This window comes from Carex rostrata, chromosome 25 (genome assembly GCF_964058835.1).
Source record: "Carex rostrata chromosome 25, lpCarRost1.2, whole genome shotgun sequence".
In the NCBI taxonomy this organism is placed as follows: domain Eukaryota; kingdom Viridiplantae; phylum Streptophyta; class Magnoliopsida; order Poales; family Cyperaceae; genus Carex; species Carex rostrata.
In genome coordinates, this window is record NC_135942.1 from 7,114,780 (window position 1) to 7,235,539 (window position 120,760).

Here is a 120,760-nt window from a genome sequence, read left to right on the forward strand (position 1 = left end):
AAAAGCAATTTTGATATTTTTTTAGATTTTGTTTACTATTTATGATAAAAGAAAAATTGTTGCTATTGGATGGTTTCGAATACATAATCAATGAATTTTCACCCCATTTGAAAAATTAAATAGTAAAAGAATCTAAAATATAAAATTAGAGTTAATTTCTCACATACCCTCAAAGATTTTTTAATTTCTTATTTACCCCTCAACACTTAACTATATTTAATTTGTCCCTTAACTCTTGAAGTTATTTCTTTTTTATCCATAGAGTTAATTATCCATTGTAAGAATATATATATATATATATATATATATATATTCCCATTGTACCCTTGTGTGGACCCCTAGTCAAGCAATCGTCTCTTCTCTAAAAAGCTCCATCTGTAAAATTTTATAAGCCAGTGACTCAGCATAAACCTGTTCTGCTCTAAAAATGTGAGCATTTCGCCTCTTTCAAATATTCCAAATGGTTCAAATGAACTTGGCAGCCCATTCCTTTTTCTTGATTTGTCCATCTGCTTTGACCATCTCCTAGGAACCAAACCATATCTCACACACCGATGTTGCAATAAATCATGCATAGATCAATTCAAGAAAATTTAAATAAAAATGGATCTCCTTTTCAGCTCTGATGATCTTATCAACCAATTGAATTAAGCAAGTAAATGAATTTGAATATTTTTTTTTAGATGATGGTAATTTTTGGAGTTTCAAGTGAACTAACGCTCTACAACTCTTCGTTCAATACTATTTCGTCAATTTCGAATTAAGATTTTACGGTTCTTAAAATTGTTCCAAATCTATCTCTACCGTAGACAATTTAGGGAGATACTTGTGATATATTTCAATTTGAAATTGAAAACAATTGAAGAGTTTAAATTTGCTACAGATGCGCCTCTAGTTGGAGATGAAACAGAAAATTCCTTTAATAATCTCATATTTAACAATATTAAAGGGATGACCTCAGGAGCAAGAGAGCTAGAGCAGAGATCACCTAAGCGTAGGAATGAAGAGATTGATGAGCACTTAAAAGAAAAAATAGAATAAAATATGAAAGGATATTTTTGTCTTTTATTATTTTAACTAGAGATGTAACTATGATTAACTCTATAGTTACTGTGTAATGGGTAAAAAAGAAAAAGTTTGTTGAGTAAAGAGATAAATTAGATAAATTAAAGTCTCTAAATAAGAAATTAGAAGAGTTTGTAAGTTTTTAATAAGATTTAAATATGTAAATTGCCACGAGCTACTTAAATATATAACTTTTGGATTTCAAATGTCGAGATTAAGGACTAACGAGTAACGTACGGCATCCAATTCAACTCTTTTTTCTTTTTTTTTGATAAAAATTCTTTGCAGTATCCGATCGTATAGAATACTCACAGCTGTCAAAATCAATTTCAAACCTATTTGAAATATGAGTAGGGTTAAAATGTATCATTAATTTTGTGCTCCAATTATATTTTATATTTTTTTTTTTTCAAAGTTCAAACAGTTGATTCCAATCGTTCAACATCATATATATCTTAAAATGTGCTTAGAGACCAAATTTTATATTTTTTTGAAACTTTTTACTATTTTTTTTTATATAGGTACAAAATTATTATTTTTGGGTGATCTATAAACAATGGTTTTGTACCTATCCAAAAAAATATGAAATTTGTTCTCTAAGCACATTTTAATATGGAGATCATGCTGAGTGGTTCAGATCGACTATTTGAACTTTGAGAATGGAGATAGAGATATATAGGTGATACATATGGTTGGGGCAAAACACCAAGGGTGCATTTTAACTCTACTCTTGAAATATTTTAATATGGATATCATGTTGACTAGTTTGAATCGACTATTTAAACTTTAAAAAATAAAAATAGAGATGTGAGATATGGTTAGAATACAACATAGAAAAAGGAATCCATCAGTTTGGTAAAGTTTTCAATAAGTTTGTGCGGATAACGATAGAGATACTAATATAGTGGTAATTTTTATTTCAGGTTTAATTTTACACATCCATCGATCTTATGGTGATTGATTAGGGCTGGCAATGATCCTACTCGGTTCGAGCTAGATTAAGTTTATGACTCACTTGTTTTGACAATGAGCGAGCCAACATTAGAGTCCGAGTTGAAAAGGTGACTCGTGACTCGCTCGTTTTGGAAAACATTAGAGTTCGAGCTGAAAAAAGGTGACTCGCGACCGAGCTAGAACCCAGTTCAAACTCGTTAATTTTGAACTGAGCTAGTTACAAGCTGGCTCATTAACAGCTCAATTCACTAACGTACAAGTTATTAGCAAGCGAGTTAGATACAAGTCACGATCGATCCACGAGCTACGAGTTTTTTTTTTTGCCACCCCTATGATTGATTGATTTTGAAATTGAAATCCTACGACCTACCCGAATTCCCAATAACACTTGTTTAAGATCAACTAGAAGATTAATTATAAATAATTATAATTGTGTGACTTCATCTTATTTTTATTTAATCAATTGCCATTTTCGTTTGCTTTATACAAGTTGACAATGAAATCATATTGCTATGCATTGAAAAATAAAACAGATTAAATTATGAAAACAATAGGTCTAAAGAGATTAAATGATAAAAAAGTTATAAGTTGACAAAATGATAGTAAACCATGATTAAAGTATTATAGCAAAGGTCAACTATTGAGTTGTCATTGTCCTTCGTTAAACAAATTAAGAGGAGAAATACATCGTATGGAGATAATTTCTATTAAAGCAATTAATTATTATTATTATTTAAATTTAATAGTATGGATAGAGGTCAAATCCCGAGAAGAGAGACACTTTTGGTGTACATCAAACCTAGAGGTTTAATAAAACCCGGGTCGGGTATACCTGACCATACCCACCCGTGCCCGAGCCCAGGTATGGGTCGAGTACTCGGGTACGCGGGTACGGGCAAAAAACGGACCGGACGGGGTTTTTTGGACCCATACCCGACCATACCCGTACCCGACCTTACCCGTACCCGACTTTACCCTACCCGGATTCCCGTCTACCCTTACCCGTACCCGTACCCTTATACCCGACCCACTTTAATTCAAATTCAAACCCAAAATTTGATTTTCCCCCCCACCCGGTTCAAAAAAATAAGAAAAAATACAAAAAAAACAAAAAAAAAAAAATAACAGAAAAAAAAAAACAGAAAAAAAAAATAACAGAAAAAAAAAACAGAAAAAAATAAAAAAAAAATAAAAAAATAAAATATCCGTACCCGCCCTACCCGTACCCGTACCCGCCTTACCCGTCAAGGGTACACGGGTACGGGTATAGGACGGGTAGGGTATGGTTTTTGAAAAATATACCCGCCATACCCATACCCGTATACCCTTGTACCCGTCCTACCCGTACCCGTCCCGGGTATACCCGGGGTACCCGTACCCGCCCTTGTATTAATACACTAATCAAACCACGTCTGACTTGCTAGACTCAGTCTCACTTTCTCTATCTATCTTTTCTTATTTTACGAAGAGAAATTAAGCCCCAAGTCAATTCGTGTAAAATAGCAAATATATATAAGTCGTATAGATCCAATATTGTGCCTTGTTAATTTGTTATAAATATTAGCACCGCACCCTGTTTTTTTTTTTATCTATGATGATGTAAAGCAGGGAGTAAGCAATGAGGTCAAATGTATAATAATTGAGGTGCACGTGGCGGGAGGAGAAAGAGCCAGCTGGTAATGCCTGCGCTCTCGCTTCTCCATCTCGAATTGAAAATACAAGACTAACTTAACTTAACTTAGATGGAAAAAGAAAAGACAGTCGTACCTTGTCTTATTTTTTTTTTTGATAAAAGTGGCTTAATCACCACCGATTTCATTACTCGAACGAAACCTACAAAGTTAGACAAAAGTGGTACCAAGCTGATACCAATCAAACCCAACAACATACCAAACAAACCATATCAATCACCTAGGAATATCTATCAAAAAAACTACATAGCAGCCAACAACTATAAAAAAACAACAACCAACTAATCATCACTAACAACTAGGCTATTAGCGGCTGCTGAACTTCTTGGCTGTACCCCACTTATTTCTACTATGTTCTCCTCCTGAAAACTATCGTCAACAAGCTGACGCTCTAAACCACTTGTTCCAGCTACTCTCTCCTCCTGCAAAAGAAAATTATCAAAGGCAACAGGCAAGTGCAACACATCAGTAGGTAGAACTAAAGATAATGTAAGAAGAGTACCCCTTCCTTTGGATTTCACCCAAAATTGTGCTAAAGAAATAATTTGAGATCCTATAGATCTAAGAGAAGTATGAATCCCCTCAAAACAAAGTTTATTCCTTGTTAACCACATAACCCAAAGTATTGCCCCTCTCACAAGTTCGATCAAATACTTATCTTTAAAAGGAATTAAAGCATCAATAAACCACAATTCTTCTATAGTCATAATATCAAACGTAAAGTTGTTATAATCAGCTATCCAATTCCAAATTGTTCTAAAAAATGTACATTGCAAAAATAAATGATCTATTGTTTCAGGAGCCCCACAAAATAAACAAGCTACATCTCCTAACCAACCCCGTTCGCTCAAATTTACTCTAGTCAGAATCTTTCTTTGCTTAACAAGCCACAAGAAAATTTTAATCTTAAAAGGAATCTTTGCTCTCCAAATAGAATCAAAAGTAACATTTTGAATCCCTCCATACTCAAACCAGGTATAGAAAGAGTGAACCGTAAATTTACCATTATTGTTCCATCTCCAACTCAAAGTATCAGCCTGATCACTATCCAATTGCACTACCCTAAGTTGAGAAACTAAACTACACCATTCTTCTCTAAGTGCCCCTGTTAGTTGCCTCCTAAAAGTCAAGTTAATAGTACCAGAATCTAAAACTGATGCTACAGATATACCAGTGTTAGTTGCTACTGAATACAACTGCGGATATAATTCACTTAAAGGACATTCTCCCATCCACCTATCTGTCCAAAACATAACCTCCTTTCCATTACCTACTGTTTTCTTAAATCCTAAGTCAACTATTCTTTTTAGTTTAAAAACATTCCTCCAGAAGGTTGACATCTGATAACTACACCCATGCAACCCATATTTAGCTAAAAGAATATCCTTCCACATCCCTACAACTATAGGATCATTATATCTATACCACCATTTAGCTAATAGAGCTACATTCATAGTACGCAAGTTTAAAAGACCCAAACCACCTTGTGATTTCATATCGCAGACTACTGACCACAAAACTAAAGAAATCTTTTTTCTAACTGAACTACCCCCGTACCATAAAAATCTCCTCCTAAGTTTGTCGATATGCTTTCTAATTTGAACAGGCATTTTATACAAAGCAAGCCAATATAAAGGAATAGCAGAAATTACTACATTTAGTAGTGTTACTCGACCCCCTATAGATAGTAATTTACTTTTCCAGCCTTGTAACTTTTTCTCAATTTTATCAATTAATACATGCCAACAATCAATAGGAACAGCTTTCCAATGAACAGGTACACCTAAGTAAGTTATAGGCAATTGACCTATTGTACAACCAAACCTATCAGCTAATCTCGTACTTTCCAACTCAGTCAAATTTAGTGGTATCATAACACTCTTATGGTAATTAATTTTCAAACCAGTCATGTTCTCAAAACCTATCAATAATAATTTGAGTGTTTCTACCATCTTATCACTAGCCTCTAGAAAAAGTAGGGTATCATCCGCAAAATGAAGATTCAAAATATCCCCAACACCTACAAAATTACCCAAACCTTTTAAAAAACCTACCATCTTAGCTTTCTGTAAAATTTTATGCAAAGCCTCGGCCACTATATCAAAAAGAAAGGGTGATAAAGGATCTCCCTGTCTTAATCCTCTCTTGCAACTAAAGTATTCTCCCAGACAACCATTTACACTAATGCACGTTCTACTTCCTTTTAAAATATCAGAAATCCATTGTCTAAATTTACAACCAAAACCCCTAGCAAGTAAAGCTTCCTGTAGAAATTCCCAATTTATTAAATCGTACGCTTTTTCAAAATCCAATTTAAAAAGGATACCTTTAATTTTAGAGACTCGAACTTGATGTAATACCTCATTAGCACAAACCACATTATCTAAAATATACCTACCTTTAATAAAAGCAGTTTGAGTATCGCTAATCAAAAAATTCATCACTTTTGCTAACCTATCAGCCAATAGCTTTGTAATGAGTTTAAAACTGCAATTAATAAGACTAATAGGTCTATAGTTGGAAATACAAGGAGCTACCTCTTTCTTAGGTATGAGACAAACATAAGCCATGTTTAGTTTAGAAATTTCTAAATTGTGAAAATAAAAGGAAGTAAAAACTTTATATAAATCAGATTTAATGAAATTCCAGCTAGCTTGGTAAAATGCAAAAGAGAACCCATCTGGGCCTGGAGCCTTAGAGGCATTGCAAGCAAAAACAGTTTCTCTAATTTCATCTAAAGAAAACATTTTTTCTAAGTCGAAACATTGTGACTCACTCAACATTTCAGATGCAACCCATAAACCCTCTTGCATAGATATACCCCTAGTAGTACAAGTTCCTAACAAGTTTTTATAAAAATTAGTCACATGACTTTTCAAAGCTGCTGGATCACTAATAATGGTCCCCTCATGTTCTAGAGTTAATATAGTATTTTTCCGTCTTCTATTAGAGGCACAAATATGGAAAAATTTTGTATTCAAATCACCCTCTAGAAACCATTTCAATCTAGCGCGTTGTTGCCAATAAGATTCCTCTTCACTCATAATTTGCTTAAATTGCACTTGACACTCAGTCCATCGTTCAAATTCAGAACTACTCAAATGCCTAGTTTCATTATTAAGTTCAAAATCACCTATTTCCTCCAGCAAGCAATTTTTAAATCGTTTCTTTTCCCCTACTAAATTATAACTCCATCCTCTAATTTTTTGCCTCAATTTTTGTAATTTAATTCGCCACTGATCTCCTATATTATTTAAAATTACTACCTCATTCCACCATTGTTCTAAAAGTTCTACAAATCCTGGTTCACTCAACCAAGATCTATCAAATTTAAAGTTATAGGTTCTAGTTCTGCTTTCACTACCTACCACCAACAATAACGGGGAATGGTCTGAATAAACTCTAGGAAAAGAAGAAATATTTGAAGAGCTAAAATGTCTATCCCACTCAACCGAACATAGAAATCTATCAAGCAATGCTAAAGAAGTTGAGGTATTTGATCGCGCCCAAGTATATTTCCTATCACTGAGTGGTAATTCTAAAAGGTGTAAATCAGAAATTAGTTTATTAAATTTGGAACTGATCACATGGTTATAACTATTCCCCATCCGCTCACTTCGACGTCTTACCATATTAAAATCGCCACCTATTAACCATGCAGGAACTCCTAAATTAGGTAAATCATTAAGTTCTCGTAAAAAAGCTGACCTTTTAGAAGCTATTGTTGGGCCATATACTATAGTAAAAAGCCATTGAAAATCATCTATTTTATTTCTAAGGTGTATTGTAATAGAAAATTCACCTAAGAAGACATTAGAAATGCTAAATTTATCTTCATTAATCCCTATCAAAATCCCTCCAGCTGATCCAACAGAAGGAAGGGTGACCCAACGTGTTATATTTCTACTCAAAGCTCCTAGCAATCGATCTTTGAAAATCGGTTTTTTAGTTTCTTGAATCCCTACTATATCAACATTATGAGTATGCAAAAAATCCTTTAAAAATCTACGTTTGACCGGTACACCTAACCCTCGAGCATTCCAACATAAGATATTTAACATTAAGTAACCTTTGTACCCCCCTGTGGATTGTAAGATATCAAATCTTTCTTCAAAAACACAGAACCTTTTTTAGTTTTTGGTAAAGAACCCATAAGAACAGTATCATCAATAATTGCCTTAAAATTTTCTTGAGAAAAACCCCTAAGTTTTCTAATGACCTGAAGTTTATCCTCCTCATTCCCATGAATTTTAAAACCCGTTTTTTCAAACATATCTAAGACATCCAGATCAGAAAAATGCGAAAAAGGATAAGAGTCAACTAAAGACATAGTACCTGAGGTAGAAGCACTCAGCTTACTCTTGTCATTGTCTACAGTATCTACCCCCTTAGCCTTTTGTCCTTGTCCACCAGTTGTTGTAGGAGCTGTAGGGGCAGCAACTTTCATCCCTTTAGAGCTAATGGCCTTCTCATTGCCTGTAATCAGCCCCTTGGTCTCCTTCCCACCAGTGAGTTTCTCCTTCAGCCGTACACTATGTCTTGGCTCTGGCAGAATTGATGGCGCTACTGATGGCAACACCACTGCAAGTTGCATAGCAGCCGCATTACTACCTACACCTTTCGAAGACTCCCCAATTGTCTCCACTATTCTCTCCCCATGTGTTTCTTCATCAGCTAAATCCGAGAACGGGTTGCTATCTAAGAGGTCTTCATCTTCATCCTCTACAGACTCCTTACTGTCAACCCTCAAAATACCTTTACCTTTCCCCTGCACCTCCACAGCCTTCTTACTCTTCACTTCCTCAAACTTCTGTTCCCCTATTACTATCCCTCGACCTGGTCCCTGCCTGTCGTTAACCTTCCTAATTTTTGTGCCCGGGTTCTGAACAATCTGATCAACCCGACCACGCTTCTCTTTCCAATAGGCTCCTTGCCGAAAGATATTAGTGCCACGCCCCTGCTTCCAACCATCGACCTCAAAAGTCAGAAAGTAGTACCGATGTTGTTGTGCATCCCCCACATAATGGAGAACTCGAGCGTCAGGAATACTTCTCACATCTGGTACTCCCACCTTAAGCCGTAGAACTGAGAAGTCATAATGACCACTGGAACGAGGATCAACATCAATCAAGAATCCTCCAAAACTTTCTACTAACCTTTGAAACTCCAATGGCCTCCACAACTTCGGGGGAAAACCCTTGATATTCACCCAGACCTGGACTGGATCACTACCCCCATCATGAGAAAGAAAATCAAAAGGAGCAACTGGAAAAACAACATCACCTAATACCAGATGACCTTGCGCGACAACCTTCGCTCTCCACTGCACATTAGGTGTATCAATCAAGAAAAGGTTCTCCTTTAAAAGTCGAGGTGTCCACAGAAAATCCTTCATTGGATGATCCTTCACCAGATGAGACTGTATGAAGTCTTTGCCAAAAGCCAGATCATCCTTGAGCACAATCCCTCTCTGAATCACTTCATCAAAATCTCGGATGGCTTTATTTGGCAAAAATCGCAGACAAGGCTTCTTAAGTGTCTCCTCCAACACCTCATTTCTGATCAGACGATCGGAATCCCTCAACATAGTCACACGGCAGTGGTAAGAACGATGACCCAATCGACCACAACGGAAACACTTGACGACGTTCCGACAGGTATTGGCGAGATGGCCTGTATCACCACACTTGTAGCAAATCGGTTTAGAGGAGAGAGATGAGTGCCGGATCTGATCTAGTTTGGCTTGTAAAGACCGGCGATGGGGTGAAGGTGCTGAAGGCTGGATTAAAATGCGAGCTGAACCAGATGGAGTGATGCTCTTGAGCGGATCAGAATCAGGAATGGATAAACGAGATGGAGATGGCGCACAGCTCAAAACCGCGTCCCTATACGGAGCTCCAGTCGCTGCTTGTGGAACCCCACCCGCCTCAGGAGATAGAGTCGGATCAGACAATAAACCTTCTGGAGTTCCGAGTGTCGCAGAATTAGGGATAGTCGGACCTGCTAGCTCAGATATGGCCCCAGCAGAAGCAACTTGCGTGTGGTGAGTCGTGGCCTCCAATTTGGTGGTAAGAGCAAGAAGGCGCTGCAGAGAAAGGGATATATCGGAAATCACCGTAGATAACTCCATCTCACCTAGAGAGGGCCAAACAGAAAAGGAACGAAGAAGCCCACGAAGGCCTGCCTTGAGTGAATCTTGAAATTCCGATCAGCAGAAGGCCCAGAGCGGGAATTTCTTGGAGCGTTTTCTTGGAGCGGTTTCTTGGAGCGTTTTTAGCCTTTCTTATTGTCTCTCTACCAATTTGTTTTTTAGTCGTACCTTGTCTTAATTAGCCGATTTTTTTAAAAATACCCAAAACAAAAAATAAATAATTTAAAATACCCAGGTTTCGGACAAAATTTTAAAAATGTCCAAACCGCCTCAAAATTCGGCGGTCCGGAATTATAATTCCGAACCACCAATAAATTCGGCGGTCCGGATTTTTTTTTTTTTTTTTTTTTTTTTTTTTGCAAATCAAATTGTTTTATATATTCAGATTTTTTGCAATAAAATGTACCTCTGATTTTCTTAGCAAAACAGCTTGAAAAATCATGAAAATGTACCGACATGTAGTCTCGACATCCTAGAACAGCACTGCCAAGTTTCATGTAGAATCTCTGAACAGAACATGAGATATAAGCTCGTAAAAATAGCCCCAACTGATTAATGTTTCATCCGGGGTCCAACTTTGCACTTCTGGTTTCCTTGGTAAAAAATCTCCAAAAATCATGAAAATTTACCGACATATAATCTTGACATCCTAGAACAGCACTGCCAAGTTTCATGCAGAATTTCTGAACAAAACGTGAGATATAAACTCGCAAAAATAGCACCAACCGATGAATGTTTCTTCCAGGGTCCAACTTTGCACCTCTTGTTTTCTTAGTAAAACATCTCCACAAATCATGAAAATTTACCGACATACAGTCTCGACATCCTAGAACAGCACTGCCAAGTTTCATTCAGAATTTCTGAACAAAACGTGAGATATAAGCTCGCAAAAATAGCCCCAACCGATGAATGTTTCTTCCGGGGTCCAACTTTTCACCTCTGGTTTCCTTAGAAAAATATCTCCAAAAATCATGAAAATTTACCGACATACAGTATCAACATCCTAGAACAGCACTGCCAAGTTTTATTCAGAATCTCTGAACAAAACGTGAGATATAAGCTCGCAAAAATAGCCCCAACCGATAAATTTTTCTTCCGGGGTTTAACTTTGTGGTTATTTTTATTAGTGTTTTTTTGTTCTTATTTTTGTTGTTGTACTATTTTATTTTAGTGTTATTTTTGAAGTATTTTTGTGTTCTTATTTTTTTAGTGTTTTTTTTTCAAAATTGTTTAATATTTTTTTATTGTACGAATACTATCATAAAACATAGTTTAACCCAAAACTAAAACTAAAACATAATAAAACATAAAACATAATAAGCTAACCATAATAAGCTAACTAAAATATAAAACATAATAAGCTAACTAAAATATAAAACATAATAAGCTAACTAAAAACACAAACATAAAACATAATAAAATATAAAACACTACATAATAAAACTATAAAAAAAAACCCACGAGCTCTAAAACATAATAAAACTAACTAAAAATAAAACAAAAAAAACTAAGTGCTCAACGATACTGCGAAGGTGTATATCGGTTAGCTGGTTGGCCCCTGTTCTCTCTGGTGAAAACCCGAGCCTGATGCCAATCATTCCACTGTACTTCTCCTTCCTGCGCCACGCGAGCTGGTGTGATCTCCTCCATGGGCTCAGCCTCTCTGCTCATCATGAGTGCTGTACCCCATGGATCATCGGCGGTGTGGGTAGCTGGCGGTGGCGGGGGGGTATGGAACAAGGATGCCGCAAGCTGGGAACCATAGTCAGGCTGAGTCCCGCTACCAGAGGCCTCCCAATCATGAGACCTCTCCGGATACGGCTGACGCGGTGTCGGGGAGGCGGCGGTGTCGGGGAGGCAGTCTGGATAGTGGTGCTCCACTATCCAGAAGCAAACCAACGGACCCCTGTAGAGCCACATCTCCTCATCATCCGATACAATCTGCGGCAGCCTCCCCTCATCGTATAACTCACTGTACGGAGTCCAGCTCACCTGTGTGTCACCCAAACTCTGCAACTGACCTCGGACTAGCCTGATACCTACTGTCTTTCCGTGAGGCTGGTTAACATAGCGGTGATCTCCGTACCATTTCTTGGCAAGTGCCGGGCGATATGCATCATCAGGCTCATTCGGCACGGGAACAGCCACTGGTATACGTGACCATGACCAATGCTGCAGTAGAAGTGTCGGTCCATAAATCTGCTTACTTTTAGGCTGTATTTTGAAAAATATTAGCCGTCAGGAAAAAGTTAAATAATTCAAATAAGAAAATAATTACATGACAAGTTAAATAATCAAAATAACACAGCAATAACATACTGACTTTGCAAGCACGGCACAAGTTGGAGTAAAGATGTGCTAGGACAGCCCCACCCCAGTTGTACCTTCTTGACGTCCCAAGGTCTCGCAACAGCTCCAGATACATAATCGGGATGGAATCACCGCTCGAATCAGCGAACATGACAGAACCAAATAGATCCATCACGAAAGCCCGTGTGTATCTATAATGTCGAAATTACGGAGCACCTCATTTTTTAGTATGAAATATAGTACAAAATAAATATATATAATGGTTTATATGAGTACCTCTCAATGTCCTGCTTTGTGGATCCCCAATGCAGACCTCGATTGGCGAATAGAGCTCGCAGTGCCGTCTTCTTCACATGAAACCTCGACTTCCCGCCATTATCGCGTATAGCTGGCTCCGCTCCCAACAACTCTGCGAGGGTGGCATTAATCGTTTTATCATCAGTGGAGTCTGATATGCCACCGACGGGCACGCCCTGGATGGGCAAACCCCAAAGGACACTCACATCCTGAAGAGTCACTGTCATCTCTCCAAACTAGAAGTGGAACGTGTGCGTCTCGGGGCGCCATCGCTCCACTAGTGCCTGGATGAGGGATGCATTGGTAGCCTTACTCTCCATCTCCAAAATATCGACCAAATGGTACAACCCCAAATTTCGTAGATACGGGTCCATCAGAGAGTAGTACTGCATGCCGTATGCCCGATTCTTACATTCTAGGAGGTCCTGACTCTGTGTTGAAAAAAAAAAAACAACATAAAAACTTAAAAAAATGAGCAATTAGCAAAAATTTAAACTTTCAAAAAAGAAAGGAAAAAGTAATCAAGTACCTCTCGGGATGCCAGTGAGACTCGATGCTCACTATGAGGTATCCATAATAATGGACTAAAATGCTCCGTACTGTCCACGGAAATGGGATCATCAGTATGGTCGGGTGGTGGTGGTCTCCTCCCCTAACCATCCTACGTTTGAAAAAAAATTAGACATGTTACAATTGGTTAAATTACGTTAGTATGAAAAAAAAATTATTCTTTGGGCAAAATATACTAAAAAAACATGTTATTCGGGCAAAATATACTAAAATATGCTAAAATACGCTTATCACGGTAAAATATGCTAAAATACATTAATTACGACAAAAATATACTCAAATATGATAAAATATACTCAAATATACTCAACTATCACTAATTATAACTAATTTTGTACTTACATTAACACTAATTACCACTAAATTGGTACCGTAATTAATTAATCCTAATTATAACTAATTAACAATAATTACTATCAAATTTTGGACTAAATAATCCAAAATAAAATTACAACTAACTTTGGCCTCCTCAATTATCACTAATTAAAACTAATTTTGTACCTACATTAACACTAATTATCACTAAATTCGGTACTTTAATTAATTAACACTAATTACCACTAATTAACACTAATTACGATCATAGCTTGGACTAAATAATCCAAAATAAAATTAAAACTAACTTTGGTACCATAATTATCACTAATTACAAATATTTTAGTACCTACATTGACACTAATAACCACTAAATTGGTACCGTAATTAATTAACCCTAATTATAACTAATTAGCACTAATTACGATCAAATTTTGGACTAAATAATTCAAGTTAAAATTAAAACTAACTTTGGTACCATAATTATCACTAATTATAAATATTTTGATACCTACATTGATACTAATTACTACTAAATTGGTACCGTAATTATTTAATCCTAATTATAACTAATTAGCACTAACTCAACTAACTAAAAAAAAAATACTAATTTTGGTACCTTACTAACATAATTGGACTAATCTACAACTTTTTTACACTACAAATAAAATTTCAAAAAAATCTAGGGACTTACTTGCAAATTGGAAGAAGAGAGAAGAAGAGAGGAGAAAAGATAGGAGAAATTCGGGTGGGGAGGAGAGAGAGTGAGATTTTGAGAAAATGAATTGTGAGGAGAGAGAAACAGGCTTTGGGGGGTATTTATAGGCCCGAACCGCTGAATTTATTGGTGGTTCGGAATTATAATTCCGGACTGCCGAATTTTGAGACGGTTTGGGCATTTTTAAAATTTTGTCCGAAACCTGGGTATTTTAAATTATTTATTTTTTGTTTTGGGTATTTTTAAAAAAATCGGCTTAATTAGTTTTACAAGAATATAATTCGAATGCTAGCTAGCGGGCGGCGGCTACCTGCTTACTAAATAAATATGCTTTCATTGGGCCTTACCTTACTCGTCTCGTTGCTATTTTCAACTGTTTTTCATGCGACTCTTTAATTAGGTGCGTGATACAAGTGTCAGCCCAGACACCACACCATATATATACACAAAAGCTGATATTAGAGTCTGCTACCAGCTGTTAGTAATTTTTTTGGTAAAGATTCTTAAATATTCATAAGAAATTTTACATTTAGATTTCAAACTTACGACTTCCTATTCCTACTCTTCTGATGATTGTTATCATTTGTCACAATTAAAGGCTGGTTCTCCGACTGTTAATGTAGTTATATTTTTTTTTAAGAGTAAGGCTACCATGTTTTGCAAATTAAAATAGGCGCTTTAATTTGCACTCATATTTTTAATTTCAAAGTTCAAATAGTCAATCCAAACTTCTCAACGTGTTATTCATATTGAAATATGCTTGGAGATCAAATTTGACATTTTTTGGAAAAATTTTACTATTTTTTTAAAAAAATTTGAAATGTGCTTGGAGAACAATAGGTCTAAAGAGATTAATTAATAAAGATAACATATTCTCGTACTTTCTCAGTACATAAAATTTGTTGTGTTCGATGTGTAATTGTGTATGAACAAGAAGTAAATAAATATGGCAAAAATATATTGACAATTCGACAACTAACAAAACAGTTATTAAATGGAAAATATCAATATATTTTATTCAGATAAATTATTTCCCAAAATTTGCAAGTTATGTAATCTAGCATTTTAGCTTAAGACTATCAGCGAGCTTAAGGGAAGAAACATAAGTAAAGATTCAAACATACATCAAATCAGTACATTAAAAGTATCACTGAACCTTTCAAAACATAAATCCTTACTAAGTACACATCGCGCTAACACTGCAAACTAATTCATCTTTATTCCATATGTCACAGCAAGTTTTACCGGCAAAACAAGGTACGCGAAGACCTATGTATGAACCGAGTGAAACCAGAACACTCCAGCCATGGTATATATAAGCATGACCTTAGTTTAAATGCAAGGTGAGATTTTTGTTTTATGGGTGGCTATTACCAGGGCTAGGACCAGGAAATGTATCTCGACCATTGAACTTGTGTTGGTCTCCAAGACTTGCCTGAGCAGCAGATGTTTGGTCAATATAACTGTTATGACCGATACCGGGGCTATGCCCCGGCGTTGTATTTTCCAAAGTCCTTCGTGCAAGAATTCTCATGCCAACAGCACGGTTGCCATTGATAATGAGAAGCATGATAACAAGCACTGTAAGAGCTGTTGCATCCCTGGTTCTGGTTGCCATTGTTGATGACAGATGGATAGCTAGCTAAATAAGCAGATAAAACTTGAAATTTTGGTAATAATTATATTTTGTAGAAGGAACTATATTAGAAGGTATTGAATATTGATGACCAGATAGGAACACTCTGCCTCTTTAAATACTAGAGCTCCTCATTACAAGCTTTATAGCTTATACAGTACTAATTATGAGTGATTGTGCGTATGGCTAGTAAGATGTACTTGTTTACGTTATCTTTTTCATCTATCATGCATGAACCAAATCCTTTTCTGTGTGCGTGCAGCCTGTTTTACGGACATATATTAAATATACAAATTCATTGATAATTTCTATATCGATCTTCAGTAAAACATTCATTATGCCTAAGTTTCTGGCAAGGCGCCCCCAGCCTCATAACTAATTAAACATGTGCAGTTAGCCCTGGTACAAAAGTATATCAATCTGCAGCTACTGTGACACACACACAAAAAAAAAAAATGCTCTGGGCTAGTACAGAGAACCCAATACCAGGTTATCAATTCAACATGATTGACTAAAACTAATCCTATGTTACTATGTATACATGCTTTTGGAATAAGCTAAGGTTGGTTTCCAAAACGAGTATTAACAAATGCAATAGCCTGCTAAATATGGACTAATTGTCCTGGATGGAATAATGCTTTAATTTAATTATTTTTTTAGAATAAAAAAATTCCCATAGTGAGGGTTATTGCTTTTTGGTGGGGGTGCTTCTCGTACTTACATTATTTCATTAGGCTGAGAGCAGGATCATATTCCATGAACCAAATCTTTTTTGGCAAGGCGCCCCCAGCCTCATAACTAATTAAACATGTGCAGTTAGCCCTGGTACAAAAGTATATCAATCTGCAGCTACCGTGACACACACACACAAAAAAAATGCTCTGGGCCAGTACAGAGAACCCAATACCAAGTTATCAATTCAACATGACTGACTAAAACTAGTCCTATGTTACTATGTATACATCCTTTTGGAATAAGCTAAGGTAGGTTTCCAAAATGAGTATTAACAAATGCAATAGCCTGCTAAATATGAACTAATTGTCCTGGATGGAATAATTCTTTAATTTAATATTTCTTTTTAGAATAAAAAAATTCCCATAGTGAGGGTTATTGCTTTTTGGTGGGGGTGCTTCTCGTACTTACATTATTTCATTAGGCTGAGAGCAGGATCATATTCCATGAACCAAATCTTTTTTGGCAAGGCACCCCCAGCCTCATAACTAATTAAACATGTGCAGTTAGCCCTGGTACAAAAGTATATCAATCTGCAGCTACTGTGACACACACACACACACACAAAAATGCTCTGGGCTAGTACAGAGAACCCAATACCAGGTTATCAATTCAACATGACCGACTAAAACTAGTCCTATGTTACTGTATACATGCTTTTGGAATAAGCTAAGGTTGGTTTCCAAAACGAGTATTAACAAATGCAATAGCCTGCTAAATATGGACTAATTGTCCTGGATGGAATAATGCTTTAATTTAATTATTTTTTTAGAATAAAAAAATTCCCATAGTGAGGGTTATTGCTTTTTGGTGGGGGTGCTTTGTTAGTTTGTAATAATCTAGAAGTCAATAATACGATAAATTAATCATAAAGCTTTGTTCATGAATTGAATGTTTATTTATATATCATTTTGTTGCCTTGAGTATTATTGCATTTGTGGATCATTTCGAGTTCATGACTGAAATTGTGAAACTCCATAATATAGATAATATATACTCTTAAAAGGTCACTGATCAAGGTAATTAGCAGGAACACTAATTACCGCTATAAGGTTAGTATGTGGATTAAAAGATGGTTAAGTTTTACAAACCACCTGACACGAGATGTCATTTTAATCACATAGATACATGTTCTAGGAACATGGTATTTGACAGACCCCGAATGAAACATTAAATAGAATTGTGTTCGTGTCATTTATGTTTTCATTCAGTGTCAAAGTTCTACAGTATGAGGTATTTATCGTTCCCACTAAGAAATATATATGAGTGAGTGTTATCTAACGCTGTCCGTAAAAAGCAGCCATAACGATAGCATTCCCATATGTATAACTTAGCTGAGGAAGTGATAGTCTACCAAGAATACTACTTGTCCCTCGTATCTCTATACGAGCTATAGCATCACTGGGCCCCTTGATAGAGTTAGATTATCTGCATGCGGTATAATTACAAGAGTAATTATATTTGATAATCTACTCAAGATCAAGAAAAGATACAGTTAACAAGGATGACACATATCTACCTTAAAACTGATCTGATAGCTATGAGACAGAAGAACTGACACAAGTAAATTGTTTACTGGATCGTGATATTGTACAGTACAGCATCATCTGTGTAATTGGATGGTCATGATGTGTTGCCAGATGCCACCCATGACTAACAGAAGTTAAAACAGTTTTAACTCTGTTTACCAACATAACACAGATCCTATTGGGTCACACCATATAGGAGCTACTCGGAGAATCTTACTGATTAATTATAAATTGATTATAATTAATATTAAGATGGTTATAATTAATTATACGTGATATAATTAAATTATAAATGTCATTTAGAATGACAAGCAGAAACAACGGTTAATTTATAAACGTACACGTTACGTTGTATAAAAGTTACCGAACAATAACCGAAAAGAAATATAATTGTACATGACAATTATATATATATGATTTGGAATTTTAATTGTTAATTATGGATTTGAATTATGGGTTTAAAAGCCCAAAATAATAAAAGCCTTAATTAAAATTAAAGGCCCAAAGTCAAAGCCCAAAATCAAAGCCTTTTACTATTCATGCCTTAATGGGCCAAGGGCAAAATGGTCATTTCACACCTATGCCACCTTGCATGACACCTTAGGGGTGTAGAAACATGGAGAAGAGTGTGGAAGGGTGTGGAAGGGGTATTTTGGTCTTTTCACATATTAAAGGATGAGGTGTCAAGGGCTTTTGGTAAATAGATTTGTTTTGAGGGGTATTTTGGTCTTTTGCGAACCTCCTCAAAACACTATAAATAGAGGGGTGAGGGTAGAGAGAAAATTTGCTAATTCACATGTTAATCTGATTACTTTGTTAATCGGTTTTTCTCTCTTCCCTGATTTCGGTTATTACGAGATTCGGAAAAATATATTTTTGCAAACTCTGCGGTATTTCGTGTTTTGCTTTTTAAGTGAAACTGAATAACTTGGAGTCTTAAATATATTTAATCTGTCCCTATTTCGGTGAATAGTGTTTCTGCAGAATTCCGCGGTTTACGGTATTTCTGGCAGAAGAAGTAAATCGCTCTCCGGTTAGTCCTGGTGGATAACCAATAGAGGTATCACACGTGTGATACTGCGAGTCGATTCCATCCCTGGTGAGGCTCTACTCGCTCGGTCTGCATTCCAACTGAGATTTGGAATCAAGGTATAAATTGTTATATTAATCTATTTAATTTGTAAATAGATTTAATGCTTTAGGAAATCAATTATGGAGTAGATCTTTAAATAGGATTAAACGAATCTTCTTGATTCATTTAATCCGTAGCTTAAGTTAGATGTAAAAATTTTTGTTTTACTCTTTCCGCAGCTTAAGCTAATTAAATGGGTTTGAACCGTTCACGAAAACCCAACAGTGGTATCAGAGCTCAAGGCTCTCCCGCTGATTGATTTTCTAAAGTTATAACTTATGCAAATAAGGTGCATATACCGCGTATTGGTTTAAATTCTTACATTTGCAGCACAAGTCCAAAACCGATTAGAAATGAGATTTTCTTGGTTCGGTTTTACCGACTAAGAAAGTTAAATTAGATTTAAGCTTTCTTTATGCTTTCTTATGAAATGTAAATGTTTACATTTCTTGGATCGGTTTTCCGACCGAGAAAGATAAAATAGGATTTTATGCTTTCTTTATGTTTTCGTTTTTCAAAACTTTTGATTGCGTTAAAGTTCATCGAAGAATGTGATGAAGCAATAAAGTACCTTAGTAAGAGCTGTCATTTCCACACCGTAAAAGAGATGGTTCTGTCTAGGAAAGATTGAGTCTAAGCGGTCCTCGTGACCCCGATCTTTCCTGGGAGCCCCTTTTACACGTCCTAATGGCTGGCCGAAAAGGAACTTTGTCACGTTACCAAATTGCTTTAACGCTTTTGAAATGGCAAAATTTAGTGTAAATCTTTCGCCTTTTCGAAAACCTTCGGAAAAATAAAGTTCATCGAAGAATGTGATGAAGCAATAAAGTACCTTAGTAAGAACTGTCATTTCCACACCGTAAAAGAGATGGTTCTGTCTAGGAAAGATTGAGTCTAAGCGGTCCTCGTGACCCCAATCTTTTCTGGGGGCCCCTTTTACATGTCCTAATGACTGGCCCAAAAGGAACTTTGTCACGTTACCAAATTGCTTTATGGACCGAAAAGAATATATGTTTTAAAACATGTAAACTGTTTATATGCTTTAAACGGTATAGAATAAAGAACTGAGCATAGCTGCAAAATAAAGAATTAGGAACTGATAAATAATATACCTGACTTGCTCCCGTATATTGATAAATAATATACCTGACTTGCTCCCGTATATAAGTAAATTAGATTTACTACTTTAATATGAATTGAATAAATTAGATTTATTGCTTTCAAAGGAACCGTGAAAGAACGTGATGTCAAAGAAAGATTTGTGAAGGAACTCACCGTTGTCTTTCTGGCAGACGACTTTCACGTGTCCGTAAGTCAGTTACAAGAACTGACTGCTTAACAAAGCTAAGCATATCAAAGAGATATTAATAAAGAACAAAAACTAATGGAGATCACATTTCGTATTCAAGACTTCCTTTCCACGACTGCTTAATGAAGCATATGAAAGAGGTCGTTATAAAGATACGAATAAAATCACATTTAGTCATTCTTACATATGCAAAGAAAGGAAAGTAATGGGGATCATATTCGATATTTAGACTTCCTTTCCACGACTGCTTAATGAAGCATATGAAAGAGGTCGCTATAAAAATACGAATAGAATCACATTAGTTGTTCTTTCTGACATAAGCTAAGAAAAGAAATGGAGATCACATTCCGTATTCAAGACTTCCTTTCTATAATTGCTTAATGAAGCATATGAAAGAAGTCGCTATAAAGATACGAATAGAATCACATTAGTTGTTCTTTCTGACATACCCCTTTGAAGATTGCTGGCACTGTTAAGCATAAACACCAACCCATTAATATTAAGTAGTATGCCCTTCCTACTCTATCCTCCTCACATCGTTGTTCATTGGTTGATGATTGAAACCTACTCAGTAGGCATCGCCTTTTACCTTTGGTGGTCGAGGGTTATGTGAGACATAACAAAACAAAGTAGAGTGAGGTTACTTATCGATGATTTCTAAAAGAGTTTTAGGCTCGGGGCAAAGTCTTCGTTAAATACACGTGATGTCTTAACGAAACCAAGAATCACAAAGAGATGTGATTAGCAAAGTTTGCTTACCTAAGATAACTGATAGCCATGATATGCATACACTGCCTTGGTTATTGGTGAAAACATGGATCTTGGTCCTACTGCAAAACGGGAATAAAACAAATTTGCAGTGGGAGTTTTATCATTAGAATAAAACATTACATGAACAAAGCTAAAATCTTTACTTTTAACGTTGTAGTAATATGGCTAAAGAAACGTCCTTCTCTCTACGCTCCCTGCTCGAAAAACAAACACGTGAGAAAAGGGAATATATCCGAAATACACCGGTCCCTGCTGAAATAGTAGAGAGCAGCTCTGTCAGTACTCACACGCTTCGTATGACAAGCGATGATGAGAAACTGAAGAAGCTTAACTATCCGTGGAGCCACGAGTTGGCCACGGAAGTTATCCTGAACTCTTTTCCTCCCAGCTATTCGGAGTTCATTGTGAACTCCCATAAGCAAGAGTTGGATAAGAGCTTGCAGGAGCCCCAAGGGATGCTGAGGATCACTGATAAAGACATTGAGAATAGCTCTCATGTCCTCATGATCCAAGAAGGTGGGAGGAAGATAAAGAAAGCCCCAAAGAAGGTGGCTCCGAAGTACAAAGGCAAAGGGAAGTTGGTTCTAGGAACGAACTCTCCCAAGATAAAAGTTTCTGCTAACTTTGACTGCTATTTCAGCAATAACAAAAGTCATTGGAAGAGAGACTGCCTAAAGGATCTGGAAGTTCTGAAATCTGGGCGAGTCTCAGAAATTTCAGTTTCTGGTATCAATGTTATTGAAGTTAACGTTGCAACCTCTATTAATGATTGGGTACTGGATACCGGATCATGTGCTCATATTTGTTCAAATGTGCAAGCACTGAAAAATAGGAGGAAACTATATAACAAGGAGATACAACTCCAAGTTGGAAACGGAGCACGAGTTGCAGCCGTAACAGCTAGTAATATAGAGTTGTGTCTACCCAGCGGGCTTGTAATGGAACTAGAAAATGTATATTTTGTTCCTAGCATTTCCAGAAACATCATTTCAATCTCATGTTTAGAGATGAATGGTTTCTCTTTTGTGATAAAGGACAATAGATGTTCTATATACAAAGATGAATTATATTATGGATCTTCTTATATGATAAATGGTCTTTATATACTGGAAATGAATAAACCCGTGTTTAACATAAATAACAAACGACTCAAAGCATCACATGAAAGCATGACTTACATGTGGCATTGTCGCCTTGGTCATATAAATGAGAAACGCATCAAGAAGTTACATAAAAATGGACTTCTTGGTAAATTTGATCTTGAATCAATTGACACATGCGAATCTTGTTTACGAGGTAAAATGACCAAAGCGCCTTTCTCCAAAAAAGGCGAAAGGGCAAGTGACTTGTTAAGTCTTATACACACGGATGTATGTGGACCTATGAGTACTTGTACAAGAAATGGTTTTTCTTACTTTATCACGTTTACTGATGATTACAGTAGATACGGTTATGTCTACTTGATGAGACATAAGTCTGAATCCTTTGACAAGTTCAAAGAATTCAAGACTGAAGTAGAAAATCAATTAAACAAAAGTATTAAGGCTCTACGATCTGATCGTGGAGGCGAATACTTGAGTTTTGAGTTTAAAGAGTACTTAAAGGAATGTGGGATAGTCTCACAGCTCACACCTCCAGGGACACCACAATGGAATGGTGTTTCTGAGAGACGGAATCAAACTCTATTGGATATGGTTCGATCCATGATGAGTAAAGCCACACTGCCGAAATCCTTCTGGGGACACGCACTAGAAACTGCTGCACGAACAATAAACATGGTTCCATCCAAGTCAGTAGAAAAGACTCCATACGAGTTATGGTTTGGGAAACTCCCAAATATGTCTTATCTTAAAATATGGGGTTGCGAAGTATTTGTCAAACGCCCGACGTCTGGCAAACTTGATCCCAAGGCTGACAAGTGCTTCTTCGTAGGGTATCCTAAGGAAACGAAAGGATATTACTTCTATCACCAATCCGAGAACAAAATAGTTGTTGCTCGAGATGGTAGATTTTTGGAGAACGAGTTTCTCGCAAAAGGAAGTAGTGGGAGTAATGTAATTCTTGAAGAAATTCAAGATACATCACACAATACAATATCTGAACCAGATCAGATTAACCCACCTCTTGATTTTTCGGCTGATGAGCATCTGGAACTACCAAACCCACAAGTAGTTGTGGATGAGGTTCTAGTCCCAAGCTCAAGTACTTCAACGCAAGTTGAAGAAGAACTAGATCCGCAGACCGTTGTAGATCAAGTTCAACAGTCTGAAGAACAAGTGCTACGTAGGTCAACAAGAGTAGTCCATGCACCTGAGAGGTACTTGGGACTGCACGAGATCTCAGCCTATGAGACTGAAGATCCTTTGACCTATGCGGAAGCAATGGATAGGCCCGACTCTGATAAATGGCTGGAGGCCATGAGATCCGAAATACAATCCATGTATGACAACACGGTCTGGAACCTAGTTGTACCACCTGATGGGGTAAAACCCATAGCTAACAAGTGGGTTTTTAAAATAAAAACAGATATGGATGGTAAGATGACTATATACAAAGCACGGCTAGTAGCGAAAAGTTTCAAACAGATTCTCGGTGTAGATTATGATGAAACTTTTTCGCCCGTGGCTATGTTTAAGTCAATTCGGATACTCCTAGCAATTGCCGCATTTCATGATTATGAAATATGGCAAATGGATGTCAAAACCGCCTTCTTAAATGGAAATTTAGAAGAGGATGTGTACATGACACAGCCTGAGGGTTTTGAGGATTCAAAGAATGCTGGGAAGGTGTGCAAGCTTCTTAAATCCATTTATGGACTGAAGCAAGCATCACGGAGTTGGAATCTTCGATTTGACGAAGAAATCAAAAAGTTTGACTTCGTCAGATGCGAAGAAGAACCATGTGTGTACAGAAAGACTAGTGGGAGTGCCATCGCTTTTCTTGTCCTATATGTAGATGACATACTACTAATAGGAAATGATATTCCTTTTTTGCAACAAGCCAAGTCTTCGTTAAAGAAAGTCTTTTCAATGAAGGACTTGGGCGAGGCTGTCTATATACTAGGCATAAAGATCTACCGAGATAGATCAAATAGACTTATAGGTTTAAGTCAAAGCACGTACATTGACAAAGTGCTGAATCGGTTCAGCATGCAGGATTCTAAGAGAGGATTCCTGCCAATGTCGCATAGTGTTCAGCTAAGCAAGACTCAGTGTCCTTCGACAACTGATGAGCGAAGCATTATGAGTAGAGTACCATACGCTTCGGCTATTGGCTCTATCATGTACGCCATGTTGTGCACTCGCCCTGATGTCTCGTACGCTTTGAGTGTGACGAGTAGATATCAGGCTAATCCAGGCAAAGAGCACTGGATTGCTGCAAAGAATATCCTTAAGTACTTGAGAAGAACTAAGGATATGTTTCTCGTCTACGGTGGTGATTCCGAGCTTGTAATAAATGGTTACACTGATGCCAGTTTCCAAACTGACCATGATGACTCGAGATCACAGTCTGGGTATGTGTTTATACTCAATGGTGGTGCTGTGAGCTGGAAGAGTTCAAAGCAAGAGACTACAGCAGACTCAACCACCGAAGCAGAGTACATAGCTGCATCCGAGGCAGCTAAAGAAGGTTTCTGGATCAAGAAGTTCCTTAGCGAACTTGGAGTGGTTCCCAGTGTTCAAGGCCCTGTGGACCTCTATTGTGACAACAATGGAGCCATAGCTCAGGCCAAAGAACCGAGATCGCACTCGAAATCCAAGCATGTTCTACGATGTTTTCACCTGATACGAGAGATCGTAAATAGAGGTGATGTAAAGATATGTAAAGTTGACACAGTCAGCAACACAGCTGATCCACTTACAAAACCTCTTCCTCAAGCCAAGCACCAGATGCATATTGCCTCTATGGGTCTGAGACACATAGGAGACTGGCTATGAGTTTTTTCTTTAGATCTACGAGATTTTTAGAATACTAGAGATTTGTGTAACTAGGGCCTACGATGATTGGCTCCTAGCTTAAGTGGGAGATTGTTAGTTTGTAATAATCTAGAAGTCAATAATACGATAAATTAATCATAAAGCTTTGTTCATGAATTGAATGTTTATTTATATATCATTTTGTTGCCTTGAGTATTATTGCATTTGTGGATCATTTCGAGTTCATGACTGAAATTGTGAAACTCCATAATATAGATAATATATACTCTTAAAAGGTCACTGATCAAGGTAATTAGCAGGAACACTAATTACCGCTATAAGGTTAGTATGTGGATTAAAAGATGGTTAAGTTTTACAAACCACCTGACACGAGATGTCATTTTAATCACATAGATACATGTTCTAGGAACATGGTATTTGACAGACCCCGAATGAAACATTAAATAGAATTGTGTTCGTGTCATTTATGTTTTCATTCAGTGTCAAAGTTCTACAGTATGAGGTATTTATCGTTCCCACTAAGAAATATATATGAGTGAGTGTTATCTAACGCTGTCCGTAAAAAGCAGCCATAACGATAGCATTCCCATATGTATAACTTAGCTGAGGAAGTGATAGTCTACCAAGAATACTACTTGTCCCTCGTATCTCTATACGAGCTATAGCATCACTGGGCCCCTTGATAGAGTTAGATTATCTGCATGCGGTATAATTACAAGAGTAATTATATTTGATAATCTACTCAAGATCAAGAAAAGATACAGTTAACAAGGATGACACATATCTACCTTAAAACTGATCTGATAGCTATGAGACAGAAGAACTGACACAAGTAAATTGTTTACTGGATCGTGATATTGTACAGTACAGCATCATCTGTGTAATTGGATGGTCATGATGTGTTGCCAGATGCCACCCATGACTAACAGAAGTTAAAACAGTTTTAACTCTGTTTACCAACATAACACAGATCCTATTGGGTCACACCATATAGGAGCTACTCGGAGAATCTTACTGATTAATTATAAATTGATTATAATTAATATTAAGATGGTTATAATTAATTATACGTGATATAATTAAATTATAAATGTCATTTAGAATGACAAGCAGAAACAACGGTTAATTTATAAACGTACACGTTACGTTGTATAAAAGTTACCGAACAATAACCGAAAAGAAATATAATTGTACATGACAATTATATATATATGATTTGGAATTTTAATTGTTAATTATGGATTTGAATTATGGGTTTAAAAGCCCAAAATAATAAAAGCCTTAATTAAAATTAAAGGCCCAAAGTCAAAGCCCAAAATCAAAGCCTTTTACTATTCATGCCTTAATGGGCCAAGGGCAAAATGGTCATTTCACACCTATGCCACCTTGCATGACACCTTAGGGGTGTAGAAACATGGAGAAGAGTGTGGAAGGGTGTGGAAGGGGTATTTTGGTCTTTTCACATATTAAAGGATGAGGTGTCAAGGGCTTTTGGTAAATAGATTTGTTTTGAGGGGTATTTTGGTCTTTTGCGAACCTCCTCAAAACACTATAAATAGAGGGGTGAGGGTAGAGAGAAAATTTGCTAATTCACATGTTAATCTGATTACTTTGTTAATCGGTTTTTCTCTCTTCCCTGATTTCGGTTATTACGAGATTCGGAAAAATATATTTTTGCAAACTCTGCGGTATTTCGTGTTTTGCTTTTTAAGTGAAACTGAATAACTTGGAGTCTTAAATATATTTAATCTGTCCCTATTTCGATGAATAGTGTTTCTGCAGAATTCCGCGGTTTACGGTATTTCTGGCAGAAGAAGTAAATCGCTCTCCGGTTAGTCCTGGTGGATAACCAATAGAGGTATCACACGTGTGATACTGCGAGTCGATTCCATCCCTGGTGAGGCTCTACTCGCTCGGTCTGCATTCCAACTGAGATTTGGAATCAAGGTATAAATTGTTATATTAATCTATTTAATTTGTAAATAGATTTAATGCTTTAGGAAATCAATTATGGAGTAGATCTGTAAATAGGATTAAACGAATCTTCTTGATTCATTTAATCCGTAGCTTAAGTTAGATGTAAAAATTTTTGTTTTACTCTTTCCGCAGCTTAAGCTAATTAAATGGGTTTGAACCGTTCACGAAAACCCAACATGCTTCTCGTACTTACATTATTTCATTAGGCTGAGAGCAGGATCATATTCCATGAACCAAATCTTTTTTGGCAAGGCGCCCCCAGCCTCATAACTAATTAAACATGTGCAGTTAGCCCTGGTACAAAAGTATATCAATCTGCAGCTACCGTGACACACACACACAAAAAAAATGCTCTGGGCCAGTACAGAGAACCCAATACCAAGTTATCAATTCAACATGACTGACTAAAACTAGTCCTATGTTACTATGTATACATCCTTTTGGAATAAGCTAAGGTAGGTTTCCAAAATGAGTATTAACAAATGCAATAGCCTGCTAAATATGAACTAATTGTCCTGGATGGAATAATTCTTTAATTTAATATTTCTTTTTAGAATAAAAAAATTCCCATAGTGAGGGTTATTGCTTTTTGGTGGGGGTGCTTCTCGTACTTACATTATTTCATTAGGCTGAGAGCAGGATCATATTCCATGAACCAAATCTTTTTTGGCAAGGCGCCCCCAGCCTCATAACTAATTAAACATGTGCAGTTAGCCCTGGTACAAAAGTATATCAATCTGCAGCTACTGTGACACACACACACACACAAAAATGCTCTGGGGTAGTACAGAGAACCCAATACCAGGTTATCAATTCAACATGACCGACTAAAACTAGTCCTATGTTACTATGTATACATCCTTTTGGAATAAGCTAAGGTAGGTTTCCAAAATGAGTATTAACAAATGCAATAGCCTGCTAAATATGAACTAATTGTCCTGGATGGAATAATTCTTTAATTTAATATTTTTTTTAGAATAAAAAAATTCCCATAGTGAGGGTTATTGCTTTTTGGTGGGGGTACTTCTCGTACTTATATTATTTCATTAGGCTGAGCACAGGATCATATTCCATTCAAGTGGTCATGTTTTGCTCATAGATATCTTAAGAATGTGATAAGTTTACTTGTCTGAATATGAATTTAGTGGAGGTTAATCCTTTAGAAGATCTCTTAAAATTGGATGCTCAACCTTTTGATTTGTTTTTACTAAACTTCAGCTTTTGTGCAATATACTGTTCTATTCTTTAGAACTCTCGCATGAGTTACAGCATGATTGCCATTTGCCAAATTATTTTGCCTCAAACAAGCAGTAAATAAAATTAAAATTGATTTATATTCTACAAAAAAAAAAAAATCATATGGAGAAATTTTGGTAAAAGTTGTACACAATCATAAGACCAATATAACTAAACGAGACGCACTCTTCTCTCTCTGTTGTTAACAAGGAAAAAAATAAGAGGATTTATGGAACTCTATTTGAATCATAGTCTAATTCATTATTTTTAAGCCCATTTCCATTCTATACATAAATTTGAATCATTTTTCTTAAATTGGGTGAAAATGTTTAAATATTAGTTAAAATTTATTTGTATTTTGTACCGTTTTTGAATTTAGAATGAAAATAGTAACCAACTCAGAGTGAATTTTTTTTTCCCATGCGCACAGTGTTTCGGCCATTCAAATTGGACCCGTTTCCATTCCCGCATGGCAGCCGAACAGGGCCTTAACGTACGTAAACATGTCTGACAAATGAAAATTGGGCAAAACCTAGTTGGTTTTTACTTTCAAGCATGGGGTATATACCATATTTGAGTAACATTTTGGTCAAATTCTCCCAAAATTGAAGTGGAAGAAAGAACTAAGGTTTATCAGATCAGCAAGAAGTGTGCTCTTTTAATCCTTCAAACTAACTACAAAAATTGGGTGAGCATTCTTTCTCTTTGGGCTTTATTAGAGATGTACAATCAAGCTTAGGCTTTGTGTAACCTTAATCGGCCTATTGGGCTTAAAGCAAATTGAAATCAGAAATCAAAACCATCACCTCCGCTTCCGAACTGAACTGAACTGAACTGAAGGCCATTTAGCGACGCAACCGACGCAGTAAGTAGCCGCAGGAGAGATCAGCGATGAGTAGCAATGGCGTCGCCTCTAGTCTCCTCCTTCCCTCCCCACCTGTCATTTTATGTATCAGCAATTCCTTCTTACTTTTTGATCGGTAAGCCACGAATCGAGCGCGAGCATGAGCATGGCGGTGGAAAGAGAATTCACATCCTCCCCGGTACCGTAGAAGGGAATCTTTTAGAATTAGTGGACCCGGACCTTTCTTTTAACTTTGCACGAATCTCAAAGTGGCTGATAATAAATTTCAAACTGTAAAGTGAAAGAAATCTTTTACGCATACTGGAGATAGGGGTGTCAATGATATCTGTTTACCCGTATCGTATTCGATGATAAGAAGGGTATGGATAACAATTTTTTTTCGTTAACTTATCTGGTATGTGTATGGATAAGAATCTTTTTCGTTAGATAAGCGGGTATGGATACGGATAAATGTTATTTCGTACCCGTTAGATAACAGATAATTATATAAAATAAATTATATCGTAAGAAGAATATTATGCTTAACATTTTACTTTTTTTTATTTGAATGTTTTATTATTTAGTTAAGGAATTGAATTTGTTAGAAGAAATAATTGTGGTTTTGATTTTTTTTGCTTAATAAAAAACTTTTACTTAGAATTAATTACATATTTATATTTTAATTTTATATAAGTAATTGTAATTGCATATAAATATAAAGGGGGAATTTCACGTATACCCCTTAAAAACTTCAAAATTACGTATTTCCTCCTCTAGAGTTTGAAATTACGTATTTCTCCCTCTAAACTTCAAAAACTCACAAATTTACCCATTTTATTGTATTTTATATTAAAACTCATTAATTCTAAAATCTTAAAATACTCATTTTACCATTTATTAAAAGCATATAAAGCCCATCAAACTCAAATTTAAATCTAAAGGGTTCCTCTACCGTTTGATCCATGTGCATCGCATTAAGATCTGTGCATAGTGCTTCAATTTCGTGTTGATCTAGCATGCACGGATCTTAAAGCAATATTGAATGGTGCGCATCGCATTAAGATATGTGCACGTCACATCAATATACGTGCGTGTTCGCATCAAGATTCGTGTTGATCTTGCGCACGCATATTTAAAAGCAGTTTGGACGGTAAAAAAATTGTTCATATTCAATTTTGAGTTTGATGGGCTTTATATGCTTTTAATAAAAAGGGTAAAATGGGTATTTTATAAATTTAGAATGAGTTTTAATATAAAAGACAATAAAATGGGTATTTTTTTTAGTATTTGAAGTTTAGAGGGGGGAATATGTAATTTTGAAGTTTTTGAGGGGTATACGTGAAATTCCCCCAAATATAAATGACATGATAAGTTTTGATGGTTTATTTGTAAAAATAATAGAACTATTATATTTGTATTATTCGTTATTCGCCCACTACCGTTTCGTTACTCACTAATCTTAACGGGTATGGGTAGGGTAGGGTAAGACAAATTCTTAACGGGTATGGATAGGGGTATGGGTAAGGTCAATTCTTAGTGGATACGAGTATGAAAATAGTTTCACCCTACCTGTATCGTACCCATTGACACCCCTAATTGGAGAAGATACTCTTTCCGGTGGAGAAGGAATTCAGGGATTTTGTTCTCCGATGTTTCTGCATGTTTTTAAAAGTGTCGGTTTGTGTGGTTTGCAAACTGATACGGGTAAACATGCAAAATATAATTTTTTGGATTAATTTTTTGTGTGCTCTTTAACTCTACCTTATTTTCTTACTTATCCTTCAAGACTTCAATATATTCTATTTACTTCTCAACTCTTATCATTTTTTCTTATTTATCCTTTACACTTAGTCAACACACTTTAATTTTAATATTTTTGATTATATCCCTCATTTATTTCTTCTCCTTCAATTAAAGCAAATAAAAGGCATGTGAGAGAAATAATGGTAAGCTTAACCATTTTCGAGCTTCTCCTTCGCTTCTCTAGCAGAGGCTTTTTATTCGCAGCAATTTGGATCGAAGTGCGAGTTGTAGTGCAAGTTTGGATCTCTCGGTTACTTTATGGTTAGCTAGCAAGTGGTCATGAAAGAGTTAAGCAAGTAGAGACTTTGAAGGGTAAGAATGTGCTTCGATAACCCGCTAACCCGATCATGAGTTTAGCCCAACACTTCTACTGGATTTAGAGTGGGGTGCTAAAATGCACTTACCACCATTGTCTCTCTTCCATGCCTTCATTTGCTTGAATTGAAGGAGATGAAATAAAAAGGAATATAATAGAAAATATTAAAATTAAAGTTTGTGAACTAATTATATAGAATAAATAAGAAAGAATGAGAAGAGTTAAGAGGTAAATATAATATATTGAAGTCTTGAAAGATAAATAAGAAAATAAGCAAGAGTTGAAAGACACATGAGAAATTAACTCTATTTTTTTTTTGACACACTAAGCCATATGAAATAAAAATAACTATATACAGTTTGTTTTGTTTAGTGCATTTAAACATGTTTTAACATCAAAATGTCAAAATAATAAATCTTTAATTAATAAGTTTTGTGCTTTATGTTACATAAATTCTTAATTTTTTTTAATAAGCCATTTCTCAAAGTGCTTTTTGGGATTTAATTACTGTTAAAAATATAAAAATGATGTTTTACTTACTAAAATATAAAATAATATGGTAATTATATATACATTTTTACTGGAATACTTCCTCCACAGCCACGTGTCGCTTTGCATTTAACTTTGCTTGCAACGTGTCCCCTCTCCCCTGGAAATAAATTTTTCCTTGCCACTGCAAACCACACATCCATTCCCTTGGACTAAAGAGAGGAGCTAGCGAGACAAGGTTGAATTAATTAATGTCGAGCATGAGCATAGTGAATTTGGTCATGGCCCCACTGTCAGTGGCTCAGATGCCCCTCTTTCTGGGGCTGAGAGTAACCACCCTCGGAGCGCTGATCTGGTGGCGTTCAATCAGGGCTCTTTTCAACTTGCATGTCCGCGTTTGTGTTGGTTTCGTTGTGTTCCTCGTTGCTTTGTTTACTTTCCCTATCAGAGTCCTCACTGCTCTTGAAAGAGAGAACAAGGTGTGTTAATTTAATTTGTGTATGTATCTCTCCGGCCTTTTAATTATAAGTGCTACCTGCTTTGGTACGTAAAATCATGTCATGCATGCAGATCTTGGTCAAATTAGTATCAGTTTCTGCTAGAATATATATATAGCTTCTTAACAGACTCGGCTAACAACCTTTAATTAGACTGTGGTCAAAGGTGTCTCATCTAGTCTTAACAATTTATGTGGTAGCTAGCAAAAATGTGATAAGATATGGGTCTAGGAAGAGATCGAGAATGTTGGAAACATTTGATATCTTTTTAGACATAGATATTGGAGATAATTTTCTAAATTGCACCCGTTTAATGAATTTTTAGGATATTTAATCAACTGTAGTTGTGCTTGTACTAAAAAAGTATATTATATATATAGCTACAAATGGTGCATGTAGAGGGGTGTTTATTGAATTTTGATTAATGTGCAGTTAGAGAGGCTTATAATTCAGCTGCAAGGTCATGTAGAGAGGCTCATCTCTGAAAAGGATGTACTAGAGGAGAGATTACAGCTGGCACAAAAAGACAGGAGGCTTATAGAGAAGATTTTTGATGAGATTGAAGAGGAGCATGAAAAAGCTCTTTGTAGAATTGATCTCCTTGAAAATGAGGTGCATAGAGTAAAGTTTTCCTAATTTCCTCCTTTCAATTTCTTCCATTATATATAGTTTCCATAACTAATCAAAATAAAGTGCAATTCCCTCACATATAAGAATTAAGATTCCATAATCCATATATATCATTATCAGCAAAATCAATGAAAAGGTAGACTAGTACAATGAAAAGGTAGACTAGTACTACATTGTCATCTGTACAAGTAGATGTGGTAACTGACACTTGAGTGTGGGGCAGAACAGAATGCATGGTTTTTGGCTTCGGTCAAAACTGGTCAAGGTCAATTTGAGTCTCAGGTCAGTCTGGTCAGGTCATTTTCAAGTAGTGAATTTTAATCAGCTTTGAATCATCACTTCTGACTTCCCAAACAAAATGCTGTGTGTTTTGTCAGCTTCCTGTCAGATTAAAAAAAATTATATATTTCCGGTTGAAATTTGCCTTTACTTGCTAATTTTCTATTATGAATTGCAGTTGGATGAACTGGAGGAGAAGAATAGAATAAGACTGGAATACCAGAAGGATCATAAATCTGATGAGAGCACTAAGAAGAAGAAACAAAGGATAAGAAGTCAAGTAGCAGTTGACAATGTGACTGACAGTGAGAGAGGAAGAAGGGTAGAGGCACTCTACCGGAGCCTTTTCAGCTCAATACTTTCTCTGGTAGTTGGAATGGTAATATGGGAAGCACGCAACCCGTGCTTGCCTCTGGTGGTGGCTCTCTTCTTTGTGGTGGGGATGTCATTGCACAGTGTGGTTGCGTTCTTCTCCACAATAAAGAACAAACCCGCTACCGATGCTGTTGCTTTGCTCTGCGTCAACTGCTTCATTCTCGGTACACTTTCCTCTCCGATACTACCAAGGCTTCCCTATTTCTTGGTGAACCATGCTGCCGGCCTTTCACACCATATTTTTCTTCTCTTAGGTTATCCGAAGTGATCAATACTCTTTTTTAAAATATATATATCCTCTTGACGAGCTTATTTTTCTTTGTTCTTTTTTTTCTTTTTTTTAACATGGATCTGAGCCAGTTGCAGAATTAGTAGAATTGTGTCAGTTGTGTGAGAATCTCATCATTTTGCTTCTTTTTAGTTGAATGATTTCTATGGGGTCACATCACTGTCAACACAGAACAACTTAATGATTCAGGAAGTGTTTGGTGGGATTAAAAATTTGTGATTCAGAAATAATTTGAATATAATTCGGAAATAATTCAGAATTATATGTTGAGAGCAAAACCAAAATCCCACAAGAGCGCAAAAAAGAATTGCGAAAAATTCGTGAAATAGATTTCCCCTTGTAGCCTCAGATAGAATCATTTTTATACTGGTTGGATTTAAAAAACACCATACCAGTTTAATGGTCCAATGAGGTCCCAACGAAATTATATATGATCGAAATATTTAGTGTAGTAAAGCCGAAAGCAAATTTTGGTCCGTATATACGACAGCTACCTGTGGTTTCCCAAACAAAGGATATATATTAAACAGGGACTGCCCACAGTGCATTTTCTAGATGAGATTGGTTTTGGTCATGATTCTCATTTTATCAGCACTCAGTGAAACATGTTTACTGATATAATTTTTTGAATTAGTAAAACATGTTCAAAATTTAGTTGTTATAATAAACTAAATTTAGTGATTTTATGTTTGGACGTTTAATTTCTTTCAAATAATATGTCATTAGCATTTGAAAAAAGGTTAACTTTCGAATTTATTTTTGCATTAAATAAATGTGTTACTTACACATGTGAAGTGTGCATGTGTTGTTAAGAAAAAATAAGCATAGTGTCATGCTATAATAATAGAACTAAGTTAATTAAGTTTATTTGAAAAGTTTTATGAGTTAAATGATTCATTTAATAAATTAAGAATATATACACATAATTTTTTTGAAAACAATTAATCGGTCACATAATTCCAATTAATCAGCCGCATACCGATTAATAGCTTAATGGTACCACATCTGTCCAACGAGCACATACCGTTATTTACAACACTGCTTTATACTACACCTCTTCACTTTTAAGGTGGTTGATTCTGGAGCAAATCACTACATTCATTTAAAAAAATCAGAAAGGGCTTAGGATTTTACAGCGACAATACCTAAATAAAGCAAACCACCTCGTGCTTTTAATGCCTCGGAGAGAATCAGATATAGAATCACATGCTTTATACTATCCACGGAGACACATTTCCAATTTAAAAAAGGTAAAAAAAATGAATCTGGCAAGGCTGTTTGTTGCTCCTAATATATCTCTATTGATTTTGACATCACCCATCCCACACTATTTGATACATATTGCACCGTTGAAATATGGCAATTAGTTCGCACACCAGTGGAGCAGATAAAAAGTGTACTGTTTCTACCTAAATCCTAACAACAAGCTTCTAAATTGCACCATTTAGTTCTCATATCAAAGAAATCCACAACAAACAGCATGCCAGGCTTCTAGAGCATTCCATTAAGAAAGCTAAAAGAAATTAAAGAAAAAATCATGCTGCGCGGCGGTGCCGTTTCATCTTCTTAACAGGCTTATGTGGTACACGGTTTACATCAGGTGTCATTTCTTTAAACTTCTTCACCATAGCTTTCCTCTTTTCAATTGTCTCCCTTATTTGAGTGGATATTATTGCTCTCTTCAGTCGAAGACGCACCACCTCCCATGACACAAGATTATTCAAAAATACTGACACATAGTCTCCTCTTCTGTTCTGAAAGCACCCAAAAGCAGACGAGCAAAAGACAAACATTATTAAAAATATATAAAGAGTTAAAGTGCTCATTTTCACTTGAAATTGTGGAATTTACATTATATTAAGGTAGTTGCGCAAACATACCTCATAATCCATATAGTAAGCATGCTAATTGTTAGGTTCCCCAGATTGACAAAAGAAAATTAGTCAGTAAAAAAAAATCATAAATATAAAGACAATAGCATGTACATGTAGCTTTCTGAAAGACTCGATCGGCCATCTTAAATTCTCAAATTAACAAAAGAAAAATGCCTAGTATAAGAAGTTCAATGATAATAAGGACAACACAAGTACCTCCCAAACATCAATGGCAAGAAGTGGCTGCAAGGAATCAACAAAAGTTCTTTTAGATCTAAGAGAATGAGGCTTGTAAATTAAGATTATAAAGCGGTCCACTAACTCAGCCACGACACATCCTAACAGCAAGCACAGAAGTAATTTTTACATAATAAAAAAAAATAGCTATTTTCTTACAAGAACAACTCAAGGAAAATAATCTTGTGGTTGGAGAATTTGGTTTTTTACCAGGAATGACTTGATAAAACATGTAGTTAAATTAAAAATAAATAAATAAAAATAAAAAAGAAATGGGTTATATATGAAGAAAGATTACATGATAATCCCAAACAAGAGGACTGACGGCATTGGGGGTCTTTACAACCACAAGCCGTGCATCCTTCGCAGATGGACGAGGGTTTCTATCATTGCCCACTCCCAATCTATGTACCTTGACTAGCAATAAAGTTAAAAACAACGGGAGTTAAAATATTAAAAAAAAATGGGGGGTGAGATGCATGATAAAATTGAACTTAAATAAATGAGTAGCTTGCAACTCACAGGCAAGCCAAACCCAACCAGAACCAAATTGGGTGAGAGCAGCATTTTGGATTTCTTTTGAAAGTGCATCCAACGAACCAAAATCCCTTAGAATCAAATATTTCAGTATCCCTGATGGTTTCTTGCCAATCCCAGGCCTCATGGTTTCCCAGAAGAACTCGTGATTCCACACCTGTCATTCCATTGCAGATACTTGTTTCTCAACTTAAACTCCATTAATTGATTTTCAGTTTTTGTTAATTGAAGAACTGAGACAGACCTGAGAAGCATCGATAAAGAACGGGAGGTAGTTTCCCATGTTGTAAGAGGAATTTACAACCGACTGTAAATTCATTTTAGCATACTCTGTGCCTTTTACAAGATTATTGAGGCTTTCCACATGGCCCTTTTGGTGTCTCTCCCAGTGGTATTGTACTGTCTCTTTGCTCATATGTGGCTCCAAAGCATCCTATTTTTGTTTCAATAATCAATAACCACCTCTGTAGATTTTACGAAGAACAAAATATAAAAAAAGAATGGTAAAGGGGAGTACGAAAGGATAAGGAAGAGGCTTCAGCTTAAAAGGATAAAGAAGAGGCTCTGGCTCTGGCTCTGGCTCCGGCTCCGGCTCCGGCTCCGGCTCCGGTTCGATTGGCTTTGGGGTGTTGTCGGAGTTGGTGGCTGTGTTGGGTGCACAGTAAACTCTCTGACGAGGTGCGCATTGTACTCCACGCTGCCAAGCAAAGCATAATATCAAACAGTTAAAAAACATATCAAGGAAATATCCCAACAAAATATAAAAATGAATCGAAAGAGCGAGAGAGAAAGACCCAAGAAGAGAATCGCGAAAGCCAGGGAACAGTAAGGCCGGAGGCGCTCACGGCGCAAGCTGTTGCTGGTTGCATTTCTTCCTCGAGTCCTCTGGGTTTATCCTGCTCTCCCTCTCCAGTTACTGGTATGATTCTATTGTGAGGGTTTTTGTACATGGGCTTGGTTTTGTTTTTTTCTTTCAAGGCTGTCTATTTTTATGTTATAAGGCCTTAAATGGATCTTTCTGGCCCGTTAACTTGACACCAGCAGAAATATGATGATATCATGTTTACTAGTTTTTTTCCTTTTGCTTTTACTTTTCTTCGTCGAGTGCGATTTAATTAATGGGAATAAACTTGTCGTTTAGTGCATGCAACATGGCCTGGTTTAATTAAAATATTTTTTTAAAGGCAAGTTGCCCATATTTTTAGCTCAAGAATAAATAAAGAAAGAAAACCCAGCTCACTTATTTCAAATAACTATTCCACATTATTGGTGAGCAATGAGCATTAATGGGTGCATCTTCCGTCGCGCTTTGGTTTGGTGCAATCAATTACATGTTCTGTTGCTTTTGGTTTGGTACAATCAATTACATGTTCTGTTACGTTTGTTTGTTTAATTGTTTGGTACAATCCATCAATGCACCAAAAGCTTCCAGTCTTATCAACTAGAGATGACAAGCTCTGTTTCTTTTTTTCATAAAGAGAGATGACAAGCTCTGTTTCTTTTTTTCATAAAGAGAGATGACAATGTCTGTTTCACAAAAAGAGATAACGAACTGTTGACACTGAGAACCTTCAAAATAAACAGACTAATTGGCTAAAATACAATGTTTTGGTTCCACAAATAACAAACTGTTATCCCCCCTCCAGATTGATCACATTCAAATGGCCACCTCCAGTAATGTAGGGATGGCAAACTTGCTGCTACGAATGATTTACAAAGTACAAATCACATGTCATGTCAGTGTGACCTAGAAAAATTGGTCCCCGAAAGATACACGATTGGACATATTCCCAAATTTTCTTTTCTGATCTGGAATCCGAAAAGTGAGCAGCTTGACAAGAATAGGCACTTTCCTTATCTGACACTAGATGCTTCTGCTCTGCAAACATCGCCCCGACAAAGTGGACAAACTCTACACAAATAAAGTATATTATTTAGCAAAAAGTAATACAATAACTATGCTAATATGAAGATAAGCTAACATCATTACCTATTAATTTATGTATGTTACAAAAGAATTATATAGTATGTATTTTATATGAAAGGAAGGGATATGTTGTCAACCAATAAAACAGTTATCAAAATTTATAAAAAAAACATATCTGAATATGTTCTTGATAGCTTAGATAAGTTGTGTATCCAATTTGGTGCAATTTAGAAATCTTTTGGTCCCTGATCACCTGAACCACTAGTTTTTCAAATAGTTCTCTGGATATTTGTAATACAAAACATATTTAAAATATAGAGAAGATATTTGTTATTTTACTCTGTTATTTTCACTATCATTTGGTTGGTTATCATGGCTGTCAAACAAAAACTTGTTGTCAACATCCCGTATATGAATTGTGAACAATAAATACGCAAAACCCATATTTGAGTATGAACAGCTCAACATCTTATCTTCCCCCACTACTCGGTAAAATATCACCAATCTCCAAGAGAGCACCAAACCAAGTTAAATTTTGGCAGAACAAATAAAAGCACAGTCAATCAGGTGTATCAAGGATAGAAAAAAACAAACCTGTGAATCTCCTTGAGCCATTTATCTATACAGGTAAGATGAAATTCATGGCTGCAAGGCAGAACTCGCATGCAATCTCCTTCCTCATACTCCACAAGGCATATGTAACATCTAAAGTTACATTTTAAAAGTCAAATTCAAAATGTGCATTAACTTGTCAAATGGTTATTTTTTGGATAGGGTTAAGCGTACTAGGGGAGGTGTTTAGCATTAAAACTTTGTAAATAAATTTTCTATTAAATACAATTGTTAGCGGTGACAAGCCGTCTAACCTTCAAAAAAACTTGTCAAATGATTACAGCCCCCTAGACAGTTTTTAGGAAATGACAATCACCTGTGCTTCAAGGATATTCAGGTCAGAATTCCTCAACTGAAAAACAGTATTCTGACCATTTCTCAAGTGATTTTAGCTAATTCTCACTGCATTCTATTTAATGCTCACAAGGAGTTCAATGAAATACCCAAGTGACTGTTTTGTATACTTACCTTAATTAGGTACCTAATCCTCAGAATTGAGAGCTTCATCACACAAAATTAAAACTTCCCTACCTGAAAGTCAAGCAATCTGGATATAACAAAAAAATTGGTGCTCACATAAATGACCTAACACTTTTCCTGTGCAGAGTTATGGATCTAGATTACAAAAAAGTGCTTAAGGCTCAGAAAGAAGAAGAGGAAAGATATCTTACTGTGCAGCCTCGTCACTATGTTTAGCAGGCTTTCTGTACATCTTCACTGGGAGAGACTCAACTGTCTCTTTTGGTGCAGGAACTGATCCTATCGAAGAAAAGGATGGCCTTGATGAAGACAAAACCATCGACTGTTGGTGGATCTCATCCAAAACCTGTCATGAAATTTTAAGCAGCCTTATTTTTCTTTTTTAATTTTCTATTATTCCCAAATGGTACTGCATGCAAAATTAATTCAATGAAGAAGTTCAAGTCTTACAATTGATGTGTACAGAACCAATAGAAAGTGAAACACAAAAAAACATAGTTATAACCTCCTACATGATATATCAGGTAGTATGTATTCAACTTGCACTTAGTCAATATTACCATTCGCTCCATCAAAGCATTATCATACTGGCTTACATTAGAAAAGGCAACATGAATGCTTGTGTCATAAATCTCAAACGATCATTGATTCTAGTATAAACTAAATAAAACATAAAATAAAATCAATAACTGAAGTCAAATGAACTGTTGCAAGCTTGATCTAAGAATTGAGCTTTACCTCGAAAAGTGCTTCAGCTAACATCACAATTCTAGAAATACTAGCCCTGGTGCTTGTTTCATCATCAGGATTGCCAGACCGATTTCTCGTTCGGCAATTACATTGCCCGGTCCTATGCCTTCCAGCAAGAATACATGATCTCTCATGACCTGACAAATTCTCAAATCTGCTTCCTAGCCTCTGAAGAGCCCGGACCTGATATCACAGCACCAAATTTAGTATAGTCATCAAGAACCATTATAACTAAAGAAATCCACAAATAATAAATCACCTGGGATCGTATTCTCCTTCTTCTCTCAATAAAAGCTGACCTACGCTCTAACAAATCCTGGTTATTTGCATCTGTATGCTGCAGATTTTGTGGCAAAGGTATCTCGCCACTTTCAAAAGGAAGGCTACTAGACAATTCTAAATTCATCTCAGCAACTCTATTAGATAAAGATCCAGCTCTTCTTATTCCACTGAGAGCCCTGCTTGCACTGGGAGCTGTTTCATCTAAAAGAACTGGAGAGAATAGTCCATCAGAAAATGGAGTTCGCCTCAGAACCCTATCACGCAGCCTCCCCACAGATAGAGTCCGGCTAAATCTCACACTGCCCTCTAAAGTCTCCTGATTTCCCGTCCTTCTATTTCTGTATGTATTTCGCTCAGATTCTGCTAAATTCCTTTGACCAAGCCTTGCAACCATTTCTTCAGCCCTTGCATTGAAATCAGGTGTAGGATTCGTCTCATTTGGTGTTGTTTGATCTGAACTGCTTGCAGTAACTTCTCTATCCGGATTAGAAAGCGGAGCATTGCTTGAGAATAAATCATGAGCAGTAGATGAGCCTAGGCTTACTGCTCTATTCAGCCTAAAGCTCACAGTGCCTGGGGTTATGTTAAAGCGTGCTCTTGGTATGTTAGCAGCGACATTGGGTGAAACCTCGCCAGCTTCTGAGTTTGCTCGTAATGTACTGTTGTGGCTTTCTTCACTTGCTTCAACATTGATAGAGTGGGGAATTTGACTTGATGATGGTGCAAACTTTTCAAAATCAACCCCATTATTCTTGGAATTTTCTTCCACCTCTATGTTAACAGGAAGATGCTTCAATGTATTGTTCAATCCTTCATTTTTCTCTTCAGACTGAAAAAGACATTCAACAAAACAAATATAACAGCATTGTTAAAATCAAAAGTCTGTTTAGTATTTCCAATTGTTGCATAGAAATGCATTAATGAAAAATTATGCAGGAATGGCGACACTAGATTCGCGCAAACAGCTTTTCTCTTCATACTAAAATTAGCAGACATTCTAACCAATTTGATTTATTCTGAGTTCAAATGGAAGGGCTTTTCTCTATTTCGAGTAGGTTAACAATGAGATAAATAGTTATTTGCAAGTTATGGTGTCACTGCCTATAAATGTAGATCTAATCCATCCAGCATCTCTCAAAGGACACCAACAACCTTGTTTAGACACACATTAAAAACCAGCAGAGAACAAAAAAGAAAAGAGAGAGAGAGAAAGAGAAAGAGAGAAGAGGAATGGGGCACCTGTTGGGGAAGAGTAGGAGGCAAGCCGAAGCAAGAAGAAATGAACGCCTTCCCTATTTTGCCTTTCTCTTTCCAGGAACCTTCTCTCTGCCTCCGTGAATTCAAATTCGATCCAGACAAAGACGCATTCTTGCTACTTCCTGATCCCATCACACCCTGCTCTCTTTCTCATCTACCCAATTTCATTCCTGCCTCCATTTCAAATCAGCCCCAAAAATCTCCTTCCCCTTTTCTCGTTTCCTCAATTTTTGTTAAGAACAGATGCTCTCCTTTCTACGTTGGCATTGGAAATGGTGAGAAAGAAGGAATTAATGAGCGAAAGAAGCGCCACCCAGTTGCTGCTGGTGGTGGAGTGGTTTCTCCGCTTGGGTTTGATACTTTGATTTGATTAATTAATGATTTTATTGGGGCCTTGTGTTTGATTTGAATAATGATAATATATGAGAAGCAGTAAAGGAGCCCTCTTGGTTTCCCCGACCAGACTTTGTTTGTTATTTCTCTTCTTTTCTTTTTTTAGTTGGGTATTCCGAGAGCAAAGCATAAGCAACAGACAGTCGCTCGTTGCAGTGGCGCTACGCCCGCTTCCCTTCCCTTTTTGCTCCCTTTTTTTCTCACTATATATTTTCTATTGCTCTTCTCCTAAATAATTTATCAACCAGGTTTCTGATCTTACTTCTCTAATCAACCACTACACATAGGTTATTTAAATAGATTCTCAATAGATCCGAAACTACAATTTCCCCCTTCTTTCTCTGCCAGTTAATTTTGGATAGACGTGGTGCATAGAATACACTAACAATTAACAAAGAGAGAGAGAAAAATAAGCACTACGGACTAGTGGACAAGTGAGTTGGGATGATATGGAGATTCCGTGGTGAATTATGAATGAGGTACAGCTGCGTGGATCTCGTCAGTACCAATGGTGGTGATAGCCTTGTTATTGCATGCATGTGAACTATGTATTGTGTTGACTACTGAGTAGTGAGTACTGACAGCGGATTTAGAGATCGGATCAGACCTCGCTCTCGTTGTCCCTCTTTTTATTTTGTTTTCTTCTCTTAAAAGTCTTCACCGGTCCAGCTTATATCTTCAAAAAAAGTTTCAATTACGTGCGATCTAAAAAGTTCAGAATTTTTTTTTTCAATTTATCGGATAATGTACAAAAACATGCACAAACTACAGCGAAATCGCAAGCACATGTGATTTACGGTTACCTGCTATTGTCCTGTGTACGTACCTCTCATGTGTTTTAAATAGTAGAACGATTAAAAAAATAACGCTATGTTTATATTATATTGTTATAGTATGTTATAGCATCAATTTTATTATTTTTTAATAAATATCCGATCTGATCCGTATTCAAAAAAATAAAAATGAATATGGATATAGGTTTACCACTATTCACTCTGTATCTGCTATGTATCTGATCCGTTTTCACTCCTAGATTCAGTGCAATACCTGAGTACAATTAGATTTGAGTCATCGGTTATAGATTGACACAAATCTTAAAAACAGACAACTATTTAGGTACCGAATTCTAATCGCTCAATTAAAAATTAATATAAACTTATTTTACTCAGTCGGGTACTTGAGAGGATTACAGATTCGAGTACAATTAGATCTGAGTCATCAGTTTTAAATTTACACAAATCTTAAAAACAAACAACTATTTAGCCACACTTGCTCATGAACATGTGTTACTAAATAACATATAGTTCAAGGTTGCCCCATAGGATCCATGCTACAGCGAAGGATTGCGCCAGATTCTGATGGGTGCGGATTAGAGGCTGGCCTGTGTAATTCTGGCAATGGGAGGAATTCAAGAAAATCTTCTCGGATTTTAGCGCTACAATCCTGGAACTAGATCCGGCTACCCGGTTCCATCGGGATAGGAGGTTTGCTAGGGTGCGCTTAGGAATGTGTGATCCAATGCTGCTGCTATCGACACATTGGATCATGCATCATGATGCTGGTGGTTATTTGTCTAGACATGACTTTATTTTCGAGCTTGAACATCCTCGCAACTCAGGCCCTGGAGCATGGCAGTGAAAAGGAGAGCCCACCGATCCCAATCCAGGTAATACTGGGTTGAAAACTTCCTTTGGTGCCAAAGAAATTGTGATCACTGATGCGTCTGGATCTGGTGGGAAAGCAACTAAACTTTATGGTATGACTAGTACAGAAAGTAAGGAGAAAGGTAAACAACTAGCACCACCAATTGAGGATGTATCTGATTTTGATGATAAGTTAGTGGCCTTAGGATATGTAGATGGCAGAGAGTCTCCAATTGTCACATAGCAAGGGGGACCATCAAATTGGCTTCCATGGCTCCCTCCTGAATATGGGATTGGGTATGGAAGATATTCCTCCTCCTACGTGATAAGGTGGAAATCAATGCTAATAATATTTATAACCCTAATATCTACTCTACTGTCGATTCACAAGCGTATGAATCTATCGTATAGTATAGATTGGGGTGTCGATCCGCAGGGATAGTGTATTAAGGTTAAGTTGTTCACTAATTCCAGGGTTGTTTGGTTGTGTTTGGTTGTTTGGTTGAGTTATGTTGTGTTTAAGGTGATCAATTAAAATAGTGATGTAAAAGGTTAAAGGTAATAAAGGGTTCTAGGGATCAGGCTATCTATCATTCTTATTCATTTAATCTAGGTTCTGGTTGTCATAACAATAGCGCAAGGTCTGTCACCAAGCGCATGCTACTGCTAATACCTGTCAGTTGTAAAGTTACTCAGTAGCATGCGGCTCTGTCACCATCCGCACACGTTCTGGGTAAACCGTACAAAGTCTGGTTTCAACTCCAGTCGGAATCGCACACGGTTTGATCAGAACCACACACATCCTATACTGGTATCAATGCGATCTGAGAGCTGCTAATCCTATTCTAGTGTTGATCTCCGGTCAGTCTCACAACACCCTAACTGAGTAAGTACTTGTCGGGTACTTAGCACAATTGCATGAAGATTAATGATAAGTCCTAAATACTAATATTACAAAAGGATCAAGTTCACTTGTCGGTCCTTCCTCTAGCCTTTGGTAAAAACAACAATTAAGATTACCCCACTATTGGTAGTGGAATACGACATTTGTCTGCTAAACCATGTCCTAATAGGTCTCTTACTGTAGTTCGAATACAAGCGGTCAACTGGTCAGTCTATTCTACTTGTATCTAAGATAACTTATGTTCATAGGATATTAGTTAACCCCAATTAGGTATGAGTGGATTGCACACTCCATCATACAAGGTCACTTTAAACACACAATAAACATGAATACAAGGCATAAAATCTCAGTAAGAATTCAAATCATAGTGCAAAGATAATATAAATGAACAACTAGATTAAACTCATAAGAATTCAAAATTACAAGCCTTTACCCTAGAAAGGTTCTATCTAGCCTCTCATGGGCAAATACACAATGAAAAGAGATAGAAGAGACATGATACAACAAAAGAGAAGAAAGAGATATGGAAGGAATACACCTTGAGAGTCTCTTTTGTCTTCTTACTGCTGCCTTGCCTCTGTCCTTGGCCAATTATGCCCTTAGGAAGAATTGTGCTGCTCCAATATGCCTTATAACTAACCCTAACTTGCTAAATTGAAAGATAAGAGATTGATACAAAAGGATTGATATTTATAGGCTTCTTGGACGTATTAGGGCAAAGAGGGACGTGTTCTGGAGTTATTGGTACTTGGAGAGCAAGTAACTTGGAGTCCAAGTTGTTCCATAACTGTCATTCCTTCTGGAAACTGCAGTCCGTGCGGATCTGGCTGAACTGCACGCGATTGCATGCTAAAACGCATCCTACCTGATACTGGTACGCACACGGATGTGCTGAACTGCGCAGACTCATCGACCTTTAGTATTTTGGCTACAGAATCGTCATCCGAGCTCCATTGAGTTGATTCAAGTTGGGTTGGAAACTAGACAACGAGATCTACAACTTTCATGAAGGCTTCGAGTTCATATTCGAAATGTACAGGTCTCGGGAAGCGATCCAAAGTCAGTGTACTGTGTCATTTATGTGCAGATGGCTTCTTTAGTAGTGCGCGGTTCGGCTCATCCTTGTGCTACCTAGAATCTTTGGATTCTTGCTCTAGTTCCTTGCTTCACTTGCATGCGGTTTGCGTCCAAGCCGTACAGCAAATACTTCTTGTCTAGAATACACCGTTTTACCTCTGTTTTAGATCTAAAAGTAATAGAAATCTGTATTTCTCCAAGATTAGGGTAAAATGACAAAACTAATCTAATTCTATAGAAAATGAATAATTGTAATAAGATAAATGGCAATAATTTAGGCTAAGTGATAGGAAAAATAATGACTTATTTGACCCCTATCACTACGGGCCTTATTATAGAGAAGATACTGGCACTATTGAGAAAATTGAGGTGGAAGAAGCTCCTAACACTAACCAAAGCTCTGCTATGCCAGTCCTTCCTGATAGAGAAGACTCCCCTCCACCACCTGTCCTGGAGACCAAGGAGGATAACACAACTGCTAAGGTTCTTCCAGTCAATACTCCTGGACCAATTGACATAGTGGGAGAAATTCCTAATGTGACCTATGAATCCCTCTTTGGTAGACAAATCATGGTGCAGACCCCCACTGCATCTTTTCAGTGTGCACCTAGGGATTCTCTCCGCTCTTCAAACCCATGGAGGTCCTTCCTCTCCCCCTCCTGATAATTCCATGCATGCTATTGCTGCTCTCACACAGCTGGTGTCCCAATTGGTGTCTCCTATAATACAATAACACATGCAAGAACAGTCTCTAACCACTCCCTAAGTACATGAAACTCCAACTGCTACCAGGAAAATAGGCCGACCCAGTGGGAGAACTTCTGGGATACAGATCCCTGTCAGGCACAATGTTAGAATTGTCTCTCAGAGGGGTGACACTCAGAGCACCATGGACAAAGCAGTGGAGCGTGCCAGTCAAGATACAATCTGAGGAGTGCATCTAAAGGTAATTCTTTAATATCTAGTTTTCCTTACTCTAGACTTACTTAGGATGAAGTTGTGGAGCTATTTAAAGCTCACAACATTAATCTAGGTTGTGTAGGGTTTTGGTGCTACCCTATGCCATTAGATTTAAGCTGCAGAAAGACCGTAAAGCAAAAATTTTACTTCTAACTTAAGCTGTAGATTAAAAGAGATATGTCGGAAAGACCACCGAAAGTTCCTTTTCAGCCTTTCCTTCACAAAGCCCTTTTAATCCTTTAAAGATTTACTCCTTGATTGATTTCTAAAAATTAATCTATTAACAATTAAATAAATTAATATAACATTTATACCTCGTTTTCAAATTCCAACCGGAATGAAGACTGACTAGTCTCAGAGTACCAGACGTCTAATGCCTCTATAGGTTATCCACTAGGACTAACCAGAGAGCGATTTATTTCTTTTGCTATAAATACCGTAAAACTGTAGAATTTTGCAAAAACACTATTCACGGGAGGCGTAATAACACTATTTACGACCTACAGTTATTCTGATTCACAAATATAAAAAAACAGAAATACTGTGACTTTCGCAAAAACAGTATTCACCGATCCCGTAAACGCTCTTCAACAATCCAAAATATTATATGTGGATTATGTATAACTTTCTTTCTAACGAAAATACTATTTGGGAGAGAAACCGAGAAAGAGAGAAAATAGAATACCAAATCGATCTAATACGATACAAGTGAATTAGTGATTTCTCTCTCTACACCCCATGCCCTTTTATAGCCTTTTGCGGTGGTTTGGTCAATGACCGAAATACCCCTAGGAGGGTCAATTATGGGTGAAAAGATCAAAATGTCCCTTGGCCCATTAAGCTTTGAATTGATTTGCGCTTTGACTTTGGGTTTTTAATCTTAATTAAGGCTTTAATGTTAATGTGCTTTAAGCCCAAAATTTAAATCCATAATTAACATTTAAAATCCAAATCAAATATATATAATTGTTCTGAACAATTATATTTCTTTCAATTGTTGTTTCGGTAACTTTTATTCAACGTGTTGTGCATGCTTATAAATTAACTGTTGTTTTTGCTTGTCATCTTATATGGCATTTATAATTTAATTATATCACGTATAATTAATTATAACCATCTTATTATTAATCATAATCAATTTATAATTAATCAATAAGATTCTCCGATTAACTCCTATACGGTGTGTATCATCCTTGCAAACTTAATATTTTCTTGATTTTGAGCAGATTATCAAATATGATTACTCTTGTAATCATACCACATACAGATAATCTTACTCTATCAAAGGGCCCAATGATGTTATTACTCATATAGAGATACAAGAGACAATAGTACTTTTGGTAAACCATCTCTTCCTCAGCGTTAGATAACACTAGCTACCTTTTACGAGAGATACGAGAGACAATAGTACTGTTATAGCTACCTTTTACGGACAGCGTTAGATAACACTCACACACATATATATCTTTTATGTAGAAAAAATGAATATCTCATACTTTAGAACTTAACACTGAATGAAAGCATTAATGACACGAACACAATTCCATTTAATGTTTCATTTGGGATCTGTCAAATACCATGTTCCTGGAACATGTATCTATGCAATTAAAATGACATCTCTTGTCTGTGGTCTGTAAAACTTGATCATCTTTTAATCCACATATTAACCTTATAGCGGTCAATTAGTGTTCCTGCTAATTACCTCGGTTAGAGACTTTTAAGAGTATATATCATCTATATTATGAAGTTTCACAATTCCAGTCATTAACTCGAAATGATTCTGATATCTCCATATTAGATCTATTGTTCCGACCAATTCTTGTACCAAAATCTGCGTTTTAAACCACCAAATCGCGTATTTTACATTGAATATCCATAGAATGTGGTACTGCTGCGATTTTATTCTTATTTTGCAGAAAACGGGCGAAATCAGGGAAGTTACTGAATTCTGAGACTCTGCACGCGACCCTCATCACATCTGACGCGACCCTCATCAGAGTCGATGCGGGTAGCATCAAACCTGACGCTGGTCGCATCGCGAGCTTCCAGAGCAGACAGCAAAGGCCCAATTAAGGCCCAGAATTGAAGCACTCGTTTTGAAATGTCTATAAATAGACCACCCCTGCTACCAGGGAGGGAGTTCCGAATTTGAAGATTCAAAACCTCAAGAATTGGAGTGTTGATCAAGAAAGAAGAGAGAGATTGGAGATCGCTTGGAGAAGAAGAGAAGATTGCAAGATCCTCTCCAATCCACCTTGGATCTTCGAGCTTCATCATGATCTCTTCTCTTCTCCCCTCTTTTATGCTTTTTTTTATCATGTTTGAGTAGATCTTTAGTTCCTAGGGTTAGGATGTAGTCTCTAAACTTTGTCTTTGAGTTGCATGTTGTTTTGATCTAAGTTTGAACTTGTGTGATTCTTTGTTTGAGTATTCATTTGATTGCTTGATTTTGATTGCTTGATTGATTCTTGATTGTCTACTGTTAGATGTCTATAGCATCTCTTCTAGTACTTTGACCTTGATGTTTCTTGCAATTGTGATTGAGTATTTGAGGTAGATCTAAGATCAATAGTAGCCGAGAGGTGAAATTTTCATTATCGAAAGGTTGTGGATACCTCTAGCAAACCAGACAATCAATTTATGTTAGATACCAGTAGGTGAGAGCTACAGGTTGAAGCCTCGCACAAGAAATCAACTTAGATACGAACACATGTCAGCTCAGCTCGAGGGCCAAGCGACCCGCATCAGAGATGATGCGAGTCGCGTCATACGAGTCGCATCAGAGATGATGCGAGTCGCATGACAGGTCAAGAGAGGGCAAAGTTTGGGATGAAACCTGAAACCCTGGGAACGCCTTTTATCATTGTTCAAAACCAAAACCTTTAATTACTTTCATTTACTGATTGAATCGTCACTTGAAATTAGGAAATATAAACAAACCAAACCCAACCTTTTACACTTCTAGTACCTAACTCAGATTAGTAGGAATTTAGAGTCGAATTATACCGTCCCTGAGGATCGATACCTTATTATACTATACGGATAGGATTGTGCACTTGCAATCTTAGACGAGAGTTGATTCAAGGTTTTAAACTGGTACAGCTAGCTGTACCTGAAACTTTGTAGCATACTTTTGTGCGAACAGATTCATAAATGCAATAATATTCATGTCAACAAAATGACATTTTATTAATCATCCAATTTATAAACATAATATATATGATAAAATTATCATATTATTGACTTCTAGATTATTACATACTAACAGGTTGTGGGAAGTTAGATTCCACACATTATCATAGCACTCCAATAGCTGGATAGGGTAGCATTTGATAAACTCATTCAGGAAGCTTTAGATGTCCTATATCAACTTATAAAGCAGTTTGGCCTGGTTCTAAGTTTAGTTATACTTTTTCTATGGTGCTTATTTGGTTTTTCTGTGTACCAGTGGTACACTATTTTTTCTATGCTAAATTAACATTTGACACCATGCCTGAGACATGTTTGGACACTGATTTCGGGCTTACCTAGCATGAATGCACAATACTACTGATTTTGTGTTCTTTTATATGCATGGAGAGAGAGAGAGAGTCATACGAGGTCTAAGCCCATTATGGTTTTAGAATGATGGTACCAGCATACTAGGGTTAATTATGTTTAGTTAGCATGTGTAGTTGTAACAGCAGGTTAGTAATTGAAAGCAATTAGGATTTGTTAGTACTGTAATAGAAAAGTTGTTAGCTTAGACAAGGTCTTTAAATAGACATCAAGAACTTGTAACAGAAAAGTTGATGCTTATGTATTTATTGAAGATTTTGAGTTCTTTTATTATACCAAATTACTGTAGTTGCTCATAGTTGTGAATTTACATCTAACAGGTTGATGAATTTGTAAGGTTATATTAGTGGAGAACTCAATATACATTATGGTGTCTAGTGGTTTAATAACAAGAAGATACAAAAAAAAAAGAAATAGAGAAGGCTGATGAATTTGCATATGCTCGATATATAGTATGATGAATTTGCATATGCCCGATCTTTGTTCAGCAAGAAGAAACAGAAGAAAAAGAAATAAAGAGGATGATGTTTTATGATTTTGAATGGTTCTCTTTGTTTGAGTGGGTTTAAGTGAGATGTTAGTGTAGTTTTAGAAAGAGTTTTGTAACTGGTGATTAAGATAATTTCAATTTTTATATGAGGCATCATGAATGTTTTAATTGAATGTCATAATAAGTTAAATTTTTTGAATAATATTAAATCTTTTAATAAGACCGAATCAGGTATGTTGGTAGTAAGGCGTTAAAATTGTTCTCCTTAATGAAAATATAATTTTTTGCCATAAGACCCTCCAAATTGTATATATTATCACAAAATCCATTTATATTGCCCCTTGGTCACTCCAAATTGTCATGGTAATGCACTTGTAAATTGACTTGGTCTTATAATAAGTTACATGTAGCAACAATATGTGATAATAAGTCAAACATTTGTAAAATGCAATATATATGAAATGTAAATACTTGATACCACATGTGCCATATCTCATCTTCCCTTAGAAAGCAAAGTACTACAGGATCCTCTAAATTACAGTAAACAAAAAGCTGGTAGTAGCCCAAATACACAAATATTAAAACTTTTAGCAGAAACATGCCAGCAACACTAATACGCCAACAACACTAATATGCAAGCATCATATCGGCGGCAAAAATACCAGCAACCCAAAAAATAGTATAACAATAGATTAAAATTGTTTATTGATGCAATGTCATGTTTGGGCCATTTTTCTAATGTCGTCTTGGACATTCTTTAGTTCATTTTTTTTAGAAAAAATAAGTTGGTAGACCAATTGTTTTCTAAACAATTTGGCATGTACCTAGATCAGTATATGCAACGAAATTAGTATCGTGAAATAGAAAAATAAAGCTAAAAGATATAAATGATATAACTCCTTCCAAAGACGAGCTACGCTTATCATTGCCCTCCTATAATTCAATAAATTTTAAAACCAAGAGGCCACAAGAGTGATTATCTTGTTGTTGTGGAACTTGAATCGCATTTACATGCCATAAGGTAATATCTTCCCTTAAGTATTTAGTCGGGAAGACATTGTTGGTATCGAGTGCAAGAGAGATCGAATATTGAATGCCCTTACGCTACAATTTTACAAGTATATTAGTAATTACAAATAATTCACAATGTTATATGAAACATATAGATTCCAAACACTAACTAAATTGAACGTCAAGTCGTTATAGCGGCTCGTATGCTTAGGTTTCGAGTCCAATATTTGAAATTCTTTAGATTCGAGATTTAAGACACCTACGTATCAATGTATGTTATGAAAATTGATAGGGAATAAGACCTATAAATTAACATCATCATTAAACATGCATATATTACTTCCAACGTAGAAATTTTGAAAAAATAAATAAATTATATAATTTACATGTGCATACCAAATCACTTTTTAAGAATTGATTGTGTCACACCCCAGATTTTTACCATCCGGAGCGTGATTATATAAGCATCTTCACACCTTTCCTTGGTCCGTCAACCTACGTCGCCAACAAAAAGGAAAACAAAATAGCAAAACGGAGTCAGCTACAAAGCTCAGTAACCGGTTATTTAACGACGCGCTTCTCTACAATTGGCTTAATTTAACAACTATTCAATTAGACCGGATTAATCCACACAAATACACATCAAATTATGCACGCATATTTAACCAGCAATAGCACGTCGGTCTAGGTTATCCATAAAACAAGTCACATCATATTCACACACGTGTAATCCCTGTCACAGGCGATTCCCACATTCTCATAACACAATTCCTTTAATCCGCCAATCCAATGGGAAATCCATCCAACATTGGAAGGCCGCCAACCCATTGGGAAATCCATCCAACAATCAGAGGCTACAATCACATATCAAATTCCAACCTCAGACCCGCTATCCCGTTAAATATGCCATCATAATTCAATATGCAATACCCATATCCAAATCAACCATACAAAACGAAAACACAGATTATAGAGAAGTCCGGTTACCTGATAACGAGATGTTCAGAATTTCGAATTCGATTGTAACAACCCAAAATCACTATGATGTAGTCGAAGTTCGAATCAGACAGACAATCCATCAATGATTGAAATGAGAATTTTAATGGAGTATGTTGGAAAATGAGATATCAATCAAAGTGATTATCGAGTGGTAGTAAGAAAAAGGAATTTTCATATTTTTGTATTTATCTCATATATCAAAATGAGAGAAGGGAAGCGTCTGTCGAATATAAAACAGAGAGAGAAGGGAAGTTTAACCATTTTGATATTTAATCCGTATAGATAGTAAATCTTTGAATCGAAAGGGTGGATTAATCGGAGAGACTTAATTATCTAGAGATGCATATTAAAGATAATTATTAAATAAAATAAATATGGTAATCAGATAAATATTAAGAATGAACTAGAGGTCCGTTTCTGGTGCCTCTTGGTTTTCCATTTATATTATTTTAATTTTAAATGGAAATAATTACAGGACTAATTCCGTGATTTAGAAAATCAAATGAAAATAGAAATAGATGGAGAATCCAATTTACAATTGAACAAAAAAAAATATTTTTATATAGTGTATTCAATGTTAAAACAAATTATTATTAATATAACTAATTAATAATGAACTAATTTTTTTGGGATGTTACAAATTGCCCCCTTTTGTCCACCTCTTTAAATCACGCGAATTAGCGATACTTTTTACATCAGATCAGGCATACACACAAGTGTTGTAAGTATTCACTGTCATAACTTTAAGGAGGCAGTGCCGAGTTGGGTCCATAATGTTGATCTCACAATTAATTATCTATTCAAAAGAGTGTGAGATTCAATGCATGAATTAAGAAAATGTCTTGAGTTAAAAATGTACCTGATCATTAAGCCATTTGTAAGGGCATGTCTCGTTGAGAGGCCGGATAAGACAATTCATGTTGTTGCCTATTAATGACAAAAACCTAAACGCGCAGTTCATTCTGATAACTTCGGTATTATGATTTACATTTCTTACATATTGTACTATTATCATCTCATCTTTAGTTAACCCAGTGAATTCCAATATATCTGATTTTTTTTTTGTAAAATATTAATAGAATAAACATCATGACTTGGTATACGAGTAGATTATTATAGTAAATGCACAAGAGAGTTAGTTGTTTGACTATGATTTGTCAACTTCGTACCTTTATCTGCTTGAATGAATCTATATGTTTGAGTATCTTGTTCTCTCATCATGTTTTCTCTTATCTTTTTTATGCTTCTCACTTTCACCTTCAGTATCGTCATATATCATAATGACTTGCGCTTTTTTTTTCTCTATCCTTTTCTCAGGAGTTTTGGTCGGTAGTTTATGTACTGATTCATTCTTCATTTTCTGCATAAATTACATAATATGTTGTTATGTAATTGTTATAATTTGTTACCAATATATTAATTAGACATACCTTGTTAGAAAGGGTTGATGTTCATAGTTCTTTGATAATTTCCTTTAGTTGATAGCCTTCACTAACATAATTGATATCCATCTTAAATTTAAAATGAACATGTGAATAATAATTAGTATAAGCTTTTGGATGAGAAAAAAAAATACAATAATTAGTCCTATGCAAAATAATTTACATATGTCAATGTTTTATATGTATAAAAAAATCTCAATAATACTCACAACTAAAACATGATTGACACTAACCTGAACCTCATCATGTAATGAATTGACTTTTTCTTTCACTTCTGAAATTTTAAGATGCTGAACTATATTTCCATGGAACCGCCCATGTTGACGCTCATAATTTACCCTCCATTTAATCTTTTCACGAGTCCACTTGGACATTAAGGGACAGTGGTGGTCTAAATTGTTGTTGGTTATGATTTCTTTGACATGTTCATAGTACTACAACTATATTAAAACACAAAATGTTAAAGGATCTTTCATAATATGAATTCATTCAATAAGCATAAAAGAGGGGATGAAAAATCTGATTATCTACTCTATGATTTTAAGTCTCCTTTTTTCTCTTTTTGATGTTAATTTTTTATTTTGTTTCTTACTAAAGGGTTAACAATAACATAAAATTAAGTTGTAATAATAAAAATCACTTATAATTAGAAAATTATCTGGAGTAATATGAAGTTGTCATCTAGGCGCATATTTGTAGATTTATTTTGTACAAGACTGCGATACAAGAATAATACTGTAAACTCAACCCAATTGTACTTAGAAACTCAATCCACATCTTCCACTATATATACATACTCCCAATGTATTTGATCATTCACTGGTTGTGCTAGAAGTCCAGCAATCATCAATAACACAAATATTCTAACAAAATTCTCATCTGACGTACTAAGAGTTACAATGCGGGACTTAAGGTCACACAAAAAAAATGTTATGAGTAGTGAAATTTTCAAATATATCCAAAAGAGTCTCATTTGGAGCTTCTCTCTTAAACAGGTCAATATGGATTCTTTCATCCCTTAAACCCATACAATATGCATCCTAGGTGATTAGTGATACCTTCTTTTCATCAATACGAAATGTTTGGGTATCAAATTGGTACACTCTGCTTAATGTTTCAATCAACAAACAACTGATCAATATTGGTTGCAATTTGAAAAGACAACCAAAACCTAAATCTGAAACTTTTTGCTTTTGTTCAGCACTTAAGGCGTCGAGCATAAGTACAAATTTGGTGGCCCGCTCTACATCCATGTTATGCAATTCCATGATCAAGCTATATAGCAACACTTGATGCTACAAAATAAATTTTGGAGAGAACTTGTAAGTAAAGAAAGTGCATGTATTAATAATCGTAAGAAATAAAACTTCTAATATTCTTATGACAAAAACTTGTGAGAGGAATAGAGAGTAATTAAATGAAAAATAAATAAAAATTGCATAACCTTCTGTATAGTAAGTAATTAAATGAAGAATTTTAAAATTAAAAAAAAAATAGTAATTGCATGCAAAATCTGATATATTGGGCTTGATACAGGCTCAAAGTTTACCACAAATGAACCTTGCAAAGGAGATCATCTCATCTGATCAATACTTTTCTACTGTTTTGGATGAGCTTATGAGAGAGCTTATGAGTGAGCCTTGCCAGATATTACCAATGTCAAGTGTAATATAGATGGTAAAGAAAAAAGAAATAGATAGTGGAGTTAGATATTTTACCGATTATTTTTTAATATTTTATCTTGTTAGTCGGCATTGGCTATTGTTAATATTAAGCATTTTTTGTATTTTTTTTTGCACAACGTTCTAAAATTTTGTCGATTTGACTATTTGGCTACTTAGCGTAATGTATGATGAAGAACTCAATACCGACCAAGTCAAACAAAAAGGATCCTCCAATAAGGTACTTAAAGCTTGGTATGATAGTAAAAAAAATGGTCAACTGTAACTCGTGACCAAATTATAAAGTTAAAATTGTTTAGAATATATATTTGGAGACAACATGATGCCTATTGTAACAATTGATCATGATAGCCCACTATGAATCATTAATGAAGACAACTGATTTGATGGGGAAAAGTTCTAACATAATTTTATAAGAATGCATTTCTCAGAAAAAAAAAATATATGAGAAAAAAAATCAGGAAATGCGCCATTTATTATGAAATAATGGTAATGCACCATTTAATGAAAAATTAATGAAATTTTTTTATGGTTGAAGATACTAAAAATTAAATAAAAATAAACTTTATAAAATTGCATATTGTCATTAACAAATATTTTCATAAAACAAACAACTTTAAAATCAATAAGAATGCTTAAAAAAATGTAGCATTACAAGTTACATTTATATGTTTTGATTCTCGAAATATAATAGTTTACTTATCTGACCCAATCACACATTGCTTCTGACCCAATCACAAGCATATATCAGTCACATTTCATAGCACTCCCCAGTCTCATTCTTTCAAGAGCTTTTACTGTCTAATAATTTTTAAAGAACAATTATTTGAAATAAAAAAAAACATAGTAATATATTTCATAAAATGTTAGTGCTAGGTATCAAATATATCAGTAATGCCATAACAACATCAAATTGGCTTGAACCCAAAAAGGGAAAATTTCAAATTCAAATATTCAATTTCCATAGAGGGAAAACTAGTTAGATGTATATTACATTACAGGTATTGTAAATGCAAATATTGAAACTGTTCATGGATTCATATCAAAATCAACAAATATTAACCCTACTTCTTTTCTCATACTTCAACAGCTCAACTTCATGGTGTGTCATGATTACATCTACTTCTTTCAAAGAAGCAATTATTTTAAAAAATGAGTTTGCGTTTTTCTTCTTGGGATAAAAAGAAAAAATAAATGTAATGAACACATAAAATTGATTTTGATGTATACTTGAATTATAGTACTAGTAATTCAGTAAGGTTTATTATTCCAACATATGATGCTGGTACTTGGCTGATGTAGCATTAGAAGTTAATTCAAAAGGTAAATTACTAATGTATGCTGTCTTGCTCAAATAATATGGCAAATAAAGAGAAGAAAATTATCAACTGTCAGACCCACTACACCAAAACTTCCCAAAATTAATTTGTTTAAAATATATAAAAGCAGTTTCGAAACTAACCTGCTTAAAACACCACAATACAAAATTACCAAATTATTCAACCCAGCCATTCTAAACCTTCAATTATTTCATTAAAACCTACTCAAACAAAGCTCAAGTAAAACACTAATCTCATCTCAAACCCAAAACCAGGACTTGATCTTAAAGAACTAAGCACAAAACCCTACTTAAATCCGAATCTGTAGTGGGTTACTGGGTTAGTTAAATTAAATTATATAAAGAAGGTTAAGCCTAGAGTGAAGGTCAAATTGTCTTAATTAATTATGAAAATTAACAAGTTAGCCCCTGATATATCCATATTTGATCTATTGTTCCGACCAATTCTTGTACCAAAATCTGCGTTTTAAACCACCAAATCGCGTATTTTACATTGAATATCCATAGAATGTGGTACTGCTGCGATTTCATTCTTATTTTGCAGAAAACGGGCGAAATCAGGGAAGTTACTGAATTCTGAGACTCTGCACGCGACCCTCATCACATCTGACGCGACCCTCATCAGAGTCGATGCGGGTAGCATCAGACCTGACGCTGGTCGCATCGCGAGCTTCCAGAGCAGACAGCAAAGGCCCAATTAAGGCCCAGAATTGGAGCACTCGTTTTGAAATGTCTATAAATAGACCACCCCTGCTACCAGGGAGAGAGTTCCAATTTTGAAGATTCAAAACCTCAAGAATTGGAGTGTTGATCAAGAAAGAAGGGAAGATCATTGCTAGATTGCTACATTGGGTTCTATCATGATCTCTTCTCTTCTCTCTTCTTTTATGATGTTGCTTGAGTAGATCTTTTCTTGTTTCTAGGGTTGATGTAGTCTAAAGCTTTGATTGTATGTATTGCATTTGAATTTGAGTTGTTCTTGTGATCAATTGATTGAGTATTATTCTTTCATTGCTTGATTTTGATTGTTTGAATCTTGATTGTCTATTGTTGAATGTTTCTTGCATCTCTTCTAATATCTTGACTTTGATCCTTCTTGCAATTTAATCAAGCACTTGAGGTAGGTTAGAAATCTGAAAAGATAGATCAATTGAACCGAAAGGTGAGATTTCCATTTATTGAGAGATAGTGGATACCTTTAGCAAACCGATCAATTGACTTAGATTGAACACGAATAAACGAGAGTTGAAAGTTGTAGATCTAAGAAGGTGAAATTGCAATTCCTTACTAGGTTTCTGGTGCTAATAAACGAGAGTTGAGGCTCAGGAATCGTAGGTAGGGTCAGTAGAACCTTGCACAATCGAATAACTCAGAAATAGGTGCAATGCTGCATTCACTCGAGGGCCATGCGAGTCGCATGGGAGACCATGCGGGTCGCATCACTAGGGTCGCATCAGAGATGATGCGAGTCGAGTGAGGGTCCAGAGAGGCAAAGCTGAGGATGAAATCTGAAACCCTGGAAACATCCTTTTAAACTTGACTGAAACGAACATTTATTTTCTTTTGCAATCTTTTGTTATTGAATTTAGAAATTGAAACCAATTCAACCAAAGTTTGTCACTTCTAGTACCTAACTCGGATTTGTAGGAATTTAGAATCGAATTATACCGTCCCTGAGGATCGATACCTTATTATACTATACAGATAGGATTGTGCACTTGCAGTCTTAGACGAGAGTTGATTCAAGGTTTAAACTGGTACAGCTAGCTATACCTGAGACTTTGTAGCATACTTTTGTAAGCGAACAGCCCCTTTAAATTGAGCATTTTTACAATCTGATCCTAGTTATCACAACACAAAAAAATGAAAGGTTCAATTGACCAACCAAATACCCAAATTCTAATCAGAAAATCACTAGAGGAGATAAAAAGAATCAAGCTTATTGAACAAATAATTCATATTTAAAAAATTAATATTTTGTCAAAGTCCTTTTCTGGATTAACAGGTTGATCTCCAGCCAGTGTAAACTATTATTTGATGTTTACATGGTACAGAGATAGTTAAACATAGGATGTCTATTCTACATTTCAGTGGTGATACGCTGGATTGGTACAAGAGTAATATGGTCAATTTAGACTCAACGGAGAAAAAATAAATGCAATAAAAGTAAAGACCAAATACGAAAATTTTAGACATCTACATATTGTTGAAGACAAGTGCTTCAGACCACTATGACAATTCGTGGAGTTTTTCGATATTACTAGCAGCATCATTTTCCTACACAAAATTGAGAAGATTAATACAAATCTAGTGGGGTGATAAAATATAATTTAACACTACATAATTGTTCTTCATGTACCGCTCGAAGAAGTTGACATCTTTGTCGATTATGACCTAGCATACCGCAATGCCCACATTTGTTCTTCCTCTTTCCTTCAAGTGAATGCTTCATCCTCTCATACTTCTTTTTTGGTACGCCTTTCGTCACAACAGGTTTTGGGTTTCCGATCTCCTGGGGCGATTTCTTATCACTTGAAACAACATCATTTTCCACCTTAGGCTTTTTTATTCCTTTTGCAGTTTCATTAAGCCATTATTGCTCTTCTTTTAACAACTCTTTTGTTTTCACAAATTATGCCCTCGACTTAGAAGCTTCGTAGCATATTTGTTTGCATAGCTCTGTCAGCTCATGGCACATTTGGACCTGCTCGGAAACCTGAAAACCCCCACTCTTCCTGTCCGAAGAAAACATTGACTTAGCAGTTTTAGTCCATCTTTCATCAATGCAACACTGAGGAATGAACGGGACATCCAAGTGTATCAATACAGCAAACACTTGACTGCATGGTATTTTCTCACATTCCAATTTGTAACACGTACATGTAATTTTTTTCAATATTGCCCTCAGAAACAAAGCAGTCCACATTCACCCGAATATCCAGTTTATCTTTTGGAGCAAGGATGTACGTTGAGGACGCGTTGCTCTCAGGTTCTTAAATAATCACAAATTTGTTTGACTTTTCAATTTCCTCACGAACAATAGCAAAGACTTTTTGTGTGTAGTTGTTTGCTACAGATTTCTCGAGATTGTAAAAAGGAGTTGTTAAAACTGGAAATGTCCTAAGATGGTCTGCAATCTAACTCTGCTTCTTTTGTGCGCATGCTCGTAACACACCGCTCAAGCTACTGTATAGCCTTACACAAAGACAATCTACTATTCATGTACTTGTGGATCTTGGAATTGAGGCTCTCGCTTCTCTGATTAGTGGACACTTCTAAGAACATCTTATTCTTTACAAAATCCCCAGCCCATAATTGTTTTGACGCATAAATCTTCTACAAACACTTTCTACTTTTTGACCTTTTACTCACATTATCATCAAACTTCTGCCACTTGTTCTCAAATTCTTCTGTATGCCTTACTCATCAGCTTGTGGAACATTTGCATGACTTCTGAATCACGAATATACTTTTTCGCGTTCTCCCCCATATGCCATGTGCATATCCGGTGTGTTGTGCCCGGTAATACTGATTTAATGGCCTCGCGCATAGCAATGCCACCATTCGTAATTACAGCCTCAGGTCGTACTTGATACATGACCTTCATAAATGCTTCAAGAAGTCATTCGTATGATTTCTTATTCTCATGAGAAACAATGTCGTATGCAAAAATAATTGTGCTCCAATTATGATTGATGCTTAGAAAAGGAATTACTATCATTTTATACCAGTTCAGCTGGTATGTGCTGTCAAAGACAACTACATCTCCGAAGCTAGAATAATCGAGCACTAACTAAGCATCGGCCCAAAAGAGACTTGTCAAATGACCTTCTTCCATGTCATATTTGAAAAAGAAATATGCATCTACTTTCGTCCTCTTCTTGAAGTACTTTATCACTGAATCTGCATCATCTACAAGCATCTCAGCCTGCTCGTGCATAGAGGTAAAGCTATACAAATTCTTCAATTGATAACCACGGTGTTCGTATCCACCACTCCTTCGTTCTGTGTAATCTAATATTTGACACTGAGCTTCCAAGAGTGACTATCTCGGCCTTCTCAGCTTTATTAATATAACAGTGAGATCGGAGGAAAGGAGTAGTATCACTAGATACTAAACTGTGATTGTGAACATCTACATAGTTTGTCACCCACCATATCAATTTTCGGATCAAGTTTGATACAGAGCATAAGGGGGCAGCCACAACGAGAGAGCGCTAAAGCTACTCTTTTTTTATCAGGCTTATCCAAATTCTTCTTATCTCGAAAACCAAATTTGCTGCAGCAAAACCAACGTAATGTAATGGTGTCATTCTGTGGGTGTCTTTTAATTATGCCATTCCTTATGCTAAATCCTTTTTTTTGCATAATCGTTGTAAAATTCATAAACTTCTTCTTGGCTTGAAAAGGTCATAGTAACAATCCTTTCATACTCTCTCAATGATGCTACATCGACTTCATTAGCCTACAAAAATTGGTGAAATGAAACCATAATAAGTAAAATAATTTTTAACATTTCGTGGATCTTTCAATGTATGGTATTATCCCCTCCATAAATAATCTAGGCTATAATCAAAATTAAACTAGATTATTTGGTAAATAAACTTATGGCTACTGCCATGTGAATAATTTTTATGTCTTATTATTTTGGTGTCATTATGCCAACTTGCTTTTTGGTCAAGTAGAAGCAATCGTGGTTTTTATATTATTAGGTACCAAGATTAAAGCACTCACAAGATTGCAAAATTCCACTTGTGGTCCATGATAGGTTATACAAAATCTCAATTTATAAAACAAGCACGAGACTGCAATATCACTGATCGCTACAACCATTAATAGATGGTAGGTAAGTGCATTTCTGATATATTAGTGTTTTTCTAACAAGGAATAGTAAGATATGAAAATTCAATCGAAAACGAACCATGAGATCTTCTTCAGCAGTAGACTACCGAGGTGAAGGGCGCATCACCTGTCGACTCTCCTCTATAAACACTGTCGTTATAAGAGAGAATGAGAAAATCTTAACAAAGAATTAATGACACACTGCAAAAGAAGACATCATACGTGTCTAATTGAACTTGAAATTAAGCACTGAAATTATTTAGGGTTCCTGTGAGTTGAAATTTATCTTAAGTTATGAATTACTCTGATTAAACTAGCAATAGTGATGTTTAATCATTGATTTCTGGTAGGTACTTACAAATTCAGCTCAATTCCCTAACTATCTACTATTGCTAAATTTGGAAAGTATTTAAAAAAGTTTACAAATGGCATTATATCAAGGTCAAAGTCGCACAAAGAAAACTTTCTAAATTAACCGTGTATTCTGACTTTGATTGAGTCAATTCCTAATTGATCAAAGTCAGAATTAAAGGCATCTTCATTGGTTAAATTAAAAAAAGGGTAATTATAATATCCCCACCTATCCATCCCCCATTTCATCCCCCAACTAACTTTCTATTTTAACTATAACTATAACTACTATTTCTAACAACCTTTATTTCTTTCCTTTTTCTCCCTTTCTTTTCCACCTCTATTTTCCTCTTTCACCTCCATCTTCTTCTCCCACCTCCGCCTCCGCCTCCCTCTCCCACCTCCGCCTCCCACCTCCCTCTCTCACCTTCACCTCACCTCACCTCCGCCTCTACCTCCCTCTCCCACCTCCGCATCCCACCTCCTCCTCCACCTCCGTTTTTCCATTGATAAGCTCCCCTCCCTCTCCCACCTCGAAATGATAAATACAATATGATCCCTCCCTCTTATACTTTCGCCTCGGTTTTTTCCCTCTATGCCTGCTGCTCCTGCTCTAGCGAATGTTCTGCTGGAGATCATCCGTCACTCCATCCCAATCAAGCACGCCTCTGCCAGGAATGAATACTTCAACGTGTATGAATGAATACTTCAATGTGTTTGAATGCTCCTGCTCTAGCGAACGTTCTGCTGGAGATCATCCGTCACTCCATCCCAATCAAGCACGCCTCTGCCAGGAATGAATACTTCAACGTGTATGAATGAATACTTCAATGTGTTTGAATGAATACTAGAGCACGTCTCTACCGGGTCAGATCCGTCACTGTCGATCATATCAAAATAATTTTGTATATGTATATGCAATTAATCTTTTTCATGTTTATGTTTCCCTTCCTCATGAAGTAGCGAGTTTTGCAAAGAACAAAGCTTTATTAATGGTGAATTAGGCCACTGCGTATTAAATAAATGACATAAAAACAAATTTTGAAAAAAATAGAGATATATGAATTAATACTTGATGTCTTAGATATGAATACTTCAATGTGTATAAATGAATACTTAATATCTTATGTATGAATACTTGCGTGATAAGATATTAATACTTGTGCAACAGACAACTCGAAAGTATGTCATCATGAATCTCATTTGAAAGATAAAATTGTGTAGAAAATGTTCGTTGTTTTAGATTTGCAAAATTCTTCCCAGATCGTCAGAAATATTGGTTAGATTGAACGGAGAAAAAAAAACCACCTCTAAAAACATGTAAAAAATGGATGAGTGATGTGTCCAGTTTTTATCCCAAGTTAAATTACTAACTTTGGAATTTCAATAATATATAGCAATATGGACCGAATTTTTTATAAATACCCAAAATTAATAACAAATTACCGAATCTAACCCGTTTTTCAACTTATTTCGAAAACTAGCCAAACCGATTATTGGATAACCGGAAAAACAATTTATTTCCGGGTCATGGGTGACCGGATTTGGGACAAGAAACTGGTTAACCATTAACCGGAAATATATCATGCAACCGGTTATTGGTTAACTGGATTCTAGGTCCGGTTAATGGGTAACTGAAAAGGTTGTTTTTTAAGAGTCCGGTTATTGGTTAACCTTTTTTGTGAATTTTGCTTTTTTTTTTAAAAAAAACAGAAATTTCTAATTTGTTTATTTTTTGTATTAAAATATTAGAAATGTTGAATATATTTCTTTAAAAATAGATGAAATATAATATAATTTGATTTATTAGAAAGACTGCAACAAATAACCTGGATCAATATTTTTCAGGCCGGATTTTTCGTGGTTGTAAGAAAAATTGATATATTTCTTTGTGTTATTGGAAAAAAAATAAAAATGCTTAGATTCTGAGTTATTGATCCCGGTTCAAAAGTCAATTCTAGGTAATTTAGAAAAAATTTTGATCCTTCTAGTACATTAAATTTATAAAAAGTTGTATCTATTTTTGTAAAAAATAAAAGCTTTAATTTATTTAATTATTGTTTTTCAAAAAGAATTCTAAATCCATATTGCTATTATTTTAGAATTATAATTACTAACTTTGGAATTTCAATAATATGAAATACATTAGAAGTACATACGAAAAAAAAGTTGAAAATAGTTAATTTTAAAGTCCTTTAAAAAATTTGATTGATAAATTTGTTTAGTGTTAAAAATCAGGAATCCTTAAAATATCCGTAAGATATTAAGATTTACATATTAAGATATGTTAAATTAATTAGATATTAACTACTTTAGTTGTAGTTGTAGATTAATTAATTTAACTTGGGATATTTTAATATTTTGTAACATCATGTAAATCAAAAGCATAGTATTTTAAAAACCAAGTTATTTCTATAATAGCACGGGTTTAGTTGAAAATAAGTAATTATTAGAATAAGAAGAAATATACATTCATTTCTTTTAATAAAACCATTTTGCATGAGAAAGACACGTGTAACCACTTTAACATTTATTTTTATGCCACCTAACATCTCACTAAGTGTCCTGCCTATTAAGGAATTGACCACATACATGCTTAGTGGACCGCCCAGGCGTGAGGCGGTCTACTAGAGATATGGGGCGCCCTCTTTTCGGACGGTCTGGGTAGTTTTAAAAAAAAATGAAAACCGTGGTTAGATTTGTAAAAACTAAATTTTTTTTTTTTTGGTTTTAATAAAAATGACCGAGAAGAATCACTCTAAAAAGTTATATTAAAATTTATGCTCAATGCTATAATATGATACGAATGCCACAAAATAGAAGAAGCAAAGCATTTAAAGTTTTCTCCAGTCTTTTACTCGTCTATCAAATAATTAATCCATAATGAAATTTGAAACTAAGAAATGGACTATATGCTTTGCAAAGTGAAGTTCACGTTTTACTTTCAGTATATGTTTTGTAATTTTAAAGTTTAAAGAGTTAATTCAAACCATTCAACACGATCTTCATATTAAAATGTGCTTGTAAATTTACATATTTTGAAAATTATTTTATTATTTTAGTAAAATAATTTTTAAAAGATGTAAATTTAGTCTCTAAGCACATTTTAATAAGAATATAATATTGAACGGTTCAGATTAATTGCTTGAACTTTAAAACTAAAGATATAAACGGAGAGTACAACAATATTTGTACTTTTCAAATTATGTAACCCACCTCTTGAAACCAATACTAAGAGTTTTTCAATTAAAGATAAACTGAAAAAACAGTGTAATCTCTGTCCAGCATAGCATCAGATTGGCAATTACACAGTCGTGACAGTCCCTAGTCAAAGGAATAGGGTTCAAAAGAACAGAGATTTCAAAACAGTTAGACGATTGGATTCAAAAGAACAGAGATTTCTGTGCATGAATTTCAAAACAGTTAGACGATTGGATTCAGAAGAGAGATTTCATTATTATTGTTTACGATTGAAAATTTCAACATATTTTTATCTCCAGCAAAACAGGAGAGCAACTACTGTGAATTAGCATCCTCTGAGATATCTCAACTTTTGCACGTCTTTTTGGAAAATCGCAACCGTTCAAATAAGTTCTGCACGAATCACAAAGCACAATAATACTGCCCCCTGCCGCCCTGCGCTACGCGTTGGTGACGCAAAAGTTGAGATATCTCAGAGGATACGCACTCAACTACTGTCTCCTAATTTGTCAGTTCACAAATCATGAATATTCCGATAACGGGCTGCATCTCCCCAATTCAATTCCCAGATGTTATCTGCTTTGACTCAAAACCCAATTTAAAAAGTAGGAGAGAAAGAGAAAAGGCCCTAAATTGTAAATAGTAAATACCACTGCCCCCCTGAACTACTAGTTTTATATCCATTAAATTAAATTAAATAATCCTCCTATTCCTATTGAGGGAATAAAATGCTGAAGGGAATTGGCGTGCCGGTGCAGCGCCTCCGCTCTCCTTTCCTCCGTCGCGCAACTTCTACCCCTCCCTCTTTCCTGTACCTTCTTTTCCTCTTCCTTTCCTTACTTTCATTTCTTCTCCTTTTTTTACTTGGAATTTAATCAAAGTATTGTATTGTGGTGAATGCAGGATTTGCAAGAGCAGCATGAGTCAGACAACAAAGCCTATCCTTCCAAGCTTTGTCTCTCTACCAGACAATGATAACACTGCGCAAAATCCCACACATTCTGGTATTTGTTCTTTATTTTTATTTTTTTCCTCTGAATAGATAATTTCTTAAGTTTATGTGTTATTTTACTATTGTGTTTTGACTCGTTAATCATCAGTCTGTACGTAAGATATTATAAACAAGGATTGCCATACGAGATGTGGATACTACAGCGATAGATTGAACTCCCAGCTAGAAAATTATACAATTTTGGCACCAATCAGAACCATTTTTTTTTTATTTCTTTCATTATTGTTGAATTTTTTTTGGCATGCTACTTCAGAAAAAGAAATGGGGGTAGCGGGGTGGGGGTAGGGGTGGATCCCAAGAAATCTCTTTGTTCTGTTTCACCTTACCAGTTTGGTGGTTCGCCAATTAGATGTTTTGCAAGGCCAGGCCTCAAATTGGTGAAATCTTTCCTTGATATAGCTCATTTCTTTTCTTTTCCTTGTTGTTGCAGTCAGATTAAGGTGCTGAACATTTTTTTGTATATAAGGCTTTCATTGTAGTCGGTATAACTTGTACTTGACATCTTTCTCATGCAAGACTGACTATGACTATGACGCTGTACCAATAATATCATGTACTAGATTTTTTTCTTCAGATATGAAATGCTATTACGAGATCAAATTTCTATTGCTTACAATTTAAATTTCTGTCAGGATATAAATTTCGACTGGTTTCCTACAATATCTTAGCTCAGGTACGTTCAAGCTGATTATGTTATTATGTTCATTTAAGACAGTGATTAAGTCATTTGTCAGGTCAATAAATTTTTTTCACAAAATACTGAAGTTGAAATAAACAAAAGTTGGCCATAAGTTTATTAATTGATTCATTTTTCTCCCGTTTAGTGAAACTTAATTGGGAATAAGTCGAAAACTTCTTGCCAGTACTTGGGTTTTATATTTTAGCTGTACCTGATGACGTCCTGCTTCCTGAAATTAAAAAATCAAAACATCCAATATGTTTGCATTATTTAAAATTCGCATATTGCTTGGGATGGTGTACTATTATTTGTAATTTAGAGGTACAAGAAACTCTTAGAGCATAATGAGCTAATTTTGGCACTCTTCAATACAGATTTATGTGAAAAGCTCCTATTTTTCACACTCTCCTTCATCTTGCCTCAAGTAAGTATTCTAATTCTCACATGTGCATAAACTAGTAGTTCTCTGATGTTAAGGGAGCATGTATTGTGGCTACATTAACTGAGTAACTATGCTTGTAAAATTGGCCAAAGTTTGTTTGATTCATTTCCGAATTATTGGTTGGTAGGTGGAAAGCTCGTTCACAGGCAGTTCTAACGGATCTCAAGGATTTTGGTGCTGACTTCCTTTGCTTACAGGTGTTCATATCTGTCTCAGGTTTGGGAATTTTATTTCTCTTTCCATTGATATTTTCTGATTCATGATGGTGTAACTATCTATCTACTGTTGCAGGAGTTGGATGAATACAATAGCTTCTATAAGAAAAATATGGAAGGTGTTGGGTACTCAAGTATTTACATTCAAAGAACTGGTGGTAAACGTGATGGTTGTGGAATTTTTTACAAACAATTGAGGCAGGTTACTTCTAACTTTTTTTCTTTTTAATTTTTATTCCTATGATGACCTCTTTTGAGATGTAATAACCTGCATACCTTTGCAAAACAATGAAATTTCATATTTATTGCTCCAAACAATGTTTCTTTGTTTAAGTAGCAGGGAATTGCCTACTAATAAATTCTATTAAGAAAACAAAAAAGTTACAAGCAGCTTTACTGGTAGTGTTACATCGTGTTATGAATGAGTTGTTCCAGACAATTTGTCCTAACTTCAGATCCTATTTTTCAAATTTACTCGCTACCTAGGGTCAACCTAACTGCAATTAGAATTGCCTGCAGACGCTATCATTTTCAACTATCTTGTTCAAACTGATGAAAAAAAAAAATATAACTGCATTGGGTTGGATAGAAAGGAGAGGGGGTGGTGGGAGGGACATGGAGAATCAGAAATTTGGAGGGGTAAAATACTAGACTTTAATTTCTCAATCGAGTGAGGCTATGGTACTATGCATAGCGCGGTTTGGTCTGTACTATAGATCAATATCTTTATTTGTAAAGTTCAAATAGTCGATCTGAACTGTTCAACATGATTTCCATATGAAAATGTACTTGCGGACTAAATTTTACATTTTTTAGAATTTTTTTTTTACTATTTTTTAGATAGGTAGAAAATCACTACTTTTGAATGGTTTAGAATTTTTAGATCAAGCGATTTTCTACCTATCCTAAAAAATAGTAAAAAAAATGTTAAATTTGATCCACAAGTACATTTTCACATAGGGATCATATTGAAGTTTGAACAGTTCAAATTGACTGTTTAAACTTTTAAATATAAAGATATTGATCCATAGTACGGACCAATCCATGCTATGCATAGTACCATAGCCTCACTCTTTCTCAATCCTTTTCGAGTGTCTGCAGAAAATTACACATCATTGTCATCATTATATGAACTACTAACCAGCTTTACTACATCCTGCAGTGCAGAAGTGCTTTTAACAGAGGAAATTCACTATAATGATCTTGTAGAGCAACTCGATCCAAGCAGTCTTAACCGTTCAAAAAGTGAAGCTGATGTTGCCGATGACATCAGAAAACTAGATATTTCATCAACTAATGGTATCTATAATACTTTTTTCTTTGGTTGAAGATATAGATCGATTGAGTTGTTTATTTTTATCTAATATTTACAGAGAAGAAGAAGACTTCTAAGGGAGATCCAAATGATCCACGTGTGAGGTTGAAGAGGGATTGTGTGGGATTACTTGCTGCTTTTAAGCTCAACCATCCTTCTAATCCCCTCATTATTGTTGCTAACACTCACATTTATTGGTAAGGTACCCCTTTGTATAAGCATTTTAAGACAAAAAAATGTTGATATACTTTAATTTCCTATATTTGTTTGAGTGTACAGGGATCCAGACTGGGCTGATGTAAAGTTGGCTCAAGTAAAGTATCTACTGTCAAGACTCTCAAAGTTCAGAGAACTTGTGTCCAGTAGATTTCACTCTGTATCTTCTGTAATTCTCGTTGGAGATTTTAACTCCACTCCAGGGGATCAGGTTATATAATCTCTTCCCAGTTTTATTTTATTTAAAATATACTTGAGAAGTTAATTCTGAATTTACTCGTCTTTTCTCTTATATACCAGGTATACAACTATCTAGTTTCACAGGGTTCTGATGCATCAAACGAGGTGGCACCTATAAAATTATTCAGTTTATATGGAGCAAATGGAGGGGAGCCAGAGTTCACAAACTGCACGCCTGATTTCACTGGTACACTCGACTACATATTTCTGTCTTGTGATAGCAATCGCTTGAAACCAGTGAGTTTACTTCATGTGCCGGGACCCGACTCCACTGATGTGGCAGGAGGACTACCTAACTACTTCCATCCGAGTGATCACTTGCCCATTGGTGCTGATTTTGAGTTGTCCTCCATTTCTTAGCCCTGCAGTGTCTTGTAACTCTGGCAATTATTTCTTTATTTATTGGAATTGGATTAGATTGATTAGAGGGAAAATGCCAAGCATTCTTTAGAGACCCGACTCTCATGATCTTGTTAGATATTCAAAGATGTCACTTTCAGTTATAATTAATTAGGAATTTTGCTCCAGGATTTATCATCGTGTATTTTGTGATTGTGTTTTGAGTTTTGATGGTTACTGCTGCTAGCACTCTGTCATGGAAATGGAACTCCTGTGGACCCGAACCTTCTCCAATCAAAACCGAAGGGCTTTTTGGGTTCTCGCTCTGTAGTGCATTTTTTGCTCGTATGCATAATAATCAGGTATTTGTGCGCCTCAATTTGTTTATATGATGGTTTTCTCAGATGTTTCTAAAAGCTTTAGAACACGATGAACTAATAGGCTAACAAAATCCAAGGGATGATATAGTTAAGAGGTTATGGGTTATGAGCATGTGATAGTTCATAGTAATTAATCTCTATAGGCATGGAATATAAAACTCATAATTATAGGAACTACCAGTGCTTTTAAAGTGTATACAAAAGAGCATTCTTTTTTCGTCGATATCAAGATTTTCTAAAATTAATATGATCCCAACAAATAGCCCTTTTAATGATTAGATGGAATTACCTTTTGCTTGAACTGGTGTCTTGCGATGCTACAAAATGGGCTATAAATCTTACCTGTTGGTTCAATAATAATCTAAGAAACTCAACAAACTATGCATCAATCTTTGGTGGGGCATCTACCAGTCCTAGATATGAACCAGCACATCGTCTGCGAAATATTTGCCCTCAAATGGTCATTTTTTTAAACTTACAATCTTCCTCACCTTCACCTACAGTTAAGTCCGAATGTTTATAAATCTCATCATCATTACTCTATGTACCGATTTTTCTTTTCTTTTCTTTTTCAGAGATCCAAGTACTACACATGCTCTTATTTTCAAACCAAGTTGCTTAACGTGACACAAATCAACTTAAACGAACGTTATGTTCTTTCTGAAAAAAAAAAAAAGGGTCATAAGTTCAGCAAGCGGCGCATATAGAAGAAAAATTAGGAATAAATTATTTAATAGCGAGGCGCCTGTTATGCTATCTTCGTATACCTTATTAATCACTCTCATAGACAAGTAAGATTTTGACAAACTAATAAAAGAAACTTAAATACACTGTAGGAAAAGGAAAAGAATAAAATAATACATAGATCTATCTAACGACTCAGAGCTACTTTTTCTAAAACTTAATTATCACTCTTTTTTCTTCTCAGCTATTTTTCCCTCAGAAATCCAAGAGGATCCAAGAAGAGGCAGCATAGTACAACCAGCTTCTATCAAAATACAAATAGGGAGGTTGGAAAAGTCATTTTCAGACACCTCGAAAAATGAAGCAAGAGCAACACCAAAGTAGCCACTGACAATGGTTGCAAGAGCAAGTGTTGACATGACAAAAGCCATGATCGATCCCTCGCATCCAGGTGGGCACAATTTTGCCACCAGAACACTAAATGGGAGCACCTTGATGAATACAGCCACCTCTGCAAGGCCAGAAAATATCAGAACATACACCCAATCAGGAATTCCAAAACCTCTGTATATTCCTTGAACAAATAGAACATCTGAAAGCATTATTACAGCCGTGGCCAATTGCAGTGTTGACAAGACTTTCCGTGGAGATGCCCTTTTGAAGTATTTATCATAAACTATGCTCCATATCAGCAAAGCTGCTTGCCCAATAACCTTAGAGAGGCCAATTATGGAGGAGTCAAGATTTAGATATTCTGTCTGGTAGAAAAACATGGTTCCCAAAAGGAGAGGAGTTACGGCATATGATGCAAAAAACCATATGAGTAATCGGGATATATCTGGCCTCCTCAAGGCAACTGACAGTTCTGACAACTGCTTGCTAAAACCACTACCAGTTGAAGAAGATTTCAGTTTGTTATTTGGAGTTGGCAGGTTGAGGGATTTCTCTGAGACACAGATTAAAATGAAGAACTGAAAAATTAAAAGGGCACCGTAATAAAGGAACATGAGTTTAGGGGAGAGGTTTGAGCTGATGGCGATTCCACCGAGTAAATTTCCAAGAGCCCCAGCTGAAGAACCAAGCATCCATGCAAAGGATTGGAGCTGACCCGAGGAGGTGATAGAGCTTTGTTTCTGATATTTACCAACCTCGGCCACAATGGCATCATTTGCCACCTCAGCAATGGATGCCCCAAGATTGCTGAGTAGAAGGAAGAAAGTCAAAGCCGGGAGGGAGATTGCTGACCCAGACCAGCCTATTGCTAGCCATGAAATTGCCTGCAGGACAGCTGCACCATGGTATAATTAGTTTTTACAATGATAAATATTTTTCAATAATTTAAGTGCTGAGTTATAATAACAGTAAAATATAGCATTGCTTTTGCCTTTTGTTGAGAACATGGGATGTTATCACATTCATGATAAAGTTATTGGGCCAAGAAATTAAAATAGCAACCACAAAGGGTTCGATTCGGCCCACAAACAAAACCAAAAGTGAGGGCCTGAGGGGTGACTTGGACCGGAAAGGTATATTCTCTAAAAGGGACTTAGACAAATATCCTCTCAGGGATATAAAAGAGTGGGATTCACTGCTTTACAATTTGTGCTTTGAGAGTCGTGCAAGTTAAAAGAACGGTCCGGATCCACTAATTGTAAAAGATTCCCTTCTCCGGTACCGGGGAGGGGAGCATCTGAAATTCTGAATCCTCTGAAATAATCTCAACTTCTGCGTGACCGACGTGTATAGTGCCTATTCGGCCATAACCTAGGGGCGGTATTATTTGTGCTTTGAGATTCGTGCATAACATATTTGAACGGTTGAAATTTTCCAAGCAGTTGCGCAAAATATGAGATATCTCAGAGGATGCTAATTCTTCCGGTCCTTGACGCTTCAGATCCCGATAAATAATAAAAAAAAGGAGCAGAAAGAAAAGGATGTGTCCACTTTCTCCTTCACTCTACAAAAGTTGCTTCGCGAGAACAGCAGAACACTCACTTGATCGAATTTCAAGAGAGAGAGAGAGAGAGAGAGAGAGGCATCCCAAATCCAATAATGAAAGTGCAACAAATCAAATCAAAAGTAAATTAATTTTTCAAGCCGAGGGAAACGAACGAGAAAATGAAACGGAGGGAAATGTGAAAAATAATGTAATAAATCGACAGCAACAAAACAAGTACCTCCGATTGCGACGTAGGGGAGTCGGCGCTGGCCGTGTATGGGAACGGAGTCGGAAAGGAGGCCGTAGAGGGGCTTGGCGACCATTGGCAGATTGGCAGAGTTTTGAAGGAGCTGGAGGGAGGAAGGAGGCACACCGAGAGCGTCTTTGAGGAAGAAATTGACGCCGAGCCATGGAAAGCACCTGAATCCTTGCACCCAAAATCCAATCCCCACCATCCATTTCACCGGATCCATATCAAGTTTAGTTATGTTATGGAATAACGGATGAGGAAATGCGGATTGAGGAAGAGAACGAGAGAGAGAGAGAGAGAGAGAGAGAGAGAGAGGTTGATGGTGCTCCTTAAATAGGGAAGATTAAAAATTGATGAAGAGAATAGCTTTTGTGGGGTCTCTCCGCAGTTTATGTTTTTATTTTTTCCTTTTTTTTCTGATGAATTGAAGTATTTATTGACACGTGGTTCCATCCTGTGAAATATCTCTTTGAAAAAGCTTACATAAGCGGTTGTAATATTTTATTATTGTTCCCTGTCCTGTTCAATGTGTTCATGATTGGTCTTCTGGTAAATTCTGCCGCGTGGCATCATCACCTTCTGAAAGTGTTTATAGGAGAGAATATCTAGGTATCGAGAATTAAGAGTTAAGACTATAATTGCAAGGGGGTCGGCGACAGCTACACGCATAAACGGGGCAAAGAAAGACTATGATTGCTTGGAGATTTGCGAGCTCATACTTTCTCTCTTTCGGTTTGTCCGATAGTGGTTGATGGTCGTCACTTATTTGTCACAAATAAAGTTGCAGAGCATCAGACTTTTTTGGGATTTTACATTGGGGATGGAAGATAATTTTCTATTCTTTTTTCTAGTTAATTCAGCCAGAGAGTTCGATATTTAACATACAGAGTGTAATAGCCTGTTAGGTCCCATTTTCTAAAAAGGAACCTCGTCTCTCCGTCAAAAAAGAAAGAAAGAAACTATATCTACTCCTTCCAATTTCTACCAAACATACATTTTTTTTTTTTAATTTTCAAATTGCGAAATCCATGTTAATAGTGTTCAAGATTGTCGAGTAACAATAATTGAATATACCCTTCCCAATTCAGTCATACATTTTAAAGTGCAAACATAAAATAACATTGACTTGGCATTATTCTTGAAAAAGGTACATTCCCATAACAGCAAAAGATAAGGAAGCCCAGTTTTAAGGCTGAATGAGAAACTTAACCGAAACCACTCAATTTGGTTTGCAATAAGTTGCAATATTAAAGCATTAAAATGGGACCCTCCATTGAAGCATACTCACCTCCACAAAATTACGACAACTGGTCCCTCAACCAACGTTTGTTCCCAAATCTGCCGGATTGAGCAACAGAGACCAATCACATTTGCATTTAACTAGCCATTAAAACCACCAACTGAAAGACATTGTAGCTGATTTGGTCATTTTTTTTTTAAGTGGGAGCGCTTCTTCTAAGCGAGCCACCCTCCCGGCATAGTACAATTTAGTGCTGATTGGGGTGCAGCCAAAATAGCATGTCACTGTTTTCTCTCCCATTTTCCTTCTCGCCTTGATTCCCGCTCTCTCCTCTCCCCTCCATGCCTCAGCCTGCCACCACGCCTGTTGCCAGGTGCATATCCATCAAAAGCCTGACCCAGTTCAGACTCACCAATGCTATTTGCATCACCTGAATCCCTGCTTCCATGCTCTATGCTATCATCATAAGTCATGGCACCACGATCATCAGATCGGTCCCTTGATTGTAGTATCATTGTCGGTTGCTGGTTGAGGTATGATCGGCTTGACCCAGAGAGCATGACGGTAGGCACTGAAGAGGCAGTGGGTCCCACCTGACTACTGTCGTGGCCTCTGCTGCTTGATCTTGCACTCCCTTCCAGTTGTCCTGACCTCCCATTTTCTCTCTCCCTGTACCGGTCCTCTCTGTCACGCCTAGGCCTGCTGCAAAATTGTACAGTTTTATTAGAGTAGAATCTTTGTACGAGTATACGAGAAGATAATCGTCAAATACAAACCTTGCAGAGGCAGAAGCATAGTCACGACGGGATGTCCTAGCTCCAGATTCAACTTGCTCCAACTCATGCTGTAACTCTTTCTACAAAAAACAACAGATAAATTGTGTCAGTTAACATAACTTCACTAAATTGCCAAATCCCAATAACCTAAGCTTTCCATAACCAATTGTCGTCAGCTATATTACCTGAGTCATCTTTTCCCTTTCCATTTCAAGGTTAAACTGAAGTTCTCTGGTCTTCGCACGTTCCAGCTCCAATTGGTGCTGTCTTTCTATCTCACGTTCTGATTCAGCCGCTTTCTCCCTGGAAAAACTTCCACTATAAGAATTCAAAGAGCAACTGTATATGCACCCATGAATGGAATACAAAAGCACCTAGTTAATAAAAGCAACAGAACCTATCAAGTTCTTGTAAGAGCTCCATCTCTCTTGAAGTCACCTCCTCGAGATACTTCTGGCGTGCTTGTCTAAATAGGAGCTTCTTTTGTCTCCTAGCCACTATTTCTTCTTTAAGTTTTGATCTTTCCCTGGTAAATGTTGAGCAAAATGTTAGCAAATCAGAACTTAAAACAAGACTGATAACTATATCTTTTAAGTAAATGATTGGTAAGAAAATTAGTTGATCCAAATGTTTGCAAATTGATTGGACTGCAGTTAAAATTAATCTTACAAGTCCCGTATACCACCCTTAATTTGCTGGAGTCGCTCATTAGGCTTCTTATCATCTTTATCATCTGCCATGAATAAAATTTAAATCAAACCAAGGGAAGATATGAAAAGTTCATAACATAAAAAAAAAAAGAGAAAAGTTGATGTTATGCTCTTACTTAATAAAGAAGATTGAAAAGAGCTGCCTTCAGGCGGTTGCCCCGATATGTCTGTCAGTGCCTTTTCTTTTTGAATTAATTCAATTTCAATCTCAGCTTCCTCTAGCTCCTATACTTCACAAATAGAGAAAGCATAAATTTGAAATTCAGGTATAAAGACAGCTTTAAATAAAATAAAAACAAATGGTTATTTCAACCTGTGACTCCTGGTCAACACTTCTTAAGAAAAAATCAAAGTATGACTCAGCAGAAGCCAAAGAAGAGAGCGCCTGTTTAAAAAGAAATATTATATTAATACATCATGCAATAATAACGAATGTTGATCCAAAATCAGCATAAGGCTTATTTGACCGCACACTACTTAGGTGACATAACATATAATATAGCATACCTGAAGAACAGTCTCCCTGACTCTTGTAAATCCAGGGTCACTGGGTTTTACGATTGCACCAGTAGATAAGACTTCTTTCAAAACCTATAATATTAAAAATACATATAAGATTAAGATTGCATATTTTGTGGCAAAAATTGTAGCAGCATGACAATCAGAAAAAGGAAACAAACAGTCTTTTCTGAATAGAAAGAGCTTTAGGGGGGGTGGGGTGGGTTGTGCTCACCCCTTTTGCACTAGATTCGGTTTTAAGTTGACAAAGAGCCTGGCATAAATCTTTCTCCAAATCAGAAATCCCTCCTACGTTTGGATAGAAATAAAGTCGTAAGCCTCAACAACAGAGAGTAAACCTCTTTTAAATTTTTCAAAAAATAAAACAGATAGAGTAAAAGAAAAGAAATAAGAAATACCAGTTATTGATGCTAGCATGCTTTCAAGGTTGATCCAAACTGCTTGAGGAATCAAAGAGATATCATCATCAGGTGAATAGAGGCATGCATTTCCCAAAAGCAATAGCGAAAGACGAGACAGGTGACCCCTCTCTGTTATCTGAGAAAGGGTTCCCACTCCCTGCAGAATCGTGTCGCTACCTTGGAGAAAAGATTGTAACTTCCCTCTCTCTAAATATGGAACCCATTCTGACAATAGTACCATTGCATACTTCTTCAACTGCATTGACGGATCAGTCAACCCTACTTGGACCACTCTATCCCAATTCTTTGAAGCCAAAACTGAAACAATTATTTCGGTGTCGGTATTGCTAGTGTTAACATTTTTTCTGAGCTGCTGTAATGCAACAGACCGTTGCTCTGGTTCAGGATGACTCAGCATGGTACCAAACAAATCAGCCAATGAAGATCCTGCATTGTTGACCTTATGGTTGAAACAGTTCCCTCTGCCAAACAAAACAGAGATCCATTTATCAGTTTGCAACCGCAATGAAAGTCTTGGAGCATGAAAGCAAAAACTTTTTATTGTAGAGCACAAGCCACTGATCACAGGGCCTAGAGAGAGCTCTTTGGGTAACTCCAAAATGTAGTCAATCATGGCCGAAGCAACATGCCAACACTGTTTTTTCTGAGATGTCAGGATAAGCCCAACAAGTTCCTCAAGAGCAGCAGACCAACTTTTAGGCTCAATGAAATCATCAGCTGTGGTTGTCTCCACAGACTTTAAGCACATAGAGAGCAACGCGCATTGCGCAACTGACTGAGATAGCTTCATTGCCAACTGATGGTGCAGCTTCCAGCTAGCCTCAATAGATGGAATAAGCTGCAAGATTAACTTCTCTAATGAAGTCGTTAATTTTTCTATTTCAGGCTTGTTATCACTACTACTCTTTGAAAGCATCAGAAGACTATGATCTGGCACACTTGACTTAAGAACTAAGCTACCGTCATCTTTATCAGGATTTCTCTCGAATGGGGCTTGAATACCAAACAGCTTGAGTCTCTCCACTAACATTATATCACAACTATCTGTGATCCTCTGGAAGGCATGAATATAGCTACAAAACGAATGTGGCAGGTCCAAAGATATAAAATCTGCAAAGGACACCAGGGCTATTAAGATCTCAGATTGTCTCTTGAACGAAAGATCTGGAAAAAGAGTACCAAGAACAAATATCAGCAAAGGCATCTCAAAGTCATCTGCTTGCGCAGCTTCGGATTTTGTTTTGTGGCATATGATATCAAACAGTTCCTCAAATCCAATCATTTCAAAATCTTGGCAGATAGAGGGATTAGCAGACAGCTCTTCCTCACTAGTTGCTTTCTGAAGGAAGTATGACACCAACGGTTTGAGTACACAGAGAACAGACTCGAGGAATGCTACATCAGCATAAGAAGCCTTACACAAGGACACTAGAGCATGTGCCACACGAGGCATTTCAGGCACCATAGCCTCCATGTGTTCAGCAACCACTGACTCGAGTATGTACAAGACAGAAGCTTTTGCATTGACAGCAACACGTCCCTTGAGGCAACCATTAAAAAAGGGCCATAAGCACATGTCAGAAAACCAAGAGAGGATATCAGGCACAGCACTATGAGGGAAGCACCTTAGCTGCAACCCAATCGCCTCTAGAATGCTCTCTCCAAAGGAATGGAAATGCTCACTCATGCTTGGGAAGAAGAGATGCATATCCGGATAAAGAGCCTCAAAAGAATCTGCATCAATTTTCTTGTTTGGTGCACCTTTCATCAGAGCAAGCTCGTCAGCAAACACAGAGAGCAACATAGTGAGCTGAGAGAAATCGGAGGTGAGAAACAGGCGCTCATTCAAGCACCCCTTGCCATAACGGGAGACAGCCATCCAACCAAGGAAACGAGGGAGTGGCTGCTTATATTGTGCGAGTTCCGGAATCTTGTCTATCCACGAAGAAAACGGCACCAAGCTCCTGAAATGCAACTCATCTTTTCCACCATCATCTCCAGAGGAAGCCATAACTAATTTCTGAAGTAGGACCCACCGCCTCCTAAACCCATGCAGTCTCTCTACATCTAAATTTCGAGCGTTCCTGGCTTTAACTTGCTGATAATACAACGAAAGTTGTGTACTGAGACTCTCAGCTGAGTGCAGTATAATATCAATAATGTCCTTAGGTGAACAACAGAGTTCGGTTGCCGAGTATAACAGAAACAAAAGGCTCTGTAAAAGGATCTCATGTGAATAGTGCTCTCCTATTTGAAACTGCCTTGTGATGAAATGGCACAGCAAGGATTGATTATTTCTAACCAGAGTTACCGCATCAGCCGACTGCATGTCCGGCTCAGATATATCTATGAAAGGCCCCTGCTTATCATCTGCCTTTTCACCCTCATTTTGCAACGGTTCCCCAGGAAAGGCTCTCAAATGATACTCACTTTCTAGTTTTGCAGCTAGCAACAATATATCTATTACAGCTTTATCTCTCTTATTTTCAGCATTTGTTATTGCAGCCAAGTTGGGTTTTTCCTTAGTGAAATCGTTGTTAAGATCTGACATGTCAGGCCCGGGTTGTTGAGATAATTTTGCACGGAGATTGTTGATTTGATTGACAAGCTCAGAGTTTGCCCGGAAAGTTGTCAGAAAGAAAGGATTCATAAAGCACTCTGCAGCAAGAAGCAAAGCTTCTATTCCCGCTTGATGCCCTTCAGGAGTAATATCAGAATGATTGCATAGATCCAATGCCAAGTGCTGAAACTCGCTAGCTCTTGCCTCACATTCTTGATAGTTAACTAATTGCAGATAATCTGCTTGAGTGTTGTAGTAGTCAGTTGAAAATGAATTGTCTAGCTGAAAGTTGATGGAGAAGGATTTTTCATCTGGAAAGCCTTGCCTACTTGGATCTCGGCTTGTTTCTCTTGGATGTGCTTCTATTGAAGGGAAACTGAAACTTGCCAGATTGGATTGTTTCAGTTCGGTCGGGACAAAAAAGATCTGTTCTGCAAGGTCATCAGTTTTGAGCCCTCCATCAGAGAACACAGATGATGATGCTTGATCAATGCTGCAATTTGCCGAGCTCTTCTGGAGATCCACTTCAGGTGGCACTGGAATGTGCGGATCCAAGATTGAGAGGAGGACTCTGTTTTGAGAGAGAGAGAGAGAGAGAAAAGGTCCTTAGCAGAAAAATATTGAAAGAAATGGAAACTATGTTTTAAGATCCACAGATAAATGGAACTTGAGATTGATGATAGTGCTCATGACAAATTGATCCAAGCAATAATGACAACAATAATATCGACAGCAACCGCAAAATTAAAATAGTGATACCACAATCAAAAGTATAGAAGGTACTTGTCACTGATGATCAGAATTGAAATTATTAAAACATGTTAGTACAATTATTGAAATTTTAAGGAAAATAATAGTATAATGATATTATTAATTAAAAATCATAATAATATGAACATTTTATCAATTAAACTAATGATATATCAATCTCATAGCTGTAATACTAATTCTGATAGTGATGATAAGTTAATCATATGGCCAGCACTGAATGACAGTAATATATTGCCAGAGAAATTTTATTAGGAGCAGACCTGGGGGCAACAGATCCATTGTGCCACTCAAGCTCCAAAGAAGGCAGCACAGCTGGCTTTTTGACAGCAGCACGGATAACATTAAGGGCGATATCACAATTCTTCTCCTGTTTCTCTGAGAACATAGCAGATACTCCTCCAAAGGCAATGGTGTTTTTCATAGGTGTCATTGCTGGATCCAGAAATGGTTCAAGCATCTCCAATAGGAAAAGCAACTTGTTCTTCACTTCCTGGATCATTTTCATTTTACAAGGATATTGTTCAAGGCACTCTTTGCAATGAACTGGAGCAGTAAGAGAAAATGAAGGAAAAGGAAACTAGTAGATTAATGTACCAGACCTTATACTCGGGGAGTACATCATCCAAACGACCTGATATTGCTAGTACAACATACTTCAATGCAGCCCGAGATTGGCTGAGAAATTGTCGTGCTCCCTGTTGATTGGGGTACAATGCAGAAATTGCATGCATGGTTAAGAAAATTGAAAAATTAGAACTTTTCTTTATTGTTACTGCATCTAATGTTAGTATGAAAGTGCAGTGAAATATTAAACTGTAACAGTACCTTGCAAGTAAACAAACCATAGGAAAAAAGGAAGTTACCTGGATAAGACTCAGAACTTCCACCAAAACTTCAACAGCAAGATCTACCTGCTTGGGAAATAAAAAATGATCAATATGCCCACCAAGAAGTATCATTTTCTGAACCATATCCAAAGAGATACCTTTGCTATAATAATAGGAATCCATGGTGATAATGGCCCAGAGCACAAATCAATCAGCACACATGCTGCCTTTGCCTTGTGTTGAGAAAACATAAAGCAGACAAAGTTTCACCAAAAGTTCAAAATAAGAAATCTTGCAGCATATGAGCTACAGTGCTAGAAGATGTGTGTAAATTTAATTGAACTGCAAATAGACATACATGTGCCAAAGAATAAGACAAAAGGTATCCTGCACAGGCTTGGAGAAGTGGTCTGTAAGCCATTGAGGATGACATCATAACAACCTGCAATTTTGTTATAATTAATTCAGAAAAACATACATCAGGCATGAAAGAAAAGAAGGAACAATGAGAGTTACAAAGCAAGAAAACCTGAGAAAGAGCGTGATGTATTGAAGGTTGGCTCCATTGCCTAAAGCTATCATCAATTTGGTCAGCAGAAATGCCGTTAAGAGAAGGCCGAAGTGCTGCAAGAATAATAGTAAGGAAAAATTCTACTGTCTTAATAAGTGAAACAATTTAAAAACAAATTTAAGATAAATGGTTAGCACAATACACACACCTGGGAGCAGGGCTTGTACAAGTGGTAGGATAGAGAAGATGTCTGAATTACTTTCAGCCAATTTCGAGCAAAGGAGAGGCTTTGTTCATAAAAGTTGAAGGCAAAGCAAAATAGTTATATAACCAATATAACACAAACAGACAAGTATAAGTACACAGACAACCACAACACAACCACACAGGCCGAAGTCTTACCTGGGAAGCAGAAGAATAAAGTACATGAAGAAGACCTTCTTCAATGGAAGATATATCCAAGAGATGAAGACAAGTTGCATCACAACAGCCTTCTAAGACCTTATATTCTTCTCCAAACAAGCTTGAGTAGTCGCTGATATGTGCCTGTCCTCCCACTTCAATTTTTACTGCTTCATCAGATGTCGAGCTAGGCACAGACTGCATCGGCTCTATAAGGCTATGTAGAACTATTGCTACCTAAGACCAACAAATAGCAAATAAGAGGTAAGCAGCTCAAAAGGTATGGAATGACACTAGGTGGAAAGCAATGGGTATTTATTCCAAAACCTACTTTTCGGCAAACAATTCCAAGTTGCTTTTCTTTAAATGCTTTCCTTAGGAGAAGAATAACTGCATCAGAACGGTATGCAACTGAATTAAAAGCGGGATGACCTGAAACTGGGCTTTTTCCTCTCCTTGGTTGCAGCTGAGAATAGAGAGAAAAGCTATTGTAATAAGAGAAAACATAGAAGGCTAAGCAAAACTTAGAAAATAGAAAAGGAGGTACCAGTTCAAAGTTAGATGACACCAGTAGAGTAGGAGTCGAGGTTTGGTTTTTGGAGGTATCAGAGTCAACTTGACTAGGAAGAGTTTTCACACCATCCCTGCAAATTTTATTTTGTAAAGGCTGGCAACACCTCTACATAGCCACAAAAGAATTCAACAATCCTACATATAACAAAGTAAAACAATACTACCTCTCATTTACAAGACTAAGTATTGGATAAAATGGTCCAGCAAGCATAGCAAAAAACCGCACAACACTCTCCATATCATCAGCACTGCTAGTAAGATCAGGCTGCAATTGGAATAATAAGTGAAAGAAAATGATTACAAAAGTGGATTAAATGAATTTAACTATGGAAATCAGCATCCAAGTGGTGCAATGGGTTTACCTCTAGCTGAGGGAGGAAAGGTACCAGCCTACTAGCAATGTCTTGAAGCAACTGCAATTGGAAAGCACTAGAATCAGAAAAATAATATATTATCATAGGGAAATGGTTTGTGCTACCATGAGTATCTTCACCCAGGCGCCGGCCACCCAGACCAGGACACGTGTAAACCCTGTACTGCCAAATGCAAAATTAACTGTGGACCCTGTACAAATTTGATTTTGAGCAGGGTTCACACTTATGGACGAAGATATAGGATGACGTGGCACACTCTGGTTGGTGGGAGAGCTGGGGGCAGAAACTTCCCCAGCGATTATTAGCACCCTCACTAAATATTGAAAACTTAAATTAGGAGAGATTTAGTAGTTTACTTGAAGATGCAAATCTAGAGTATCTTGCTTCTGTGGTGTGATATGAGGTAACAAGTAGTTGATTACAGGAAGTAGTTCAGGTTCCAATCCAGGCACAGAAACTCCAATCAACTAACAAGTTCAGACAGATACAAAGTGTTACAAAAAGCAAGGAAAATAACATACAGATAAATGCTACGAACTGTACTCAAAAGAGAGAGAAAAAAAATTAAAATATATGAATGACTGAAAAGAGCACCTGTACAAAGAAGATGGCAATAGGGTTGCCACGGAGGCAAGACAAGCGGACATAACGACAAGGGGTATAATTCATGGGATACAATATATCACGCTTAGGAGCATCACACCTTGGTCTTACTTTTACAAATGCTTCTGGCTGCACCACATGTCATTTAACTCATTAGCTGCATGATGTACGTAAACAAGAAGATGCAAATAAAGTAGAATATTCTACCATTGATACTCATTTTCTCCTATTATGGTCACTACTAGCGGATACATGTCATTGGCTGTTTCCTTTTTTTTTTTTAACTGTTCAAGTAAAAAACCACCAATTTTGACATGCTATAACCAAGGAGCAATCAAAAGTTGTAGTTATACTATTAAGAGAGGGGCACGTGTGAGCACGGAGTCGTCGGAGCTTGGCGCACATGTGAGCGCGGAGTCGTTGGAGCTTGGTGCAGATGTGAGCGCGGAGTCGTAAGAGCTTGGAGCGCCAAGCACAGAGTCTCTACCCTCATCTAGATCGGAGTACAGTAGAGAGCGGATCCAGTTGTCGGAGTGCAGCGGCTGTGAGCAGATTCGATCATGGAGAGAGATGAGGAATAGGGCAATTAGGAGAATCGTGAGAATAAGAGTGCAAATATGTAGGAATAGAAGAATAGGATGGTTTGGAGGAATTGAATAGAATAAAGGAGATCTAGGAATGAGCATCATTTGAAGTGTTGTAAATAACTTTTTTCCAATGAAATCATTAGTAGGCATTTAGAGCCACTAACCTTCAAAAAAACAAAGAGAGAGGGGAACTTTAAGAATTCAGTTGGGGTAACTGACAAAGGAGGTCCATTTAATGTCTCACAGGAAGACTATTTGTAATTTTATTGTGGGTTTAAAATTCTTTTAGTAACCATAGCAAATATATATATATATGTAGCACGACGTCTCAATCATATAAGAAAAACTCCCAGTTGCGAACTAGATAGCCAAAGCCACATTAATTCCAAGTTACATAAAGGTAGCTAGTGCACTACTATATTACTTATAACAATTACAATAGAGTTTCAGTTGACATAAATGTAATTACTGATCAACAAAGGAAGTAAAATAGCTAGCAATGACTTTACATTTGTGTCAAGAAAAGAGCTTGAACCTTAAAACCTTTGGGACTGTACCTTGTAACGCAGTCCCGCACTGATCTCCCATTCAAGAACAGACTTATTATGTATCCTTATTTGAGAAAGGAGACAAGGCTCCTGCATGCAAACAAGAAATCAAATAAGTAATGCATCAAAACACAAGTTGACAAGACAACAGCTGGTAAGTACAAATTGAACTGGAGAGGAGTAGATTGGGGCAGTCATAACGGCAACTGATGAAAACTAACAAGAACAAAACAAGAAGCGTACATGAAGCTCGAGGAGGATCCATTCCTTGGCGTTGGTGGCCGTGGACCAATGGGTGCGGAGATCGGGGTCGGCGACATGGATGGCCTTCTGTGAAGGGGATTCGCGTGACATAGCCTTCACCTTGAAGGGAAGATGCTTCAACCCGGGCTCCAGCTCCGCCTCCATCTCTACCCCCAGTCTCTCCCCTCGCTCTAAGTAGGATGAGAGATTGAGAGTTGGGATCCTTGGGGACGAAAGGTTTTACTGGTGTTACGGTTTCTTGTTTCTTCTTGTATTTTGCTCTGTGATTCTAATCTACTGACTAATGAGTAATGAGTTGTGTTTTGATACAGACAGACAGGGAAGGGAAGGCTGGCCGCCGTGCTACTGCTACTGCTTGCTGCCTTGGCCGCTGTGAGTCCAACCCAATCTCTGCTCAAGGTCAGGGCCATCACCATAGTTGGGCCTAATAAAGCCCATCATCGCGTGATCTGGCCTGGAATGGCCCGCCTAATAAGCTCTAGTTTAGGCCTTTTAGACACTTAATTACTCTAGTCTCTAGATATATAGTTAATAACGAACGAAGCCCCTCCTCATACGCTAGATATATATAGACTGAAAATAAATGAGAATATAATTTCATAGTTAATTACCTCTCCAATAAACCACCACTTTGCAAATTATTGTTTGTACTAGGAAAGTAACATCTAATAAGCACCATAAACTTTCTGGCAGCGCCGTGGAGCAACGTTCAAATGATGGTTTACAGCCACTGTACATGTCCATTGTACCTGGAATCTAACTTTCCCTTTGATCCCCTTCTTAATTGTGCGAGTTACAGAGATTATTGTGTAGTAAAAAGTAAAAAGGAAAGGTTCCTCATTAAAATTTAAGCATAATTTCAATTAATCTGACATTAAAGACGCGTATATATATTTAAAAACTATCATATTTTCGTAACAGGAAGATTCAAACAGATATAAGGATTCCCGAGATTTTTATTTTTACCCAAAAAGTAAATAATTTTATTATAAATAATCACGTTTTTCGAAAAAATTTATTTCTACCCAAACCGCATATATTATGTGCGGCCCGAATTAAAAATTCGGACCGTATAGAATATATGCGGTCCGAAATTTTTTTTTTTTTTTTTGGATTTAAAAATTCGGACCGCCTAGAATATTTGCGGTCCGAATATATTTTTTTTTTTTTTGCTTTTTTTTGCTTTTTTCAAATGGCCTAGGCAATTTTTGAGTGATAATATCTCACGATCTGTTTAGCGATTTTGGATGAAACTTCACAGTCTTGTTCTACGATGTCAAGACTACATGTCGGTCAATTTTCATGAATTTTGAAGATATTTTCCTATGTTAACCAGGGATGCAAAGTTGGACTCAGAAGCACTCTTTTAGCAATTCGGGCAATTTTTTAGTGATAATATCTCATGATCTGTTTAGAGATTTTGGATGAAACTTCACAGTCTTGTTCTACGATGTCAAGACTACATGTCGGTCAATTTTCATGAATTTTGAAGATGTTTTCCTATGTTAACCAGGGATGCAAAGTTGGACTCAGAAGCACTCCTTTAGCAATTCGGGCAATTTTTGAGTAATGATATCTCACGATCTGTTTAGAGATTTTAAATAAAACTTCACAAACTTGTTCTATGATGTCAAGACTACATGTCGGTCAATTTTCATGACTTTTGAAGATGGTTTCCTATGTTAACCAGGGATGTAATGTTGGACTCAGAAACACTCATTTGACAGTTCGGGCAATTTTTGAGTGAAGATATCTCACGATCTGTTCAGAGATTTTAAATAAAACTTCACAGACTTGTTCTACGATGTCAAGACTATATGGAAGCATGAGTACCTTCCCGAAGACCTCCAGGTTCTTAATTTATTCTCCTTTCATATGTGCAGTTATAAAGTTTTATGGTATTTTGTAGTTGCAAACTAAACCCTACATTTTGTACTTTCAACAAAACTCCAGTTTGTTTCTGGGTTTTCTCAATTGATTCACTAGAGTTTTTTTTCATTTGGTTAATGTGTCTGTGAATTGCACATAAACATTTTTCATTAAGCAAGCTAATACCTTTTTATTCAATTGATTTTTGGAATATCTTATCAGTTATCACGGTCTGGCAAAGCTGTCAGAATTCAATTGGATACAGATCTTCATTGTGGGCTACTCAAAATCTTTGTTGTTTGGAAATATATATAGAACAAATGTTGGTTTATTTGTTGCAAGTATTAGATATACCGGGTCTTATTTTTATGTATTTGGTGAAATTTGCATAACAAAATATTTTTGGATTGTTTTTCCTACTTGCTTTCCTATCGATCTTGAAATCGTAGAACAAGTCTGTAAAGTTTTATTTAAAATCTCTAAACAGATCGTGAGATATCATCACTCAAAAATTGTCCGAACTGCCAAAGGAGTGCTTCTGAGTCCAACTTTGCATCCCTGGTTAACATAGGAAACCATCTTCAAAATTCATGAAAATTGACCGACATGTAGTCTTGACATCGTAGAACAAGTCTGTGAAGTTTTATTTAAAATTTCTGAACAGATCGTGAGATATCATTACTCAAAAATTGCCCGAACTGCTCAAGGAGTGCTTCTGAGTCCAACTTTGCATCTCTGGTTAACATAGGAAATCATCTTCAAAATTCATGAAAATTGACCGACATGTAGTCTTGACATCGTAGAACAAAACTGTAAAGTTTCATCCAAAATCTCTAAACAGATCGTGAGATATTATCACTCAAAAATTGCCTAGGCCATTTGAAAAAAGCAAAAAAAAAAAAAACAAATTATTCGGACCGCAAATATTCTAGGCGGTCCGAATTTTTAAATCCAAAAAAAATATATATTTCGGACCGCATATATTCTATACGGTCCGAATTGTTAATTCGGGCCGCACAGAATATATGCGGTTTGGGTAGAAATAAAATTTTTCGAAAAACGTGGTTATTTATAATAAAATTATTTATTTTTTGGGTAAAAATAAAAATCTCGGTAAGGATTCTTGCATGTAAGATGGTAAAAACTAAAAAGCCTCATTTTTTTTTACTTTTACGGGATCCGAATCTATTGTTATCCAAATAGGATAACAGGATTTTATTATTCAAAATCCAACAGTTAGATTTTTTTTTTTTTCATATATAAATCTCAATAAATATCATCAATTAGATTTTCAATAACATAAGATTTGAATTCTTTTCCAAAAAAAAACAGATTTGGATCTAAGAGATGTCAACAGGTACGATGAAGGTTGGGTGGAAGCATTTTCAATTTTTCATACATGTACCCGTTCTAGATTATTTATTTTACGAGTGACGTTGTGAAAATTTCTGTCATGATTGAACATAAATTAAAACTACTGTTGTCTCCCATGTTTGGATTATGTGAATGAACCTCACAAACTGAGAGAGAGCGCAAAAACACAGTACAAAAATATGCCATTATCATTCAAGATAAAAAAAATGATTATTACTGATAGCACATCGATAAAAAATATTATTTTTAAATATATTAGTATTATTGATTGGAATATCTAAAAAATACTGTTAGCAAAAGAGTATTTTTATCCTCCCGGATAAACATGCTATGTGTTATCGTATATGGATTATGGATATCTTCTGAATGTATGGCATTTTGTATGTAGTTCTAAATGTGTATATTCGGCTTCTAATTAAACATGCTATGTGTTGTCTTATATAGATTATGGACATCATTTTAATTTCACTAATTAACAAGGAAGTTTATATGATAAATTTAATGAGGTATATAAATTATTTTTTAATAAATTATGATATATATATACATAACTTTAATAAAAACGTTAAATCGTCCGCATAATTCCGATTAATTGGCCGCATACCGATTAATTATTTGGCGGTACCCTGTCCGTCTGAGGTCGCATACCGTTATTTACAACACTGATTTAGATTCATCATTGTAAGTCAATCCAATAGATTTTAAAACTAAGCTCAGCAAGAGACTTGGCAAGCTTAAGAACACACTAGCTCTACTCTAATTCCTCGTAGATCACAAATATTGAGTAAAGCTAGCGTGTGTTTGGTGAGCATAATTTCAAAATCTATCAGATTTGTATCAAACGACGAATCCAAATCACAGAAACTAATCTACTTTACAAGTATGCATGTACATCCAAAATTTTAAAATTTTCGAACCTATTTAGTATAAAGTCAAGCGGTCAATAAAATGAAGCTTTATAAGTTATTTTAATATTTTTTTTAGTATTGATAGTATGAAACGACTATAATGTAAACTACAACTTTGGCGGATAAAGGAAACAAATTTTCATTTATGTTTCTTGGTCATTAATATATTTATTTTTACTATTTGACTCTGTACTAAATAAATTTTAAAATTTGCATCTACGTGCATCACTAGTAGACTAGTAGTTGATCGGTTTCAATGGATTAAATTCGTCATTTGAAGTCAACCCGATAGATTTGGAATAATATTCACCAAGACCTCTTAGTGAGCATGGCACATTCAGGGTCAGGCCCATAAGAATCAGGGGAGCAGTTGACCTCACCCCCACCTCCAGATTTTGATTTTTATAGAGATTTATAAGTCCAGACAAATTCCCCCCCCCCCCCCCTCCCAGAATTTTATTTGTCCTTTTATGGAATACTAATTTGTAATTATGGTTAAATTTAGAGTTCAAATTAGAATAAATTTTTTGAATTATTATTGGTAATTAAGATCAGAAGTCAAAATATTTTTTTTATATAGTATCTAATTAGCTAATAAATTTGAATCAGATTAACTATTTAAATCCGATTTGTTATATTCTTCCCACCCCTCACGAAAGTATTGTATTCGCACCTGTATAAATAATAATATTCTGCTTATACATATGCATGCGTGTATGTATGCGTATGCATGTACGTACAAAAATATTATTCCATCCATTATTGTGGTTATTAAACATAACAATAAAGAACCGATCGATATGGCTGCATAATGAAATATTATATTGACGGTCACTGCTGTCTGCTGACTGATTGATGCGCTAAAACTCTCAGAGTTTCAATCACGTTACATTCGCATTTTTTAAATTTGTCGACAATTAAATGACACGCATACGCAAGAAGTATTTTTCATCTAAAAACTGCGAGAGATGGACTTTATTTGGATTCTAGTTCTTTAATAATTTGCTCTATCTGTATTATATCTAGTCGTTGCCTTGTGTGTGTGTATATATATATATATATACCTGTTAAGCTTGTAACTGGCGAATATACCGAGATTTTATTATATATCATAAGCAGATTGGCTTTGCAGCTCCATTTTAGCAAGGTCGCATAGCCAATATGCAGCAGTACTTTTTTTAAAGGAATATTTATTAACTAGATGACAAAAAAAATCATTTTTTTTATCAAAAAATACAGACCACGCTGCAAGATCCAAAACTTCAATATTGAACTTCAATACGTAATTTTTGATATACCTCTTTGAATTTTGAAAAAAAAAAAATTTATCATGTAAATGACATGTATTGAATAATCATATATAATTTCAATGATCTTTGAATAATAAATGAAACTGTAATCCATTCAAATAATAGGCAAATACACACAATAAATAACAAATGCATTTTAAAATAATTATATGGATAATTCTTGAATAATCTCTTAAGCTTCTGAAAAAAACTAATACCGGTCGTTGTATGTCTACCATTGATAGAAAACTTAAACTAAAATTTTGAGGCACCAAACGACATTCTTTTGCAATTCTGATTTCGTCGGGTGCCCGGGGATGATCCCCGCAACTAGGTCTTGACCGTCTCGTCCCACCTTTCCGAATTGGTGTCACACGCGCAAATCTGACTTTCCTAGCCAAAGTTATGGATGTTTAAAGTTTTAAAAAAAAAATGATGCTTCCGTGCAAAAACACCGATAACACACCGATACTTTATGCCCGGCTTAACGACGGCAGAAGTACATCGATGTTTCATTGCCAAAACATCGATGACACACCCATGCCATCTAAACTGGCATAACTTTATTATTGCTAAAACATCGATGACGTCAAAACATCGATGACGCACCTATTCAGATAGGCCATAACGTTAATAAATGCTTCTTAAAAAAAAGTGGGGCCGCAGATTGGCTATGCGATGGGAGACCGCACAGTCAATCTGCGACTTGGATAATTATCGAATTCTGGCCAAACAAGGGTGTTTTGGTTTTTTTTTTTTTTTTTGGAATATGGTATAAATAAAAAATTTGGGCGAATATATATACCAAACTATAAAAATACACCAACTAGACTTATGTTATAATAAAACTATTTTTTAATCTGGCCTAACTACATATTTATATCTCTGTCTGTAATTCTAAAATTTGAAATCAAACCTGTATTCATATTTACTTTAAAAAAATGATATATATATATATATATATATATATATATATAGAGTACGGCTAACGCGCTTCCTCTAGCATATGGGCCGAAATGCTTCCGGTGGAAATTTGAAATTTCAAAATCCAAAAAGTCGATCTGAACCGTTCATCTTCTTCTCCATATTAATATCTGCTTGGAGACCAAATTTTACATTTTTCTGAAATTTTTTACTATTTATTAAGCCATTTTGAAAATTGCTGATCCAACGGTGGCTTACCAAACAGTAAAAATCAGAAGCTACCGTTGGATCAGCGATTTTCAAAGTGGCTTAATAAATAGTAAAAAATTTCAGAAAAATGTAAAATTTGGTCTCCAAGCAGATATTAATATGGAGAAGAAGATGAACGGTTCAGATCGACTTTTTGGATTTTGAAATTTCAAATTTCCACCGGAAGCATTTCGGCCCATATGCTAGAGGAAGCGCGTTAGCCGTACTCTATATATATATATATATATATATATAGAGTTAGGCTGGGGTGCTATGGATAGCATAGTGGTCTCCCGTGCTACGGCTCAATATTCAAGTTTTCAAAATCCAAACGGTCGATCTGAACCGTTCATCTTATTCTCCATATTAATATCTGCTTGGAGATCAAATTTTATAATTTTCTGAATTTTTTTACTATTTATTAAGCCACTTTGAAAATCGCTAATCCAACGGTTTTACTGTTTTGTGCAGCCACCGTTGGATCAACAATTTTGTAAAATACTTAATAAATAGTAAAAAAATTAAGAAAAATGTAAAATTTGGTCTCCAAGCAGATATTAATATGGAGAATAAGATGAACGGTTCGGATCGACCGTTTGGATTTTGAAAACTCGAATATTGAGCCATAGCATAGAGGCCTCTATGCTATCCATAGCACCCCAGCCTAACTCTCTCTCTCTCTCTCTCTCTCTATATATATATGTATCTGTATCGACTAAATATTCATATCTATATTTGTATAAAACAAATATCCGATATTCATTTTACATTAATAAATAAAACTATATTATACGCATAATTAAGATGTATGTTTCGGTGATCACAAATTTATTTGACAATTATGACGAATAAGCAGCTCAGCTTAACACTTATCAATATAAGGAAAATTAATTAACGCGGATCTGTTCTCTATCACGATTTAATATATACACAATTTGTAAACATGACACCTATAGCTTATTTATTTATGAAATTGTTCATTTCAAACATTTGAAATATTTTGTTAAAATTAGTACAAAATGAAATACATTATGCAAGGTTATTCAAAATAATTTTATACATATATAGCATTTATTTTATGGACAAAAAAAAATGACAACGTTCTCTCATTCATAATCTTAATATAATAATTGTAAATAATTTTCTCAGTCACAAGTAAACTGCAAAATTCCATGTAATACTATTCTTCATAAACTAACAAAAAAAAAATTAACTGTATCCGTTTTATTAACTGAATAATTGAGTGACGTATATATTTGAAATCTTTCAGAAGCGGTGCTGCTTATCAGAGGAAAAAGGCGATTTTAATTGCCCCTCCGCTCCCCTCTCACCCCCATCACTCTCTCTCCGTCTAGCCTTTCTTTCTATTCATTTTGGTATTTTCGCCTAGTTGATCTGGCCACTGCTCGTCGCTCGAGCCGGTGCTTTCATTTAGCAGCTTCTACCTTTTTGGTGATTTCGTTTCTTGAATCTGGTCATCGCTTTTCGCATCGTTCTCATGGGGATTTTATTCTCCAATACCAACGGTTTATTTTTTCTTACCTTCTCTTAAATTATTATTTCTTTCTTTGACAATACAATAGTGGGTGGAACGAGTAGTGCATAACTACATATAGTTACTTTATATATAGTGGAATAAATACTCTGTTAGGTAATAAATGTTTAGTTTTTGTGATAATGATGTTATGTGTGTTTTGTGCTGCTTTTCGCCTCTTCTTCTTCTCTTTCTGTTTTGAGGTGACTGTTCTGAACCAATTAACTTAGTTCTCAGTTTTATTTAGCTATATGTTTTTCACATACTGGTTGTTTAATTTTATGTAACAGCTAATTTTGCAGAAAAAACCGAAATAAACAAATCAATAGTGTTTGCAAATCAAAAGATAAGAATCCTTAAAACACTCCGGTAAAGCGGTAAGAGTTTACTTATTTACAGGGTAACCTGGTGGTTGCTTTATAGAGAAAGAATAACTTGAGGGTGAGAATTTACTTGGTAAGAAGTGTATGCATATTGTGTGACTAAGTATGGGCAAAAGTGGGTCAGGACCCGAACCATAGTCGATAGTTTAGGCCCACCAATCAATGAGCGGATGTGTATTTACTATTTACCATGCAACGGTTTTAACAGTCGGTTTGATAATTGTCAATTGGGTGAAGTACGACAAACTAAGATGCTCTGTCAATGAAACTGGGTACGGTTTCAGCCAAAAATAATAATAATAATAATAATAATAATAATAATAATAATAATTGAGTGACGTATATCATATGCACCTGGTCCGTTGCCTGTTGGGATCTATTTGAAGAACTGAACCTACTTTGGCTGCATTGCCGCCATCAATATAATTGACTCGAAAGGTCTAAAATAAGGGAGCAGGGGCATTCCGATGTATACCAGCAGCCGTTGACCTGTTGTATCGCAGCCATTACTAGCCCACAAGTTCAACGGCGTTGGTAGTTTTTGTGCGGAAAGTGCCAAAAATCCTTCTTTCTTTTTGTGTCAAATTTGTCTCATGAACTCATTCGGGTCCAGAACGAAGCAACACGACAAGGGTCCGGTGCTCTCTTACCACGGGCCACAGAAACAAACAAGAGAGAGAAAACCAGTATTAGAGTTCAAATTCGTATCTTAACAGACCTGAAAATGAACAAATCATATTTTGATATCAAATTTATCCTCCAGAAATCCAACGGCGGTGAAAATCAACAGATACGATTGGAACCGGGACGGGAATCTGATTGGACCAACTGAACGGTGGGCCCACATTTATGTGACGCAAAATAATCAGCAGTCAAAGTTGTTGAATCTTTTATTTCCGCTAATAAACAAAAATATTAAAATACTTATTTACTTGAGAACAAAAGTTATGAACTGTAGACTTGTGACCAAAAAAGAACGTGGCAAGAAGTCCAAGCTATGCACTTAAAAAAGAAAAAGAAAATCCCAGCTATCGGGCGTCTAGATTTTAAGAGCCAATTATCAAAATTCAAAGAAAAGTGAATATAAGATTCTACGGGCCAGTGCAGGGAGGCCCCACAGACACAGTCACATAAACACAAAACTCCTAGTCTAAGAGATCCTAAAAACTCAAGCGGGACCCACGATCACAATTGATTAATTCAGTCCCGATACCCAACCCAGACGAATAGGAACAAAAGCCAAAGGTCCTTTCGGGGCCCACCCCTTTCCCTCCTCTCTCGAACTCTCTCCTTATAAAAAAACTTTCTCCGCTCATTTGCAAGACAGTGAAAGGAGATAGCGAGAGAGAGAGAGAGAGAGCACCAGAGCAGACCCGGCCTTGTCTATGCCTCACAATCCTATTCTTCCTTCCCAGTTGCATATTCTGAGGCAAGTATCAATCAAAACAATAATGGCAGGGCAATCAAGGAAGTGGATGATAGTGGTGGCGACGATGTGGATACAGGCTTTCACCGGCACCAATTTCGACTTCTCGGCATACTCCTCGGCTCTAAAAGCTTCCATGAGCATCTCTCAAGTCCAACTCAATTACCTCGCTACTGCGTCAGACCTCGGCAAGTTGTTCGGCTGGTCATCTGGGCTGGCGCTCTTGTACCTTCCTCTTCCGGTTGTGCTCATCATTGCAGCAGTTGCCGGGCTTGTCTCGTACACCGTGCAGTGGCTCGTCGTCACTTCTCACATCTCTCTGCCTTACACCGCTGTCAGTACATTATCTCTCTTCTCTTTTTAACCAATTCTTAATTTGCCTTCCTTTGCTTTGTAAATAATTAAGGAGTGACACTAATTAATTACCGCGGTGCATTTCATCGGAATTAGGAATCGTATAACCAATTCTTATTAGTTACCGATCTATCCTCGTAAATTTCAGCTGTCTATTTGTGGATTCTAGACTTGTCTTTTCTTTTATCTGATTTATTTATGCGACGGAGCGGTAGAACCGGAGAAGAGTATATATTCCGCTGTTTTGAGAAGGAGAAAATTAGGAAGAAAAAAGAAAAAAGAAAAAAGAAAAGTGAAAACGGAATTCCTTGTCGTATGTAGGAGCTTATTTGAGGTTTGTATGGCCCATAAATCTGGACCACGTGGGGTCCAGGTACTGCTTTTATCAGGATAATGGACATCTGGCAACTCCACAAATGAACTTTCTAGATTTTTATGAAGTGTTTAGAGTAGGTCCGAATGTCCGATGTTTATCAGACCTATTTGGTTCGATGGGTTTAGTGACCATCTGATTGCGTTAAGATTTGTGCGTTCTGTATTAAAATCCGTGTGTCTGTATCAATTTCCGTGCGCACAGATCTTAAAACTAATCATACAGTGTTAGAGCTAATTGAATCTAAAAGTACGTCTCATGTCCATTGGACCTACTCTGAACACTTCATAAAAAAAGCCGGGTTTAATGCCTGAAAAAGGTTATAAAAAATAAATTATTGAAACAAAAAAGGCTTAAAACTTTTGAAATTCTGTCCCTTACACCTTGTTTGGATGGACAGTAGAGGAGGGGAGCGAATGGAATAGATAGAAAAAATTCCCTCCAATCATGTTTGGTTGACAAAATTGAAGTGGAGGTGAGGGGTAGGAAAGGATTAATTTTGTATAACTATAATTAATAGAATTGATTTTCCTTCCAATTTGGGGTGTAACATATGGAAAGAAATTGTGTTGCAAATATTTTCAGAAAAAATGACACAAATATCCTATCCTATATATCTTATTTCTATATAATTATCATTCAACTTTTTTTACCTCAAACCTAGCAGCCATCACCGTGTAGTTGATTGAACAGGTTAGGTTTTTTTTTTTTTTTATATATATCAAACTTCTTTATTTTTTTATACATCAAGTTTGGAGTCAGAATCGTTTTTCCATAGCCGTTTATACATTCTTGTGAAGTTACGTTTTTCTTTTTCTTTTGCAATTTGAAGCATGCGTTATGGTTATGGTTTTTTGTTTACATTCCCAGTGATGTTTAAATTGTTATGCAATGGTTATGGTTTTTCGTTTCTGTATTAAGTTATTGTGGTCGTTTATTTATTTTGTTTATATCAGTCGTTCATTTATATATAAATTATTTATATATAAATTATTATGTCCTTTTTTTATAGATTTGTAAAATGGATGCTTCTAGAAATTTATGTGTCATCATCCATCGTCAACATGTGATGCAATTAGTGCAACTATTTTGCTTACTAGTTTATTGGGTAATACTAGAACAACGGGCAGACAATCGCAATTGAACACATTCACCATCTAAATGTTGTCAGTATTTTTTCTTTTTGTCAATTTGGTACCGGTACTGGACTTCCAACTTATCTAAATTGAACGATATATTTAGAATTGGTCGCATGGTTTTCTTCAAGGTAATAATTGTTTTCATTTTTTCTTGACTATTGATTTATAGGAATGATCATCAGGTGCTGGTGTCGATATATTTGTTTTTAGAGAGAGTCGTCGTTCGGTACCGATACAATCTGACATTATTAGAAAGGAGAAATATGAGGGTCAGAGATGCAGTCATGAGTGGAGAAGTCTTAAGAGTATAATAGTCAAATACACTTAAATCATTTGATTAACCTTCTATAATTTTAATTAACCAAACAAGAAATAAGACGGAAATGAAAATTAAATTCATTTTCCCTCATTAATCATCCAAACACGAAGAGGTTAAATATGTTAATCTTCCTTTCTATTCCATTCCATTCCATTCCATTCTTCACCTCCCCTCCCATCCTCTACTCTCCATCCAAACATAGTGTTAATAAAAATCCAGGTCAAACTTTCATAGTCTGATACTCTGATCTTCCGTCTTTATTTCAGGCACACCGTAGCATTCATTCGTTTCTAATTATGACAATTAATTTTTCTCTTGGCTTTTGATGGAAGAACATTTGAATTATTTGATCAAAATCGTATCATTCGGATTAGGGAAGTCGGGTTGCTTTTTAGAATTTAAGAACAATATCGCACGCAATATTCCCAGCTGCTTAAATTTCAAGCGAGTCTCTCTCTGTAATATAAATCAACGTCTTACTATCCAATAATACTGACCGAATTTAATGCTTAGATCAATTTTCTATATGATCCAAATTACTTCTTGAATTGGAACTAAATTGTTCAACAGTCCATTAATTTTTATATTTTATGGTTTTGATCTGAACAGAAATATCTTGCTATTTAATTTGTGAGTTAAGAGTTATCAAATTTAACCTAATCACAAGGCCAAGGCCATATGCTAACTCGATTCAATACTCTCTTTTTTTTGTTGTTGGAAAAATCAAAGAATTGAAAGCTAATCTGGCTCGAATTTAATAGTTGATTAGTTTCTGACTATAATTTGGGTTTAATGTAACAATTTGTTAGTCACTACCAAGTCCTTCAAAAAAACAAGACTATAATTTGGGTGGACACTTTATATATTATTATAAGTTAATGATTAATGCTTATTTGTTAATAATTGCTCAGATATTTTAAAGTACCAATCGTTAAAAACAAATATTAATATTTAGTCTATAATATATAAAACTCGATCTCAACCAAAATTATAGTCCAAAAGGATGCATAATAAAAAATATAATTGATCAGTTGTAGACGATTATTAGGAGATTCTTTAAATTAGTAAGCTTAATTGCAAGGATAGTAAATTAATAAGCTTGCAAGGATAGTAATTGCAAATAGAATAAATAAAGTTGAGGGCCTTTGAATTAGCTAATTTATAAGTTAGCCGCGCGTCATGGTTGGATGCGGAGTTGCCAACAAAAATGTGGACATCAAATCTTTTTTTCTCCACCTTTAAAAATTATATGGACATCAAATCATTTCCTAGAACTAAATTATGTGGTTGTCAAGTGAAACATAATAGATCGCCCAGAGATGCAATTTTTTTTATCTTATTTCTTTTTTGGGTTCGTGAGACCAATGGAGCCCGATCCTTTTTAGACTTAGTGATTTATTTTACTTTGTACTTTTTTCTTGTAAATTCTCATTTTGACTCGTCTCAGTTCAGTTGTATGTCAAGTATTTCCTTGCTCAGTCTTCCTTTATTAATCTAATTCGTATCCCGAGTTCCAGAACAGTACTGATATCTGAGAATTCGTATCCCCTCAGGTTACCTGACTGACTGATTAGAATTTAATCGGACGGTCTGAAAATGGATTGGCACGCATCTCAAAGCACAAATAATCCTGCCCCCTCTGTCATCCCGAATCCCGACCAGCTGAGAGTAAATCTGAGCCGTCCGTTTCAATTGTGTTGAGTCAGGTACCTCCTGAAATCTAAGTTGGTATAAATGATCACGCGATCCCTGTTGACTGTGAACTGTGTGAAGCACACCTACACCTTTTCCTGAAATTTGTTTCTTTGGTGTGGTTACGACTTACGAGGATACCTTGCCTTGCCTTGTCATATTTCTTTTTAGCTTCTACCAAATTCTTCACATGTCCGTACTCCGTAGTTCTCCATTGCATGCCACATGTCATGATATTATCATTTTAATTTTTCTTTATCTTTTAATAATTTAAAATATACTTATCTCAAATAGTAAAACCGACTAATTGAGTTCTGCTACCATCACAAACAATTGAATTGAAGCATATTTTCCAAAATCAATTAGATTCAGACAATTAAATGATCAATTAATTGTCTTGGTTTTTGTCACCTATTAACCATATATGCACATTATAACCTAAAACTTTCAACATATATGCATATATTTGTTTATGAAGTAGAACAAGAGCTCAACGTTTCAAATTTGTACTTTTAACAAGGAAGCACAATAAATTGGAAAGCTTATTATGATCGTAATCAGGGTGTCAAAAATGTTGCATCTTTTATGTATATATATCTTCTTCTTTTTCTTTTTTTTAATTTAAACAATTTACACTTAAGCCCCCACCCCAATTAAATTAAAAAAACGCTTAATTCAAATAATAAAAATGATTGGTTATTAACCAATTTTGCATGGGCCGCAACATTTTCCGACATTGGTAGCTATCTTCCCTCTTCGTAGAAAAGTGATGATCCATGTGTTAGTGGCAAACGGGCTTAATTTGGACTTGGATTTATGCTAAACATTGCATAAAGTTTACTTGTGCTAGTAAATTTTACTGAAACGAAACTGTAATATGCATCAAATTAATCAATTATTTCAATCCCAGTCCACCTTAGTTGTCAGTGAGATAATTCATAATTAAACAATATATAAAGCAAATACACATTAATTTTTATATGCAGTGTGGGCTTTGACTGCAGGTGTTCCTGCTGTGCCTTCTGGCAGGGTGCAGCATATGCTGGTTCAACACCGTATGCTTCGTGCTGTGCATCCGCAACTTCCCGATCAACCGCTCCATTGCGCTGTCCCTCTCCATCAGCTTCAATGGCGTGAGTGCCGCTCTCTACTCGCTGATTGTATCCTCCCTCTCCTCTATCACCACCTCCTCTTCCATCTACCTTCTCCTCAATGCCGTTGTTCCCCTCATCGTCTCCATTGTAGCTCTTGGGCCAATCCTCCGACAACCTCCCGAAAGCCTCATTCCACTTCCCCCTAGCAATGCTCATAATGACACTCAGCGCTTCCTTTTTCTTCATATACTCGCCTTCTTCACCGGGTTATATCTTCTATTCCTCAACTCCGTCTCCACTGATTCTTCAACTGCAATTATTATCCTGGCAGGTGCAATTGTGCTCCTTATCCTGCCCCTCGCTGTTCCTGGCGTGATCTTTGCGCGTGAATGGGCACAGCGAACTATATACTCCAGCTTCCACATGAATGTCCCAGATACCCCTCCTTTGCAGAGTTTCATCTTTAGCAACAATGACGAGTTGAACAAGCCGCTCATTACTGTTAGAACTGATGAACAGATCGAAGGTAACGGTCATTCTGTACAAGGCAAAATAAGGGGGCTGTTAAGACCTAAAGTGTGGTTAACTGGATTCTGGTCTTGGTGTTATGACATAATAATAGAGAGGAAGAAACTTACGATGCTCGGGGAAGAGCACAGTGCGAGGAGTCTTGTTGCACGTCCTGATTTTTGGTTTTACTATACCGCTTACTTTTGTGGGGCGACAATCGGTTTGGTGTATAGCAATAACCTGGGCCAGATAGCCGAGTCCTTGAATTTGGACTCAGACTTGACAATGATTTTAGCCGTGTATTCTGCCTGCTCTTTCTTCGGCCGCCTAATCTCAGCTGTCCCGGACTTTCTCAGAGGGTATATTAATTCTCTTTTTTCTTTACTAAAATTTATTTACCTATTTTCAGACCTAATTGCTTATTGATTATAATTATAAAATTCTTGTATCCATAGGAAGGTGAACTTTGCTAGAACCGGCTGGCTTGCATTAGGCCTGTTGCCCACACCTGTAGGCTTTTTTCTTCTAGCTAAATTAGGAAGTAAGGAGGCACTGTATGCGGGGACTGCGCTAATTGGGCTAAGTTCGGGCTTCATCTTTGCAGCTGCCGTATCTGTCACGTCCGAACTTTTTGGTACCAAGAGCATAGGCGTCAACCACAACATTCTAATCACCAACATTCCCCTCGGGTCGCTTCTCTATGGTCAAATTGCAGCACTTGTTTATGACTCTAACGGGACGAGATATGGCCTTAGAAGGATTGAGTTCGTCAATGATACCATGGTAGTGTGTATGGGCAGAGATTGCTATGCTCTGACATTTCTTATATGGGGTTGTATCACATGCCTGGGGTTGCTGTGCAGTATTATTTTGTTTCTCAGGACCAGATTGGCATATGCTGAGGCCGAGCGCCGTCGTCAAGCTTTGGTTGATTTTGCTTTTTTGGAAGATTGATATAATTGGTCGAAATCCATTTTTCCGATAACTAGATCATGTTAATATGGTGTAAATAATTTCAGCAGAAGTTGCCCGGTGCTTGGCCAAATGGTTGAGATTTATCCGATATAATCTTCTTCTTTTTATTTAAATGTGAAATTATAGGTGTGATAACACAAGTTAGACACCAGTCTGTGCTAGGCCAGCACGAGAGGGTCGTACTGCAGAGATGAGGCTAAATTGTTAAAAAAAAAAAAAAAAAAATCATGTGAATAGATTAGGATTTGTAAAGATAATGGAATAGACTACAGGTTTAGCCAAGCTACTCGAATTATATTCGAGTTCGACTCGTTTAATTAAACGTGATTCATAATTAAATCAAGTTATGATTTTGAAGAGCGTAAAATCAGATATGAATTGCCTAATTTTGACAGAAATAAGAATTGAGAGAACAGAATAATAACCGTAGTATAATTTTTAATTTTTATGAGGGAGGGTTATAGAATATCCGCAATTGAAATAATACCAAATTTCAAAGGAAAAAAAGGACAATGTTCTAATTTATCGGAGGGACTTAGCCCCCTCAGCCCCTGATTTTGACAATTCAATTTCATTCTCTTTTATTTTTGTCCATTGCTATATATACTTCCATTACATCACTCAACTTACAAAAAGTATCCGTTAGCTAATGGCAATATATGTCAAGACTAAGAACTAAAGAGTCGGTTTGAAACAAACGGACAGAGAAAACGAAGTAGCTGCTTACTGGTGGTAAAAAAGTAGCTAATTTTTACATTTTTTTTCTGGTACTACATTTTGTTTGGCATGATAATTTTGCCATGTCAAGATGTACCTAAAGGACAATGTTAATAAACTTACCTATGAATATCAAATAAATTTTAACAGGTGAATCAAGGTTTTATACATCTAGTTCTTCCAAAAATCAAAGGAAAAAAAAAGGGAAAGAGGCATCCAATTTTGTACAGATTAGATCAATAGTTCAATACTGTTCTGCTGTAGTTCTGGTGCATCCTGTTGGTTTCTACTGGACATCAACTAGTATTACATTATTTTATTCTTACACAAACTACTTGAAATATTCCATAATAAGCTGAAACAGATGAGATTCATTTGGATAATTCCATACAAAAAACAAGTTGGGATGACTGATGATTAAGCAGAATATATATTTACAGGTACAATTTCACACTCAAGCACTCAGACTTATGTAAATATAAAAATGATTAGCCAGACCTCTAGCTAGGCCAACTTTGAAGAGACAACTCTCCGGCGAGCATTGGCCAAGCTTCCCTTCTCTATCTTAGTTTTGGCCGAAATAGCATTTCGACCGACTATTGGAGAAGCGACCTTAGACCGTACACCTGCAGTCACAGCCATGTCCTTGAGGTGTTGCAATCGTTCAAGGGTTTCAACAACTGCTGGCATGCGCGGCCTATCCTTTGGGATTGAGCTGATACATTGCAATGCAAGTGCAGCAACCTCACGTGAACCTTTTACAGAGTATTGGCCGGCAAGCCTCGGGTCCATGATACAACGGAGCCGCCGGCTGCTGGTTAGGTATGGCCGGGACCAGTCTACGAGCTTCTCTTCGGCTTTTCCTCGGCTTTTGTCCATTGCCCTCCTTCCTGTCAGTAGTTCAAGTAGTACCACTCCAAAGCTGTACACATCGCTCCTCGTGGTGAGGTGACCTGTGATAATTATAATCAAACGTAACAACAGGTAAGCGAGGAAAAAATTGCCTCTAAATTATGCAAGGAAAATATTGTTTCTAAATTACATAAAATATAGTTAGTTATTTCCTTTCTAATCTCATATATTTTTTTATTTCAATTTTGTCATATGTGTCTGTCGCAGACCTGCAGCAAAATTCTTATTCTCCAAGTTCAATCTGTAGCTTATTACTGGTAAACAAAATTTTAAAGATGTTATGGTATAAACCATTTTATTGAAGCAGAGTGAAAAGGAAGAACCTGTCATGACATATTCAGGCGCAGCATAGCCATGAGTTCCCATAACCCGAGTGGAAACATGAGTATCCTCTCCTTCAGGACCCATCTTTGCCAGACCGAAATCGGAAAGTTTTGCACTATAATCCTGCAACAATGAACCAATACTAATAATTAATATGCCCTGTACTGATTTTCAATCAGAGATAGTTATAACGTGAAAATGGCGTAAAAGTAAGGACCGAGTCGAGCAAAATATTGGAGGCCTTGAAATCACGGTAGATGACCGGTGTCTCAGCACCGTGTAAGAAGGCGAGCCCCTTGGCTGCTCCAATCGCAATTTTTAGTCTTGTTGCCCATGGTATTGTCGTCGATACCCCTAATGTTATAAAAAAGAATCAGATCGACCACATCATGGTTATTGCTATACAAAGAAAGTTGCGGGACCAATCGGAAAATAAAATGTAAAGAAGATGAATGTAATTTAAGAAAAGAGATGTTACTTCTGAAGAGATGGTTTTCGAGGCTGCCCCGAGGCATGAATTCATAAACCAGGAGACGCTCCTCGTTCTCGCAGCAATATCCAATTAGTTTTACAAGGTGAGGATGCCTAAATTGTCCCAAAAATATCACCTCTGCCTACAAAATTAAATTTAGGAAATTATTCCAATTTTATACCAGATTTAAATATTAATTGCAAGAATTTTTTTCTAACAACCTAAGAAGCTAGACAGGGGCATTTTTTAATGGAAAACTATATTTTTCACTCACTATCCAATCTATTATGAATATATTTTATTACCAATCATTTTCAATCATTATTGAGAGTACTAATGGCCTTTAAATGAGGAAATGCTATGTTTAAATTATCATTAAAGTGCTAGGCAAACAAAGTCAAAGCAATTAATAAAACAGAGAATAGTGACCTGAAATATGTCAAAGAGGTAACTAACTGCCTATTAATTATTCTGTATCATACACAAAACCACACAATTTGGTTATTTAATAGAGAATTAGACTTAAAAATTCTTTTACCAAACTCCAGTCCTGCTGGTAAATCCTGGTACACACCTACCTGATTGTATAACATTTCCAACAATTATGCTTCAATCACTATCTCAACACATTCCTTACATTAAAAAAGATATTATTTTTTAAATTGATCATATATACAACAATTTTGTTAATTTGATTCTTACCAGCCACTCTCTGTGCCCCTGGAGTCCATCTGTGTCAAGCAGCTTGACGGCGACTGCCTGAGCCTTCAGCCCCGGTCTCAACTTGTCATCTACATAACCTTTGTGTACTGTACCAAATCCCCCTTCTCCGAGCAAATAATTGTCCGAAAAATCATGCGTGATTGCCCGCAACTCACTCAATTGAAACGCATACAATCCAACCCCGAACCTCCCCGACTCCGCTATACTATCGCCGTTGAACCGAGCAGAACGGGGGCTGCTCAACTCAGATGACGTCTTCAGGCGCCTGAAAGATGTCAACTCGGCTAATTTTTTCGAGAAGTCAGCTCGGGAGGGTCGGCACCGGCTGAGGTTACCTATGATCACTTGATCATCTACCGTGCAACACTTCCCGGTGGTTACCGGTTTCCATGGCCGACTTGCCATTGTCTCTGTATCTGTCTCTGCTTGTTGTGGGTTGGTTGAACTTGAACAGAGTGTGAAGGTAAGAGGACAGGGAAATAAAGGTGTGGATTAAGGGGAGCTAACCGCTCCAATATTTTTTTCAACTGCTCTTAACCAACCACTCTCCCTGTACAATAATACAAATGCTCTTTAGAATTTTCTCTGTTTATTTATATTTATAGTTTATAGTTTGGAGGCTTACGTTTTACGTGAGACATCAGACAAGAGGGTCTACCGTTTCTGGGTCCCACCGTCTCGAATAGTACTAGTTTCTGATTTGGCGAGACGTCATTGGCTAAAAAGTATCCAAGTAATTAATTAATAATGCGCAGTTTAATAATAAAAGAGCTTTAATATATATATTACTTTTGCACGCAAGTTCTGTGTATGTTTTGCTTTTCTAAGAGGAAATTATAAAATAAATATCATTTTTTTTTCAAAAGTAAGATGGGTAATTTATCAATTTAATATGAGTTTAAATTAAAAATAATAAATTGGATAAATTTGTCAATTTTTAAAATTTAGAAAAATAAATATAATATTATGAATTTTAGAGGGGGGGGTCCCTAATTTCAAGTTATTCTAATTATAAAGGATGGACAACTTTGACCGTAACAATAATATAATTTCATGTCCATTTTAAAGAGATGCTTCAAAAGATGTGAAATGATCTTTGAAAACTTAATATCCAATCACATCATAATAAATAAAATATTTAGCACTTGCTTACCAGACTTTCTATGATATAAATATACAAAAATGATACTGGGACCCTCACTGTTCAGAATTGATTGGTAAGGTTCACATTGGAAAAGTATAACATTTGGAGATTAATATCATCAAAATTAATATATTGAAAATAATACTGTTATATATTACTTTACTAAAAAAAATCTTAAAATTACAGAATTAACAAGACCATATTATCACCATACGGTCGGAGACATCTCAAAGTCCGGTTACATGACTTTTTGTTGTGACAAATAATGAAAATTTGAATCTAATTTGATGGATGTGTTTATATTGCCCATACTTTCAGAGTACGAGTACAGTTCATCTAGTTTATATTTGACATGAACTCAATGTGTTAATTTCTTTTACCTGATATGTTCTTTACATATTAATTTGCTGCAGACATTTGTGCTCTATGTATAATAATTTCATTTAATATGCAATTGCTTTATTTAGAGGCGGAGTCAGACTTTCAAGTTATGAGGGTCAAGCATTATAAATAAGGTCAATTATATAAAAATTTTATGCTGCGAATGGAGGTCAATATTGAGTTTGGCTAGTATAACATCAGTGTCATTTCAGTCTATATAACATCAATTCTAAAACCTATCAAATCGACTTCGAACGACTAATCTAAACCATTCAAACAGATTTACATTATGAGTGATGCGTTTACATACAATTTTTTTTATATTTTCGAGTTATTTTAGTATTAAATCAAGCGGTAAAAATATTGAAAAATTAATGTATTAAAATTAACTTAAAAACTCACACATTTGACCGCTTGACTTAATACTAAATAAATTCGAAAAGTTATAAATTTTGCATGTAAATGCACAACTAATGAAGTAGATCGGTTTAAACGGTTTGGATTCACCGTTTGAAGTCGATTTGATAGGTTTTAGAGTTGGTGTTATATAGGTTGAAATGACACTGATATTATATTAGCCAAACTCGTCAATATTACCGTATCTATAGCATTTACTCTATACTATATAAACAATTGTATATAAGTACAAAAATTTTCAAAATAAATGAGGGTCAATTGACTCTCATATCATTCAATAGCTTTGTTTCTGATTTTATTCTAATAGTGTTGTTATGCAGGTGAACCATGTACTTACTATTCACAAAAGGGTGAATAATATTATAAAAAAAAAATGAATAGCTAGGGTTTGCAAAAAAATTTATATTTTATACTGGGTTCGAAAACCTTGCAGCATTTGTTGAATACTATTTAATACTTTGGAAGTCTCTTTATACACTGTAAATTGGCCTATATTTATTTATTTAATAAGAATTACCCTTTCAATAAAAGGAACAATTAGAAAATCAAGACGTGGTCCCACTAAATCTGTAGAAGCAGTCTTAGCAAATTTTTGAACCAACAAAAAAGTATATTAGAAATCACTGGAGTATAGCTGAAAAAGTATATTATAAAAATAAATAAATAAATTAAAAAAAGTATAGCTGAAAGAGGCTAATCGTGTGCCTTTATAGAAATCACCGGAGTGGTTAGAATGGTGTTGACGTGTCATGTGAGGTTGTTTTACTTGACTTTTTAGACTTGAGCACCTCTCAAAAGGATAACTTTTGCTTTGTAAATACTTGTATAGCGGGTATTTACAAAACATTGCATAAACGAACAACCCGCTACATAATAGGTATTGTTAAGTATGAAGCACCATAGGAGCTAACTTCTAGAAATGGGAATTTAATGCAATCTCTACATGTCAGCATTGAAGACCTGAAATCTCTTGCCCTGGCTTTGGCTTACCAACAACCAAAGACGAACATCTTACTTGGAGCATGCTTTTGTCCTCTTTCTAGTTTTGTCGTATTCATTGAGCGGATGAAACTTGAAAGTTACTCTGAAGTATGAAGAGCAGTGTGGGTCCAGTGGGCTGTTGGTAGAACTAATCCAGTTATATATTGGTCATGGTACAATGGGCCTGGGCCGACCAACTTCGAGCCTGATCCATTCATAGCGTCAAATATATATATATATACTGTATGGATTTAAGAATACTGTCAGTGCCATCCCATCATAGACAGTGCAAACTTACTAAACAAAGCATTCAAGAGTATACTTAGAGCATATTCATACGTCAACGACTGGTATTGTACAGCTACAAAGGTGGTATATGAGATGAAACAATCCATGGAATAATCCTTGACAAAAATAATTAAGGAAGGAACTATATATATATATATATACTTACAGTCCGAAGTAATGAATCTCAAGGTCTTATTTCCTTTTAAAATCTCTATATTTATAAAAGATAGATTATATTTGTGACTGTTAGATGCTTGGATACCACTTAAAGATAGATTATTATTAGAAATGATTAGGACAGCTACTATGTGGACTATATAGTTAGCTAGAAATAAAGTTTGTTTTGATCATACTACATTTCCCTCTAGTAGTTCTTTAGCTTTAAAAATTATTGCTCTTACTACATTTTGGTGTAAATCTAAGTTAGATGAATCTTTCTTTAAATTAACCTTGATTCTACCTATGGATGTTACTGTATTAAACCAGGCAGTTGCTCTAATAATACCTTCGGAGTCAAATACCCAGGGAAGGGTAAGCAGCCCTTTGAACTTGGAGGAAGATCCAACCCCTAGGTTAGAAGAGTTTGATACTATGGATGTTTTACTTCTAGGTGATACTGGATTAGTAGGGTTTGACACTACAAAGCCTATATCTTCTCTTGACAATTCAGTTGCTGTTGGCTAATTTCTTGGTTTAGATAATTTTTTTTGTGTAGGTTGTAATAATTGTTCATTTCTTGCAAACTTGCCTAAAGGCTTTCCCTTTAGTGTGGTACTTATGTTTTAGTTTTTCAAGTACTTAGCGATGTAAAAACTGTGTTGTTTTGTAATGAAACTAGTGGGTACTCCCCACTTTATTCAAAAAGAAAATATATATTTGTGACTTTTCTCAGGATAACTTTTAGTAAAAAAACTTGCTACCAAATCAAAACAAAAAAGACATATTTTGACCACAAAAGCAAAAGAAACTGAAAAGAGAAATAAAACAAAGACTAGCCAAACTTATGGCTTCCATTTAGTTCATGTGTGTAATGTAATGCATTATTTCCACAATAATATACATCATTTTTTATTGAGAAAACCTGACAAAGAGTTGCAACCAACAATAAGACCTCTCACCTCTCCACAACAATGGAGCCGGGGTCCAGCAACTCTCCACCGATGAAAACCCCACTTATAATTACAAAACACTCCATAATGCAATACATACAACCACCATCCGCCATGACAATTTACACACATTAATCCATTCAAACATAGATACATAGGGATACACAACATAGTAGAAACATACGGGTGACGGAGACTTTATTGTAGAACTCTCCTTACATTTCATTGAGAACTCGATCCATGACAGTTGAAACACACTCCATGAAAGCACTTTCACTTTTTTCCATGAAAGCACTTTTTTCTTTCGCCTCGCGTATTATTTTCTCAATTTTTGACTCCTTTGTTATGGTCTCTCTGCACATAATGTTGCCAATTTGGAATGGAGTGAACCCATTATGTACACCTTTCTTTAAAAGCATAGTGCCAATCCTGAGTGTTTGTGCACAATTAGTGGAGAGATCCCATCCATAAGATTTCATAATGAAGATGTCATGTTCGGCATCCAGTGAGTTTATGTACTGAATTGTCTCTGAATCAAAATGTTTGTGGGCTTGCGGCCAATAAAGCCATTCAAATGTGCAATCTTCAAACTGCAAAAATAAAATCATTATTGGCTTAAAAAGAGGAATGGAACAATGAAAATAGATAGATAGTCATGACCTAGAGAGAGAGAGACTCACATTTTCAGGCAAGCAATATCCATGATCAATTGGGACCAGCTTGTACTGTCCATCATCATCCCTGCACAACAAGATATTTCCCGCATGGCGATCTGCATTTCCCATGCGTATATCCAAGACACATATTTTATGCACCTCCTTCACTGGGAAAGCCCCTGGCCCCATTTCCTCACAACTCCCGCAATTCTTGATGTACTTTTGCAATGACCCAAGTTTATAATCTTTGCAATTACCATACATACATTGTACCAGCATAGTCGGTGGTACGCCAGAAAACCCGATGACATCAACATCTTTTGACGAGCGGGGCCCGCCTAATGGATGGTCTAGTAGGTATGCTGCGACCTCCCTAACCGCTCCTTCACCAACCCGCGTACCACTTTTGAGACCTTCTCCATTTGTTGAAATGGGTAATCCACGGGGGTTATTCACTGCCATTGGTTCTTCATCTGCTGGCTTGAAAATAGACACAAATCCTTGACTTGATAGCCCATGCATGAAATATGCTCCACCTGTACCTTCCTTTGACATGATAGGTATGTGCCCCTTCTCCAATCCAGCAAGTGTTGACTCAATCAAGTCCTTCATTGGTCGAGAGAACTTGCTTTTTAGGTTTGGAATAACTGGCTCAACCAAAACATTAGGCACCGCAATTGACAGTTCGAGATCTTTGTTAATGGATTGGATTATAAACTTAGAAGATTTCTTAACGAACAAATGTATCATAGCATTGTGGATATTACCAATGTCATGGATCATTCTTAAATCCTCCAATTCCTCATCATTAAAAACAAGGATATGGCTTGAAATATCAACACCACTACCATCCCGTTTCGCAATCTCCTTTTTTACATCAGCAACAGTACGACCCCTCTCAACATGCAACTTGAATTCCTTACCGGAAACAGTTTTAACCGTTACAAAACGGATATCCAAAATCCGAACTACAAGATGTAAAATGTTACCATTTACAACACCATAGTCGCGAACCAAGGATAGGTTATGTGCCAATTCACGACCGCCAAAAATCAGCTTTTGTTTGTTCACCATGAAGCCTTTTATATTTTGAATGCGGAGCTTAATGGATGAAATGGAGTCAGATTCAAGGATCCGCATTGTCATGATTTCTAGACCCGGTATGGAGAGGTATATTGTTATTGATTCGTTGGTGCAGTTTGGTGGTATTAAGGATTTTGAAAGGAAAAGAGAAAGAGATAATTCTTCCCCTTTGGTTTTATATGTTTCTACCAATGATTGCATTTGACATACAAATTGTCTAAGCAAAAATTTAACAGAAACCCTACAAAGAAAAATTACTAATCAAACCTTTTAAAAATGATTTACATTCCGATCCAAATTGCCAAAAAAATTATATTATTAGGAATTTTCAACAATGACAAGCTAAAGTATTGATTTTTTTCAATTAATGTGACGAAGAAAAGAAAAAACACTCCAAAATAATATTGAATTGGTTAACAATTTGGTAATGTAGGATCCATTAAATAAATATGTAAAGCTTAAAAATAGACTGTACAAATGGAGAAAAAGATTATGAGTTTTAAGATAAAATCCAACTGAAGAAAAAACAACAAAAATTAAAGTGTCAATAAAAATTTATGGAACGAACGACTCACCAATTTTATCGAGAAAGATTACACCGAAACTGCACCACAACCAAGAAAATAACAAAACCTTAGCTCCAAAAGAATGCGACTTTGGAGGCAATCGGGTTCGTTCTACCTCAAACCAAACCAAATATGAGCTAATGAAATGAAGCGCACCAATGGCGCCGATTGGTCGATGGATTCTCTCACCTTTTTGGAGCGAATCAAGTTGGAAAGAGGAAGAGATGGAGGTATTAATGGGGATAAGTGGGTTGAATAGTTGGACGGTTTGGATTGGGGCTTTGACTGTGGTGGCGTGGCATCTTCGTCCGTTAGAGATAGAGCGAAGCTAGCGCGCGACGATATATACGCGTCTGTTACAAATAGATTTTAACTTTAAGCGATGTGTCTAGAATATGGAGATTATAATCTCTCCATTTTAAAAATCACTGATGTTATCCGAGATGTAGGAACTGTTTAGTTTTTTTGGGGAATGGAAATGTCCAGGATCGTTAATTGGAGGGATTTAGAAAGGAGCATGCTATTTTAAGAACAGATATTAAAATATCGAGTGGTGATAGAAAACTTTATCTATAAATGCATGTTGAGCACAAATAAAATATTGAGTGCTTAATTAAAAACATAATTCTCTCTCACTTCTTTTATTAGTTGTATTTTTTAGTTAGTACGAGATAGAAAGGATAAAATAGATATTTATTGTCACACCCCGCGGCCACGGGTTGTAACAGTCTCCCGCCGTAAGCATACAACGCCGTGTATACTTACAAGGCTATTCAAATCTTACTCAACAATTCAACAGATAATAATATAAACTAAGTTTATAGATACACAAATCAGAGTACACAGTCTGGTCAGAATATAATACAACATAAGTATCTCATCCGGATACTAACCATAAGGCCTACCCTAAATCTATACAACAAAACATATCTAGGGTTATCAAGTGGTAAGCTACTAAGGCCTACTACTCTCGTGCCTCTCCGAAATCAGTCGCACCAGTACCTGTAAAATAACCGGGAGGGTGGGAGTGAGAATAAATTCTCAGTGCGAATTTTGCCACAGTTTAGACTATTGGACTTTCAATCAAACTCTATATTCAACAATGAAACCCAAACAATAACAGTTCAAACAGAAATATATAATCATAAATAACAGAATGCCAATGCTCGACAACAGTTTAATCAACCTGAACACAGTTTACGGAATTTCCAAGATGAATTTCAAACACAACATATATTTTGGCTTAACTCAATTCAATAACTCAATTCAATAGGGCTTGTAGCAATTACAGATGTTCTTTCGAGCTGAACCATTATCAAACCCACATCTGTAGGGTTACAGATGCCTACAGATGGCCAACCGCTGGACCCTTTATCTGACACTCATCTGCAATCGCTTGGCTTAACAGTTTATTACGGTCTGGTTCAAATCATATAAAGAAAATCCTCTTTGGAATCATTCCAATAGTCGTAATATTCAATTGACCTTCAAAATGCATTAACCCGTAGGAGAATGCTACCGAGTCACAGACGTTACACATGTCACCCACGAGTTCCATTCACATCTCATAACATAATCACCTTCCCTCGTCCCAACCGGTACTGGGAATATCGAGGGTCGTTCACCTAAGGCCATTTAGGATCCTGGGAATCCAAGTCAGCATACAGCCCGAATTGGCAAATTCATTGGATCCAAGTGCTTAACTTCGTAAATCCATTCACATACATATTAAATCAAATCAAATCAAATCAAATCAAATCGCGGTGACTTTCAATCAAATCAGATCATAATAGATCGACACAACCTACAACCATATCAGCATGCAAATCACTCAAGTCACATCAATTCGAGTTTAATTTGATTGGGCTATGCAAATGCTCTACACAATTCAAATGATGCAATCAATGATATTCAACATGACAAAACGAATACACAGTTTAATTCCTGAAAATAAAGTATCAAACAAGTCCAAAAATCCCGCACCTTAGTATGACGAGCGTACCGCTTAATTTAAGGATCGGGCGTCTCGAATTGTCTCGCGATATCTTGCTCGACCGAGCCTACACCTATATTATACGTTTACTTGGTTTAATTCGGGTTCAGTGGTCTATACGTTTACTTAGGGTTTGTACAGTCCCAAATCAATTCTTTTCGGTTCCTTCTTTCTTATTAAAAATCTCATATAGCGGTGCACAAATGCATCTAGGCCCTCTAGCCATATACCATTTCACTTTGGTAACAATCAATCACCGTTTCACTACTTTGGTTCTCGGATCAATTCAATTTACCGATTGGTTAAACCCTAATTTGGTCAAAACCTCAAATTAACCGTTAAACGTTCTAAAAATTCAAGATCAAAAGGTAACCTTACCGATTATAAGTCTAATCAGTTGGATTAAACTAGTCAATTCACGATTATACTCAATTTGGGTTTTGGCACGAAACCCTAGAAATCAGAATTCACAAATCGGAGGAAATCGGGAAAAAGATTGACAAATAAACAAGCAAGGAGTGTAGAGGAACTAGTCCTCGAGCAATTCGAACACAAATCTCGAGTTTAAAACGAAAACCAGAGAAATCGAGAAATCGAGAAATCGAGAAATCGTAGATTTTAGAGAGAAACAAAAAGAGAAAAGAATACCGAATAGGAGAGTTAGAAGAGATCCACGGGCGTTTACTCGGTTCCGGTTTCGATTTCTCGTAACAATCGGGGGTTTGAGAGGAACGGGAAACTCTCTCGCTCTTTTTCTTCTCTCTTGGCAGAAATTTCACTTAAAATGGTAAAGGAATGAAGTGGGAGAGAGAGAGGGAGCAGGAATTTTGCAAATAAGCCCTTGGAATCACCCAGTGCGGATCACTCACCCGCATTGGATCTGAGTGCGGACGCACTCGGCAGTTTGTAGGTCCTTCCAGCACTTTCCAGTGCAAAAATCGGTGTCGGTGCGGGTCACTTCACCCGCACTCAGCACTTAGTCAGTTTTCAGCATGAATTTTACCACAGAAATTACCCGCAGTGCGGGTGGCTTCACCCGCAGTCAGAACTTAGTAGATTTTTGGAATGAATTTTAACACAGAAATCACCCGCAGTGCGGGTGGCTTCACCCGCAGTGCGGGTCACTTCACCCGCACCCAAAACTTAGTAGATTTTTGGCATAATTTCAGAAAAAGTCCGAGCGTAATGCGGACGCACTGACCCGCAGTGCGGGTGGCCTCACCCGCACTCAGTACTTAGCCAATTTCAGTTCAACACAGAAAATCATGAGTGCGGCCGCACCCACCCGCACTCACAGAAATTTCAAAGGCAATTTAAGGAAAACAGAAGTCAGTGCGGGTCAGTCACCCGCAGTCACCTACCAGTGCGGACGCAGTGAGCCTGTAAAGTCTCAAATTCTCGAAATTTCGACGCGGTTTCGATTCACACTTAACTTACTTAATTAGAGGAACCTAAATTAAGGTTTTAAATTCCATTTTGTTAACACAATTAACTTGATTCTTGCTTTTAATTCATTTGAATTTAATTGTAAAAATTTCGTAACGTAACATTTATAAAGAATTTTGTTTCTCCGTTCTCAAAATTTAAATTTGTGCTCTTAGAATAGCACGCTCTTTACTTTCGTACTTGTATTAAGTTTATTTATTAATTATTATAGCAAATCTTGCGTTTGGATCGTGCAAAGATTAGTGCAGGAATAGCGATTTTTGGGTTAGTGATTGAGAATAGTGCTAACCCAAGGGATTCAAAAATAGCACTAATTTTAGCTATTCCGGATTAGTAGAAATGTTGTTTGGATTGTATGTTAGGAATAGCAAATGGAGGGAAAGAATATAATAATGATTTATTTGTTTTTATCTTTTCAACTAACTTTTATATTTATAATGGCTTGTTTAGTAAATATGAAGCATCATATTTTTCAATAATATTTCAATCTAATCACAATTAAAATTTAATTAAACAATATGACATAAATCACACAAATTTAATTTCAAAATAATTAAATCACACAAATCACAAATACATAAATTGATCACATTTTTAGATGTACGTACATTAATATTTCACAATAGTACAAATCACAGTAGCATAAATTGACAATCCTCTAAATTCGTATCATTTAATTAGCATAATTGGTTCAAAATAAGTCATACAAAAAAAAATCACCATAGCTAACTAATTAAATATTACAATCCTTAGGAAATATTAAAAATTACCAAGAATCTCTCACCTAGTAGCCCAACAATTAATTTAGACAAGTAAATTCAGATTAAAAAATCAGCAAGTAATTCACATTCGGACAAAGGGTCGAAGTCCTCATACCATCACAAGGCATCGTAGAGATGAGGGAAACAAAAAAGACATGAAATTTACCTCTGCCACTACTGTCCACCGTCTCATTTATCTCTGCTGCCACCGTCTCTCGCTGTTACTGTATAATTACATCACAATCTGACAATTACATGAAAACAACAAATTAGCCAAAAAAGAATTGCATACTTGGTTCAAGTTCATTTTTAGATTAGAGCATGTAAGAAATAAATTATGCAAAGATACAAGGTCTATAATGCAAAAAAGTTAGCAAGAAATTCATAGTTTGGAAAAAGGGTCGAAGCCCTCATGCCATCACATGCCATCAGAAACTGAACCTGTCAGAGAAAAACATGTACCAGTAGAAATTTAGTTATCATTTTAGCCCAAAGAAATAGATGATAATTTTCTTCACTTTATTCCCTAACTGCCCACAAAAATTTATGGTCATACAACTCAGGGAGCCCTAATTTTGAGGCTTCCAAAGTTGACACAACCTGCTGCAGTTTTCTAGACAGCAGCAGGTTCTGTCAGTTTCTCTCATTTTTACTCTTGAAAATCCTTCTAAATCCAAAGATTAGCACAACAATCAAAACTGAAAATAGGATTACAGGAAGCCACCTAACAATCAAAACTGAAAGTCCCAATCTTCCAATTCTGAGGTTCTTCTAATATTTAACAGTACCTTACTCAAAAAAAATATTTAGCTGTACCAAATATACATAATATTGCAGATTGATCTTGATGGACATTTATTTAGTCTTTTTTGTTAGTTTTTTTTTCTAATGGTGTTATCTAATCATGATTTTGCATCAACATCTATTTACAAAAATGTAGAAAATTTTCATCAAATAATGGAGAACAGAGGAATTTCATGCACCGATAAACGAAGAGCAATCTTAGGTGCTACTGGATCCTTAGAAATAGCAAACACAGCTCTCGTTGTACCTGATTTGTCACTGTCAAAAGAGAAAAATAGATTAAGTTTGAAGTTACGTCTCTTAATTACACTATAATCCCGATCCTAACAGCTTGACAACTTGTAACAGTGTGTGTTGTCGACAACAATAATAGTATCATAAAAGTATATATTCTCCATTGTTTTATTCTTACCCGGTATCATCAAATAGACACGGTATCCTTGTAATTCAATTTTTTTTTTAAATTAGCAACAGCTACTTATTTCCTTGAAGAAACAAACACACAAAAATTACAATATTCTCAAGTTACATGTTCAATTTACTCTTTTGAATATGAATTGAACAAGTGATACCGAATAGTGGTACCCTTTCACGTCAATACCGAACAGTGGTACCAGTACCTAACATGCCAACAATGCTAATAGAAGATAAGTAGTAAATTTATGGGAATCAAGAAAAATGGGTCTTGAGAATCAAATTAAAAATGCCAAATTAAAATCCCACATATTAAAAACTAGGTAATATATATATTTTGCTATAAAATCAACAAATCCTAGATCTAGAAGGGAAGAAAATCAGCAAAACTTATATGTAGGAAATGTTTTGTTGGATTATCTAGATTTTATTCATGAATTTGAATATCTTCCCTTGAGAATCAAGAGGAGAAAACTTGAACTAGGCACCTTCTTCACATCTTAACGAAATCAACAAAATGAGCAAAATGGATCTCTATCTACTCCTTGTTACACCGAGAAGACAGTATTGTAGTTGATTCCGATAATTTCTACTCACAAACTCGGAGATTTGGAAAGAGGGTGGCGAGATTCTTCATCTTCGCTGCTCTTGCGTTTGGGAGAGAGAAATAAATGAGGTTGGGAGAAAGAGACAGGCAGTTGGGAGATATTATTAAAAAATAGAGCCGTTTGAATATTTAATTGATATCGCTAACTCAGAAGGTTGAATTTTTGCTAACCCATCGTTTTTACGGAATAGCAGAATAGAGCTGGTCTTGAGCTATTCTTATTTCCTATCTGTCGTTTAGATGGCAGTGTTCTGAAAATAGCTCCGCTATTCTGAGAATAGCTTTAAAGAGTGTCGACCTTTTTTTGTACATTGTTCGTGAATTATACCTATACATGTGGTCATTTCTGAATTTTCGGACTCAATTTATTTGAAAAATAATGTGACTGAAAATATATTGTTCTTTTTAATGTCTCATCGGCAATTTTGTTATATAATGTCAATTAATGTCTATTACTATGCATCGTATTATTTTTCAAGCTAACTTAATTTTTCTGCAATAATTTTTTTATGAACTCACTTTAATATGAGTATTGCAAAAGTCGCGTGATCATGGCATTTCATGACAAGACATTATTTAATTATTTTTACAAGCTATTAATTTACACACTAACTATCGTGCAGAAATCAACTCAAGACTTGTACATGCAAAACTTCGGTATATAAATAAGAATTCAGAAAACACAAAAATTGAAAATTTGGAGTAATGCGCTTTCAAAAAAAGAAAATTTGTAGTAATGGATCCAAATATTCCATTATATTTTGGTGATGTAGGAATAGAAATCAACTCGTATTCAAAAAATAAAAACGCATACGAATAAATGTATTTCCCATTATTTTTTGTATCTTTATTCTAATTAATTTGCTTGCACTTCAGGTTGTGTTTGTTGATAACAATATACTTTCTTTTAGCTAGTTACCAGTATATATATAGCATGTTTGTGGATTGCAACGGAGATATATTATAAGATTGAATATTAAAGTTAAATAGATAGACAAATAATATAAATAGCAAAAAAAACAACAACAACAAATGACTGTTTTAATTCTACAACATGTGCAAGTCAGTGCCTAGTGCCTACACAAGTTTTTTTAATATTTTTTTTTCAAAAATTTTACAATACAAATGAAAAAAATATATTAAATTTGAAGATTAATAGATACAAATAACTGTTTTATTTCTTCATTCAACACAAATAGTGAATTTCTTTTTATTCACTTGATGATGTCATAGGAATGTGATTTCCCTTACTATATGGTGCGTTTGGATGGGGGTGGAATACCTCTAACCCAGGAATAGCTCTGTTGTTCCAGATTTCCTACCATCCAAATGCCAAATAGAAATTAAGAATAGCATGGAAATATTGCTATTCTGCTATTCCGTTGGAAAGGTGGATTAGCAAATTTGAGAGAAACCAAGAATAGCGATATTAATAAAAAATACCTTCTCCACCTTTTTTTATTCATTCTCCACAGAACAATAGTAAAAAAATTATTAAATAGTAAAAAAATTATTATTTTGAAATTTATTATTAAATAGTAAAAAAAATATTTCGAAATTAAATTTGTGTGATATTATTTAATTAAATTTTAATTGAGATTAGATTGAAGTATTATTGAAAAATATGATGCTTCATATATATTTAACAAGTCATTATAAATATAAAGTTAGTTGAAAAGATAAAAACAAATAAATCATTATTATATTATTTCTCTCCATTGCTATTCCAAACATACAATCCAAACAACATTTCTACTAATCCGGAATTGTCAAAGTTAGTGCTATTCTTGGATCTCTTGGGTTAGCACTATTCTCAACCACTAACCCAAAAATCGCTATTCTTACACTAATCCTTGCACGATCCAAACGTATAAAGAAAACAAAGACAAACCGTTTGATCTACAACAAATAAATCATATAGAACATGAAAGAAAGTTCTTGAAGTAGTATTGTTAGTGTGATCCTCTTTGATACAGCCTAACATTTTTAAAAATAAACCAACAAAAATATAAAAAACAGAGCTTTCTAATTCATAATGTTGATTTCATAAACTAGTTTCCATTTTTGTAAATATGCATGCTTGAATCCTTCTACAATTGGCCCATTGACAGAGCAATAAATGCATAGAACGAGCTTAAAATTATCTAAAATACAAGTAATAACTTGAAATTTTATGTATGATATTACAACACTAGCATAAAGAGTTCCGCAAAATTATTTTGCGGTTTTAAAATTTTATGATTTTTTAATTAAACAATATTTATTTTTGTATTGAAATATTAGAAATATTTTATGTTCTTTGAAAATAGATGAAATACTATATAATTTGATTTATTAGAAAGACTAAGACAAATAATCCGAATCAGTATTTTTCAGGCAATTTTTTTATTTTTTGCGGCCGTAAGAAAAGTTAAAATAATTCTTTGTGTGTTACTAAAAAAAATGTTTTTGATCTAAGTTATGATCCCGGTTCAATAGTCACTTTTGAGTAAATTAAGAAAATATTGTGGTCCTTCTAGTATATTTAAATTCTAAGATATTGTATCCATTTTCATAAAAATTTTGAAAAAAAATCATTTTGTCTAACAAAAGTTAGAGTAAATTCTTATTTTTTTTCAAAAATAGAAGGACCACAATATTTTATGTATTTACCTAGAAGTGACTTTTGAACCGCAATCAATAACTCAGATTCAAAATATTTTTATTTTTTTCAATAACAAACAAGGAAATAATTTATTTTTTTCTTGCAGCCGCAAAAAATTCGGCTTGAAAAATGTTGATCCGGGTTATTTATCGCAATTTTTGTAATAAATCAAATTATATAATATTCCATCTATTTTCAAAGAAATATATAAAATATCTCTAATATTTCAATACAAAAATAAAAAAATTATAATATTTTTTTGTTTAATTAAATAAGTCAGAAAATTTTAAACCCGCAAAATTATTTTACAAAAATTGCAATTTGGACAGATTCCAAAACTTTTCAGAATCGGGTGTTGGTGTAGATTTTGAAATTTGGTATGTTTTTTTTTTTTATTAATAAAAATTCGGTGTTTTGGTTGTTTGCAGGATAATAGAAGTGATTCGGGGAAATTAAGATGAATTTCCGCAATTCCAGTAAATAAAACACAATTAATTGAAAATTCATCATGTCCATAGTCATAGTGTTATCTGATCTCGGGAACAATTCATATCCGCTGGTCATTTTTGTAAAATTTTAAAAGATAACACTACAGAGATGGTTTCTGATTTCTGGATCAAAACATCTCAAGTCCTAAACAATAAATTTTGAATTTGCTATACTGATTATTTTAAAAGATAATTCTTGGGCACGTGAATTGGCAACATAACTTACACGCATGTTTTAATTTTCCATTTACTGCCCGATATTGGTAGCCTGATTATTGTAATCAACGACTTAATTAGCTGGATTCTGTTTTGATATAAT

The 120,760-nt window shown here is 35.8% G+C and overlaps 9 protein-coding genes across 10 annotated transcripts; 3 read left to right on the forward strand and 6 right to left on the reverse strand.

Moving 5' to 3' along the window:
• Positions 1-31,992: 31,992 nt before the first annotated feature.
• LOC144576338 (coiled-coil protein) lies at positions 31,993-33,961 on the forward strand. Its single transcript, XM_078326691.1, has 3 exons — positions 31,993-32,262; positions 32,713-32,892; positions 33,368-33,961. The coding sequence occupies exons 1-3, from the start codon at positions 32,035-32,037 to the stop codon at positions 33,830-33,832; spliced, it is 873 nt and encodes a 290-aa protein (XP_078182817.1). The 5' UTR covers positions 31,993-32,034; the 3' UTR covers positions 33,833-33,961.
• A 1,087-nt stretch (positions 33,962-35,048) lies between these two features.
• LOC144543970 (superoxide dismutase [Fe], chloroplastic-like) lies at positions 35,049-37,441 on the reverse strand. The gene is made up of 8 exons (XM_078292413.1): positions 37,296-37,441; positions 37,019-37,198; positions 36,746-36,934; positions 36,487-36,658; positions 36,263-36,381; positions 35,944-35,970; positions 35,734-35,757; positions 35,049-35,607 (listed from the first exon to the last, which is right to left on the reverse strand). The coding sequence occupies exons 1-8, from the start codon at positions 37,368-37,370 to the stop codon at positions 35,389-35,391; spliced, it is 1,005 nt and encodes a 334-aa protein (XP_078148539.1). The 5' UTR covers positions 37,371-37,441; the 3' UTR covers positions 35,049-35,388.
• Positions 37,442-38,056: 615 nt separating this feature from the next.
• Positions 38,057-42,436, reverse strand: LOC144576235 (RING/U-box superfamily protein). Its single transcript, XM_078326543.1, has 6 exons — positions 41,792-42,436; positions 40,530-41,381; positions 40,259-40,453; positions 39,712-39,866; positions 39,023-39,133; positions 38,057-38,413 (listed from the first exon to the last, which is right to left on the reverse strand). Exons 1-6 carry the CDS (start codon positions 41,939-41,941, stop codon positions 38,356-38,358), a joined length of 1,521 nt encoding a protein of 506 aa, XP_078182669.1. The 5' UTR covers positions 41,942-42,436; the 3' UTR covers positions 38,057-38,355.
• A 23,928-nt stretch (positions 42,437-66,364) lies between these two features.
• On the forward strand, positions 66,365-70,350 carry LOC144576310 (DNAse I-like superfamily protein). The gene is made up of 10 exons (XM_078326642.1): positions 66,365-66,512; positions 66,605-66,705; positions 67,346-67,386; positions 67,767-67,816; positions 67,962-68,031; positions 68,126-68,247; positions 69,212-69,348; positions 69,423-69,561; positions 69,644-69,791; positions 69,881-70,350. Exons 1-10 carry the CDS (start codon positions 66,430-66,432, stop codon positions 70,178-70,180), a joined length of 1,191 nt encoding a protein of 396 aa, XP_078182768.1. The 5' UTR covers positions 66,365-66,429; the 3' UTR covers positions 70,181-70,350.
• A 953-nt stretch (positions 70,351-71,303) lies between these two features.
• LOC144543642 (putative folate-biopterin transporter 7) lies at positions 71,304-73,708 on the reverse strand. The gene is made up of 2 exons (XM_078291976.1): positions 73,401-73,708; positions 71,304-72,511 (listed from the first exon to the last, which is right to left on the reverse strand). Exons 1-2 carry the CDS (start codon positions 73,633-73,635, stop codon positions 71,448-71,450), a joined length of 1,299 nt encoding a protein of 432 aa, XP_078148102.1. The 5' UTR covers positions 73,636-73,708; the 3' UTR covers positions 71,304-71,447.
• Positions 73,709-74,507: 799 nt separating this feature from the next.
• Positions 74,508-85,408, reverse strand: LOC144576056 (uncharacterized). 2 transcript variants are annotated; one of them, XM_078326299.1, is made up of 26 exons: positions 85,079-85,408; positions 84,845-84,925; positions 83,692-83,829; positions 83,454-83,564; positions 83,086-83,136; positions 82,888-82,988; positions 82,698-82,794; positions 82,478-82,616; positions 82,151-82,383; positions 81,957-82,035; positions 81,767-81,861; positions 81,596-81,679; positions 81,396-81,470; positions 81,274-81,321; positions 81,010-81,105; positions 80,671-80,900; positions 77,056-80,210; positions 76,872-76,945; positions 76,646-76,729; positions 76,452-76,523; positions 76,255-76,363; positions 76,098-76,161; positions 75,826-75,954; positions 75,614-75,731; positions 75,429-75,508; positions 74,508-75,351 (listed from the first exon to the last, which is right to left on the reverse strand). In XM_078326299.1, exons 1-26 carry the CDS (start codon positions 85,241-85,243, stop codon positions 74,934-74,936), a joined length of 6,126 nt encoding a protein of 2,041 aa, XP_078182425.1. In that variant the 5' UTR covers positions 85,244-85,408; the 3' UTR covers positions 74,508-74,933. The 2 variants fall into 2 exon arrangements, with proteins under 2 accessions (XP_078182425.1, XP_078182424.1); XM_078326298.1 differs by having other exon boundaries at positions 74,508-75,354.
• A 9,446-nt stretch (positions 85,409-94,854) lies between these two features.
• Positions 94,855-101,865, forward strand: LOC144543683 (Major facilitator superfamily protein). The gene is made up of 3 exons (XM_078292037.1): positions 94,855-95,389; positions 99,937-100,895; positions 100,992-101,865. Exons 1-3 carry the CDS (start codon positions 95,015-95,017, stop codon positions 101,488-101,490), a joined length of 1,833 nt encoding a protein of 610 aa, XP_078148163.1. The 5' UTR covers positions 94,855-95,014; the 3' UTR covers positions 101,491-101,865.
• Positions 101,866-102,542: 677 nt separating this feature from the next.
• LOC144576307 (putative serine/threonine-protein kinase PBL15) lies at positions 102,543-105,221 on the reverse strand. The gene is made up of 5 exons (XM_078326640.1): positions 104,639-105,221; positions 103,943-104,078; positions 103,682-103,818; positions 103,464-103,587; positions 102,543-103,181 (listed from the first exon to the last, which is right to left on the reverse strand). Exons 1-5 carry the CDS (start codon positions 105,062-105,064, stop codon positions 102,733-102,735), a joined length of 1,272 nt encoding a protein of 423 aa, XP_078182766.1. The 5' UTR covers positions 105,065-105,221; the 3' UTR covers positions 102,543-102,732.
• A 3,657-nt stretch (positions 105,222-108,878) lies between these two features.
• On the reverse strand, positions 108,879-111,534 carry LOC144576306 (phosphatidylinositol 4-kinase gamma 4-like). The gene is made up of 2 exons (XM_078326639.1): positions 109,660-111,534; positions 108,879-109,569 (listed from the first exon to the last, which is right to left on the reverse strand). Exons 1-2 carry the CDS (start codon positions 110,917-110,919, stop codon positions 109,195-109,197), a joined length of 1,635 nt encoding a protein of 544 aa, XP_078182765.1. The 5' UTR covers positions 110,920-111,534; the 3' UTR covers positions 108,879-109,194.
• Between the last annotated feature and the right edge of the window lie 9,226 nt (positions 111,535-120,760).

What these genes read in the sequence shown, in the direction of transcription:
- LOC144576338 (XM_078326691.1), top strand. Translation starts at nt 32,035, where the DNA reads ATGTCGAGCATGAGCATAGTGAATTTGGTCATGGCCCCACTGTCAGTG. An exon ending in CTCTTGAAAGAGAGAACAAG is followed by an intron (nt 32,263 to 32,712) that starts GTGTGTTAATTT and finishes ATTAATGTGCAG; the next exon opens with TTAGAGAGGCTTATAATTCA. An exon ending in TTGATCTCCTTGAAAATGAG is followed by an intron (nt 32,893 to 33,367) that starts GTGCATAGAGTA and finishes TATGAATTGCAG; the next exon opens with TTGGATGAACTGGAGGAGAA.
- LOC144543970 (XM_078292413.1), bottom strand. Translation starts at nt 37,370, where the DNA reads ATGCAACCAGCAACAGCTTGCGCCGTGAGCGCCTCCGGCCTTACTGTT. An exon ending in TTGCCATTGATGTTTGGGAG is followed by an intron (nt 35,758 to 35,943) that starts GTACTTGTGTTG and finishes CCTAACAATTAG; the next exon opens with CATGCTTACTATATGGATTA. An exon ending in CTTACTATATGGATTATGAG is followed by an intron (nt 35,608 to 35,733) that starts GTATGTTTGCGC and finishes GGGTGCTTTCAG; the next exon opens with AACAGAAGAGGAGACTATGT.
- LOC144576235 (XM_078326543.1), bottom strand. Translation starts at nt 41,941, where the DNA reads ATGGGATCAGGAAGTAGCAAGAATGCGTCTTTGTCTGGATCGAATTTG. An exon ending in GAAGGAGAATACGATCCCAG is followed by an intron (nt 40,454 to 40,529) that starts GTGATTTATTAT and finishes CTGTGATATCAG; the next exon opens with GTCCGGGCTCTTCAGAGGCT. An exon ending in CATAGTGACGAGGCTGCACA is followed by an intron (nt 39,134 to 39,711) that starts GTAAGATATCTT and finishes ATGTAACTTTAG; the next exon opens with ATGTTACATATGCCTTGTGG.
- LOC144576310 (XM_078326642.1), top strand. Translation starts at nt 66,430, where the DNA reads ATGCTGAAGGGAATTGGCGTGCCGGTGCAGCGCCTCCGCTCTCCTTTC. An exon ending in CCTACAATATCTTAGCTCAG is followed by an intron (nt 67,387 to 67,766) that starts GTACGTTCAAGC and finishes TCTTCAATACAG; the next exon opens with ATTTATGTGAAAAGCTCCTA. An exon ending in TCTCCTTCATCTTGCCTCAA is followed by an intron (nt 67,817 to 67,961) that starts GTAAGTATTCTA and finishes ATTGGTTGGTAG; the next exon opens with GTGGAAAGCTCGTTCACAGG.
- LOC144543642 (XM_078291976.1), bottom strand. Translation starts at nt 73,635, where the DNA reads ATGGATCCGGTGAAATGGATGGTGGGGATTGGATTTTGGGTGCAAGGA. An exon ending in CCCCTACGTCGCAATCGGAG is followed by an intron (nt 72,512 to 73,400) that starts GTACTTGTTTTG and finishes ACCATGGTGCAG; the next exon opens with CTGTCCTGCAGGCAATTTCA.
- LOC144576056 (XM_078326298.1), bottom strand. Translation starts at nt 85,243, where the DNA reads ATGGAGGCGGAGCTGGAGCCCGGGTTGAAGCATCTTCCCTTCAAGGTG. An exon ending in TTGCCATCTTCTTTGTACAG is followed by an intron (nt 83,565 to 83,691) that starts GTGCTCTTTTCA and finishes TGAACTTGTTAG; the next exon opens with TTGATTGGAGTTTCTGTGCC. An exon ending in TCAGGGAGACTGTTCTTCAG is followed by an intron (nt 76,524 to 76,645) that starts GTATGCTATATT and finishes CTTTTTAAACAG; the next exon opens with GCGCTCTCTTCTTTGGCTTC.
- LOC144543683 (XM_078292037.1), top strand. Translation starts at nt 95,015, where the DNA reads ATGCCTCACAATCCTATTCTTCCTTCCCAGTTGCATATTCTGAGGCAA. An exon ending in TCTCTCTGCCTTACACCGCT is followed by an intron (nt 95,390 to 99,936) that starts GTCAGTACATTA and finishes CTTTGACTGCAG; the next exon opens with GTGTTCCTGCTGTGCCTTCT. An exon ending in GTCCCGGACTTTCTCAGAGG is followed by an intron (nt 100,896 to 100,991) that starts GTATATTAATTC and finishes TTGTATCCATAG; the next exon opens with GAAGGTGAACTTTGCTAGAA.
- LOC144576307 (XM_078326640.1), bottom strand. Translation starts at nt 105,064, where the DNA reads ATGGCAAGTCGGCCATGGAAACCGGTAACCACCGGGAAGTGTTGCACG. An exon ending in AGGGGCACAGAGAGTGGCTG is followed by an intron (nt 104,079 to 104,638) that starts GTAAGAATCAAA and finishes TTAATTTTGTAG; the next exon opens with GCAGAGGTGATATTTTTGGG. An exon ending in GCCTGAATATGTCATGACAG is followed by an intron (nt 103,182 to 103,463) that starts GTTCTTCCTTTT and finishes TAATTATCACAG; the next exon opens with GTCACCTCACCACGAGGAGC.
- LOC144576306 (XM_078326639.1), bottom strand. Translation starts at nt 110,919, where the DNA reads ATGCAATCATTGGTAGAAACATATAAAACCAAAGGGGAAGAATTATCT. An exon ending in GATATTGCTTGCCTGAAAAT is followed by an intron (nt 109,570 to 109,659) that starts GTGAGTCTCTCT and finishes TTATTTTTGCAG; the next exon opens with TTTGAAGATTGCACATTTGA.